Source organism: Oncorhynchus masou, chromosome 16, assembly GCF_036934945.1.
Source record: "Oncorhynchus masou masou isolate Uvic2021 chromosome 16, UVic_Omas_1.1, whole genome shotgun sequence".
Classification (NCBI taxonomy): domain Eukaryota; kingdom Metazoa; phylum Chordata; class Actinopteri; order Salmoniformes; family Salmonidae; genus Oncorhynchus; species Oncorhynchus masou.
The window spans coordinates 19,315,460-19,437,460 of record NC_088227.1 but is presented as its reverse complement, the minus strand read 5'-3'; the positions used below and the strand labels follow the sequence as shown (position 1 = coordinate 19,437,460).

At 43.5% G+C, this 122,001-nt stretch overlaps 3 protein-coding genes and 2 long non-coding RNA genes across 10 annotated transcripts; 2 read left to right on the top strand and 3 right to left on the bottom strand.

Annotated features, from left to right (window-relative positions):
• Positions 1-3,655: 3,655 nt before the first annotated feature.
• LOC135557201 (uncharacterized) lies at positions 3,656-4,785 on the bottom strand. Its single transcript, XR_010458192.1, has 3 exons — positions 4,385-4,785; positions 4,002-4,071; positions 3,656-3,909 (listed from the first exon to the last, which is right to left on the bottom strand). It is a non-coding gene; the product is annotated as an uncharacterized LOC135557201 (long non-coding RNA).
• A 7,755-nt stretch (positions 4,786-12,540) lies between these two features.
• Positions 12,541-13,820, top strand: LOC135557200 (basic leucine zipper transcriptional factor ATF-like 3). The gene is made up of 3 exons (XM_064990403.1): positions 12,541-12,811; positions 13,028-13,138; positions 13,331-13,820. Exons 1-3 carry the CDS (start codon positions 12,737-12,739, stop codon positions 13,514-13,516), a joined length of 372 nt encoding a protein of 123 aa, XP_064846475.1. The 5' UTR covers positions 12,541-12,736; the 3' UTR covers positions 13,517-13,820.
• An 8,139-nt stretch (positions 13,821-21,959) lies between these two features.
• LOC135557610 (cyclic AMP-dependent transcription factor ATF-3-like) lies at positions 21,960-25,791 on the bottom strand. Its single transcript, XM_064991050.1, has 4 exons — positions 25,654-25,791; positions 24,721-24,975; positions 24,333-24,440; positions 21,960-23,950 (listed from the first exon to the last, which is right to left on the bottom strand). Exons 2-4 carry the CDS (start codon positions 24,964-24,966, stop codon positions 23,705-23,707), a joined length of 600 nt encoding a protein of 199 aa, XP_064847122.1. The 5' UTR covers positions 24,967-24,975; positions 25,654-25,791; the 3' UTR covers positions 21,960-23,704.
• Positions 25,792-49,493: 23,702 nt separating this feature from the next.
• On the top strand, positions 49,494-54,627 carry LOC135557611 (uncharacterized). 5 transcript variants are annotated; one of them, XR_010458233.1, is made up of 5 exons: positions 49,494-49,940; positions 50,235-50,352; positions 50,703-50,759; positions 50,848-50,922; positions 52,398-54,627. It is a non-coding gene; the product is annotated as an uncharacterized LOC135557611 (long non-coding RNA). The 5 variants fall into 5 exon arrangements; XR_010458236.1 differs by having other exon boundaries at positions 49,494-49,627; positions 50,848-54,627; XR_010458234.1 differs by having other exon boundaries at positions 50,708-50,759; positions 50,848-54,627.
• Positions 54,628-57,829: 3,202 nt separating this feature from the next.
• LOC135557609 (androgen-induced gene 1 protein-like) lies at positions 57,830-121,648 on the bottom strand. Of its 2 annotated transcripts, XM_064991049.1 has the most exons (9): positions 89,040-90,676; positions 88,886-88,929; positions 88,680-88,775; positions 86,694-86,765; positions 84,988-85,093; positions 82,441-82,542; positions 63,807-63,922; positions 59,636-59,799; positions 57,830-58,608 (listed from the first exon to the last, which is right to left on the bottom strand). In XM_064991049.1, the coding sequence occupies exons 6-9, from the start codon at positions 82,528-82,530 to the stop codon at positions 58,574-58,576; spliced, it is 405 nt and encodes a 134-aa protein (XP_064847121.1). In that variant the 5' UTR covers positions 82,531-82,542; positions 84,988-85,093; positions 86,694-86,765; positions 88,680-88,775; positions 88,886-88,929; positions 89,040-90,676; the 3' UTR covers positions 57,830-58,573. The 2 variants fall into 2 exon arrangements, with proteins under 2 accessions (XP_064847121.1, XP_064847120.1); XM_064991048.1 differs by lacking the exons at positions 84,988-85,093; positions 86,694-86,765; positions 88,680-88,775; positions 88,886-88,929; positions 89,040-90,676 and adding exons at positions 103,401-103,556; positions 121,409-121,648.
• Positions 121,649-122,001: the final 353 nt, after the last annotated feature.

Genomic DNA, 122,001 nt, shown 5'->3' with positions numbered 1-122,001 from the left:
CTATCTCATTAGTACTGTGTTGTATTGATAGATTTAGGCAGCGTTGGAAGGATTTAATTGTTTTGCTTGCTTTGTGTTATAATTAGCTCATGTGATTTTCTTCATGAGGAGGGGATACTATATAATGTTGTTGGGTCTGTTATCATGTGACAGTCTCTTCACATTCAAATATATGTTTTCAACAAAAAGTTCAGTAATATGACCCATGTAATTCCAGTTGATATAGCGAGGGTTGTTTTGTTGTGCAATGCACTGTCTGTGGGTCGGTATTGTGTCTATAAAAGTGGATAATATTTTCCGTCCCTTTTAAACCACATAGGCCTGATAAAATATTTCAAATGGTCGGCTACCTGCGTCTCTCTCTTCCTCTGTGCTGACTTAAAGAAGAGTAAAGTTAAGGCCTCAACATCTTGCTGAATCTTCTGTACCAACATCTATCAGAATTTCTGTCTGTGTCCATTTTGAAAGTGCAGAACGAATAGGCCTACCTGTCACGCCTTGGTCATTGTATTTTGTGTTTTCGTTATATATTTGTTCAGGCCAGGGTGTGACATGGGTTTATTGTGTTGTCGTATTGGGGTTTTTGTAGGCATTGGGATTGTGGTTGATTAGGGGTGTGTCTAGTTTAGGTTTGGCTGCCTGAGGCGATTCTCAATCAGAGTCAGGTGATTCTTGTTGTCTCTGATGGGGAACCGTATTTAGGTAGCCTGGGTTTCACTGTGTATTTCGTGGGTGATTGTTCCTGTCTCTGTGTAGTGTTCACCAGATAGGCTGTAATTAGTTTTCACGTTCCGTTTGTTGTTTTTGTATTTATTTAAGTTATTTCATGTATCACTATCTTTTACATTAAAGACATGAGTAACCACCACGCTGCATTTCGGTCCGACTCTCTTTCAACAAACGAAGAACGCCGTTACACTACCTCGTCGCAGCACGTTTGCATGCACTTGCTTATACTTGGAGCTAAGTGTTAATGATACAAAAACAAACTTTATGAATTTACTCAACATAAATGTACTAATGTTTGTGTATGGTGCAAAAGTCAAAACTCTATGTTGGCGTTCATTATTATTGAAGGAGAATGTGATTCTTATTGACTTATCCACAAGTAGTCAGTAGAAACCACATTTGTTTCTGCAAGTCAGGGATATCAGCTATGATTTTTTTTTAAGCAGTAAATGAGGCTGAATGAACTGTTTCGCTGCCAGGCGAGGCTCTGCTGATGGCCAGGTGTAGCCATAGTAAGGAGTCACTCCATGGTGCTGAAGGAAAGCTCCACTGTCAGGAGAGCATTTTGTACTGTAGGCCTTAAAAGTTTTTGGGAACCGTTTTTCACTGTTACAGCAATTCATTTTTTTGTGTGTTTTGTTGTGTAGTGGCTTTGCTGGCATGCATCTAAAAACAATGTTGAGTTTGCCCCACTAATATTTACATGCCGAAATTACCACTGCTACAGTGGTGTTAGAAAGCTTGGTCATGGGAATGAACAGAGAAGATACATTTTGACTGTCATTTGCAAATCGTCTGCGACTTCAAGTCACTCCAGGGCAGAGACTCCGGAGCAACGGTCCGTTTTGGACAGCAGGACATGTCACCAAATACCAGGCGCAAAGACGTAAGCATTGCCATCGTCATAGCCATTGATTGCTGATTTTATGTGTGACCATAGACATTGATGTTAGTGTCAGCTGACCGTCAGGATTTCTGGATTATGCTATGACATGTTTTTCCCACCATGAACGTGGTCTTTAAAATTCTGCCTTAATGACTATCGCCCTGTAGCACTCACCTCTGTCATCATGAAGTGCTTTGAGAGAGAGGCCAAGAATTATATCACCTCTACCTTACCTGCCACCCTAGACCCACTTCAATTTGCTTACCGCCCCAATAGATCCACAGACGATGCAATCGCCATCACTCTGCACACTGCCCGATCCCATCTGGACAAGAGGATTCCATATGTAAGAATGCTGTTTAGTGACTATAGCTCAGCATTCAACACCATAGTACCCTCCAAGCACATCATTAAGCTCATGGCCCTGGGTCTGAACCCCGCCCTGTGCAACTAGGTCCTGGACTTCCTGATGGGCCGCCTCCAGGTGGTGACGGTAGGAAACATCACCTCCACTCCGCTGATCCTCAACACTGGGGCCCCACAAGGATGCGTGCTCAGCCCCCCCTGTACTCCCTGCCTCCAACTCAATCATCAAGTTTGCAACAGTAGGATGCTTAATTACCAACGATGACGAGACAGCCTACAGGGAGGAGGTGAGGGCTCTGGGAGTGTGGTGCCAGGAATATAACCTCTCACTCAACAAAACAAAGGAGATGATTGTGGACTTCAGGAAACAGCAGAGGGTGCACCCCCCTATCTACATTGACGGGACCGCAGTGGAGAAGGTGGAAAGCTTCAAGTTCCTTGGCGTACACATTACTGACAAACTGAAATGGACCACACAGACAGACAGTGTGGTGAAGAAGGTGCAACAGAGCCTCATCAACCCTCACAAACTTTTACAGATGCACAATTGAAAGCATCCTGTCTGGCTGTATCACCGCCTGGTACAGCAACTGCACTGACCGCAACCGCAAGGCTCTCCAGAGGGTGGTGCGGTCTGCCCAATGCATTACCGAGGACAAACTACCCACCCTCCAGCACCCAATGTCACAGGAAGGCCAAAAAGATCATCAAGGACATCAACCACCCGAGCCACTGCCTGTTCACCCCGCTGTCATCCAGAAGGCGAGGTCGGTACAGGTGCATCAAAGCTGGGACCGAGAGACTGAAAAACAGCTTCTATCTCAAGGATATCAGCCTGGGCTCCCGAGTGGCTCAGCGGTCTAAGGCGCGGCATCTCAGTGCAAGAGGCCCTGTTTCGAATCCAGGCTGCATCCCATCCGGCTGTGATTGGGTGTCCCATAGGGCGGCTCACAATTGGCCCAGCATTGTCCGGGTTTGGCCGGGGTAGGCTGTCATTGTCAATAAGAATTTGTTCTTAACTGACTTGCCTAATTTGTAGAATAAATACAAATTAAACAGTCATCACTAGCCCATTAGAGGCTGCTGTCTATAGGCATAGACTAGAAATCACTGGCCACTTTAAGGAAAGGAACACTAGTCAATTTAATAATGTTTACATATCTGGCATTACTCATTTCATATGTATATACTGTTTTCTATACTTCTACGGTATATTAGTCACTTATTAATGTTTACATACCTTGCATTACTCATCTCATATGTATATACTTTATTCTATACTATTCTATTGTATCTTAATCTGTTCCGCTCTGACGTCGCTCGTCCATACATGTATATAGTCCTAATTCATTCCTACTTAGATTTGTGTGTATTGGGTATATGTTGTGTAATTTGTTAGATATTACTGTACTGTCAGAGCTAGAAGCACAAGCAGTTCGCTACACCCGCAATAACATCTGCTAATCACATGTATGTGACCAATATTTGAATTGGCCCAGCGTCATTAGGGTTTGGCCGGGGTAGGCTGTCATTGTAAATAATAATGTGTTCTTAACTGACTTGCCTAGTTAAATAAAGGTTAAATAAAAATAAACCTATGAACCAGAGGAACAAAAGGCCCATCTGGTATGAACCTGAATTAAATGGCACTTCAATTATACATACAAGGGTCCATCAACATGCACAAACACCAGTCTCCATTTTATTTCACTATTTCATTTTCAGAGATACAGCATGAGAGAACACAATATGAATTAATTTACAAAAAGCCAAGAATTAGACCTATACATTTAGTGTGATGTGTGTGACCCAAGGAACAATCGGAGGGCATTCTCTGTGCTGGCATGAATAACCATTTGAGGTGTGATTCCATTGACTTGAGCAATGCACTCACAGACAAGCAGTGTGTTCTTAGGTTCATTCCTGTACTGGAGAGGGGAGATATATAATACATTTAACGATTCAAAACAACCAGGTTGCTGCTTTCCATAATGTTGCATTCCAAATGATGACAACCCACATGTTTTTCTGCTTCCAAGAGAGAGTCTGTCTCCAGACACAGGTGTTCCAATGGAATCAGTTTTGGCTCTCTGTTACAACACAGTAACAACACAGTAACAACACAGTCATTATGAGGGGACTCAACGGGAACTATCAAAAATCATGTCTGGTTTTATCAAACCATGCGGCCGTTTCAGAGTTTCATGTTTTGCAGAAAATGCACACAGCATTTGGCAAAGTGAAAGCAGCCTTTAACCATTCTTTAAAACTTGAAACAAGAGCTTTGTATGCATATTCAAAGATCAAGGGGTTAGAAAAGGTAAGGGATTTCTATAACAATGAGGACATACAGTACGGAGATATTACTGGATTACTGCAGGTTAATGAACAACTATCGCTCACCTGTTCATTCCTGCACAGACAGCTGAAGAGAAGGAGAAGTTCCCTGCCTGCACTTCTTCCACGGCCACTGATGGTTTCCCTGCAAAGTTGTGCATCGAAGCACGAGTGTTTTTTAGAAGGCCTTCTAAAAACACATTCATCACTCCAGCAGTCAGGCAGTCCTCTTATGCAATCCTGATTTTAATACACCCACACTGTTCTTTCAGAGTATCTATGGTGACCTTTGCAGCTGATTGGGAATGGATGTTCCTGCGTCACAGAGGAAATGCCCTCAACTTTGGTTACACAACAAGAAACGGTCAGGAGAAATATACTGGTGACAAATAATAGCGCTCCGTAATATCCAGTTACAGTGAGACATTCCATGCAAAGCCTGTTCTTATCCCTGCCAAGGACACTGCTCATTGCACTTGCCCACAATCTGATAACATTCATGTAATGGCGTGTCTAGTACACATAGCAATATGGATCAAGGCACGATGAACTCACACTGGCAAAGCTCCTTGTGCATTTGTATTTGCTTGTTGAAAACAGTCAACTGCTCCTATCTGTCCTGAAAAGTGGGGGCATACCAAGGTGTGAAGTCAAGACCAATCTGTAATCAAAATAATAAAAAGAGACAGTTTAACAGGCGAGAGTCAACAGAAAAATATCCGAACTGTCAATGATTCAGTCTATTGGCAAAACATAACCTCGGCACAAATCTGAAATGGGCACTGAGCAGTGCAAAGTAGGACCCTGCTTATTGTAAACCAGTTGAACAGTGGGTGGTTAGCCAAAGGTTTCCAGGCCCGTGCCAAAAGTCAGTCAGTCCCACACAAAAACACATGCTGGGAATGTTCAGCTAGAGCGCCCTGTCCCCACCAGCTTACTCTGCGCTGTTATTGAGACATTGTTGACTTTGTCCTAATACTTGCCTCTCTGGGCTCCACCAAATTAACATTGTGAAAAATGGTTTATGACAGACATTCCTTCCAAAGCTAATGCAAAGGATATCGATCATGTAGGGTATCAGCAGGCAGAGTGAATTATTAGTGATTTAAGAAGTTGTTCTGTGAGAGTTCAAATACAGTTTAGCAAGCGGGAGCTCAGGCTTAATAAGTCTAATTTGTTTGCTTTACAGAAGTCACATCATCTTACAGTTTTTACACCAGAATATGACATGTACGTTTAAGCATGGTGCAGGGCCAGACAGACCTGCTGCATAGGAATGGTGATCTGATAATTGGCTTTTCCATGGAATTCTATGAGTAGGCCTACAGTACAGTATATTCGGAAAGTATTCAGACCCATTGACCTTTTCCACATTTTGTTAGCTTACAGCCTTATTCTAAAATGGATTAAATAAAAAAATGTCCTCATCAATCTACACACAATACCCCATAATGCAAAGCGAAAACAGGTTTAGACATTTTTGCAAATGTATTACAGATCAAAACAGAAATAGCTTATGCAAATAAGTATTCAGACCCTTTGTTTGGAGACCCAAAATTGAGCTCAGGTGCATCCTGTTTCCATTGATCATCCTTGAGATGTTTCTACAACTTGGAGTCCACCTGTGGTAAATTCAATTGATTGGAAATTATTTGGAAAGGCACACACCTGTCTATGTAAGGTCTCACAGTTGACAGTGCAGGTCAGAGAAAAAAACAAGCCATGAGGTCAAAGGAATTGTTTGTAGAGCTCCGAAACAGGATCGTATCGAGGCAAAGACCTGGGGAAGGGTACCAAAACATTTCTGCAGCATTGAAGGTCCCCAAGAACAAAGCGACCTCCATTCTTAAATGGAAGAAGTTTGGAATTGTCACGATTTACTAGGAGTGGTGGGTGGAATCAGGCGCAGAGAGCAGGGTTCAGTAGATTGTCAATTTATTCTCCGGCACACAAAAACGGTCACGCCAACACACAGGGCGCATACAATTGACCAGCCCAAACACAGGACTAAAATAGTCCGGAGAATACATACACGAAAAACCACCATACAACAGAGTAACAAAAAACAATCCCGCACAAAACAAGGTCGGGACAACCTACTATATATAAGGACGCTAATTAAACTAAAATACACACAGGTGAAACTAATAAGACAAAACCAACGGACAAACGAAAAAGGGATCGGTAGTGGCTAGTAGGACGGTGACGACGACCGCCGAGCACCGCCCGAACAGGCAGGGGAGCCAACTTCGGCGGAAGTCGTGACAGGAACCACCAAGACTCTTCCTAGAGCTAGCCGCCAGGCCAAACTGAGCAATCGGGGGAGAAGAGCCTTGGTCCGGGAGGTGACCAAGAACCCGAGTGTCACTCTGACAGAGCTCCAGAGTTCCTCTGTGGTGATGGGTGAAACTTCCAGAAGGACAACCATCTCTACATCACTCCACCATTGTAGAGTGGCCAGATGGAAGACACTCCTCAGTAAAAGACACAAGGCAGCCAGCTTGGAGTTTGCCAAAAGGCACCTAAAGGACTCTCAGACCATGAGAAACAAGATTGAAAACAAGATTTAACTCTTTGGCCTGAAGTGGACGGGCGGGGGAGCAGAGGCGGACACCTAGGTCCGGCAGGTTGGTTCGATGAGGTCGTGGACTGACCCGGTATTCTGCGTCGAGGCTGATGTCCAGTGGGTCTGTTGGGGGTTCAACCCCGAGGTCGGGGAGCGGGACGATCCATACGGTTATGGTGAAATGCCTGAATCATCTCTGGGTTGAGGATGTCCTGGTCGGGGACCCAGGACTGGTCTTCAGGCCCATATCCTTCAGGCCCAAGAGACACATGGAAGGACAAGGAGATTTTATACTGACGGGGTAACTGGAGGCGATACGTGACAGGGTTGATGCAATGGGTTATCTTGAAGGGACCAATGAAGCGAGGACAGAACTTTATGCAGGGGAGGCAGAGCCGGATGTCTCTGGTAGAGAGCCACACACGCTGTCCAGGGTGAAAGAGTGGCGTAGGTCGGCGGCATATGTTGGCAAAGCATTTCTGTCTATTAGAGGCTTCCTGCAGATGCCGGTGAGCGGTCTCCCATAAACACTCACTACGCCGACACCAGTCGTCGACAGCTGGGACAGTACCAGGCTCCACCTCCCAGGGAAATATGGGGGGTTGGTAACCAAGGACACACTGAAACGGAGTAAGGCAGAGGGATGAGTGCATGGGTGATTTCTGAGCGTATTTGGCCCAGGCCATATACCGGCTCCAGTCGTGTGGCGAGGCAGAACATTGTTGGCGAAGGTACTTCCCTATTTATTGGTTCAGGTGTTCCGTCTGCCCATTGGTCTGGGGGTGGTACCCGGAGGAGAGGCTGAAGGTGACCTCCAGTCGGTCACAGAAGGCTCGTCACACCCGGGAGACAAACTGGGGCCCGCGGTCAGAGATTATGTCCTCTGGAATCCCATACAGACAGAACATCTGCTGGAACATACATTCTGGCAATTCCATGGCAAATGAGGAAGAGGAACCAGACACATTTTTGAAAAACGGTCTACTATGACAAGAATGGTGGTGTTACCAGAGGATTCAGGAAGGTCTGTGATGAAGTCAACAGCTACAGTTGAAGTCGGAAGTTTACATACACTCAGGTTGGAGTCATTAAAACTAATTTTCAACCACTCCACAAATTTCTTGTTCACAAACTATAGTTTTGGCAAGTCGGTTAAGACATCTACTTTGTGCAAGTAATTTTTCCAACAATTGTTTACAGACAGATTATTTCACTTATAATTCACTGTATCACAATTCCAATGGGTCAGAAGTTTACATACACTAACTTGACTGTCCCTTTAAACAGCTTGGAAAATGGCCATCAATGACACGGGGAGGAGGGCTGGGCCTGGAAACAGAAGAAGGGGGAGACACAGGCTTAATCCTAGACATATGGAAAGTAGGGTGAATACGGGAGGGTATGGGGTAACAAAAGACGAACAGCATTGAGGCTAATGACTCTAGAGATGGGGGACGGGCCGATAAAATGGGGGGAAAGTATATGGGACTCCACCCAGAGGGGCAGGTCCCGGGTGGAGAGCCATACTCTCTGCCCGAGCCGATAGCATGGAGCAGGGATCCGGTGGCAATCCACTTGTTGCCTATACCTGGAAGTGGTCTTCAACAGAGCGGCCCGGGCTCTCTTCCAGGTACGGCGCCTGCGGCAGATGAACATCTGGGCAGAGGGATTGCTGACTTCCTCCTTTTGTTTGGGGAAGAGCGGAGGCTGATATCCCAAGGAACACCCAAAGGGTGAGAGACCAGTGGCAGAGCAAGGAAGGTTGTTGCAGGAGTACTCAACCCATGCCAGTTGCTGACTCCAGGTAGTAGGGTTGGCGGCGATTAGGCAACAAAGTCCTGGTTGGCTTGTTCCGACTGCCCTTGTTCCGACTGGCCGTTGGACTGGGGGTAGAATCCGGAGGACAGGCTGACCGATGACCAAATGAGCATGCAGAACACCTTCCAGAACCGGGACGAGAATTGCGGATCCCGGTCAGAGACCATGTCCACCAGGAGACCGGTGCGCCTCCCGGACCTGTTTCGCTATACCCCAGCTGAGTGCCGTCGCCAGGCACGAGGTGGGAAAGATGGTCTCGGGCTCTGGGTTGGTAGCCGTGCGGTTATAGCGGCAAGAAAGAGCATCCGGCTTGACGTTCTTGGACCCCGGCCGGTAGGAGAGGGAAGAGTTGAACTGGGTAAAAAGTATGGCCCATCTCGCTTGCCTGGAGTTGAGGCGCTTGGCGGGGCGGAGATACTCCAGGTTTTTGTCGTCCACAAAATGAATGGATGTTCTGCCCCTTCTTGCCAGTGCCTCCATTCCTCCAACACCATCTTCACCGCGAGAAGCTCCCGATTCCCCACATCGTTGTTCCTCTCCATGGCATTGAGGCAGTGGGAGAAGAAGGCGCAGGGATGCAGCTTGAGGTCCAGGGCAGAACGTTGGGACCGGACAGCCCCCACTCCGACATCCGAAGCATTGGCCTCCACCACGAACTGACGGGAAGGGTCAGGATGAACCAGGATAGGAGCAGTGTTGAAGCGGTGGTTAAGTGCTCAAAACGCCCGGTCAGCCCGGTCAGTGGAGCAGGTGTTCTTGGGGAGAGCGGGAGAAGATGAGGATGTCATCAATGTAAATGAAGATGAACCGGTTCACATGTCATTCACCAGAGCCTGCAGGGGCGTTGGTGAGGCCAAAGGGCATGACCAGCTGTTCGTAGTGGCCGCTGGCAGTGTTGAAGGCGGTCTTCCACTCGTATCCACCCCAGGTGGTAGGTGTTTTGTAGATCCAGCTTGGAGAAAACAGTGGCCCCCTGGAGCGGGTCGAAGGCCGAGGAAATGAGTGGTAGTGGATAACGGTTCTTCACAGTAATGTCATTAAGTCCTCGGTAGTCAATGCACGTGCGCAGGGTCTTGTCCTTTTTTTCCATGAAGAAGAACCCTGTGCCAGCGGTAAAGGAAAAGGGATGGATAAATCCTGTAGCTAGGGATTCCCCAATGTAGATCTCCATAGCCTTGGTCTCTGGTCCCGACAGGGAGTGCAGACATCCCCAGGGCGGCATGGTGCTAGGGAGGTCAATTCTGCAGTCATAGGGGTGGTGCGGTGGAAGGGAAGTGGCCCAGGACTTGTTGAACACCTCCCAGAGGTCCTGGTCCTCTGCGGCAATGGCGGACAGGGCAGGAGCAACATCCAAGCCCCCAGCAAGACGTCTCGGGACAGGTTGCGCCGACTTCAGACAATGGGCATGGCAGATCAGACTCCAGCCCATGATTGCATGGGATTGTGTCACTGGAGCCAGGAGTGGTGTTATGGGTAACCCAACCTATGGCTCGAAAGCCAGTGTGGCGTCCAAAAAGCTCTCATCGGCCCCAGAGTCAATGAGGACACGAAGAGATTTGGACTGGTCTCCCCGCAGCAGAATGACATGAAAAGGGGTGCGAGTAAGAGAAGCAGAAAAGGTCTCCATATGGCCCGCCAGAGTACTCGCTCCTACCGGTGAGCCTGGTCTTTTACCGGGCAAGAGGACACAAAATGACCAAAAGTCCCGTAATACAGACAGCTCCTTGTGTTGGTCCTGTGTTGCCTTTCCGCTGGTGACAGCCCAGCTCTGCCTAGTTGCATAGGCTTGGAAACAGCATGATGAGGTAGGCTTTCTTGGAGCAATGTGAGGGGAAAGAGGAGGTCTGAAACTCGAAAATGAGGGCACACTGAGCTAAAAACGCCCAACAGTTGCTCGGTTCTCCATTAAAGTGCTCCGGGTGAGGTAAACGGGGCTCCCAGGAAGGTGGAGAGGCTGGTGGGGTGGCACTGCTAACCCCCGAGTTACAGAAGGGCGGTGGGGTTACCATCCTGGCAGGCTGCCCCCTAGAGAACCCGCAGAACTGCTCCAGTAGCATGTCCAACGCCCGGTCATGGCGCTCAGCCAACATTGGGACCACCTCCATAAGACCCCGAAGCAATTCCTCGTGCCTACCAATTGAGGCTCCTTGGGAGGAGATAGCATTGTGCAACTGGTCTGGGTCTGCTGGGTCAGTAATGGCCAGTTCATACTATCAGGTATGAAGGTAAGACCCAGGTGCAGACAACATCGAATTAACAATGGTTTAATAATCCAACAGGGGCAGGCAATAGACAGGTCAAGGCAGGCAGGGCAGTAAACCAGAGGTGGGGCAAAGGTACTGGACGGCAGGCAGTCTCAGGGTAGGCAGAGGTCAATAATCCAGAGGTGAGGCAAAGGTACAGGTTGGCAGGCAGAGTGGTCAGGCAGGTGGGCTCAGAGTCAGGAGAGGCAAGTGTCAAAACCAGAAGGGTGAAAAAAAGAGACTTGGAAAAGCTGGAGCTGAGACAAAAATGCTGGTTGACTTGACAAACAATACAAAATGGCAACAGGGGGAGGGGCAATGCAAATAGTCTTGGTACCCATTTGATTAGCTGTTCAGGAGTCTTATGGCTTGGGGGTAGAAGCTATTTAGGAGCCTCTTGGACCTAGACTTGGCGCTCCGGTACCGCTTGTCGTGCGGTAGCAGAGAGAACAGTCTGTGACTAGGGTGGCTGGAGTCTTTGACAATTTTTTAGGGCCGTCTTCTGACACCGCCTGGTATAGAGGTCCTGGATGGCAGGAAGCTTGGCCCCGGAGATGTACTGGGCCATACGCACTACCCTCTGTAGTGCCTTGCGGTCGGAGGCCGCAGCTATGCTCCCATTACACCCTCTTCTATCCAACATAAGTGTATGTTTCATATATGACCACGGTTGAGAGTGACTGGTGACAGATGTGTCTGCTCTAAAGACTCTCCAGGTGGTGCATCAGAGGGCTTAGGGCCTGAGACAGGTGCTGAACATGCGTCCCACAGCCAAGTCCCTGGAGGTGTTTGGGGAGGTGTTCAGCAGCAGGCCCAACAGAGAGGACAAGACAGCTAGGAGGACCAGACCACCCATCAAGAGAGCCATAGAGCAGGCAGAGCTCAGGAACAACTATGCTCCTATTTGTGCAGGAACAACTATGTTCCTATTGTGATTGGAAGGATGCAATACTGTAGTATTTATCAACAGTTATGGGGTTTATGTTCGCAGAAGTCTGTGATACAATATCGCCCTCACGTGGTGGATAACGGAAACTGCATACTGTATGTACAATGTATACACCTCTATAGAATCACTTTTTGAAACAGTCCCCTTTTTTGCTAGGGTATTATTTTTTATACAACATTTGTCACGGCGTTGAGGTCATCCTCAATCGTAGGCTTATGAGAATATAAGAATACAGCCAGATTGAACATAACATTTAAAAATGTTAAACTTTCTGAAACATTGTGGGAAGGAGCATCTGGTCCTAAAATGTAAAGAAAATGTATAAAGCATGTTGATTTGAATAAAAAAATCTAAATCTATATCAAACATTTTAACAAGCACTTTTAAAAATAAATACAGTATGTGCTGCTTTTTTTATTTTATATATTTTATTTTAATTTTTACCCCTATTTCTACCCAATTTCGTGGTATCCAATTGTTGTAGTAGCTACTATCTTGTCTCATCGCTACAACTCCCGTACGGGCTCGGGAGAGACGAAGGTTGAAAGTCATGCGTCCTCCGATATACATGTGCTGCTTTGCTCTTGTCCCAACACTCAAAGGGCGTCACACACTATTTAGCACGTGATTTAAAATAAATATTGGCGTCTTCAATGAAGCGGCAAGTGCACTTTGAACAAGTGAAACTCTTTGTCTCTTGCATGCAAATCCGTATCACTTTTGTAGACTCTATATCTTGGAACTTGCTATCTGAAATAAAACGTTCAAAGGCGACTTGTTTTTTTTAATACATTTCATATTTTAAATAATCGATATAGGCTAAATTTATTATTGCGTCTGAGATGTCTGACTGCGATATTTCTAGCAGCTTTTTGCAAATCAATGATCAAAGCAGTTTTATGCTTCAAAGATGCGAGGTAAGTGTCAAATACACAAAAGTAGTAGGCTAAAGTTGAATGGTTTATACAATTATTCCTTTGTTGATTGTTTTGTCACTATCACTGTTGACAAATGGAATAGTAATCCGCGCCATTGTGTTGGATGACCACACAAAGCTTAATCGGGGAGGGAGTAGCAGCGTTGTGTGATATTCTGACTGACATGCAATGTGGCATTCTGTACCTCTGCTGCAGAGCTCTGGTGATGAAGATGATGACTGGAGACTTAAAAGAAGGGAAAATAACAGGGTGGCAGCACAGAAGAGCCGAAACAGACAGACACAGAGAGCAGATGAGCTGCATAAGGTGGGTCTGTACGTGCGTAACAGACTCCTTGTCGTCACACAACTATCTTGGCATAGTCTAACCTTTTCTCTTATATGACAGGAATAACACAGCGATCAATGTTACACGTATTCTATGAATCAAGTGGATTCAACTTGTATTCTACTCTACTAGTAAGATTATAAAGTAACTGAGCCCAGTTGTCCCTTACAGGCATATGAGTGTCTGGATCAGAAGAACAGGCTGCTGAAGAAGGAGGTACAGTTTCTGTCTGAGGAGCAAATGCGTCTGACTGAGGCCCTCAAGGCCCATGAGCCTCTCTGTCTAATCAGGCAATGTGTTCCCACCCTGGGGTCAGGGCCCAGGGACGTAGGGGTCCTCTCCAGTCTGCCCAGATAGCCACCATACCATGCAAAGGTCACAGAGACAAACCAACATTGGAGACTTGTAAACAGAGTTAACAGGTCAGATCACGCATGTCCTCCTCTGTCCTTTGTACTCTCTGTGTCAATTAGATTTGTATAGCTTGAATCAAGTTGTAATCAAATAATTATAGGTTGAAGTAATGAGCTTTGTTTCAGATGTTCAAATTGCTTGTCCTGCTTAAAATGTGTTGTATAGTAAATTGCAAATACATTGCATATCCCTCTCCCATGAGACCATCTCCCTTTCAGACTGATAAATGTGGTTACCGCATCTTTAATCACTTGTGTTTTTGAACTGGTGTTTCCGGTATCTGGGTTTGGCCATGTGGGAACTTCTCCTTTACCAGAAACAATAAACCATAAAACATTTTTTTTTTTGGGGGGGGGGGGGGGGGTTTCCTTATTCCCCACTCTAAAACAGGTTATACACTGGCTATTACTAATGTATTTATGAATTTCAACACTTAATTGATCAATTAGATAATCAAATCACTTAATCCAAATATCAGATGTAGAGTAATATTACACTATTTTGGTTAACTCATGTTATTACATTGTTGAGGTTACCCACTCTCTCTTCCCTATAATGTGGGTAAACACTCACTAACCTCACGTCTTCTCAAACATTTCAAAAAAATGTGTGATGTTGAATAATGTTGCATTCTGGTCAACGTCAATGATCTACAGTACGTTATGGTCTATCTTGATCAAATGACTGCAGGCTTCTCTCCAACGCAATTATGGATGGATGTACACATTCCCAGTAGTCTAGTATTTGGCAAGGCTGTTTCTAAGAAATGCAGGCTGACCAATGAGAGAAGCGAAAGTCTCTCCAGCCACACAGGCAGTGCTTTTCATGCCAGAGGATTCTATTGACTTCAGTGTGCTGTATTTGAGGGAGATTGTGGTGATTATCACAAAGCCTTTTGTGTGGATCGCTCTTTTCAAAAATGGTTTATTTCTCACATTTAAGTAACACGCACTTCTTAGTCATTTTGTCTTCTAACTTTCAAATGAGCACAGATTGCTTGGACATAAACAACACAGGTTACTACTTTCAGTTCCATTCAGGATATATTGGGGCATCATGTGGTATTTCACATAACACGCTCTTCTGTACGAATATTAGTTTACACATTCAGGTTAACATGACTTCACTTTCAGTGTGAAGTCAGTGTGTAGCCTTACTGGAAAATCACATCCTTCACTTCCTTCTCCTTCATTTCAATTGTTTTATTTTACTAGGCAAGTCAGTTAAGAATAAATTCTTATTTTCAATGACGGCCTAGGAACAGTGGGTTAACTGCCTGTTCAGGGGCAGATTTGTACCTTGTCAGCTCGGGAGTTTGAACTTGCAACCTCCCGGTTATTAGTCCAACGCTCTAACCACTAGGCTACCCTGCCGCCCCATTGGCAGGTATACAATAGATACCCTACATTCAAATGAAAAAAATATGAATGTTAACGGCATAAAAACAGCATACTTTAAAAAAAAAATGATCGTCATTGTCTGTGTGTGCCCCATGGCTGTCAGATTTGGTAAAATAGTCATTTTACTGCACTCTAGTGACTGAACCATGAGAGACAAATATTTAACATTTACATAATGATGCATTCCTTGTCCCTCGTTGTTCTTGTGTAAATGTATGGGGCATGAACTTTCAGAGGAACTGAAACATGTTTTTGAGGAATATACTGTGTACAATTTTCTGTGCCTTCCCTCTCAAGTTGAGAAGTTGTGGTGGTGGAAGACATTTTGTTTGCCAATGAATATTCTAGATGCGTAGCTCTGGCATATGGAATGCCCAGTGTGACATATCCTCAATCTTTATCCCAGTCTTGTCCCGTCGCTGCAACTCAGGAGAGTACAGACTCGGGAGAGATGAAGGTCGAGAGCCATGCGTCCTCCGACCCTGCCAAGCCGCATTGCTTCTTGACTGACACACTGCTCGCTTAACCCGGAAGCTAGCCTCACCAGTGTGTTGGAGGAAACACTGTACAACCGGTGACCAAGTCAGCGTGCATACGCCCAGCAGGCCACAGGAGTTGCTAGAGCGCGATGGGACAAGGACATCCTGGCCAGCCAAACCATCCCCTAACCCGGATGACACTGGGCAAATGGGTCTCCCGGTCCCAGCCGGCTGCGACACAGCGTGGGATCGAACCCGGGTCTGTAGTGACACCTCAAGCACTGCGATGCAGTGCCTCACCCATTAATTTCTACACCTTGTTGCGTCTAAAAGAACAGAGGTACATATCCAGACTTTGCTTAAGCTGAACATCCATTCAAAACCAAGCATGACATTGTCAAAAGCACCAACAGTGGTTGGCAGGCCTAGCTTTTTGGGGGCCTGAAGCAAAATTGTATTGGGGAGCCCATCCACTTCAGGGGAAAAACATTTGACATTCTACATGTTTGGCCATGGGGGTTTTGCAATTTTATTACTAATTTAATGGATGTCTATTCGTTTTGCCATGGGGCGGAGATAAAAATGATAATTTTTACAGCTAATTTCATGCAATTCTACACATTTTGCCATAGGGTGGAGAGAATTGTTTTTGCGGTCTACACATTTTGCCATGACTTATGCCATACTAATTAATATGTTATCTGAGTGAGAGTGACTAACAAAATCAATGGGGCCCCTTGGAAGTACCCTTCATGCCTGGTCAATAATTCAGCCATGATTACAAGTTTAGATAGCTGACTAGACTAATTTACCAATATGAAGCCTGCATGGGCTAATTGAGTGACCAATTGGCGACAGATTTTAATGCGAATATTCAAACATCTGTATAAAAACACTATACACATTTTCCCACCAGAGATGTTTCCATCAAATTGACTTGTTTCAGGTAAAGGGCTGTGCGTGATGACAATAGTGCACATTAAAAAAACAATTTGCGGTCAAATTCCCACGTACCGAATAAGTTAAATGAGTTTCCATCGCATTTTCAACTCTACTGAGTTGTTTGTGTTATATAGGGAGTTTTCCCACTTTGGTATTGGCACGTGTGCTCTAGCCAAGCATTGAAAATCATGTCACCAGAATAAGACCCTCAATATTTATTGGAAAGGAGTGTCAAACTCATCAACCTTGAACTTTCACCATCTTGTGAAGTTCACAATTGATTTAATCTGCAGCCTAATAAACTGCATGCTTTCCCGACAAATCATAGTGGGAGTACCATACAACATGTCATCTCGTAACTCCACGTTTAGTTCGATATGATGGCTATTATATCAATATGTGCATAAAAGCCTTTCCACCAACATTTCTCACGTAATTATTTTTACTGACAAAAAAAAAGATCCCACCTTGTTCAGCGTATTTTTGTTTTGTCTACGTTTGGAAAGTTATTTAAAAATTTGCTGTTTCTATCAGGCCGGTCAAGATATTTTACATCCGACATGCACTTTACAGGCATAAAAAGGTGGAATGGAAACCTTCGTTAGTTACTGACATAACTGCTGAAGCACATTTTTAAATAGCACCTTGTGTATTCTACTCTTCTAACATTCAACAGTAAATTGAGACACTGACTGATTCCTAAAACTAAATGGGAGCGACCACTTATGCCTGGGGCTGACCTTGGTGGTTGGCATTAAGCTGGAATTAAAACACAATGACACAACTCTGCAGCAGTGGAACTAACATTTCACAAGGGACCTACAATTTCTGTTGAGTGCATGCAGTTCTCATATGAATTTATTGCATCAATTTTCCACATGAACTGAACATCTTGATACTGTATGTCTGAGTAGCTTGCCTCATAGTACATTTCCTGTAAGGGCACAGCATGGTTTCTTGTCTTGCATCACCCAGAGCTTCATGACACAGTGTCAACCCCACTATGATGACTCTCATCTGACCCTGACAGAGAGAGGTCAGTTTATCAACAAACTGACACAGCTCAGAGGAGAATGGATATCTGGATGGGGATTTATGATATAGATATTGATTTACAGCATCCATCAGTTCATGTGTGGATGCTTGTGGTTGTCCTGTACTACATAAGGAATCCCAGAAAACTTTGGAGATTAATTCAAATGTCATGCCCATTTCATAATCTTGGAAGCAGGTCAGGATGTCAAGTAGGGCTCCCTGTCATTGCATGAATTGCAATGTTGAGACAATTCACATTTCTGTAAGGGTTGCATCATTCCTGTTCTATATTTTGTAGAGCAACTCTGAGAGGCATTGCAAATGGTATGATGTAAATGATGTAAATGTTTGATCATATTTTATTATCTGTGGCATGAGAATGAGTTGAGTGCTGCAAGGCTGAAGGAACAGTTATCATGATGGGATACAGTGCATTCAGAAGGTATTCACACCCCCTGACTTTTCCACATTTTGTTGTATTACAACCATCATTTTTAGATTTCTTTTGTCACTGGGCTACACACAATGCCACATAATGTCACAGTGGAATTATTGTTTGTAGAAATATTTACAAATGAATTAAAAATAAAAAGCTGAAATGTCTTGAATCAATAAATATTCAAACCTTTTGTTATGGCAAGCCCTAAATAAGTTCAGAAGTACACATAGTAAGTTGATTTTACTCACTCTGTGTAATATTAGAGATTAACATGTTTTTACCTCATCTCTGTACCCCACACATACAATTATCTGTAAGGAAGGCCGATGGTGACTTTAAAACAATTACAGAGTTTAATGGCTGTGATAGGAAGAAAACTGAGGACGGATCAAAAACGTTGTAGTTACTCCACAATACTAACCTAATTGACTGAGTAAAAAGAAGGAAGCCTGTACAGAATCAACATATTCCAAAACATGCATTTTGTTTGCAGCTATTTTCAAGCATAGTGGTGGCTGCATCATGTTATGGGTATGGTTGTAATCATTAAGGATTGGAGAGTTTTTTGGGATAAAAAATAAATGGAATGGAGCTAAGCACAGGCACAATCCTAGAGGAAAACCTGATTCAGTATGCTTTCCACCAGCCACTGGGAGATTAATTCACCTTTCAGCAGGACAATAACCTATAGGCCAAATCTACACAGGAGTTGTTTACCTATACAGTGAATGTTTGGCCAAGTTACAGTTTTGACTTAAATCTACTTGAAAGTCTATGGCAAGACCTGAACCAGTAGGTATATTCAATGATCAACAAACATTTTTACAGAGCTTGAAGAATTTTGAAATGAATACTGGGCAAATGTTTCACAATGCAGGTGTGGAAAGCTTTTAGAGACTTACTGTCACATTCGTTATAAGGATCAGACCAAGGCGCAGCGTGGTATGCTTACATTCTTATTTATTTAAAGGATGAACACTGAACAAACTAACAAAATAACAAAACGTGAAGCTATACAAACGAGTGCTGACAGGCAACTACACATAGACAAGATCCCAACAAACACCAAAGGGAAATGGCTACCTAAATCTGATCCCCAATCAGAGACAACAATCAACAGCTGTCTCTGATTGGGAACCATATCAGGCCAACATAGAATTACAAAACCCCCTGGACCTACAAAACCCTAGACATACAAAAACCCTAGACAATACAAAACTAGCGTACCCACCCTAGTCACACCCTGACCTAACCAAAATATAAAGAAAACAGATATCTCAGGTCAGGGCGTGACAGTAGCAAACCTGAACCTATAATGGAGGGTCTGGGTGGGCATCTACCCTCGGTGGTGGCTCCGGTCCTGGACGCAGCCCCCCCTCTTTATGCTGATCCCTCCGCCTTTGTAGAACCGGACCATGGTTCCGCGGATCATCGCCAGAGGCCCCGGACTTGGGGCCATCGCCGGAGACCCCGGACTGGGGACTGTCGCCGGAGGTTCCAGACTGTGGACCGTCGGGGGAGGGTTCCGGACTGTGGACCGTCGGGGGAGGGTTCCGGACTGGGGACCGTCGGGGGAGGTTCCGGACTGTGGACCGTCGGTGGAGGTTCCGGACTGTGGCCCGACATTGGAGGTTCCGGACTGTGGCCCGTCGTTGGAGGTTCCAGAATGTGGCCCGTCGTTGGAGGTTCCGGACTGTGAAACGTCATTGGAGGTTCCGGACTGGGAACTGTCGCCGGAAGCTCTGGACTGGGAACTGTCGCCGGAAGCTCTGGACTGGGAACTGTCGCCGGAAGCTTTGGACTGTGGAGGCGCACTGGCGACCTGATGCGTGGGACCGGCACTGGTGGTACTGGGCTGAAGATACGCACCTTAGGGCAAGTGCGAGGAGCAGGCACAGGACGTACTGGACTGTGGAGGCGCACTGAAGGTCTGGTGCGTGGGACCGGTACAGGTGGCACCGGGCTGAAGACATGCACCTTAGGGCGAGTGCGGGAAGCAGGCACAGGACGTACTGGAATGTGGAGGCGCACTGGAGATCTGGAGCGTAGAGCTGGCACAATGCGTCCTGGCTGGATGCTCACTTGAGCCCGGCAAGTGCGGGGCGCTAGCACAGGACGCACTGGGCTGTGCAGATGCACCGGAGACACAGTACGCAGAGCCGGCGCAGGATATCCTGGTCCAAGGAGGTGTACTGGAGACCAGGAGCGCTGAGCTGGCACCATCCGTCCTGGTTGGATGCCCATTCTAGCCCGGCAAATGCGAGGAGCTAGAATAGAGCGCACCGGGCTATGAATGCCAACTGGAGACACCATGCGTATCACTGCGTAACACAGTGTCTGATCAGTCACACGCTCCCCACGGTAAGCACGAGGGGTTGGCTCAGGTCTCACACCTGACTCAGCCAATCTCCCCATGTTCCCCCCAATTTGTTTTATGGGGCTGCCTCTCGTGCATGTCTCGTTGCTGCCTCGATCTCCTCCTTAGGACGGCGATACTCCCCAGCCTGCGTCCAGGGTCCTGCTCCATCCAGGATCTCCTCCCGGGTCCATTCCTCCTGACCATGCTGCTTGGTCAATTTGTGGTGGGATCTTCTGTCACGTTCGTTATAAGGATCGAACCAGGGCGCAGCGTGCTATGCGTACATTATTATTTATTTAAAGAATGAACACTGAACAAAATAACAAAACGAAACGCTATACAAACGAGTGCTGACAGGCAACTACACATAGACAAGATCCCAACAAACACCAAAGGGAAATGGCTACCTAAATATGATCCCCAATCAGAGACAACAATCAACAGCTGCCTCTGATTGGGAACCATATCAGGCCAACATAGAATTACAAAAACCAGTAGACCTACAAAACCCTAGACATACAAAAACCCTAGACAATACAAAAACCCTCGACATTACAAAACTAGCGTACCCAACCTAGTCACACCCTGACCTAACCAAAATATAAAGGAAAGGTCAGGGTGGGTGTGACACTTACCCAGAAAAACTCACAACTGTCCTCACCGCCACAGGAGATTCTAACATGTATTGACTCAGGGGTTTGAATAGTTATGTAAGAGATATATTTGTGTTTTATTTTTCATATAGTCTTTTAACAAATTACAATGGAACATTACAGAGCATTTTGTGTAGATCGTTGACAAAAATGACAATTAAATTCCACTTTATAACACACTTTTTTTCTGAAGGCACTATACAGGACAATAACATACCTCAGCCTCTGCAAGAGAGAATGAAAACATCCTGTGTGGTGCTACACATATGAGAACATTACAGCACACAGACCTTTTCACCTCCCAACTTTCCCCAAATTCGAACTCTGGTGCCAAATAATGATCCAGTGCCTCTAATATGGTTAATCATTTGTTTTGATCATGATCCACTGTTCAGATTGTGGAGATTTTCATCTCAGAGTGTGTTAAACGTCCTGTGTTTAGGGAAATGTGTCAGAATAATCAGTTATCTAAGTATTATCCATGTTTCACAATCATGTTCTAGAGAAACACTGGAGAAGATTCTGTAGAAACACTCCAGGAAAACCGCTGGACGGTCAGTAATTTGATCTACCGTAGTAGTCTGTGACAAGAATAAAGACGTCCCACAGTCTGGCTGCATTCTGGCTGTTATGAGTATTGAGTTACTCATTTGTGTAGTTATCAAAAACCACCATCAGAAAAATGGGATATTACTTTTTATGGAATATGGACCACAACGATGGCGTGGAGTGAGGGATACTTGTGTTCTGAGTGAAACATTATGTCACAGCCTATCTCATCAGATAACACCCACTGAACTATACTATAACTGAGCAGGCCAGGCACAGGAGAACACACTCTTCCAGTCTCTCTCCTGCCCTCAGTGTTATGAGTCTTCTGGAGGGAGACATGTCCTGGCTTGTCCTCAGATGAACGCCAACACAAATAATGTGCTGAGATGCTAAACATGTTCATGAATATTTGTTTTGCATCACAACTCTGCAATGTCAATATACCAATGCCATTGAATACCATGCCATTGAAAAAAAGGTTTTAAATGTGGTGAATCCTTCCCCAGAAACAATAGAAAACAAAAACATTTGAAGTATTTATATATTTATTAACAAAGTATCAAAAACAGAAAAATCAAAAGACAGAATAGAATTGAGTACTTAATTGGTTTCATCTTGTGGTTTTACCGGACTTGATACAATGTGATATTTCTCATTACACGAATACTTTTAGTGAACAATGTTTAAGTGAGAGAAGAAAATGGAAGGTGAAACAGAAAAACAAGACAGGTATTGAAGAACATAAAACAGGCGTGTCATCCTTCAAATGAAGTATTTCAGTAGTAAGCCCCCAGCCATGACTAGCATGCCTGTTTCAACACGAAACACTGAACTACACAAAAACAAATAAAACACATGGACGCCTGCGTCTCTCACCGTCTTCCTCTCAACCGTTTACTCACAAACACACACAGATAAACAGTACCTTACCATAAACCACACATGTTATTTTGAGACACTACAGAATATAGAGACAAAAGCTACTATTGATCATACAAATGTGTTGTTTGCGCAATGAGCCTACCAAGAGGAAGTGGCAGCATAACCAATGGACTGAGGGGAGAGGGAAGGGGGGGGTTGTTTGGCAGTGACTTGGTAATTGCAGCCAAACACTGAGGCAATTCATGTCATCTTCCAAGACTTCAAAGTGAAAACCTCAGACAATCAGAGTGCTAAATAATTCCACTTAGATATCTAGCTACTTATACCTAGTGGTTCTATTTGATGAGTCCAGCCTCAATAACACAAACAAACACCTTTTTGAAGACAATAGGGAGGTGTAAGTTGGTTTACATATATGTTATACAGTAAATACACACTTGTATACACGTGAACAAAATGTAATAGGAAACACACAAGCATAACTTCAACATTTCAGAGAAAATACGACAGATCACTACGAAATCAGGGTCTAGTCAGAATACACCAGCTTACAGAAATGCAACGACTGATTTTCAAGAAAAGAGTTCCGGGTCTAACAGTGCCATTGTCTGTCAGTAAGTTAAATGAAATGCTATCTAAGTGAATCAACATTACATGCACTCCCTATATTGTCCTCTTATGAGAGGGTTCCTGTGATATGAACTACGCCTGTATCGTCTGAGTTAGTGGTAGTAGTAGCAGCTTCAGAGGTTTTTGTTAGGCTAGTCAAGGGGGAAGAAAGTGAGCTGTAGCCAGAGCTAATACAGAATATATTCAATAACAGCAAACACTTCATACCTACGTATGCGAAAAACGTTCAATATGACAGTAATAACACAGCTATCAATGTCGCACACAGTACACAGCCATTAATATCTCTCCACGTGTATTGTGTGCCATAAAGATAGCTTATACACGTAGTATTTTTCCTCAACAAGCATATATCTCAACTGACCAGTGAAATCATGTGCCTTTACCACTTTGACATCATGCTTTAGTACAAAAATAGAGAATCAGTAATTTACCTCAATTAAAAAAGTAAAAGATTTAAGGAAACAATAAATACATTAGATGTATTTCTATGTTTTAGTGCTTTGACATTCGCCCTATGTGCCGGAACAGCCCAAGCCACCCTAGGTGGAACACGGGGTGTCCGTCCTTGTGCTGTCCAGTCCTTCCTCTTATCACCAACCCAGCTGCAGTCACTATGTTGAAGAGCGGAACGTGTAAAGCTCCTTTGCTTTGACGGCCTGAAAGAGCCTTCACTTGATGCAGGTACAGAGTGCAGTAGCCAGGGGAAGGTGAGTGCTTGAGTGTGGAAGTAGTATCCTACTACCCCAGAGTGGGTGGATCAGAGATGGCCACTGGTTGACACTGAAGTGTGGTGGTGATCAAGCTGACCCATCTGCAGGGTTCCATCCTTGATCTGCTGGATGAATAGGTTTCTCTCGTCCTCAGGGGTCTGGCCGTTCTGGGCCCGTACGATGCATGTGGGCCGGTGGAGGTTCAACATGTAGACTAACTGCTGCTTCTGGTTCTTCAGCTCCTCAATCTGGGCCTTCAACTCACTGTTCACCAACTCTAGTTTCTCAGACTCCTGGAATAGTAGTTTGGTCAGATCCAGTTAACCATGTTGGTACATCTTTTGAATATTCAATTATGTTTAGTGTAATTGAGTTTGTATGCAAATAATTACATTGAGTTATTACATAAAAAAGGGGAACCTCTACCCTTCACTTAAATCATAAAAAAGTTATGGGAGATTAAATAGAAAGTATCACTGAGGCACATGCATGAGGCTCTAACTTTATTTGAAAAACCTTTTGAATAAATAAAGATATTGCATAATATAACACTATGTCTACTTAATAAATCACAAAAGACCACTTGACAGTCTGTCTGGCAGCCTCTGGGTAAAATGTATAATCTCTCCATCCCAATAAGGCTGTACTGCCCTTTAAAATACATATTGAATTTACCTTTAGCAGACAATCCGTTTTTTCCTTCTTCTTATTCCTACATTTGGCAGCAGCTACTTTGTTTCTTTCTCGTCTTCTTTTCCTCCTCTCGCTTTCCTCCGGGGTCGCCTGATAAACACACATTGGGAAAATGAACAACCTCGAATAACAGCACCAAACTAGTGTGTGCTAAAATGTGTCGGTAAACATGTAATTACAGTTGTTCTGTATAGCTCCGAATTAATGTACCACCGTTTCACACAATTCGGTGAAAACATAGGCCTATACAAAAAAAGGCCCCTTATAAGAGTTATTACTATGTAAGAATTACTATTGGCTTTATGCGGGCCAACAAATAACTGAAAGGGAGTAGATATTACAAGTACGCGGCTAATGTCGACATCCTTACCAGTCTCTTGACACTTGTGGCTTCTGACGGTCTGTCTGAACTTGAGCTCGCACAGTCGCTCATGATATCCGTACTCAGTCCGTTGGACAGCCGCCTGTGCTGGATAGCGTAGCGCAACTCCTCCTTTACCAGGGGAGTGAAGTTGGTGAAGTCCTCGAGCGTGAGTGTTCCAGGCGGGGACAGGCAGGGCACAAAGGCTGACGCGCGGATCTCGGACAGGCTGAATCCCTGATGCTGAAGCATCATTATGAACAACTGAAACAAAAAGTGGTGCTCTGTCACATAACGCGTACTAAAATCGAAACAAAAGCAAGACAACAACCCTTGGACACTGGACTGAATAGAACGTCAGATAAGCAGCAACATCTTGACAAGTGAGCAAGACGATTAATAAAAGCTTATAGAAAAGGTGTATTCACGTCAAAAAATATAGTGTCTTGCAAATATATACCATTGGAATATTTTATAGGCCTACAAAAGAACGCTAGCGTGTTCTCTGTTATGGGTGTGATACCTTAGAGGCTATGTCGCTACAATTCCACCAGACACAGCAGCTAAAGTTTTCTACATTGTAGCCCAACATGCCAACAATGTAACAATACCGGCAAATACATCCCTGTTAAACAATGTAACAATGCGTGTCACTTTTAAAGACTTTTAAGGATCTACCCAGTCGTCGGATAAGTACAGTCCATTTATAATTCAAGTTTCAAAATAACCAATAAAACAAATATAAATAAACTCTAGTTTAATTCACAACAACAAAAGTTACGAGTAGCCTAAGCATTGTGCATTTAAACCCGTTTTCTTTATGAATGGATATCGGTCCGTCTTAAACTATGCAACATTTCGGCTGTTGTGGCACGCTAGGCGGATCTTCTGACACTTCGATCCCACACCGGAAGAAACTTCTTATTAAGAAAATAGACCTACCTGATTATGTTTTCAGTGAAGAAATTGTGTTAGACGTTGAAAGGCATTTTATTCGGCTCCTGGGTGTGAGACTCTTCTGTTCTGTTAAGAAAGTTACAGTTGTCGACTGAGCGTTGCATCACCCCTTTTTATAGTGGACACTTCGGCATTTACTAGTTGGTGGGCCGGTCGTGGTGACGTCATCCTATTTATAGCACTGTGGAAGCTTAGTTGCGATGATGCAATCCAGCAACCCTTTGTAGCACACCATAAAAGGGCAGGCTCAACCCCCTTTACTCACAAGGAATTTAAGTCGTAACATTTCATACTAATGAGCAAATACAGACGTCATAGTTGAAAGATCCGAGGTGTTTTTTTGTCAAGTCTATGTAAAAAAAAATGGTGTTAAAGGTATACATACATACCTTCAGCGAGGGGCTTGCCCATCTCCCTGTTAACATATCAGTCATATCATCTCTAGCATTCAGTGCAAGGGTATGTCTCGGCTACTAGCAAAAATAATAATAACAGTAATAATAATAATAAAACCTAGTTTATCAGGGAGCTTCCATGAAGTAGCATATTGCTTCTGAATTTAGCTTCTGAATGAAGTAAATGTACATTGAACTACAGTAATATTTTCAAAATAAGGATTTGCTTTTCAAGGTACTGTACTTTTTAATATATTTGTTTGTGTGCTGTGTGTTGCTTTTGGATGTTATGTATTACTTATACCTAAATTACTTAGATTATTGAAATATTATAATTGTAGATGTAATATCTGATGTTAATTACACGTTTATTACATAGTTATTAATTTAAGTGAATTACAAATCTTGAATGCTATGGGTGGCCAGGTGTCAGGACTTTATATATATATATCATGCATGAGCTATGGTCTCAATCTTACAGAGGACAGTTAATTTAGGTCTCATGGAAAAACTGATATTTGGAGGACTTGATAACAGGCATAAAATCCCCACTATTCATTCCATGGTATCTTTGTTTGATTCCAAAACAAGATTAAACTGATAGGAAACTGTGGCAAACCATGCTAGTGAGACTGAAGTAATATAGGGTTCACTGCTTCTATTTCTTAGTTGGAAAATCTTTCAGTTGTGGGTACACATAGATCAGTTTTAGTTTCTCGGGCTAGTTAAACGTTTTACTTTGTATATTTATATATAAGATATAAACTTCTAAGTCATACTTGCATTTCAAGAGGTTTCAATATTTTTGCGAGGGGGGCAAGGTAAGTTTTAGTTTTATTGTGTTTTGTATGTCATAAACATCAAGTGAGGATGGATGAAGAGATTTTCAAAATTATATTTTCAAATATGAAATAGCTTTTGAAATCTTGATAATTGTTCATAGGTACTGGTGGCTCACTTGAAAGTGTTTCACTATAGTTTTGCCTCTGTTCAAGCTGTGCTGGCCTCTGGGAGAATGGTGGTTGGAGTGTGGAGTAAGCGAGCACTGCATTCCTCTAGTTGATGTGAAGTGCAACTTTCTGATGATAGTCAGGTCAGCCAGTCTCTCCCTGGAAAGGCAGCATGTTTAGGTTTAACCAACACCTCCAAAGTACATTTGAAGAGTGATTCTTCATACCAAAATGTATTGATTTGATTTACTTTATCTGGTGATGAGATCATTGGGACCTTTATGTGTCATGGTTATTTGAGTGTTGTTGATATATGTTTTATACCCTCTCAGAAAGTTCAAGGCATATAAACAGTTACGCTGAGCCAAAGACCATGAGCAGTTTTCCAAACATACAATATCACCCAACAGCCTGGACTCCCAAGATATAATCACGTCATAGTATTTTACATCTCACCATACGTATGCAGACAGGTGTTCAAAGGTCTAGGGTCATGCCCGACCCTCAAAAAGATGTTGGGTCTGTGATACATCACATACTAACCCCACTTGCTATTTATACTGTATGATAAAATCTGGCTTGCTATATCATTTAATGACTCTCAATTGAATATGACAATAGAAAATGTTGAATTCATGTTTTGTTCCTCATGGTTTATGAAGACATTTTATTTCCTTAAGTTATGTCCTCTTATTCATCAATTTAGAAGTTTCTGGAAAAGGCTGGATGTTTTGTCATTTTGCCATACTTTATTTAGCCTCTTCTTGTTATGAGCTGTGACCACAGTTTGTGGACCGTGTGAAAAGCAAGCAGGACTAGTCGGTCACAAAGTTTCATTGAGCGTGAAACACACAGGCATCTCTCCGGGCTGTTTCTGATTCCCTAAATCTCTTTAGCAAATGATGGAGAGAGGCTAAACATTAACTCATGTTGTGCAACTATAAATGTCCATCCATCATGACAAAGCAAATTGATTTACTAAACTTGTGTCCGTACAAGTTTATGGCTTGCTGGTTTACTTCCACAAAACGTTGATGTTTGTTACTTATTTAATTTAACTAGTCAAGTCAGTTAAGAACAAATTATTATTTACAATGATGGCCTACCCCGGCCAAACCCTAACCCGGACAAAGCTAGGCCAATTGTGCGCAGTCCTACGGGACAACGCCAGTTGTGATACAGCCTGGAATCAAACCAGGGTCTGTAGTGATGCCTCTAGCACTGAGGTGCAGTGCCTTAGACTGCTGTGTCACTAGGGAGCCTTGGGCAGATACATTGGGATACCAATCATTATGCTGTTGTGTCAAGCCACATTTTACAGGAGGGTTTGGAAAGTTTAGGTTGAGTAAGTTGATAAGTTGTTTTGCAAGAAAACAAATCAATTCCATACAGCCTGTCATGATTTTGATGCATTTTCATGTATTTTATTATACATTTATATTCTATTCTGTTTGTTTATTCAATAGGGGTAATATGTAGACTATTTTGGCTATACATTTACATGTTTTGCCCTTAATTTTGTTTCATTATAGGATACTTTCACTATTTATTTTGTTGTGGCATCACTTTAACTTGTATTTTGTCATGTGACAGCTACAATAGACGTTCCAATGTTTATACTCCATAGTGATATACCCTACATAACATAACATGGTTCTCCCTACTTGAAAAAACGTCGATACTTGTTGATTCTGACAAGGAGCAGAATACGTAATCGTTTCCGGGAAGTGAAGTGGCCGACTCACCCTGCCTTTAGCATTATAGGCAACCAGCTGGAATGTGGGAAAACGAATCAGAGAAAAGGTAGAAATAATTTTAACTCGGTTCGAGGGGTAGGCAGTCAGGCTATACAAGAAGCGCTTTCGATCTGAGTGAATCACCACCACATTCCCGTAAGGTGCAGAACATTAGTCATGAACTGCAATCCACCTGCACCGAGAAACGCTCCAATCTAAAAAAGTATGTAATATTACGGTTCTGCTATTCAGCATTAAAGTCGTAATACAAACATTTAACACAAATTGTAGGGTCTCGTTTTTCGTGGATGTGTAGTTTATAGACATCCCCCACCATCATTAGTAGCCAGAATTCACTGATGCAATCAGCCATGATTGTTTGGAACCTGTTTTGTGAACATTTGCTGAAGAAATAGGCAAATATAATCAACAATATAAAGATAAATGAATGAATTAGGAGCAATAGTAGTAGTACTAATATAAATAACAATAATACATGTATTACATAATAATATTTAAACAACCATTGAATATTATATTAATTATTATTAATGTTATCAGTCAATAATATTAAACCCTTAAACCATAGCATTGTTGTAGGGCTAATACCACCATATTTATTAAGAGGGGCTTCAGAAGTGTCTTCATTTCGTTTTTCTCCTTTATAGAATGTGTTGACATGCCTCTTGGTCCATCATGGCTGGTTAGTTGATAGTTATCTAGTGTTGTTGAGGCCATAACCCATGAGGTATCTTAATGAGTATAGTGAACAGTGAGTGTCAGAGAATTCCCCAGATAATTTGATACATACAGTATGAGATCTAGGGAAACCCTAGCGGATATTCAGAGACATTGTTCAAGGCCTCAGTATTACGAGGCCCTAATTTAGGATGGTCTTTAATATAAATATTAAAGGATGGTTAGCAGTAACTTCCCTCTGTTACAAAGGTCACTGAAATCAGGAACTAACATGTACTGCCCTTCATCGCAACCACTATTACAGCTAAAAGGATCCTGTGAGCAATGGCTGGCAAAGGTGAGGGCAAAAATTAGTCTAGATGTAAATAGGCTCAGTGACACTCGGTGACGATGCACTTTCACAAAGCCAAAGTTGGCGAGATGAGCTCACTACGTTCAAGACGTTAACTGACACGGTAGCCTTTAAATAATCGTTTGTAGCTTTCTCAACACTGTACATTGGCATCGCGCATGGTCGGCAGAAGTCATAGTTATTAATAAAGCAAGCCCCAGTTAAATCAGTACTACATCCTCTAGTGCGCTCACCCTTGAACGCAGCCCAGATCCCAGCCCTGTGTTTGTGTTTACCCGGCTGCAGCCATAGCAACACCCTCCCACTCAATGGACTTTCATCCTAGGCATGCAGACAGGCAGGGCAGGCAGCAGAGGGCAAGCCGCGACTAGGATTCCCAAGCCCTTCACAGGCCCTGACCTCATTTCCTTTTGCAGCTAGGCTCCCTGCATTGTATTATTTCAGTTTAATTTGTAGACTGGTTAACATGAACTTGGCAACACTTTCTTCACACGCAGCGCCAGTACTGTAGCTTGTTTACCTGGAAGCAGTGGATAAGTTGCAGAATCAGGGGTGAGAGCTAATGTCAGCTAAAAAGGCTGTACACTACCGTTTGGGTGTCTTAGAAATGTCCTTGTTTTTGCAAGAAAAGCACATTTTTTGTCCATTAAAATAACATCAAATTGATCAGAAATACAGTGTAGACATCGTTAATGTTGTAAATGACTATTGTAGCTGGAAATGGCTGTTTTAATGGAATATCTACATAGGCGCACAGAAGCCCATTTTCAGCAACCATCCCTCCTATGTTCCAATGGCACGTTGTGTTAGCTAATCCAAGTTTATAATTTTAAAAGGCTAGACGCCTCACAAGTCCTCAACTGGTAGCTTCATTAAATAGTACCCGCAAAACATCAGTCTCCACGTCAACAGTGAACAGGCGACTCCGGGAAGCTGGCTTTCTAAACAGAATTCCTCTGTCCAGTGTCTGTGCTCTTTTGCCCATTTTCTTTTTATTGGCCAGTCTGAGATATGGCTTGTTCTTTGCAACTTTGCCTCGAAGGCCAGCATGCCGGAGTCGCCTCTTCACTGTTGACGTTGTGACTGGTGTTTTGCAGGTACTATTTGGCCTCGAGTGTAGGGGGCAGTATTTTGATGTTTGGATGAAAAACATACCCAAATGAAACTGCCTATTTCTCAGGCCCAGAATGTAGAATATGCATATAATTGTCAGATTATGATAGAAAACACTCTAAAGTTTCCAAAACTGTCAAAATATTGTCTGTGAGTATAACAGAACTGATATTGCAGGCAAAAATTTGAGGAAAATCCAATCAGGAAGTGCTGTTTTTCCTGAAACCTCTCGGTTCTATTGCATGCCTTCCCTCCATTTAAAGGGATATCAACCCAATTCCTTTTCCTATGGCTTCCACATGGTGTGAACAGTCTTTAGACAGTTTCAGGCTTTTATTCTGAAAAATGAGCGAGAAAGATCACACAGCGTCATTGGCTGAGTGCCAGCAGAGTGCCAGCAGAGTTTTGCATGCGTGAGCAGCTTGGAGCAGACATTTTCTCTCTCGCTCCTATTGAAAAAGCTACGGTCCGGTTGAAATATTATCGATTATTTATTGTAAAAACAACCTGAGGATTGATTATAAAAAATGTTTGACATGTTTCTACGAACTTTACGGATACTATGTGGAATTTGTCTGCCCCATTGTGACCGCTCGAGCCTGTGGATTTCTGAACATAACTCGCCAACCAAATGGAGGTTTTTGGATTTAAAAATAATCTTTATGGAACAAAAGCAACATTTATTGTGTAACTGGGAGTCTCGTGAGTGCAGACATCCGAAAATCAAAGGTAAGAGATTCATTTTATTGCTTTTCTGACTTTCGTGACCAATCTACTTTGCTGCTAGCTGTTTGTAATGTTTTGTCTACTGAGAGCTATCCTCACATAAACGCTTGGATAGCATTCGCCGAAAAGCCGAAAAGCTTTTTTGAAATCTGACAAGCCAGGTGGATTAACAAGCTAAGCTGTGTTTTGCTAAATTGCACTTGTGATTTCATGAAAATTAAATATTTTTAGTAATTTAATTTTAATTTGGCGCTCAGCAATTCAGCGGATGTTGATGAAAATGATCCCGCTGATGGGATGGGTGCGCCAAGAAGTTAATGAAGCTGCCAGTTGAGGATTTGTGAGCCGTCTGTTTCTCAAACTAGGCTCTCTAATGTACTTGTCCTCTTGCTCAGTTGTGGACCGGGGCCTCCCATTCCTCTTTCTATTGTGGTTAGAGCCAGTTTGCGCTGTTCTGTGAAGGGAGTAGTACACCGCGTTGTATGAGATCTTCAGTTTCTTGGAAATTTCTCACATGGAATTGCCATTATTTATCTGAACAAGAATAGACTGACACGTTTCAGAAAAAGGTTCTTTGTTTCTGGCCATTTTGAGCCTGTAATCAAACTCACAAATACTGATGCTCCAGATACTGAACTAGTCCAAAGAAGGCCAGTTTTATTGCTTCTTCAATGAGAACAACAGTTTTCAGCTGTGCTAACATACTTCCAAAAGGGTTTTCTAATGATCAATTAGCCTTTTAAAATGATAAACTTGGGATTAGCTAACACAACGTGCCATTGGAACACAGGAGTGATGGTTGCTGATAATGGGCCTCTGTACGCCTATGTAGATATTCCATTTTTAAAAATCAGCTGTTTCCAGCTACAATAGTTATTTACAACATTAACAATGTCTACACTGTATTTCTTATCAATTTTATGTTATTTTAATGGGCAAAAAAAGTATTTTTGTAAATTCTTTCGAAAACAAAAGACATTTCTAAGTGACCCCAAACTTTTGAACGGTAGTGTACATGTATATGATGGTTTATGGACAGTATATGAATAGAAAAGGTGTGTACAGCAGTAGTTATATAGGATGAGCCTTGACTAGAATTCAGTATATACAGTTGTATTTGGAAGTTTACATACACCTTAGCCAAATACGTTTAAACTCAGTTTTCAGTTAATCCTAGTAAGAATTCCCTGTCTTAGGTCAGTTAGGATCACCACTTTATTTTAAGAATGTGAAATGTCAGAATAATAGTAGAGAGAATGATTTATTTCAGCTTTTATTTCTTTCATCACATTCCCAGTGCGTCAGAAGTTTACATACACTCAATTAGTATTTGGTAGCATTGCCTTTAAATTGTTTAACTTGGGTCAAAAGTTTTGGGTAGCCTTCCACAAGCTTCCAACAATAAGTTTTAGCCATTCCTCCTGACAGAGCTGACGTAACTGAGTCAGGTTTGTAGGCCTCCTTGCTTGCACACGCTTTTTCAGTTCTGCTCACAAATTTTCTATGGGATTGAGGTCAGGGCTTTGTGATGGCCACTCCAGTACCTTGACTTTGTTGTCCTTAAGCAATTTTGCCACAACTTTGGAAGTATGGTTGTGGTCATTGTCCATTTGGAACACCCATTTGCGACCAAGCTTTAACATCCTGACTGATGTCTTGAGATGTTACTTCAACATATCCACATAATTCTCCATCCTCATGATGCAATCTATTTTGTGAAGTGCACCAGTCCCTCCTGCAGCAAAGCACCCCCACAACATGATGCTGCCACCCCCTTGCTTCACGGTTGGGATGGTGTTCTTCGACTTGTAAGCTTCCCCCTTTTTCCTCCAAACATAATGATGACTAAACAGTTCTATTTTTGTTTCATCAGAACAGAGGACATTTCTCCAAAAAGTACGATCTTTGTCCCCATGTGCAGTTAAACACTGTAGTCTGGCTTTTTTATGGCGGCTTTGGAGCAGTGGCTTCTTCCTTGCTGAGCGACCTTTCAGGTTATGTCGATATAGGACGCATTTTTAATGTGGATATAGATACTTTTGTACCTGTTTCCTCCAACATCTTTATAAAATCTTTGCTGTTGTTCTGGGATTGATTTGCACTTTCCACACCAAGGTACGTTCATCTCTAGGAGACAGAACGTGTGTCTCCTTCCTGAGCGGTATGACGGCTGTGTGGTCCCATGGTGTTCATACTTGCGTACTATTGTTTGCACAGATGAGCGTGGTACCTTCAGGCGTTTGGAAATTTCTCCCAAGGCAGAACCAGACTTGTGGAGGTCTACAATTGTTTTTCTGAGGTCTTGGATGATTTCCCCATGATGTCAAGCAAAGAGGCACTGAGTTTGAAGGTAGGCCTTGAAATACATCCACAGATACACCTTCAATTGACTCAAATGATGTCAATTAGCCTATCGGAAGCTTCTAAAGCCATGATATAATTTTCTGGAATTTTCCAAGCTGTTTAAAGGCACAGTCAAGTTAGTGTATGTAAAGTTCTGACCCACTGGCATTGTGATACAGTGAATTATTAGTGAAGTAATCTGTCTGTAAACCAAGTAGATGTCCTAATCGACTTGTAAAAAACTATAAAGTTTGTTAACAAGAAATGTGTGGAGTGGTTGAAAAATGAGTTTTAATGACTCCAACCTATGTGTATTAAAACTTCAAACTTCAACTGTATGTATATGTATATATATATATATACTGCCGTTCAGAAGTTTGGGGTCACTTAGAAATGTCCTTGTTTAAAAAAGATATATGTTTTGTCCATTAAAATAACATTAAATTGGTCAGAAATACAGTATAATCATTGCTAATGTTGTAAATGACTATTGTAGCTGGAAACAGATGCTTTTTTAAGTGGAATGTCCACATAGGCCCATTATCAGCAACCATAATTTCTGTGTTCCAAAGGCATGTTGTGTTAGCTAATCCAAGTTTATCATTTTAAGAGGCTAATTGATCATTAGAAAACCAGAAAACTGTTGTTTTGATTGAAGAAGCAATAAAACTGTCCTTTGGACTAGTTTAGTATCTGGATCATCAGCATTTGTGGGTTCGATTACAGGCTCAAATGGCAAACTGGCCCTAACCAGAATAGAGAGAGGAGTGGGAGGCCCCGGTGCACATAATGACAAGCACGGGGACAAGTATATTAGTGTGTCTAGTTTGAGAAACAGACAGGTCACAAGTCCTCAATTGGCAGCTTCATTAATTAGTACCTGAAAAACACCAGTCTCAACTTCAACAGTGAAGAGGCGACTCCGGCATGCTGGCCTTCTAGGCAGAGTTGCAAAGAAAAAGCTATCTCAGACTGGCCCAAAAAAAAGAAAAGATTAAGATGGGCAAAAGAACAGACACTGGACAGAGGAACTCTGCCTAGAAGGCCAGCATCCTGGAGTTGCCTCTTCACTGTTGAAGTTGAGACTGGTGTTTTGCGGGTACCATTTAATGAAGCTGCCAGTGCTGACAATTTCATTGATGGAAGTTACAATCTATCTGCAATATTAAAGCTGATCTACCACATTAAAAAAATAATTAAAAAAAAGACCAGTGTAGTTCATTGTAGGAGAATATACACTGCCGTGACGATAACCAGAGTCTGCATTTGATAGTGAGGTATTCCCGATCGGGAAACAAAAGGACTGTACTTCCTGTTCTTTACGACAATCACATTATGAATAGTTAATCATGAAACATACACCTCCGTCGCTCTATTTTCCGGAGAGTTCTTTCTTCCTGTCCGCATGATATACGGAGAATACCGATGGCTGTATGGACGGGGACAGTATATCCAGAGAGATATATATATCTAGGGTGTATCACTGATTTACTGGCATTAATTTCTAATGAATTGTTACACTAACTCATACTCTTTATAACTTGCCGAAGCGGCGTCATATGAGAACAGCCATGTGATTTTGTAACTTCACTGTTTTGAAGTAGGGATCAAATGAATGCTCATTGTTCGAGCCTGCCATTATGGGGTCTTTAGCCAACAGGATTCCTCAGGTGAGGTGACATCAGCTCTCTAATCTGTAGTGTGACTGCAGCGTACATCATCACAGCACTCTGTGAATAGTTAATGAGAACACTGGCCCGGGACCAATCAGGACTTAGGTCAGAGATTACTCCAGGGACTGGTTTAAGAAATCAATCACACACACACACACACACAAACACACAAAACACAGGGCCTGAGCAAATGGACTCTGCTTTGAACAGGCTGCTCCGTTAGCACGCTTACAGCCAACCCTCTGATAAGGGCTGCCAAAGACACATGGCTGGTAAACAAGTCTAGCACATGGTTTAGATTACATTGTTTTTAGATTAGTTTGAAATACTTCTCATTTCATATTTATAAAGCTATGGTAGCCTACAGTTGAAGTTGGGAACCATTTCTCTCCCAACATGCTGTATGCCTATGTGATAAATAGATAATAAAGAGCCTATTTCACTTGAAACCACAGCCTCAATAGAGTGATAAGGGTTGTTATTGTTATGGGTTTGATAGGAAGAAAGGTGAGCCAAGTCTTTTGACAGGGAAGGTTCTGGTGATTCATTGCCAGTTGTGATGACTCACCCTTAATTGCTGGAGAAGCAGACATTTAAGATTGAAGGATTAAGTTAAGTAGAACAGATATTCAAATGTAAGCCACTAGTGACAAAACGCTAGAGATTGTGTTATAAACAATCTATTTTATTATTGGTCTGAATTGGGTCATAAAACATTCACATTTTTACTTATGTACTACACTAATTTCATTGCAGCATACACATCAATATCTACCAGTGGAGGCTCCTCAGAGGAGAAAGGGGAGGACCATCCTACTTAGTGAATTTCATATTTTTTTTTAAACTAAACTAATTATTTTCACGTCACCAAATAACTGATTAAAACACCGTTTTGCAATGAAGGTACAATGCAGTGCATAAAGTGTGGTGAGTAGTTGACTCAGAGACAGAAAGACAATAGTTGAACAATTAAAAATATATATATATATATTTTCAAAAAAATGAAGGAGAAGCAGCAGAGAGAGAAAGAGATATTGGCGTATTTTTTCTTCTTCTTAGTTTACTTTTCACTTACTTAGGTAACGCAGCTATTTGTTCCTACTCAACAACCTGACTCAAACAGAGAGAAATGCTATTTATGTTACCTAGCTGGCTAAGACTATCCAACACTAAAACTCTTCCAAGTCAAGGTAAGCTTTCTGTTTAATTAATGTATTGTCACCGGGGCCCGCCGGTGTAACTGCTAAACTGCTTGCTGTACATTGTACTGCGTGATTGTACAAATGGATTGGTTTGTGGGTTTACTAACATGTTAGTTCTAGTTTGTTGACTATATCGTTAATGTGGTGACAACGATGTAGGCTGTGTAGCTGTTAGGGTTTATGGTGTGAAGGTTTGGCTTGAAGAGGTTTTTGTGCCTGGACACAGTTGTGTTGTGCACTGAAGTCCACAAGCTTAGGGAAAATGTGATAGGAGAGTGTGTAGATGTGAGAATGAATTATACAACTAGCAAAGTGATGATGCTGTATGTGGCTGCTATGAAAGTGAACTGTGTGTGCGGATGATCAAGGTTGTATTCATTTCACCGATTCTGTTGCAAAACGTAACTTAAACTGAACCAAACAGAATGAAACTGAAACTAATGATTACATTTCAGATCAGCTAGGTGCAGGCAAGCGAGTGCAATGTGATATTGAATGAGTCCCTGTCTGTCACCTTGATTACTACAATTTGGCTCTTGATCTGTTATCCTGTTGTAAACTGTCATTTGTTGGCTAAGTTGTAGCAACCTCATGATCGGTATAAGGCAAATTTGGGTATCATGTAGTAGTTGGCCTAAACCTATCGATGTTATATTGAGCTGGATGAATAGAAAATGAACAGTCATCCAATATGCTGTAATAGAAAAGGCATCCTAAAAAAACATTGTCCTCCCTAATTTTAAACGGAACAGACCGTCACTGATATCTAAAATACAATACCATAATGTATTAGTTTGTGTTATCTGTTAGTAGCTACTGTTGTCCAGCCTTACTGTGTGTCAATGTCAGTTTAATCGAGAAATAATACAAGGTTTGAGTTCTTAAACAAAGCCATACATTTTTTTCTGAAAAAAAAACTAAAGGGACATGACTGACCAGCGAACCCATGTTAAACCGCAATCTTTCTAGAATATGCTCTGTAACAACATGCTATTGCAATAAGTTATGCAAACTAGTACTGTTACATTCTAATATATAAACCTGCTTAGTCATTCACAGAGTAGGAAAGAGCAGGGAAAATGCCTGATGCAACATCTCTGAAATGTTTACCAGAAGTATCTCCCGTAATGTTCCAGGATGTCTGCCTTCATGCCTTCAGCTTCTTGACCACACTCATGTGATAGGGGAATTTCCTGTTAGCTGGCAAGCACACAAGAAAGGGCATACTCACAACAAGTCACGTGATTGGAGGTGAGCTGTTTGTGAATGTGCTTTGTGGAAAACACCCTAAACAATTACTCAGCACATGTAATTGCTTTATGTAACAAAGCATCCATTATGGACGATTACACTACCCCTCTATTTGGGCACCAAAACTGCGTCCGTCAGTATGACTAAACCAGTTTCTCCCCATGCCACACAATTGGCAAAGGATTGCCATCACTTTTAGCATCACTTAGCCCATATTAACCATGGACTTGAGTACACACTGTCCTTTATTTAGCCTTGCTCCAGATCTCTGACTGGAAGGCTTTGTTTTGAAACTCTGGGAACCTTGACTAGGGCCATTAGAAAAGTGCCATAATGGCACCACCAGATCAGTCACAATCTTACACTCTTTTGTTCTTTAGGAATTCATTTTCTTTCATGTCTATGTTTCATAAACCGCCGGCTGTGTTGAGGACATAAATAGCACAATGTAAAACCACAGTCTAGTAGCAGTCTACTCTTCCAAATCACTAGACGCACTGATGAGTGGGTGTGTGACGAACATGCCTTCTTTCATTGCAACAGAAATAAAAGTCTTTGTTCATATTTGGTATTTTGTATCCCCATTAGCTGTTGCAGAAGCAGCAGCTACTCTTCCTGGGGTCCACACAACATGAAACATGACAAAAATAGACAAGAACAGTCACACAATTTAAAATAAGAACAATACAGCTAAAAAAGTCCTGTACTGCGTACACCATATTCATAAACAGCATATACAGGTAACTGACAAAATAAAGGAAACACCAACATAGTGTCTTAATAGGACATTTGGCCACCATGAACATGAACAGATTAAATGCCCCTTGGCATAGATTCTACAAGTGTCTGGAACTCTGTCGCAGGGAGGCCACATCATTTGACCTTGAGAAATGTTATCATTTGGTGTTTTGTTGATGGTGGTGGAAAACGCTGTCTTGGCGCCGCTCCAGAATCTCCCATAAGTGTTCAATTGGGTTGAGATCTGGTGACTGAGATGGCCATGGCATATGGTTTTCATGCTCATCAAACTATTCAGTGACCACTCGTGCCCTGTGGATGGTGGCATTGTCATCCTATGGGGGCATAGCCATGGTAGTCAATATAATGGCCTGTCCAGCATTTTTATACATGAACCTAAGCATGATGGGATGTTAATTGCATAATCAACTCAGGAACCACACCTGTGTAGAAGCACCTGCTTTCAATATACTTTGTATGCCTCATTCACTCAAGTGTTTACATTATTTTGGCAGTTACCTGTACATACAGGTTTTTAGGTCATACAAGGTCAGTGGCATTGTGCCGGGAGGTTTTGCCTCACTTGTTTTTTTAAGATAACGTTGCTACTTGCCTGAGTGAGCCGAGTTGGAATTGAGTTCCATGCAACCATCGATTGATACAACACGGTGCGTTGATTTGAGTACGTTCTGGATTTGGGGACTGTGAAGAGTCCCCTGGTGGCAAGTCTGGTGGGGTAAGTGTTGGTTTTTAGAGCTGTATGTAAGTTGATTATACAAACAATTTGGAATTTTCAACACATTGATGTTACTTACAAGAAATAATGGAGTCAATCTCTCTATTTTGAGTCAGGCGGGACTGACATGCCTTAGCCCTCTGTGTACAGTGAAGGGAAAGACATGCTGTTCTGGTCTTTCTTAGGTCCTTCTTTGCAGCTCCTGGCCATATAACCAGGCAATAGTCAAGATGTGAAAAAAGCAGAGGCTGCAGGACTTTGGTTTGGTCGAATGTTATGTTAAAAATGCAGAGCACCTCTATCAGACATACTTCTCCCCATCTTTACAACAATATCATCAATACACATTGACTATGACAGTTTACAATCTAAGGTATCACCAAGAAGTTTAGTCTCCTCTACTTGCTCAACAGCCACATTATTCATTACCATATTCAGCTGAGGTCCAGTACTTAGGGAATAAGTTGTACCAAATACAATGCTTTTGTTTTTTAGTTATGACCAGGACTAGTTTATTCTGAGCAACCCATTCTACAACTGACTGCAACGTTTTGTTTAGGACTTCAGAGATTTTACTAGCGTGGGACACTGACATGTACAGTGCCTTCAGAAAGCTGAAATGTCTTGAGTCAAAAAATATTAAACCCCTTTGTTATGGCTAGCCTAAATAAGTGCAGGAGTAAAAATGTGCTTAACAAATCACATAAGTTGCATGGACTCATTTTGTGTTCAATAATAGTGGTTGACATGATTTTTGAATGACTACCCCATCTCTATACTGCACACATACAGATAATTGTAAGGTCCTTCAATCAAGTAGTGAATTTCAAGCACAGATTCAACCACAAAGACCAGGGAGGTTTTTCAATGCCACGCAAAGAAGGGAACCAATTGATAGATGTGTTAAAATAAAAAAGCAGACGTTGAATATCCCTTTAAGCATGAAGTTATTCAGTAGGCTTTAGATGGTGTATCAATAAATCCAGTCACTAAAAAGATACAGTTGTCCTTCCTAACTCAGTTGCCGGAGAGGAAGGAAACTGCTCAGGGATTTCACCATGAGGCCAATGGTGATTTTAAAACAATGAAAGGATAAAACTGAGGATGGATCAACAACATTGTATTTACTCCACAGTACTAACCTAATTGACTGAGTGAAAAGAAGGAAGCCTACATCGAATAAAAATATTCCAAAACATGCATCCTGTTTGCAACAACACACTTAAGTAATACTGCAAAAAATGTGGTGAAGAAATGAACATTTTCTCCTGAATACAAAGCGTTATGTTTGTGGCAAATCCAACACAACACATCACTGAGTACCACTGTTCATATTTCAAACATGGTCGTGGCTGCATCATGTTATGGGTATGCTTATTATTGGCAAAGACTAGGGAGTTTTTTAGGGGGGTATTAAAATAAAATGGAATACAGCTAAGCACAGGCAAAATCCTAGAGGAAAACCTGGTTCAGTGTTCTTTCCAACAAACACTGAGGAGACAAATTCATCTTTCAGCAGGACAATATCCTAAAAGGCCAAAAGTACACTAGAGTTTCTTACCAAGACGAGATTGAATGTTCCTGGGTGGCATAGTTAACGTTGACTTAAAATCGGTTTGAAAATCTAGGGCAATACCTGAAAATGCATTCCAGCAATGATCAACAACCAACTTGACAGAGCTTTAAGATTTTTTATTTAACTAGGCAAGTCAGTTAAGAACAATTTCTTATTTTCAATGATGGCCTAGGAACAGTGGGTTAACTGCCTGTTCAGGGGCAAAATGACAGATTTGTACCTTGGGGATTTGAACTTGCAACCTTCTGGTTACTAGCCCAACGCTCTAACCACTAGGCTACCCTGCCACCCCAAGATAAAGAAAAAAAAAAGAAAAAAAAGAATGGGCAAATATTGTACAAGCCAGGTGTGCAAAGCTCTTAGACTTACCCAGAAAGAATCACAGCTGTAATCACTGCCAAAGGTGTTTATAACATTAATTATTTCAAGGGGGGTTGGGGGGGGGGGGGGTGAATACTTATCCAATCAAGATATATTAGTGTTTCATTTTTCACAAATGTTTAATGTTAGAATTTCTTCCAATTTGACAGAGTATTTTGTGTAGATCGTTAACAAAAAATTACAATTAAATCCATTTTTTCCCCACTTTGTAACACAACAAAATGTGGAAAAAGTGAAGGGGTGTGAATACATCCAGAAGGCACTCTGTAGTGTTGAAACATCTGCATAGACACACAGGCTTTGTTTAAGGCCAGTGGTAGATCATTGACGAGGAAACATTAAAAAGGGCCAAGATAGCTCCCCTTTGGAATACCATGCTTGACATGTTTTACGTCAGAGAAGCTCCCATTAAAAAAAAACCTCTGTTCTAATAGATAGATATCTGCCATATCTTGGATAGAGAGCTGTTGTAAAGCCATAGCATGAGTTTTTCCAATAACAAATGACCGTCAATAATATCACTGCACTGAAATCTACACTACAGCTCCCACAGTCTTATTATTACCAATGTCTTTCAGCCTTCAGTCATTTGTGTGACATGTTTCACCTGATATGAACATAGTAGTAAGTAAAGAAATAGTATTTTATGATCCCTTTGAATTGTTTTTAGTATATCGTGGCAACTTAACATATTCTAAATACAACAAATACTTTACATCTAATCACACTTTAATATTTTGGGAAACAAAGGTTAACAAGGTTGTGTTTACCATCAGTATTTTCTAGAACTCGTAATAAATGGTGATGTTTCAAAAACAAGTACACAAAATATTGAATGTTAAAGGTCACTTTTGAGCTTTCACTTATAAATCACGGTGGGAGATATATTTGTAAAGTAAAGAAATAAGACCAAGAAAGTTAATCAAATGTGTTTGTCCCAAAAGCATTTGATAGAGATGTAGCCTACTTGATCCATCATACATGTTAATTGGCAGGGGCAGTATTGACGCAATGGGAGTCCAGTATAGTGTTTGTCCTTATTGTTATGTGCTGCCCTCTGCTGTGAGCAGAGGAACTTCTAAAGAGACGGCAGTATGACCCTGAAGCAAAGTGGTCCATAAAATAGTTACCTACATTTATATTAGGAAACACAAATCAAAGAGACACTGAATATATTAAATCGTGATATTTAAGAATTTTTAATGTCAATGCTACAGTACTTACATTTTATGTTGTTATTCAGAATGTTATGTTACAAAGAGGAAATAGACAGGCCTACATTCTCACTTCAAGTACCCAAACAAACCTCAAGGTTAACTTTAAGGCCCACCCCCATTCCCTAACAGAAATATGAGAACATTTCCAATTTCCATGATTTAATAAGAAAAAACATTGACATTTCAAAGACAGAGACAAAGTAGATGAAGTCAATAGTGCAGTGAAGTACTGAACATTGTTGAACAGAAAGTAAACCTAGAGGTTGAATGGGGAATTGCAGTCTAGATGACACAGCACAGAATATCTTATAAATCCTTCTTTAACCTGTCTTGTCCAATTCATCTACACTGATTGAAGTGGATTTAACTAGTGACATCAATATGGGATCATAGATTTCACCTGGGTAGTCTTATGGAAAGACAAGGTGTTCCTAATGTTTTGTACACTGATTCCTCAACAACAGTAATAGAATGGAAAAACTATAAGACTAATCTGCACTGATCTGACGTGAGACAATGATGGACATGTCAAAATGCTGATATAGAATTAAGTTATTTGTAATTTAAAAAAAAATAAAAAATACAAGAAAATAAATAAAACCTGGTGTTTTGTGGTGGAAAACAGCAAGGGTCAAGCATAACATGTCAACCCTGTTAGCTATAGATACAGGCTAGAAATATTTTACGCTTGAATTCAATTGGCCTTTCCTGCTGCACACAAGCTTCCATTACCCCGCCACAAGGGGATTTATGGCTGATTTAAGATGAAGTCACTTTATTTGGCACTTGCTATGGTTTTTATTTTTATCTGTTGATGTTGTAAAATAATTAAGAATGTGTGCTCTGTATTGAAGAATGTTAAAATTAGGTGAAATACTGTAAAACTGGGGCTTTTTTTCTCTAAAAGTTACACTACTCAAAAAGGCACCTAATTGGTGGAACACATATTACAACAAAGACTTCAAACACCAACAAAAATCCCTCGGACATCATTGTACGAGCGATAGAACAGCAGAGTATGTACGTTGATTTTTTTTTACACCACAATGCTGGGTGCTCATTTCCTACTCACTTCCTACCTACAACAAATGCTCCTGGGGCAGTCAGTGGCTCCTTTGGCAGATTTCTGCTTTAATGTACCAAAGCAACAGCTATGTAAAGTGGGATAAGGCTTTCAGGATTTTCTTCATAATGACACAGGAAAATGACCTGATTCATGGTGGGCTGTCTGGCTGACTTAAGCCTTGGGGGAACAGATCAGTAAAGGACAAAAACTCAGGTTCTTAAGATTGAACCTTTATTTAACCAGGCAAGTCAGTTAAGAACAAATTCTTATTTACAATGACGGCTGAGCAAGGCAGTTAACAGTGGGTCAAGGGAAGAACGACAGAAGATGCAGTGGGTCTTTGACCTTGAAGTGTCCAGGTAAAGAAGGAAGCAGTTTAGAACCCTACAGTCCACAATGGAACACAGTTCTCCCACCAAGGACAGGCAACAGTAACTTTCCAAGGACCCGATCCTCTAGAGTTTTGTGACTTGGTACAGAGAATAAGTGCATTTCTTCCTCCATCTGTGATGTCCAGTGTCATGCAGACATACAGAGAAGGCCAAGAGGTCCAGGTCTACTAGTAAAATGTCCACTCCTTCATTTCTGCAGTTCATGGGAGGTGCTGAATGTAGGCTTAATATGTAACTAGGAATTGAAGCTGCCCCATAGGGTACAAGACATTAAAGCTTAAAGGCTTACCATTCAATTATTGCTGACAGAATTGTCCATGTATAAGTAGCCACCAATGATATTGAGCTGAACATGGTGTAAAACAATCAACATACCAACACACTGTACACAGCCACGACACTTCGGGTGAAACCTGGGGGTGATTACCATATGACAGATTAAATCACTTTAGTTATTGATTCAAATGAATTCATGATGAAGAATAATAGCACTGTTAATCTTCAGGTCCTCCAATATTTAAAGTTTATTTGCTGGTCTAGAAGAGAAACAGGTGATGTCATTAATAAACTATAATTTTGCTGAGCTATCAAGTCATGACCAGGTACGTGCATGCTCTTCAGCAGTGCTGTGAGGTTCTGAGTTCAGATTATGTAAAATGGCTTCTCTTAATTAAGGTAGGGAGCATTGACAACACTATACATTTTTTTTTTAAATCAACAGGGTTTCAAAATGCACAAATATGAATCATCAACACAGCAGTATCGCAATCATTTGACATGATTGTTGCAGGAGATTTCAGGGCCTGTTACTGTTAGACTGAAGGTGAGATGACTATCTGTAGCCTACCTGTCATGTTGCACGTTCTCTGGTTACTCTCGAAGTGGAACTGACGTCAGGCATCAGCAATATACTCTGATGCCTCACGCTCCTGTATATCTCTGGTTTTCTTTTGGGCATATTTACCTAGAAAGTACACACCTGGAACAGATAGGCAGGATGTAGCTAGCTAGAACGACTGCACCAACATTTGCTAACGTTACGGCCATCAGCTAGTTAGATTTATTCTGATTATATTTCATGCAATTTATTTTAGAACTATTTAGATATAACTTAGCTTCATAAATGCATAATAGTCATAGTTGACATAAAATACATGTGATCAAACCCAGACAGGTAAACATTCCTGGCTAGCAGTTATCGTTATGTTAAATCCGACAAATGTCCCTGCGAAAATACATTTCATTTTGTGGCGTTTCAGGAAATTCCAAGTAGACTAAAACATTGAGACGATTGCATATTTATAAAATACAATAAATAAAGCACCCAAGTGTGTTATTTTCCACAGCGCACATGACACGAAATTGATGGAGGTGTGGAGAGGCATACTGTATTGTCTATGTGGACACGCCTGGTGCCCAAATTGGTGACGTGTTTCGCTCAGCGAGTCTAGTGGAGATGAACGGATTCGTCAGTTGTCTTGATGAGCCTTTCTCAGACAGCTACTGTACTTACATGTATTTTTTGAGCTAGTGTAATTTGTGTTTGTTCCAAGAAAATTCAACTACAATTTGAAACTTGGTCAGAATCATTCAGTTGTCCATATGTTTTGTACAAAAATAAACGTACAAAACATATGGACGTGAATGCAGCAGTAGTAGGCCTACATTTTAAACTGAATAATAAATAAATAAAAATGACTGGTCAATTGTATGTCAGGGCGGTGCCCAAGAGTCAAAAAATAAGATAAAATAAATAATAAAAATTATCCACCCACAGGAGCCCGCTCTCAATGTTCAAAATACACCATAGAGCATAATTTAGCCATAGAGGATCAACAGTTTATAAAAAATAAATGTGGATTACGTTATCAGAAGCACATATAGGAAAGGCTATCTGGTAAAATTAAGGAAACACCGACATAGTGTTTTAGGATGTTGCGCCACCACGAGCAGCCAGAACAGATTCAATGCACCTTGGCATAGATTCTACAAGTGGATTTAAACCATTCCATCGAAATGCACCCCACACCATAACATATACTTTGTATCACTTGTTTACTCAAAATGTTTCCTTTATTTTGGCAGTTATCGGTATGCCTACAGTCGGGAAGGCCTCAGTACAGTTTGTTGCTTTGTGGCCATAGATATAATCGGATTATAAACTATATATATATATATATATATATATATAGATAAAACTAATCGGTCTGTATAACCAGTATATAAAAACAATCCTCGATCCCAATTTGTAGCTAACAGAAACACTGTTTATTTACCTTGCCACGACTAGTGCATCGACCATCACCGTGAGTATCCTATGGCTTCATCGTTTGGTGAGTCAGTGTGCCAATGGAAATTGTATTTAGTAGCCTACTGTAGCCTATAATATACTCTTTATATATTTCGTCCTTATATTGTACAATCTGTGTGTCGCTTCATTGGCATGGTTTGTTTGTTTGAATTTATTACCAGATTGATCTACATTTGTTAGTAGCCACTCATTTGTCATTTGTGTGCCATTAAAAAATAAATCAGCTAACGTCTTCTGTCATACAAATTACGTAGAATTTAATTAAATGAGTTTTTAAAAGGTTGGGTGCCTATGGTTTCTTAATCTGGTCCCTGCCAACAATGCAAAGAGAAATAATAACACGAGGAATAAATACACAATGAGTAACAATAATTTGGCAATATACACGGGGTACCAGTTCCGAGGCTAAAGTGCAGGGGTACTGGGTAATTGAGGTAGATATGTACAAGTAAGTGGTGACCAATTACAATTTACTTCTCTCGCCCATCAAAATAAACATCACTTTATTTTACAAGTTGTTGCCGACTGACTGAACAGATTCATCTCCTCACTACTCTTTAAAACATAACAATGTTGTAATTGTATTATTATTAACAACAAAACACAAAAAGTACATGGGGGAACAAAAGTGTATACATGCATACATACATACATACATACATACATACATACACACACACACACACACACACACACACAAAGGACAATTGGGCTAGGGGGTACAATATCACATTACACAAGGTCCTTATGGGACATACACACATTATAGTTCTAACAGCTGTTTTGTTGGTAGAGTATTTAATTTCTTAAAATAGTTCAATTTATTTTTGCAAGGTAAGAAAATGTGTTTTGCTTGTACATTTACGAATATGAAATTTGGCCAAATAATAATGAAATTAATCTAATAAAATTATTTAAACTTATATCTATCATAAGAAAAGAATCCAAGCAGCACATCTCCCCATAATAGTGTAAAATATTCATAAATGTGTTCAATTATAAATCTACTGATGTCTTGCCACAAATTCTACAATGACAAAAATAATGCAAATGCTTCTGCTTGGTCATTACAAAAGCTTACAATTTTGAACTTTTACTTCTTCATATAGTGGTTGGCAGGATAATATTTATGAATAATTTAAGAAGAAACTTCCTTAATTGTGTTAAGTAGTTATGTGGCAACATCCAAACTTTTTCTCCAACAGATATTATCAATAAGCTATTCCAGTAAGTTTCCTGTTGAAACGAGGCTCGTATAGCTCTATTGTTGTTGAATGGACTAAAACAAAAACAAGTCTTTCCTACTGATGAGTCAACAGGGTTAATTGCAGGTATGTTCTGAGGGTCAGGGCCCTGTTTCAGAAAGCGGGTTTTGTGAAAACTCAATAGTTATTTGACTCAAGAGTTGAAGGAAAGTCTGGGATTTCGGTTTCACAAAGCCAGTTCAGTTTAACTCTGAGTCAGTTACTATGGCAACATACTCCGTGGAGCTAACCTGCTCGCTGGCAGGTTTTCAACTAGCCCCGAGTTTCTCCTCCTCTTTAGCTGAAGCCTGCAGTCTTAAGGTGTCAGACATGGCGTGTCCTTTTCTTGAAGAGCCAGTTGAAATTGAAGCACAAATACTCCACAGAAATCTCAGTTGGGAGAGGGTGATCATGCCCTGCTTGGATGTTTTATCATTCCCTGATTATGTTTGTGCAGAAAAACAGAAATGTTCAATCGATCTTTCATCTGAACAATATTCTCAGCCCTCATATCGTTCATATGACACATTGTGCACATGCTCTCAGTTCGGAATAAATTAATTTGTTGCACTTTGCTTTTTTGCCAACGGGAGTTTTCTATATAACATTGGTGATGCTGAGCATATTTCCAAGGCAACCGTCTGTTGGGCCGTCAGAAATGTGACTCTTGCACTGAAACGTTTCCTTTTGTGGCGTTCCCAAGTCACAGACTCACAAGACTCAAAGAAGAATGCCACAGAATTACAGGTATCAGTCTAAGCAATAATTAATGTATTTAGTATGAAGCACTAAATCAGTTAATGAGCTTCCTCCAAAGATACCTTCATCAATAGGTCACCCACTGTTTTGACTGAGGGCCATCTCTTCAGCCTCTGTGAGTGGTGGTGGACCCCCACCCGTTTTTCAGCCCTCAGACTTTTTCTATTGGTTATAATTGAGGTCAAATTTGAACATGTCCAGTAAGCACAAATTCAGAGACATGTATGTACAAAGGAATGTAGGTGTTACTTTCAAATACTGGCAGTGTTGGGATGGCTGAAAAACATTTTCTTTTGCTTAGAAAATGTCAAACTACTTAAATGTATTATAGGTTGAAGGTAGCCACTGAATGCTTTTTAATTTGGTAGGGTAGGCTTAACATCACAATTTGTTGTAATGAAATTATACAAAATTCCACACCTGACTCTCAGCTGCGCGATATACTTACATACGTCATCAATTTGGGCACCATGTGTGTCCGTATAGCCAAAGATAGGATCTTACTTATTCATTAATTTTCTCGAAATCTAAAGGAACAATTTAGATTCGAGCCAATGTATTATGTAGTTGAACTTGTTTATGACTCCAACCCTGTGAGTCACAAACGGACACGTTTTCATTTTCGTCAAAAAACAACTTTATACAGAAAGAGTGCCTCTGAGTTGACGACCTGCATATGCGCAGTTCGACGAAAGACGACCCGATAACGTGCTTCTACGTATGAGTTTTGCTAGCCGACGTCGCCTACAAGTGTGCCCAGGGATCTTCATAATGCACTGTCTTTGGTATAGCCTCTCCCTGGCTAGATGGCTGGCTAGCTGCTCGCTGTCAAACATGCATGTGTGAAGCAGAACACTAAGCAAAGCGACAACGATTCATCGGTGTTTCTGCGATCATCTGTAAATTACTGAGTGGTCCGTCCAATATTATCTTCCCCCACAATGCACCCAAGCGCCATGAAATTGTTCCAGGCAGCGATGGTGTTATAAGGCTGTCTGTCGCTTGAGCATTCTGGTAGTTCGTGTGTGTTTGTGGCATCTTCTAATTGATGTAGTTTCTCAGACTGTACATCTAACATGGGGATAGAGAATGTGGAAAAGTATGTCGTTTCTAGAAAATACTTTCAGCCATGTGTCTTCGACTTACAGAGTCTTTGACATGCTAAGTTTGACATAGGCATAGGGGCAGGACATTGCGCCGTTTGTGGTAGCTGTTTCGTTCCTCATATTTAGCGTTAACTTTAGAGAAACAAAAAAAACATTTTCTTTTGCGTTTTCACTATGAGGAATTAAAACAAAAGGAACGAAACAGTGACGACTAAAGGCAGGACAGTCTCACCAGTAAATGATTACAACAAAAACAACAAACTACTTGTAATGATCTGCTTTGAATAATCTCCACCTCCTTTATAGGTAAAATAAGCTTTGGATAATGGTTTGTTTAACTTTGCAATCATTGTTTTTTTTTGTCTTGACATAGATGCGAGTTTGGGAAACCCTGCTCTTTTTTAGTTACCTTTATTTAACTAGGCAAGTCAGTTAAGAACAAATTCTTATTTTCAATGACGGCCTAGGAACGGTGGGTTAACTGCCTGTTCGGGGGCAGAATGACAGATTTGTACCTTGTCAGCTTGGGGATTTGAACTTGCAACCTTTTGGTTACTAGTCCAACGCTCTAACCACTAGGCTACCCTGCCACCCCTCTAGGTGACTGGAGCCACGCATCAGGTGCCAGGTGTGCAGGAGCTCTTCGCCTGATCAGTATCCTTGACCTCATCAACCAGTAAACTTGAGTTTACCCATTGCGGTTTACCATAGCATTGGTGTATGTTCCCTTTTGAGGGTTATTACCTTGAGAATTCCTCTATAGTACATGTGTGAGTATAGGTCATTATCTGTTTTACTTTAACAGTGAAACAGATGGTGTATGGGTGTTATAATGGCAGGTTTGGTGACTGTGGATCTGTTCTAGACATAATTCTGCTGATCTACCCCACACTGGGTCATCATTAAAAGTACAGTCTATAGTGTTTACAGCATTTTGGTAGAAATGCATCCCGTGTTCAAATACATCCTCATTAATGCAGCAGCCTTGATTTGAATAGTTGAATAGGATCATTCATATACTTTATTCATATATATACTCCTTAATTTTCAGTGTTTCTCATGTTTCAGAGCAGAAGAAGCAGTGGAAATGCTGAAGACCTTTTTATAAACAGGAGAAGCCAAATGGTAAGACCTGCTACTGTTGTCTTGTAACATGTGTATCTTAAGTATTTCCACTTACAGTAGGCCTGCTATTTTTCCCATTCTCTTTCAGCCCCCAAGCCCAAGACAAGGAAGGAGTGAGATACTGGTGCTATCCAGCAGGGGGCAATATTCGTTAAGTAATGAGGTGAGGAGCAGAGAACGAACATAAGGCAAAGGGAGTAGCTAACAAAGGGTTCTCCTGAAACAGACTTGGAACACAACCATGGGTCCTATGGATTTGTTTGTCTGACAAAGAAATCAAATGTACTTTTTCATCTTTTCACTTATTCGCTCAGCCTTTTGCATCAGCACTCAATTTTATTTTCATATTATTGACAGTGTTTTATACCCTTAGAGCATAGTTTGAATGGACAGTGGACACTATCCATGGCCTGTAAAGTGCCTTGCTGCTATAACAGCCTCTACTCTTCTGGGAAGGCTAGATGTTGAAACATTTCTGTGGGGACTTCCATTCAGACACAAGAGCATGAGTGAGTTCGCCTACTGATGTTGGGCGATTAGGCCTGGCTCGCAGTCAGCGTTCCAATTCATCCCAAAGGTGTTCGATGGTGGTGAGGTCAGGGCTCTGTGCAGGCCAGTCAAGTTCCTCCACACCGATTTCGATAAACCATTTGTGTATGGACCTCGCTTTGTGCACACGGTCATTGTTATGCTGTTAACAGGACAGGGCCTTCCCCAAACTGTTACCACAAATTTGGAAGCACAGAATCGTCTAGAATGTCATTGTATGCTGTAGCGTTAAGATTTCCCTTCACTGGAACTAGGGCCTAGCCCCAGACCATTCCTCCTCCACCAAACTTTATAGTTGGCACTATGCATTGGGGAACGACATGTTCACCTGGCATTCGCCAAACCCAGATTCATCCCTATATGCTGTCTTATCATTGTTGGTGATCAGGCCTGCCACTGTTGTGTCATTGGCAAAGGTAATGATGGTGTTGTGCCTGGCCGTGCAGTCATGAGTGAACAGGGAGTACAGGAGGGGACTAAGCACACACTTCTGAGGGGCCCCCGTGTTGAGGATCAGGGTGGCGGATGTGTTGTTACCTACCCTTACCACCTGGGGGTGGCCTGTCAGGAAGTCCAGGATCCAGTTGCAGAGGGAGGTGTTTAGTCCCAGGGTCCTTTGCTTAGTGATGAGCTTTAAAAATATATACCTCCATATACTCTGATTTTATTGTAGGAACACAAAGAAAGTACAAATAATGTAAAATAAACGAACAACAAAAAAGATCTGGCAGTTACAGTGCACGTCATATCTTCATCATCATATTAGTTACATTGACATCTTTGAATTAGACCTTTTTCAAGTACGAAACACATTTTTCCCAGTATTGACCTCTCTCCTGTAGAGTTCTTAAAGCAAAGGTCATACGCTCCATGTGGTGTATTTATTTTACAATGTCTATCCATTGTGTCACTGTGGGAGGGTCTTTTTCTAGCCATTTCCTAGTGAAAGCCTTTTTACTGGCTGCCTTCAAGAGGTACTTTTCTCTATTGTGTAAGTTATCAGGTATTTCACCCAAGTACAAAGAAATTAATGTTTGTTCGATGTCAAATCCCATTATTTTTCCAATGTTCGATCTTATTTCTCCCCAGTAAGTTTTGATTGCGGAGCAGGACCAGAAGATATGAGAGTGATCCACCCTTGATAGCCCACATTCTCTCCAAGAAGGGTGTAGGGAACCAGTCTGTTTGGATTTCAGTTTAGGTGTTATGAAGAAACATATAACATTCTTCCAACATAATTATCTCCATGACCTTGAGTTGGTGGAGCTATGTTGAGTCTCTAATATGTTCAACCATGTTTCATCAGTTATTTCAATGTCAAGTTCCTCCTCCCATTTCTTTTTAATATAGTTTGTAGAATGTTTCTTTGGTGATTGAATACCCAAGTAGAGATTTGTAAATGTTTTTTTGTTACTCCCCAAGTTGTATGCATTAGTGAATACTTGGATTAATTTGAGGTGCTCGAGGGTCAGTCACTTTTATCTCCCTTAAGAAATAGTGTTGGACTTGTAGGTATCTGTAAAAATCTTGTTTATCCAAGCCATGTTCTTTACTTCTGGAAGTTATCTCGGTCCCCATTCCTTATAATTATACTGAATGATGTGATGCCTTTCTGCGTCCATTGTTTAAATCTGCTGTCCTGAGTTGCCGGGATGAAGCTGAGGTCGTATGCGGGCCAACTCAGCAGTTTGATCTCTCTGTCTAAATTATTTTGCTTAACTACCCTAAATCATGTCTTCAGAGAGAAATTTATCCACTGATTTTGTCTATTGTATTTTTCTATTACCATGTCCTTATTACCCATTCAGTCAGTTTTGGGAATCTCTGTCAAAGTAGTTTCAATGTCTTTCCATTTGGATTCGTATTCTGAATTGCACAAACACACCAGAGGTCTCAATTGGGCTGACACATAATAATCTTGTAGGTTTGGTAAGGCCATACCCCCACAGTTGTTTGGTAATTGTAATGTTGTATATCTAATTCTTGGTCTCTTACTGTTCCAGATAAACCTTGATATCCGTTTATCCCATTCCCTAAACTGTTTAGGTGGGATTTGTATGGGCAGTGATTGGAACAAATACAGTAACCTTGGCAGGATGTTTATTTTGATTGTTTCAATTCTACTACTAAGATCTAAGGGAAGTGAATTCCACCTATAGGTCATCATACAGTGCCTTGCGAAAGTATTCGGCCCCCTTGAACTTTGCGACCTTTTGCCACATTTCACAGGCTTCAAACATAAAGATATAAAACTGTATTTCTTTGTGAAGAATCAACAACAAGTGGGACACAATCATGAAGTGGAACGACATTTATTGGATATTTCAAACTTTTTTAACAAATCAAAAACTGAAAAATTGGGCGTGCAAAATTATTCAGCCCCCTTAAGTTAATACTTTGTAGCGCCACCTTTTGCTGCGATTACAGCTGTAAGTCGCTTGGGGTATGTCTCTATCAGTTTTGCACATCGAGAGACTGAATTTTTTCCCCATTCCTCCTTGCAAAACAGCTCGAGCTCAGTGAGGTTGGATGGAGAGCATTTGTGAACAGCAGTTTTCAGTTCTTTCCACAGATTCTCGCAAAGTTCAAGGGGGCCGAATACTTTCGCAAGGCACTGTATATTTTCTTGTTGATGTGATCGTAATTCATGCAATAAAGTTTGGGTGTATCTTTGGTAGTTATGCTCCAATATATTTAATGGTTAAAGAGGTCCAGTGGAAGTTATACCTGCTCTTCCTGTGGGGTATAATTATATACTAGGTTTTGGGTCTTGTGTATGTAAAGCACATACCCTGAATATGTTCCAAATGTTTGTAAAACATCCATCAGTCTTGGTACACTTGAGCCTGGGTCTTTAAGGAATAACAGAACGTCATCAGCATACATGCATATCTTGTGTTCACTGCCTCTTATTGTTATTCCCTCTAAGGTTGGGTCCTGTCTTATTGCCTGTGCTAATGGTTCGAGGTACAAGGAGAAGAGCGTGGGTGAAAGATTACAGCCTTTTCTTGCCCCTCGCTCTAATTTGATTGTTCGTGTCAAATGTCCATTTATCTTTATTCTAGCGGTCAGACATGAATACAGTGTTTTGATGCACTGTATCACTTCTTTGAGACCAATTCTTTCCATAATTTGGAATAGGTAATCCCATCCCACTGAATCAAATGCCTTTTCTGCATCTAGGCTGATTAATATTGCACATGTCTTATTCTGAGTAATGTGGTCCATGACATGTAGTGTTCTCCTTATATTGTCCTGTGTCTGCCTATTTTGTATGAAACCAGTTTGATCTCCGTCAATAAATTCTGGGATTATGTTCTCCGTTCTGTTGGCTATTATTGATGCATATAGTTTATAATCTGTGTTAAGAATTGCGATAGGTCTATATAAACTGCATTCCTTCTTATCTTTACCCTCTTTTGGGATTACAGATATGATGGCCTCTCTCCATGACGGTGGGAGACCCCCTCCCTCAGAGTCCAGTTAATACAGGCCTTAAGTAGAGGTGTTAGTTGTTCTCTGAAGGTCTTGAACCATTCTGAAGGGAAGCCATCAGTGCCTGGAGACTTGTTGACTTTTTGTTGAGATGTTGCTTTATTAATTTCTTCAGTAGTTATTTCTAGTCTATCATTTTGCTCTGTCCCAAATGAGGGGAGATCAAGTGAGTTCAACAAATTCTCTATTGTCTGTGCATCTGCCTTCTCTGGTTGCTTGTACAGATTTGTGTAATATGATGCAAATGCATTCTGTATTTCATCTAATTTGCATGTGATCTTTTTTGTTTTGGGGTCTTTTATTTTGAAAATGATATTCTGTGCTTGTTGTTTCCTGAGTCTCCATGCTAGTAATTTGGTTGCCTTTGAGCTTCATAATATCGTTGTTTCAGGAACCTAAGCTTTCTCTCTACTTCTTCTCTATAAATCTGGTCAATTTCCTGTTTCACCTTTTGAATCTCTCGTAATATAAGAGTGACTTTGTATTGACTATGAGATCGTTTTAAGTTTCTTAGTGTGTCCTGTAATTTCAGCAGTTTCTGTGCTTTAATCTTTTTCTTGAGAGATGTGGCTATGATGGGGAGAGGTTGAAAATGTAAATGAAGACACTTGCCAGTTGGTCAGCGCATGCTCGGGGTACACGTCCTGGTAATCCGTCTGGCCCTGCAGTCTTGTGAATGTTCACCTGTTTAAAGGTCTTACTCACATCGGCTGCGGAGAGCGTAATCACACAGTCGTCCGGAACAGCTGATGCTCTCATGCATGTTTCAGTGTTACTTGCCTCGAAGCGAGCATAGAAGTAATTTAGCTCGTCTGGTAGGCTCGTGTCACTGGGCAGTTCTCGGCTGTGCTTCCCTTTGCAGTCTACTAGTTTGCAAGCCCTGCCACATCCAACGAGCTTCGGAGCCGGTGTAGTACGATTCGATCTTAGTCCTGTATTGACGCTTTGACTGTTTGATGGTTTGTCAGAGGGCATAGCATGATTTCTTATTAGCTTCCGGGTTAGAGTCCCGCTCCTTGTAAGCAGAAGCTCTACCCTTTAGCTCAGTGCGAATGTTGCCTGTAATCCATGGCTTCTGGTTTGGGTATGCACGTACAGTCACTGTGGGGACGATGTCATCGATGCACTTATTGATGAAGCCAGTGACTGAGGTGGTGTACTCCTCAACATATTCCAGTCTGTACTAGCAAAACAGACCTGTAGCTTAGCATCTGCTTCATATGACCACTTTGTTATTGACCGAGTCACCGTGTATGAATTTGAGAGTGCTTTCTTTTCTCTAGCTCCATCCCTCAGGTTTTTAGATAATTTGTCTTTGAGAGTTTTTTTTCTACAAACAGTGATTAGGCCCTTACATGCTGTCGTGTTATTGATCTTAATCACGTAATAATAACCTCTCTCCAGTTCCCTCTGGTTTTGTGTGTTATGGTTCATTCCCACATAGAGGTTTTAAATGTTTGATGCTTGCAGTAGTGGCGTGTTAGATGAGAGATGTCATGCCCTTCGCTACATTCTGACCATACAACCCCCCCTGAAGGTCACTCATGTAGAGCTCTGCTGCTACGGCCAAAGAACCACTCAGGATCCCTGCCTAAGACTGGCACAGTACACATACTCAGCCGCCTGCCCCCACACACCCGGCAGAGAAACACACACACACACACACACACACACACACCTTGCCAAAGGATCTGTATTTTCTGTGCCTGTAGGGTGCAGGGGTTGAGTGCCACCACAGTGAGTGCTTGGAGCCACTATGCAGGGCTATATTTGGGCCTCCATCTTGTGCCCGCTGAATGAGCTGCTTGGTGTCACTCTATGATTTTCCACCCACTGGGGCCTGGAGAACAGAAAGGCTGCATTTAAACTGCTTTTACTTCCACTAATGTCAGTACGCGTTGAGCGGTAATGTTATTTGTGCTCAGACTCTGGCATTTCCGCCTGCAAGTTTGTAGTTATCATACTTTTGATTGGCTGTGACTAAGCCTTGCAATGTGGCTCAAGCTTCTCCTGCTTACCAAACACAGTTTACTTCCCAATTACTATGCTAATGTATGCCAGCAAAAAATCCTTCAAAATGCATTCAATTTGTCACCTCCACATGGGGGACCGGCAGTGTTAATGAGAAGACTATGAAGTGTCGTTCTCTCGTTATCAAGCTGACAGAGAGCCTGCAACGGTGTACACACTACACCATGACAAAAATGTATACAAACAACTTACCCGGCAAAGATGTCATTATCTATCAGGATGAAAAACCACAGTTGTCAAGAGCACCTATTTCTGTTTCACTACAAAGACTGTGTTTGCACATGGATGAGAAGGGTTTAATTTTTCCATATAATTGAGCTGACGGCTACTATTACGGGAGCTGGCTGGTTGCAAACTTTTAGAGGTTTTGTTTTGAAGAAGTGGGGATAGCTAGAGAGGAGATGCAGGATAGTACACTGGTTGTGTTTTGCAGTTTTGGCTCTACGTTGAAAACATTTTATAGGGTTGTAATACAATGACAGCCTGTTTAAAAATGATAAATAGCAGCTGAGATCATATCACTGTCAAAACAAACTTACAGCCACTCATAAAGAATTTATCCCATTTATCTATTATGCTACTGTGGTATACTTTCATTTATAGGCTAACATATTATTTCATGAGACCTTCTGAGGTCTGTGTCCCAGAGTTACTAGCGCCTTGGAATAGCTGTGATGTGAATGAAAAGGCATATTATAGATACATTTCTTTTGTATTGAGCTTCTGGTTATTTAGTCTGTCGAGCTATAACCCATTTTCTTATGGGCTGGAATGTGTGTTTCTCGTTAAGAGCTTGTCCAGCACTGCACAAAGGAATTGTTATGTTAGGGCAGAGTCTGTGTCTAAAGAAGACCGACAGAAATGCCAGAGAAAATATAGGCCAAACATTAAATCACAAGTGTGGTGATTTTTCTTTTTAATTGAAGAGAAGAGCTGCAGTGAGACTCAGACTGACACACACACACACACGCGCGACACATCTGACTCGCTCGAAATAACTTAACACCTTTTTATTGAAAGACCATACACACTTCAAGAATCAAACGCTGTCATCCCTTTTTACAAAAACATAAAAACAAGAAAGGGTCATTTTGAACAGTGGAGCTCACAAGTCTGGCTGTCCTAGAAAATAACATTCTATGGTACAGCTGTTAGACACTACACAACCAGGAAAAGACTGTCATTCATGCCACTCTGTAGGCGAGATGCCCTCGCTAGAAAGCTCTCCAGTGAAAAGGGAGAGAAAGAAGAGAAAGCTAAATCTGATACATGGCTTTTGCTAACTCTGCCAGAGTGCCTAAGCATCTTAAGATTAATATCACACCCATAGCAATAAGTTCATTCCATTTAATGCAGTATACTCGGTGTTCAGATAAGACTTGAGTCGTAGAGATGGATAAACAGGATGATTAAATAGTAAATACCAATACGTGAGTAAATGTAATGTCATCGTAATACCTCCTAGTCCATAACAAAGTGGTGAATTCATATCCCACCTTTGTCATTGACAGGAAACAGGCATCTCAGGTCTTAGCTACAGTCCAACAACTTCAAGAGGAGGATTCAGCACTTTAAAAGCCCAAAAGGTTATTTTCAAAAGAGAAAAAAAATCGGATCATATTCCCATATATTTTTTAAATCATTTATTTACATAGAGGTTGTTATTATGCTGTCCGGGTTGGGATTGGGCCTGTCTTTGCAGCGACCCACAACGCAGTGTTCCTACTCCGCAATGGCCTTCAGTCAGCTTTAGCCTTGTCTGTGTCTATAACACCTGGAAGACAGAGATGAATATCAATGCAAGGTTTTCTCTTGTTTAATCATGCATAACTTGAATCAGTGGTGTTGAGGGGGAGAATATGAAGTTGTGTAAGACAAAGAACAGGAATACTAAAGAGTTTGTACGTTTTCAGAGACTATCATTTCTAATACGACTCTGTTGTCACTCCATCCAAAATGAAATGCCAAATTGAACATTCATAGCAGACCAATTGGCCTCATATACTGTAGCTATCATTAAATGTCCCATTTGGGTATATTGAGGTTATGTTGGAGCGGTGAGATGGGAATTTGAGCTCTGAGGGAAGGAGCTGTGGGAGAGAGAAATGAATTAAATCACAGCAGGACTAGACCAGGGACAGGAGAGGGGGGATTGGAAAGAAAGGAGGATGAAAGAGGAGAGGAGAGGAAGAAGGGACTAACAAACAAAAGGGAGTGAGGAGAGAACGGGCGGAGGAGAAGGAACAAAAGGAGAAGAGGAAACGGGAGGGGTGAAGATGAATTAGACAGGAAAGAGAGATGCAGGAGGAGTGAGCAGATTGTAGGACGTGGAAGGGTGTGAGAGGAAACAGAAGGGTAGTGTTGATTTGTGGGTCAGTGTTAAACAGGTGGGAGGAGGAGGGATGGAGGGATTTGTCTGCTAGCTGCAGTCAGTCTGCTTTTCGACTCTTCTCTCCTATCCCATCTGTAGCGCTGCAGATAGCTCTCCTCCCACGGACCTCCCAGCCCGCACTTTAAATGCAAATAGGTACAGGAATGTGTATGTGTGTATGTGTGTAAGCTCAACGGTGTACTTGTGTTTGCGTGTGTGTGTGTTAGTGTGTGTACACATTTTTGAACTCGTTTGCACTCATGGGTGAGTGCTGGTGTGTGATTGAGAGCACCACTAGAGGCTCTGAAACCACAAGGATTCATGCTAGTAGAGGCCCTTAGCGTGCTATCCCGCTCCACACTGTGGAACACACACACACACACACACACACACACAGAGGGAGCAGCTGCCAGACGTGCTGAGGGCTTACATTTGGAGCCGTCCCAGATGTAGCTGTTGAGGACCTCTCCCAGGACGTAGTAGATGTTAATCAGGACAGTGAGGCAGGAGAAGAAGGCCACCTTTGCCAGGGGACTGATCTGCTCCAACAGGGGGTAGACCCACACGCCGGTGACATGATGTACCCAGCACATCCTGACAGAGTGAGGGAGGTAGGGGTGAGATGATAGAGGACAGAGATATATAAGGAAAGAGAGTAGAGAGTTTGTTTATATTATAAACCGGGTGGTTTGAGCCTTGAATGCTGGTTGTGTTGAAAGCTGTGGTATATCAGACAGTATACCACGGGTATGACCAAAAATGGCTTGTTTAGTGTTCTAATTATGTTGGTAACCAGTTTATAATAGCAATAAGGCACCTCGGGGGTTTGTGGGATATGGCCAATATACCACGGCTAATGGCTGTATCCAGGCACTCCGTGTTGCGTTGTGCATAAGAACAGCCCTTAGCCACACCTTATTGCTCAATTATACCCACTTGTCTGTATTTGTATTTACTATGGATCCCCATTAGCTGCTGTCTTCCTGGGGTCCAGCAAAATGAAGGCAGTTATACAATTTAAAAAATATTACATTACATTCACAATTTCCACAACACACTGTGTGCCCTCAGGCCCCTACTCCACCACTACCGCATATCTACACTACAAAATCCATGTGTATAGTGTGTATGTTATTGTGTGTATGCAATAGAGTCTCAAAGATGGCCAAAGTGGAGATCCTTTGTAGCTGTAGTACACCCACTCTCCATGTCCCTTTGTCTGTCTGCCTACTATAGTATCCAGCCACTTCCTTTTCATAAAGTTAGGAGTGTGAGACAGACAGCTGTCCTTCTGTAGGAATCCAGAGACTCATTTTTTTTATAGTGAGATGATGATTCTAAAAACATACCGGCCCTAAATTATGCTGAATCACTGAAATGAATGTAACATACACTGAGTATACAAAACATTAAGGACATCTGCTCTTTCCATGACAGACTGACCAGGTGAATCCAGGTGGTCGTGGTGCAACTCAATATTAGGAAGGTGTTCCTAATGTTTGGTATACTCATTGTACACTTTTGAACATAAAGTGCTACTGATACATAACAGTAGCAGAGGACATTGGAAGTACCATCTGTGGAGAGAGAGAGAGAGAGACTGCCAGCCAGGGGATGTCTCAGGGAGAGAGTGTAATATTTACTGTACATTTTTTGTTTTTCACTTTTGTTTATTATCTATTTCACTTTGAATAAAGCCACTTAAATTGACATTTAATTGAGAGAGCGAGAAACACTTCCGAGAGAGAGAGACTTCCAGGGGAGATCTCAGGGGGAGAGAGAGAGACTGCCAGGGGAGATCTCAGGGAGGGAGGGAGGGAGAGAGGGAGTCTGACTGACTGACTTCCAGGGGAGATCTCAGGGAGAGAGAGAGACTTCCAGGGGAGATCTCAGGGAGAGCGAAAGAGTGTAATGTTTACTGTATATTTTTTGTTCATTTCACTTTTGTTTTATCTATTCCACTTGCAATAAAGCTACTTAAATCGACATTTCATTGAGAGAGGGAGAAACTGCCAGGGGAGGTCTCAGAGAGAGAGAGAGAGAGAGAGAGAGAAACTGCCACGGGAGGTCTCAGAGAGAGAGAGAAACTGCCAGGGGAGGTCTCAGAGAGAGAGAGAGAGAGAGAGAGAGAGAGAGAGAAACTGCCAGGGTAGGTCTCAGAGAGAGAGAAACTGCCACGGGAGGTCTCAGAGAGAGAGAGAGAAACTGCCAGGGGAGGTCTCAGAGAGAGAGAGAGAGAGAGAGAAACTGCCAGGGGAGGTCTCAGAGAGAGAGAGAGAGAAACTGCCAGGGGAGGTCTCAGAGAGAAAGAAACTGCCAGGGGAGGTCTCAGAGAGAGAGAGAGAGAGAGAGAGAGAGAAACTGCCACGGGAGGTCTCAGAGAGAGAGAGAAACTGCCAGGGGAGGTCTCAGAGAGAGAGAGAGAGAGAAACTGCCAGGGTAGGTCTCAGAGAGAGAGAAACTGCCACGGGAGGTCTCAGAGAGAGAGAGAGAAACTGCCAGGGGAGGTCTCAGAGAGAGAGAGAGAGAGAGAGAGAGAGAGAGAGAGAGAAACTGCCAGGGGAGGTCTCAGAGAGAGAGAGAGAGAGAGAGAAACTGCCAGGGGAGGTCTCAGAGAGAGAGAGAGAGAGAGAGAGAGAGAAACTGCCAGGGGAGGTCTCAGAGAGAGAGAGAGAGAGAAACTGCCAGGGGAGGTCTCAGAGAGAGAGAGAGAGAGAAACTGCCAGGGGAGGTCTCAGAGAGAGAGAGAGAGAGAAACTGCCAGGGGAGGTCTCAGAGAGAAAGAAACTGCCAGGGGAGGTCTCAGAGAGAGAGAAACTGCCACGGGAGGTCTCAGAGAGAGAGAGAGAGAAACTGCCAGGGGAGGTCTCAGAGAGAGAGAAACTGCCACGGGAGGTCTCAGAGAGAGAGAGAGAGAGAAACTGCCAGGGGAGGTCTCAGAGAGAGAGAGAGAGAAACTGCCAGGGGAGGTCTCAGAGAGAGAGAAACTGCCAGGGGAGGTCTCAGAGAGAGAGAGAGAGAGAGAGAGAGAGAGAGAGAAACTGCCAGGGGAGGTCTCAGAGAGAGAGCATACAGTACTGGACAAGGGCACATTAGTGACAGGTGACAGTAGTGTGTCAGCTGGTCCACTCACAGCCTCTCCTTCGCTCACTGATTCCCAAGCTATCACTCAGGGTGAGACTGGACTGGCCCTTACCCTGGCCCTAGGCTGCTCCACAATACAGGTGATCTCACTAATATCAAGTGATTAGACTACTTTAGACCACGCGGAGAAGCTGTGAGTAATATGGTAAATTATGTAAATGCTTCAATTAGCTGAATTCAACAATTGGGCAATTAATTGAATGGGAATATTAGGTCCTCCGTTTGCACATGTGGGGACAAACAAGGTTGTTCATCTAACAGTTACATCCGTTGACCTCTCCCCTCATTTATGATGTACTGTATGCTTCTTTCGTAAGCAACAATATATATTTTTTCCGACTGACTCCATGGATTCAGGGGAAAATCCCAATGTTCCTTTTAGTAACATAGCATTTCCTCAGTTTCCTGATTTGAGAAAATCCTAATTATTGAGCCTACCTGTGTCTGTATTATTGATGGTGTCTGACAGACTAACAAAACTGTACACAGATCAGATCGTCTGCCACCTAAGCATAACTCGCCCTACTTTAGGCTTGACATCTTTCTCTATCCCTCTTTCACTCCCTCCTCCTCTCTCTCCCTCCCCCCCTCTCTCTGTAACTCCATGGCTGGGTAATCCCCATGTAAGGCAGACTATGGATTTACCCAGCTCCAGCACTTTTCCCTCTCCTGCTGAGGGAAGCGAGACAGATTCTCTGACCCTGTGAGACGTGTGGGGATATAATCCTCTTCATTTTAGCCAGGGATTAATACAGAGAGAGGTGGGGGCCTTGACACTTCTAGTGGGACTCCTACATTTCAGGTGATTCTGGAAACCCTTTCTCCATGCTGTCGGCCCTGGTTCGCTGCAGTAGAGGGCTGCTGCAGTAGAGGGCTCCTCCAGCTCGCCGCCTCTCCTGTTTTTCCCTCTTCCGTGAGCATTACATCTGCCGTGCCGTGTCAGGATTAGGGTCTGGTTCTCTGGTTCAGTAGAATGTTTTGTCACAAGGCAGGCCTCTCTCCCAGACCAGAGACAGATCTCTCTCTCTTTCTCTCTCTCTCTCTCTCTCTCGCTTTCTCTCTTTCCTGACTGATAGAGGAAGGTTAGAGGCATTTTTATCTGCAGGAGATTTGCGAGAGACTGTGTCATTATGCTGGGAGAGGGCCATCCATCATGAGGGTGTGGAGGGACAGAGCCATGAGAAACAGGTGTTGAAGTGGAGCTAGCTGCCAGAGCCATGGGCCTGGAGAGGAGAGGTAGCCAGCTAACCTGATAACATGCTCACTGGGGAGGGGCGGGCCTGCTGGTCTTCACTATGCAGTGTTTATAAAGTGATGTTTCTCTGTTCTGTACAGTATGTTCTTGTATTTAAAAACCAAAGTTAAGTGGAAACGGACAATAACATCTTATGGTCTCTTATCAACAACAACAAAAAAGAGTTCAGCCTACCATTGTGGGAAGAAAAGGGGGCTCTTACCATAGGACATATCCCACAGCGAAGCTGCACACAGCTATCAGTCCACAAGGCCTGCTGGGATACTGGTGGTGCGTGGTCCTCATCTCAATGATGATGAAGGGGAGGACGGTGGTGTGCTGGAGCAGAGAACACAGAGAGAAAGAACTCTCGTTAGCCACGTACAGACAGCTAGCTACTATAAGCGACACGCCGCCTGTCTCACCTCAGGCTCAGTGACAACGATAGAGACATGACACATTAGTAACACGCAGAATGGCTTTGAGAGAGAGAGAGAGAGAGATGTTATGATGGGGTACTCAGGCAGACATACTGTAGATGGGCTCATGTAAACAGTGGGAGTCTAGAAGCTCTGTCAGTCTGGGACACGGAGTGCAGGGTCATAAGAGGGTAATGCAGTTTTTTTTATAGAGCCATGTGTGGGAGACATTAAACAGATGACGTGCTCTGCTCTCCAGAGTTGAGTGTCTTATGATTAAAATCCCTGCTGCTCCCCTCTTGTGTTCTCTCGCTGACACACCTCACTTTTTCAAGAGTTCAGTAATCTTGCTTGCTTTGGCTCGCGATGTGGCACCTGTTTTCCGACGTGCTGAAAGGATACAATCTTTTTTTAGAGTCTGCCTGTGTGTCCAGCGTGGCACAGATGTGTTTGCAGAGAAGTGGGGGCCCCGGGGCCTACAGCAGACAACATGAACTATTAACACCCTTTAATATTTACTGTGCGGGTCGTGCTGCTATTTCTCACCATGTTATTTCACCTAGCTGAACCAGCAGACCACTTGGGCCCGGTAGAACCCACCCTGTCCCGCCTACCACACACAGAGCAGCGGAACGCGACAGCTCCCTGACGAACGGCTCGAATTAATCAACGTGTTCACGACTCACCTGCTGTTCTTATAGACCAAATGCGCTCTGTCAGGAATAGAACCGTTACCTTACACCCCTGTGCGTGTCCGCGTCCGTGTCTAGGTGTCTGCGCACAGCTGAGTAGAAATAGGAGTGCTGGGTTTGAAAGCACATCGTAACAGGATCAGGCTCGGTAACAGGCTAATATGTACAGGGCAGTATACTAAAGTTAACCTTGTTTCTAGTCTGTTTCTGCTTCAGCCAATTATTCAATCATTGTCGTACCAAATAAGTTGGTATCAAGCAGAAACAGACTGAAAACGACAAAGGCACAGGTTGGGTGGCCGTGAAGGAAATGTTCTATGTGACTAATTGCAAATGGCATCTAATGACAGTCTCTCTAGAGCTGTGGTAACCATCTGGTGGAGATGTGGAGGGTCACAGTGTGGAGACCTCCCTCTTGCGCTAATTGAAATATGAATCAGCTCCCTGAACATACACTTCCACTGAGTGGGCTAGAAGTGGCCTGGGTTCATAATACAGTATTACCATGTGGTTCATCCAAAAATGAAATTGTTTCATGTTAATGTGAATGGTAATGGCTCGGCCCATATAACCATGTGGTGAGAATGTCATTCAGTGTGCTTTGGTCAGCGGCATGTGGGCAGCCTTTATGCTGGGACGTTAAAACAAAGCTTACAGTGCTCCAATGGTGCTTATCTCATAAAAAGATCATTGGAGGACCCTGTCTGGCCTCTCCATGTATGTATTACTTACACCCGTCACTAGATGGCAGCCTTCTTACATTCAGGCCAACCGAAAAGTCTCCTCCCACACCTGTCTCGCCTCAGTTGACCCAATGTACACCCCATCTAATCAGTGGCTAAAAATGAGCCATGTTCCAATCTAACCTGTTATTTAAATACCTGACATGTTGGCTTGACGCATCTCTGCCCAGAAACAGTGTTTTTTTTACCCTCAACTCCTCATTAATGTGCTAGTAAGTGTTATTCAGTGGTATTTATTACACATCTTACTGGCCTCTCACCACACTACAGCAGAACAGAACCTATTCTACCATGTCATGGTCACACAAATGAAGCTTTCTAATCACTCTATTGGATTGCACTCACGACACACACACACACACACACACACACACACACACACACACACACACACACACACACACACACACACACAGTCCCAGTGAGTATCCCCATGCCATAATGGTTGTAATGCTGTAACCGTCTGTTCCTTATTACAACCTCAGTCACAATGATGAGTATTTCCTCACAGCTGGCCTCTCTGTCTGTCTCTGTCTGCCTCTGTCTGCCTCTCTCGGTCTCTGTCTGTCTCTCTCTGCCTCTGTCTGCCTCTCTCTGTCTCTGTCTGCCTCTGTCTGCCTCTCTCTGTCTCTCTCTGCCTCTGTCTGCCTCTCTCTGTCTCTGTCTGCCTCTCTCTGTCTCTCTCTGCCTCTGTCTGCCTCTCTGTCTGTCTCTGTCTGCCTCTGTCTGCCTCTCTGTCTGTCTCTGTCTGCCTCTGTCTGCCTCTCTCGGTCTCTGTCTGTCTCTCTCTGCCTCTGTCTGCCTCTCTCTGTCTCTGTCTGCCTCTCTCTGTCTCTCTCTGCCTCTGTCTGCCTCTCTCTGTCTCTGTCTGCCTCTGTCTGCCTCTCTCTGTCTCTGTCTGCCTCTGTCTGCCTCTCTCGGTCTCTCTCTGCCTCTGTCTGCCTCTCTCTGTCTCTGTCTGCCTCTGTCTGCCTCTCTCTGTCTCTCTCTGCCTCTGTCTGCCTCTCTCTGTCTCTGTCTGCCTCTCTCTGTCTCTGTCTGCCTCTGTCTGCCTCTGTCTGCCTCTCTCGGTCTCTGTCTGTCTGTCTGTCTGTCTGTCTGTCTGTCTGTCTGTCTCTGTCTGTCTCTCTGCCTCCCTCTGTCGCTGTCGTTCTCTCTCTGCCTCTCTCTGTCTGCCTCTCTCTGTCTCTGTCTGCCTCTCTCTGTCTCTGTCTGCCTCTCTGTCTCTGTCTGTCTCTGTCTGTCTCTCTGTCTCACTCCCCTTCACTCTTTGACCATAATGACATAATCTATCTAACTATATACCCGTGTCAGACCATCGGACACATGCTGTATTTGTCACATTTCAAAGTTAATCTATGTTACACTTACCTTTCTAGATTACCTCCATTTTCTTAGTGAGGCAACTGGGGACATCTGTATTCATTTACATAAACTACAATCTGTTTGTAATTTGTTGTTGGTACGATAACAAGATTAAGACAAACTGACTTGTTGATCTTGGAGATGAACAATAGAATTTCATACGCCTTAAATCTTTCAACCAGCCACATTTCTGGGAAGATTGTTAGGCAAGCAATGTTCCAGTGACCTAAACCGCCAACCGTTGACTGCTAGGAAGAAACTAGAGATTGAGAGTTGAAGGCACCTCGTTAGCCCACCTAAAGCTAACGTGTTGCTGTTAAAGCCTGGGAGTGAGCCATGACACTCGGCAGATCTATGCAGCTGCTGCAGGTGCAAATAATGATGGTAAGAAGTCCCTCATCTCCTCAGAGACATTACGTCCTCCCTGTTAGGAGACAGAGAAGAGGTCTTCCACTGCTCTACTCTACTCTCCTGGATCTGAAAGTGCTCTTGCCCGCTGTTTTATATATCTGTCTTTCCCTCACTTGTTTTCAATCTCTCAATCTCCTCTTTCTCTAATAGAAAAAAAACGTAGACATTGACACTCTTTTTCAGACAAAAAAAAAAGTTGAGGCAAGAATAACCTCTAGATTTACAGTATGTTTTTACTTGAGCACTAATGGCTATCACCTACGGGCCAATCAGGATTAGGTGGAGTGATCCAGGGGAAAGAGTTTGGTTAGCACTGCTGAGAAGAGTTCTCCCACAACAGACTCAGGCCAGTGAAGGAACTGGGTTTTGACACAAGATCCAAGAACAACCCTCCCCGCCAGTGCTCACACGTAATCTCCTTTGACTTGCCACATGAAAACCTTGTCCATGATGAGCTTTGCTCTCATGCTCCCTGACAATGCTTCTCCATTCATGCAATGGAGAGGTCTATGATTTCCATTGAACATGTTGCTTGGCAGATGCCCTGGTCCACAGTGAAGTTACCCTGGAAGCTACTCAGGCTCTCCGTTTCCCCACAGAGCAATTAGGGTCAAATTCACAGCTGTAGCCTGGTTGGGATTTGAACTCGACACCCTGCGGTCAGGAGTGCGAGACCTCAGCTACTAGTGCTTCTATTTTCATTGTTGTCTGCTACTGCTATCCAAGCGCTGGGGGAGTATTTTGAAGACCTCTGAGTGTATGTTATGCAAAGCATCGTAATTACCATAACCACACACAATGGACAGCCAGAGAACAAATAAATAGACAATAAGAGAGAGCATTTCTAAACCCACAACGTCTCTGGCTTTTCCATTTGTGTCAGACTGATTCAGTTGCATAACAGACTGTCCATGCACAAATGAACTGGTTCCAGTGGTCTTTGTGGCAATGACTTTAAGTGACAAAGGGGACATACGTAGGCGTACATACGTTTGCACAAACACTGGGGATTCGGTGGCTTTTCTTAACCCCCCCCCCAATGTTGAGTTACCCTGCAGTAGGTTACTAACACTGTGAGGTGAGAGCGACCCTCTCCTCCACCTCCTCTGTCACATATGGAGCATGAATTATTGGCTGGGCTCTCAGTTCCCTTTCTAATCAGGGCCAATAAAAACGCCGGACATGCTTAAGTAATTTCTCCCTGTGCACATAGTGTCATGAGCTATCTCCCTTGTCCCCTCCCTCCCAGGCCAGGCCACATGTGTGTGTGTGCTGCCATCAGGGCATTGTGGGATTGTTTACGACAGTTATTTTGCTGTGGCAGGATGGGATGCCTGCTGGACTGGTGGAGGGCTCCCAGAGGGTATAGGGTGACAGAAAGAGTACTCCCTCCCAAGGTCGGGTCTCGAGTTTTCCTCCCATCACCCCCCACACTGCTCCCTCCCTGCTCCCTACACCCCCATCCCATCCCTCCCCTGCCTTCCTGGCCTGGCCTCCCGCTCCACGCCACACTCTGAGCAGCTCTCAGTCAACAGAGGGCTCACATGTCCCCATAGCCCCTATTTCCCTGTCAGCAAGCAACCCCCCCCCCCATCATGTTTTATTTTAGACTTGTTTTTTTGCCCCCCCATATTAATCTAACGTGGCAGTCTCTCTCTCGCTCTGACCACCAGATTGAGGAGCTCTCAGATGCTTGTGGTTAAGACTGGATGCCAGCACTGTCTGTGGAAAATCCCCTCTTACAAAACAAGCGCAATTCACTCAAGCGGTCCAGGGCTAAAACAGGATAGGCCATGTCAAAAAACAAACAAATAGAAAGAGCAGAGAGGAGCGGGTTCACGTTGCTCCGAAAATGGCAAGTAGTAGATGAGAAATTAATGTTTTATCTCATTATGCGTTGAGGAGCCAGTGTTCAGTATCACACCTCACCTGTTGCCACATGATCACAGATGTTTGGAAATTTACTGCAAAAGCAGAGACACACTCGAGGAGTTTGTAATTTGAACAAAATAACAAATTGTGTTTTTCTAACCAACTTACTCACGCAGTAAGCTTTACACCGGCTTTGGGAACAATGGGCAAAAAAAGCAAGCTGTGAAACGGCCATCGTTCACTGGGTCGAGATGAGTAAATATTTCCCAGTTGTCAAGGATGAGCTAGTGAGCCAGCTATGCACCCGTTTTAATGACAGGGTTTGGACGGGGAACTTAACCTAGTAACTTTTCCAGGCTCAATGTGGCCGGCGACTCAATCATGATATTGTACACCCCTGTGCCTCCGACTGCCCTGAAATATTAGCGTCCAGAAAAATGGACCTGCAATTATCGATATTTTTTAAGTAATCCCCCAGCAGTCTGCAAACCAGAAGGAAATAGCAGAGCAGAGAACACTTCAAACGGGAAAGGATTGTTTTCCTGGCAGAGAATCAATACCATTGAACACTCTTTTTTTTTTCTCTCTCTCACTCTTTCTTTCTGTTTTTCTCTCTCTCTCTCTCTCTCACTCACTCACTCACCACTCACCACTCACCACCACCACCACCACCACCACCACCACCACCACCACCACCACCACCACCACCACCACCACCACCACCACCACCACCACTCACTCACTCACTCACTCACTCACTCTCTCGCTTGTTGGAGAAGCTGGGTTTGTTCTCTCCGGCTAACTGAATCTGTCTCTCTCAGACACCGTGCACATCTGTTCTCCCACTTCACACACAACTGGCCCAGGCAGCAAGGTAGAATCAGATTCTTTTCAGCTAAATCTCCCGTCAAAATGTTCCCCCACGGTAAGCATCTGCACGGCAGGGAGGGCTCTGAGAGCACTACATTAAAATGTTTAACAATGAGTTGCCTCTCTGTTTTCACTTAAATAAGGTCAGTCAGGAGCGAGTCAGAGCTGCGGCTTTAAGAAAGGCCTTCATTTCTGCTGAGTCTGCAGATGTCCATAGCCCTCATCATCTTGTTAGAAAGTTAAAAAAACAAAAAAAAACATCAAACGCAGACTCAAATATCAATGATCTTTTCTGCAGTGCTGTTCTTTAACCCTCCGACACTGGAAGAGGTGTCTCTGATGACGGGGAGCAGCTTCATGCCCCTACAGGCCCCTTCAGCTCACCACCACTCTGTGTATGTGTCTGTGGCTCCAGAAGCAGTAGCCAGGCCAGCGGGTGATGAGCTGGGTTAGAGCGGGCCCACGGCCCTCCCGGAGAGGAGCTGTCAGCTGGACACCTGTCGACCATGGATACCTGCCACCTCCCTGCCTCAGCCCTCTAACATGCAGCCTGGGATAGTGCTGGCATTCACAGGGCCTCTTCCAAAAATACCCAGCACGGCTAAACACAAACCCCATGTTATCTTATCTTGTGTATGAGAATGCTAAGAGTGGACCTCGCTCATTATAATGGCCCCTCTGTGATATCAAATGTTATGTCACATGCGCAGAATACAACTGGTGTGAAATAAATGCAACTTTACCGTGAAATGCTTACTGACGAGCCCTTCCCAACAATGCAGAAGATAAAGATACAAATATAATAGTAACACAAGAGCAATTATATACACAAGAATGGAGCTATATTCAGGGAGTACTATTACCAGATAAATGTGCAGGGGTACGAGGTATTTGAGGTAGATATGTACATGAAGGCAAGGCAAATTGACTAAATAATAAGAGTAAAATAAAGAACCGGGTAGCAGCAGCATATGATGTGTAAAAGTGTGTGAGTGTGCATGTGTGTATGTGTGTTTCTGTTGTGTAGGTCTGTGTGTGTGTGTGTGTGTGCATACAGTTGAAGCCGGAAGTTTACATACACTTAGGTTTTTCAACCACTCCACAAATGTCTTGTTAACCTCTTACACTTATGGTGGCGCTATTTCATTTTTGGAAGAAAAACGTTCCCGTTTTAAACAAGATATTTTGTCACAAAAAGATGCTCGACTATGCATATAATTGCTACTGTTCGAAAGAAAACACTCTGACGTGTCCAGAAATACAAATATCTTCTCTGTGCGTGCCCTTTAACGTGAGCTTCAGGCAAAACCAAGATGACTTGGCATCCAGGAAATGACAAGGATTTTTGAGGCTCTGTCTTTCATGATCTCCTTATATGGCTGTGAACGCAAGAGGAATGAGTCTGCCCTTTCTGTCGTTTCCCAAGGTGTCTGCAGCATTGTGACGTATTTGTAGGCAGATCGTTGGAAGATTGACCATAAGAGACCACATTTACCACGTGTCCGCCCGGTGTCCTGCGCCGAAATTGGTGCGCAAAAGTCACCTGCCAGTATTTTTCCATGGGGCACAGAGAGAGAAGCAAGCTTCCAAGAACTGCATGTCAATGAAGAGATATGTGAAAAAACACCTTGAGGATTGATTCCAAACAACGTTTGCCATGTTTCGGTCGATATTATGTAGTTAATCCGGAAAAAGTTTCACGTTGTAGGTGACTGCATTTTCGGTTCGTTTCGGTAGCCAGGCGCAATGTAGAAAACGGAACGATTTCTCCTACACACAGACGCTTTCAGGAAACACTGCGCATTTGGTATGTGGCTGGGAGACTCCTCATTGAAAACATCAGAAGCTCTTCAAAGGTAAATGATTTTATTTATTTGGTTATCTGGCTTTTGTGAAAATGTTGCGTGCTACATGCTACACAAAAATGCTATGCTAGCTTTGCATACTCTTACACAAATTAGTCCATTTCTATGGTTCAAAAGCATATTTTGAAAATCTGAGATGACAGTGTTGTTAAGAAAAGGCTAAGCTTGAGAGCAAACGCATTATTTTAATTTTATTTGCGATTTTCAGAAATCGTTAACGTTGCGTTATGCTAATGAGCCTGAGGCTTAGTCACAATCCCGGATCCGGGATGGTGAGTTTCAAGAGGTTAATTAACAAACTATAGTTTTGGCAAGTCAGTTAGGATATCTACTTTGTACGTGACACAAGTCATTTTTCCAACAGTTGTTTACAGATCAATTATTTAACTTATAATTCACTGTATCACAATTCCAGTGGGTCAGAAGTTTACATACACTAAGTTGACTGTGCCATTAAACAGCTTGGAAAATTCCAGAAAATGATGGTTTTAGAAGCATCTGATAGACTAATTGACATCATTTGAGTCAATTGGACGTGTACATGTGGATGTATTTCAAGGCCTACCTTCAAACTGCCTCTTTGCAAAGTGCCTCTTGACATCATGGGAAAATCAAAAGAAATCAGCCAAGACCTCAGAAAAAAAATTGTGGACCTCCACACGTCTGGTTCATCCTTGGGAGCAATTTCCAAACGCCTGAAGGTACCACGTTCATCTGTACAAACAATAGTACGCAAGTATAAACACCATGGGACCACGTAGCCGTCATTCCACTCAGGAAGGAGACGCGTTCTGTCTCCTCGAGATGAACGTAATTTGGTGCGAAAAGTTCAAATCAATCCCAGAATACCAGCAAAGGACCTTGTGAAGATGCTGGAGGAAACAGGTACAAAAGTATCTATATCCACAGTAAAACAAGTCCTATATCGACACAACCTGAAAGGCCGCTCAGCAAGGAAGAGGCCACTGCTCCAAAACCGCCATAAAAAAAGACAGACTATGGTTTGCAACTGCACATGGGGACAAAGATCATACTTTTTGTAGAAATGTCCTCTGGTCTGATGAAACACAAATAGAGCTGTTTGGCCATAATGACCATCATTATGTTTGGAGGAAATCCCTGACCTCAATCTTATAGAAAATTTGTGGGCAGAACTGAAAAAGTATGTGCGAGCAAGGAGTCCTACAAACCTGACTCAGTTACACCAGCTCTGTCAGGAGAAATGGGCCAAAATTCACACAACTTATTGTGGGAAGCTTGTGGGAGGCTACCTGAAATGTTTTACCCAAGTTAAACAATTTAAAGGCAATGCTACCAAATACTAATTGAGTGTATGTAAACTGACCCACTGGGAATGGGATGAAAGAAATAAAAGCTGAAATAAATCATTCTCTCTACTATTATTCTGACATTTCACATTCTTAAAATAAAGTAGTGATCCTAACTGACCTAAGACAGGGATTTTTTTACTAGGATTAAATGTCAGGAATTGTGAAAAACTGAGTTTAAATGTATTTGGCTAAGGTGTATGTAAACTTCTGACTTCAACTGTATGTAGTGAATGTGTGTGGATTTTGTGTGGGAGTGTCAATGTAGTGTGTGTGAGTGTGTGTATATGGTTTGTATATACAGACTAGGGAAATGTCAGTGCAGGTAGTTCGGGTAACATTAATTGACTTTTTAGCAGTCTTATGGCTTGGGGGTAGAAGCTGTCTCGGAGCCTCTTGGTCCGAAAGCCCGATGCTCTGGTACCATTTGCCGGATGATAGCAGAGTGAACAGTCTATGGCTTGGGTGGCTGGAGTCTTTGGCAATTTTTCGGGCCATCCTTTGACATCGCCTGATATAGAGGTCCTGGAGGGCAGGGAGTCGGCCCCAGTGATGTACTGGGATGTCTGCACCACCCTCTCTAGCGCTTTGCGGTCAAGGGTGGTACATTTGCCATACCAAGCAGTGACGCAGCCAGTCAAGATGCTCTCGATGGTGCAGCTGTAGAACTTTCTGAGGATCCGAGGGCCCATGCAATACAAATATTCCGCCTCCTGAAGGGGAAGAGGCACTGCTGTGCCCTCTTCACGACTGTGCGGGTGTGTGTGGATCTTGTAATTTCCTTGATGTGGACGCCAAGGAATTAGAAGCTCTCGACCCACTCCACAGCAGCCCCGTCGATGTGGATGGGGGGGGGGGGGGGGTGCTCTCCCTCTTTCTCCTGTAGTCCACGATCAGCTCATTTGTCGTACTGACGATGAGGGAGAGGTTGTTGTCCTATCACATTACATATGGAATGACTGTCATACTTTCAAATCAGCTTATTAGCTACATTTGAATGATTGTAGTATCAGATGGACCTCTAATTGTGACATCACACTGTTGTCTGATGGGCTATATTAAAAATCTGCTCCATGCATCGAACAACAACACATGCTCGTCTGTGTGACTGACTACCATCCTGACACGTGCTGTGCGGATTTGCTGTTCACCTGCTATTTTTACAAGTCTGTTGTGATGCACAACTCTTTTAGCGTAACTATAGCATACAGAGAACGCTAAAAACAACGTCTGACGCCTGGTGAATTTGGCCGCTCCCTGGTTCGCTCATCTGTGCTCAGAAACCCGTTTCTGGAGTCCTGAACCGAACAAATTTCAGCAGATGTGAAAACCTTTGAGCGACGGCCAACATCTCCTAAACCAAATAAGCAAGTCTAAGTTGACGGGGAGAGGCTCACTGCTGAGTAGCTAATGATGCCAGGTTATTTTGTTCTTCTGCACTCCTCCACAACACTCCCGCCATCCCCTCCCTCTGTTTTCCCTCCAACGTCTGTGTGTGATATAAAGAACAGTTCATGGCAGGCCCACAAGGTTTCCGTGAAAAATGTTACACCATGTTTTAATACGCTCCTCTTGGTTTTACGGGTCTTCCCAGGACGAAGCTCGAAACAGGAAGATTTTCTCGAGAGGCATTGTTTTCCTCCAGCTTGAGAAGTCGGGCTTAACCTAATGTACATTTCAGGCGGGGTGTGTGTCTGTGTGAAGGGGTGGGAGTTTAGGGGTGGAGGGAGGAGATAGGCAGGAAGCATTAGCTGGCGTTTTTATGACACAGAGGTACAAAAATGCACCTCTTGGGAGAATCTTGACAGATATTGTCCGAGGCATGAGAAACTGTACGCAGAGACTTTTGATGTGATGACTTACCACAGCGCAGAGGTTAAAGATGTCCTGTGTCCTACAAATGAAACAAGCAACAATATCTCCTTCCTTATCCACTGAAAATGATGGCATTTGACTTCCCCTCAACATCTAATTACATTGAAGCATAATCAGTGTGGAGAAATGAAAGCTAGGGCCGTTTGGTTCTCCCACTGGGGATTGGATTGCTGTGTAATGTCTCCCATTAGGAAGGAGAGAAGAGGATGATTGCATTGTACGACAGATAGGAGCCAGATGTCTCACAGGATGTATAAATCTGAAGCATCCGTTTAGAACATCTTCTCACCACCAAATATGGTGATGAGAGGAAGTCCAGTGGCGGGAAGTGGGAGGAGATGGAGCTAGATGAAACTTGGCTGACTCTCTGCTTATTCTCTCATCGATTAAATATTACATCTCAATACAGTTTTCTGTTCCCAAAACCTAAAATATGTTACGAACAGAGCGCAGTTTTTTAGACTTCACTTGACCCTTTGTACAAGTTTTAAAAATGGTATTGTTTAGGAGTGCAAGGGCGTTTTGAGTTATTGCACACGTGGTATTTAGAGTAGGCATTCCCTAACGGAAATATGCAAATACATGATAGAATGCCCCAATAGAATCTCGCTAGCTGGTGCTTGGCTCTGCCCACCTGCTTGCTTGTCATGCCCAATATGCTTCATTTGTTCCCATTGGAAACAATGCAATGCTATATCTTGGGCTCTGCTGGCAGTCTTGATGTGATTATCTCATGTTATGACAGGCTGTCCTGGATGAAAATGCCTGGCACCAGTGTTAGGGCTTCCCTGGGCTCGAGTGGGCACGCTGTGTAGTGATGATGTGCCTAACTCTTGACGCCAGCTGGGGCCATGACCTTTGACCTAACCCTGAGGACAGGACAGGCCAGTGTTGGGAGAGGCCTGCACTGGGATGGAGGGATTAAATAGGAAGGGAAAAGGGGTGAAGGAAGGCCACCCTCTAGAATAGTAGAGTTATCGATCACAGGCTAGATAGCACCTCTGGCCTTGTGTTGTCAACAATGCCTCTTACCATTCTCAATGATTTGTTGTGACCTGACTGTCTTTACTGGGCGTTAATCACATTGAAACTGGCCCATTCTGCTCTCTGGAAGAACCTGGGGGAGCTGAGTCCTAAAATAACATATACCTGCCTTTCTCTTATTCTTCACTCGTCTTCTCCTCCCTCTGCCATCCCAGCCCCGACTGAGCATGTCTTACGTAAGACTGGGTTACACTTTGTCCTTCGTGAGATACTGAACACCTGCCAGTAATAACATACAGATCCCATCTGTCACTTTCCAGATTTTCTAAAAGGCTGCAGGTAGTAAGCGTGTAAAAGCGAACACTTACATGACTGTATAATGGCAGACAGAGAAAACATGAACAAACAGTGGAAAATGAAGCAAGGTATAGCAAGTGTAGTTTTGGGTTTGGTTGTTACATACATGCTCAGTCAGGTTATGGGACAGTGTTGTGCACTCTCAAGTACCCTGGTATGTCTAATGAAGCTCAATGTTTATACCCAGCTACCTTTAATACCTCTACGGTTCCTACTACTAGACTGCAATCCAGAGACATACACCGCTGTGCTGCTATCTCGTCACACCTAACATCTTATATTACAACGCCCCACAAAAGAGTTATCTACATTATGACACTACATGGAGAATTCTGTGGGACTGCCCTGTGTGATGGGCCTAGTCATCAGATAACGCAGGGAACAATAGGCCCTATAACAGGTCGAAATTATATATGTCAAGGTACAAATGTAGGAGGACCCACAATTGCCTTTATACCTGCAATAAAAAATTGTGTCATGTCAGCTAATAAACTTCGATTCATGTTCCCATGTGCCAGGCAACTATGGACAATGCCCACCAGAGGGCAATCTTATTTCAGCTGCCTCTGTCTTACCTGGACTGTAACAGTGAGGTGTTTTATCAGTCCAAGACAGAGGAAGCACCACAGAGTTCCGAACATGACTGAATGATTTAGGTGGGAGGTGTAGTGCTGTAACAATGGGGGAAGTCTGGTTAACAGTGGGCTACGCCTAGCTATCTCTTTCTCATTATGAATGGGGTGTTCGCCTCATCTGTGTTTGCGTTCTTGAGGTTGCACCTAAAACAGCTTGGGATCCAAGTGTGCATACGGTACGTAATGTGACGTCTACAAGAGTTCTGAAGAACAGTCGACTTAACACAAACACTTCTGTTTCTCGTAGTAAAACTGTCTTCTCTTTGGTCTGGGTAATAGCATTGGTTGAAGTTACACTACATAAACTACTGCAGTTTAAAGATCATTCATAGGACTTCCTACACTCCTGCCCAAATCCATGTAACACAACCTGAAATGTCACATCTCTGTTAGAGATGCAAAAAGCACAAAGGATGTTGTGGTCCTGTGATAAACTGACACCGTTCTGGGATTATGTGCTGTATGTGTTGTATGTGCTGTCATTTCATTGTGTCTAGGAATTTATATCCATCCATCTCCACAATTATTTCTGTTGGGAAATGTAAATATTGGTGAACGATATCAGAGTAAATTTTGTGATCTCAGTCTAATTGCTGCAAAAATAACAAAGTGAAGCCGCTGGGTTTTGTCAGTTATGAAGTGAAACAAAAACCCAAGGTATTTGACAAAATGTGGAAACCGTATGTTGATCACCTTGGGGAATGTGTTGTATAGCGGCCATTTTGTTCGTGTGTTGTGTTGTTTGTGGGGCGCCGTGGAAAAACAATAAAAAACACATTGTCAAAAAAATACAAAATAAATACAACTAAAAAGAAAAGAACTTGAAAGCTGTCTGGGACTGTATGGAACTCCTTAGGTGTTGGTAAACCAAACATGTCATTATAAACAATGTGGACACCATTAGAGTGATGTTGATCGGTCGTAGCCCTACTAAGAGAGACCTCTACTTTCACAAGAGTTACAGTAGGGACTGTTAAGTCTTACTTTGAATGGACATCTCCTCTGTCCCAGTCTTAAATTCCAAAGTCACAGCAGGGGCTTACAGTTAGAGACAATCTTCTCCTCTGCAAAAGGCCTATTCCACATTTGTCTGTGGGCACTGCTATTTTCCACTCTTAACGACTGCCTGCAAATCCAGCACAAGGAATTGGACTGAAATGCCACAAATAGTTCAGAGACAGTTTAAGAGGCAGTCCACAGAGTTTACAGCCTCTTCAGTCCAATCACTGTACTAACTTCGAAACTAATGAGAGACAGTCAGGGAGAAAAATCGCATTAGATAGATAAACAGACGGGAATGAGGGGATATTGAAAATGCACATATAACTACATTGTTGGTACAACCATGTGTGACGAACTCTTTCAAATAATCCAAATGCATTTCCACTGGCACATGGCAAAGGAACATAGAGAGGGAACACACGCAGAGTTAAAGAGGAGGGACATGAATAGTTGATGTTGGGCGAATCAGAGAACTGCTCTTATGAAAAGGGTGCTGTGGTGTATCACATTGTCTCTCCGGCTTTACACTTGGCAGCGCAACTAAAGGCCTGGCCAACTTAGGGAGTGTTTACCAGGGATAATCATTCATAAAGGCCCCAGTGCACAATGAGGTCCATCTCAAGGCACAGTGTAATTTAAATGTCCCCTGAAGCGACCTGCTGAATTAAATATAAGGTGGCCCAGACAGAGCGAGAGATGGATAAAGGCTTCCTTCTAATTCCACTGGGGCCGAATAAGAATACCTTCAAACTTGCAACTTGTCGGTTTCTCTCTCAATCTTATCTATTGTTTAGTCAGTTTCTGTCTCTCTCATTGTTGTTTTTGAGAACCGGGACATTGGTATCGATTTCCATCCCTACACGTATCCCTCTGGGGAAATGTGAGATGTTTACTTCCGTGTTGACGCGCGTTGAGCTGCTTTGAACCTGGGCTGTGGGAGATGGCTGGCATTAACATTACAGTAGAGACAGAGAGAGGCCCTCTGTGACAGCCCTCTTTCGGCAGCCCACTAATTACATAGTGGAGATGTGGATTATTGTCAAAGTGAGTTTGACGCAGGTAAACTGCCTCCTGATGGTTCGGTGGAACTCTCGCAGTGAACGCGCGACACCGAACTCTTCAAGTGGCGATGAAATGACTCTGCCCTAATTGTCACAGCCACATTAAGGGAGTCCTGTTAAGCTTGTCAAACATGCAGCACCGGGTTTGACAACATCAAAACGTGTGCTGAGGAAAACTGTCCCATCTATTCCCACTTTGGTTGCAAATGCTCCGGAATTCACACGGGTTTATTTTCTCTGCCTTTGTGTAAATTCTTGAAGGCAAATCTCTTGACGGCAGATCTGCACTTTCCATGGCACACTTTTCAAGTCACATCTCGCTTTACTTTGTGAACTTGAAATGCATATTCAGGGAGGGATATTCTGCATAAATGAACAGAACGTTACTAGGTTATTCAGTGGGATATCATTTTGACAGTACTACACGCTGTACCAACAGCATCGTAATCAGACCGCTCCTTACCGAGTCTATAAAACATTTCTGTCTTCTCATTGTGCATTCCCTGAATAAACGTTATCTCTAGGGCTGTGTGCAGCAGTGCACTGTGTCAGGGACTGTGTCCGGATGGTCTGTCGTATCTCCCACCCAGAGAGAAAGGTGAGACCGGGTTTCTATCAACACCTCGCTCCCTGTGTGCACCAAGGCTTCATTGTGTGGTAGACAGGGTGCAAAATAACTCCCGACCGCCTTCCTTTGCTATGTTAGATCCCACCGCCTGCCGGTGTATTTGAATCTTCAAAACAGCCGCCACGTGATAAGCAGTGTGAGGAGGAGATATATATATATACATATACCGTTCAAAAGTTTGGGGTCACTTAGAAATGTCCTTGTTTTTGAAAGAAAAGCACATTTTTTGTCCATTTAAATTAACATCAAATTCATCAGAAATACAGTGTAGATATTGTTAATGTTGTAAACGACTATGTTCCGACTATGTCCCTCCTGTATTCCAATGGCACGTTGCGTTAGCTAATCCAAGTTTATCATTTTAAAAGGCTAATTGATCATTAGAAAACCCTTTTGGAAGTATGTTAGCACAGCTGAAAACTGTTGTTCTGATTAAAGAAACAATAAAACTGTCCTTCTTTAGACTAGTTGAGTATCTAGAGCATCAGCATTTGTGGGTTTGATTACAGGCTCAAAATGGCCAGAAACAAAGTACATTCTTCTGAAACTTGTCAGTCTATTCTTGTTCTGAGAAAGGAAGGCTATTCCATGTGAGAAATTGCCAAGAAACTGAAGATATCGTACAACGCTGTGTACTACTCCCTTCACAGAACAGCGCAAACTGGCTCTAACCACAATAGAAAGAGGCGTGGGAGGCCCCGGTGCACAACTGAGCAAGAAGACAAGTACATTAGTATCTAGTTTGAGAAACAGATGCCTTACAAGTCCTCAACTGTCAGCTTCATTAAATAGCACCCACAAAACGCCAGTCTCAACGTCAACAGTGAAGAGGTGACTCCGGGATGCTGGCCTTCTAGGCAGAGTTGCAAAGAAAAAGCCATATCTCAGATTGACCAATAAAAATAAAAGATTAAGATGGGCAAAAGAACACAGAAACTGGACAGAGGAACTCTGCCTAGAAGGCCAGCATCCCGGAGTCGCCTCTTCACTGTTGACGTTGAGACTGGTGTGAAGATATATATATATATATAAACATACACACACACACAGTGTATATACAGGGCTGAACCAGGCCACACTCTCTAACTCTGTTGTGAACTGTAATAGCACTCACAGGCCAGGCTGCCAAACAGTAACAGGGTTCGGTCACTCTCTCCTCATACCGAGGGGAGCTGGAGACAGTTGCCGTGGCAGCGGGGGTAAACAAACAAATGCGGTACCATGAAATGCAGGAAAATAGTTACTGTGGAGTAATAACTCTGCTGCTGCAGTCGTCACCCGTCCGGTGCTCAGCACTCACATACTGTATCTGGAGGCTTTGCATATCATGAATTGTTTTCAGCTGTTGAACCCGTTGTGGGTTTTCCCTGGGGTCAGCCTTTAGTAAAATAGTTAGCAGGACTGGAGGCCAGATCACCTTATGTGAGTGTCTGTTCAGGGTTAAACCCATGTTGGTCCACATGATTGTTGAGGCGCGGGGTAACATCTCGTCCTGACTTAAAGACTCTTGGTCTGTATTTAATCGGAGCATTTGGGACTTGAATTGACCGTAGCAACACAGACTCCAACACACACAACAAACAACACTCCCGGCACGCGCTGAAGTCGATATGGGTCGGGGTAATACGCTTGAGGAAATTAGACCGGCATTTTTGCATAGCGTCGCTGGAAAATGATCGGATTTATCTCTCACGTGAATGGAAAGATCGCATATCCATAGTTACAATCAAAACAAGGCTTTATTCCACGGTTTGACTGCCAAATCTATGCTGATATTCTGTAGTATGGCCCATTAAACACCAATTAATATCATCATACATAATGCCTTGGACATTTACATACACCCAAATTGCTTACACAGAATTTCCCACAGTCTTTGTGAACAGTTATTGTTATGTAGCAACCAGTCTGTGTACTATTATTGGTTGCTAGCAGTGACAGACTACTACAGTATGTCGCATCCGTCAAGATATCCATTGAGGCTTCTTTATACACTGTCTATGGACACAGCTGGAGGCTCGACTCTTGACTCTTGATGCAGGATTGGGATGTGATTGTGGAGCCAAAAGACATGCAGCACGGGCGCAGGGACCCACGAATGCACGCACACACACACACACACACACACACCGAACGAACACATCCATCAATCACCAGTGTAACCAGCTAGAATAACAAGCCTTTCATCTAATTGTGGCAGCCGGAGGGCTTCGGTTCCACCTGATAGATATCACTAGTTACACAACCTCTTCCCATTGTTTTGACTGCTGACGTCAACATGACCATAGAGAAGATTATTGGGGGGAACAAGATGTGCCTCACTACTGTGTCTGCTATTATGGGAAGCGTTTAGGCACCATTAGCTGCCCATTGTCCACTGTGACTGATGTGTTTGGGGCTCCAGATATGCTTTCAAATGTCTATTTATTTACTGAGTGGGCTCTTAAATAGAGTGGGGAAAATGGAAAAATGCTCTATGGTCTATAATACATACCTCTACTTGATAACATGTTTGTAAATTATAATGATAAATAACAAATATTACCACAGAGAAGTGTGATGGGGTGAAATAACATTTATCTTTGGGACTAAATAACATTTGTCTTTTGGACCCAAATGTTGAGCAAAAATGAAGGATTTTTTTTCTCGTATTCTAGCTACCTAAACACCCTGTACTAACCACGCTAAATAATCAACAGTGTAACGCTATGACAGGTCTCGGAACAGTATAGTAAACAGACAGTACTCACCATGCCGTGGTTGAGCCACTGGGGTATGAAGTTGTCCAGGAGTCTGGGGTACACCAGGTCTCTGTCATACAAGTATAGGGCCCAGAACATGGTCACCACAAACTGCAGAGAGACAAGGGCAAAGCGACATAGTGAGGACATAGGAGACCTAGCGAGGACATAGGAGACATAGTGAGGACATGGGAGACCTAGTGAGGATATAGGAAACATAGCGAGGACATAGGAGACATAGCGAGGACATAGGATTCATAGTGAGGATATAGGATTCAAGGTGAGGATATAGGCTATATAGTGAGGACGTAGGAGACATAGTGAGGACATAGAGAGACGTAGTAAGGACATAGAGTGACATAGTGAGGACAAAGAGAGTAGAGACAGTGATGACATCAGTTACATGAAAAGAAGATTAATTATCAAACAATAATGAATCACAAAGATAAACAAACAGATAATCCACATAGAGAAGATAAAATGTTTATGTAAGACAGCAATAGAGCTTACATTTCTCAGAAAACCCATTCATCAAAAAGTCATGTTTAGGATTAATTCAAAGTTAGATTTCACTGCACTTCAAGTAAGCATATTGGTTGATGTGGAAATACTATGATTGAATATTGAAACAATGCGGGGCGAGTCTATAAATATGTGACACACATACCATTACACACCCAAACGTACAGCACCCTGAGCCATGTCATGGCTCACACCATCCAGCTAGGCACTGTCATACAGTATATCACCCTATATCCCAGTGGGCAAAACCTGGTTGAAAAGATGTCAAATTTCTTATATTTTAAGAAAACTTATTCTGGTCGCAAACTGGTTGAAAAAAAATAAGGTAATTTTTACTGACCACCATGACAAGTGGATCATAATTGTGACCACTATATGATGGGCTATATTACAGTGCCTTCAGGAAGTATTCACACCCCTTGACTTTTTTTGTTGTGTTACAGCCTGAATTTTTATGTTGTGTCAATGACTTACACACAATACCCCATAATGTCAAAGTGGAATTATGGTAAATAAAAAATTTAACAAGGAAAGCTGAAATGTATTGAGTCAATAATTATTCAACCCCTTTGTTATGGCAAGCCTAAATAAGTTCAGGAGTACACAGCTTCTTAACAAGTCACATAATATATCATCTCTGTAGCCCACACATACAATTATCTATAAATTAAGCCGAGCAGTGAATTTCAAACACAGATTCTACCACAAAGACCAGGGAGGTTTTCCAATGCTTCACAAAGACGGGCACCTATTGGAAGATGGATAAAAAAAGCATGGTGGTTATTAATTACACTTTGGATGGTGTATCAATACACCCAGTCACTACAAAGATACGGCGTCCTTCCTAACTCAGAGGAAGGAGAGGAAGGAAACTGCTCAGGGATTTCACCATGAGGCCAATGGTGACATTAAAACAGTCAGTTTTCTCCTATCACAGCCATTAAACTCTGAGTATGAATCAACAACATTGTAAGTTACTTCACAATACTAACCTAAATGACAGAGTGAACAGAAGAAAGCCTGTATAGAATGAACATATTCATTATGTCTGTAATATTCAATGTTTGTAATAAGGCACTGAAGTAAAGCTGCAAAAAATGTGGCAAAGAAATACATTTTATGTCCTGAATACAAAGCGTTACGTTTGTGGCAAATCACATCACTGAGTACCACTCTTCATATTTTCAAGCCTGGTGGTGGCTGCATCATGTTATGGGTATGCTTGTCATCGGCAAAGACGAGACGAGATATTCTTAGTACAGGCAAAATCCTAGAGGAAAACCTGGTTCAGTCTGCTTTCCAACAGACACGGAGAGACAAATTCACCTTTCAGCAGGACAATAACCTAAAACACAAAGCCAAATATACACGGGAGTTGCTTACCAAGATGACATTGAATGTTCCTGAGTGGCCTAGTTGCAGTTTTGACATAAATCGTTTTGAATCTATGGCAACTTGACAGAGCTTGAAGAAAATAATGTGCAAACATTGTACAATCCAGATGTGCAAAGCTCTTGGACTTACCCAGGGGTGTGAATACTTATGTAAATTAGGTATTTTTGTATTTAATTTTCAATCAATTTGCAAACATTTCTATCAACATGTTTTCACTTTGTCATTAACAGGGTATTGTGCATAGATAAGTGAGGATTTGAACAAAATGTAGAAAAGTCAAGAGGTATGAATACTTTCTGAAGGCACTGTATATACTGGTCATAGTTAAGACATCCTAACCTGAATGACCACCTGATTACAGCTTATTACCTACTGTAAAACATATTGCAGAGGATGAAGTTTGATATTGAATACATGGTTCATTACATTTCTATGGGTTTCTATAGGCACCAATTCATGTTTCAATATGCAACATATTCTTACATTTAAAATATATCAAGCAATGGCAAAAATGAATATACATCAAAACATTTTGCACATCTGCATACAGTAATTGTTTCATAATTCACCCACAGACATTACATGCATAGAAAGACTGGGACACAGTATATAAAGGCTCATTGTTTTTATTTTATTCACAATTAATAAGGAGTGGTGTGATGGGGTAGATCCTCATGGACCTCTGAGCACAGAAGACGATCTGGAGCGTAGTGGCCGCCTTGAAGAGTCGTGTGATGTGTCAGATCTGCAATGAACAGAATCAGTGCATCACAAGTTTATCAATTTGAGATTTTAAAGAAAACTAGAAAATAACATTCCTGAAGAAACTTTGGACTCAGTTGACTAAATGTATTTCCATGGTACGACATTTGTGGCAGTTATAGATTAGAGGGGTCTTCAAAAAAGAGCAACTTGTACAAAACATTAGGAACATCTGCTCTTTCCATGACATAGCCTGACCAGATGAATCCATCTGAAAGCAATGATCCCTTATTGATAACACCTGTTAAATCCACTTCAATCAGTGTAGATGAAGGGGAGGAGACAGATTAAAGGAGGATGTTTAAGCCTTGAGACAATTGAGAAATGGATTGTGCATGTGTGCTATTCAGAAGGTGAATGGGCAAGACAAAAGATTGAAGTGCCTCTGAATGTGATGTAAAGTTGTGATGCACTGACTATAAAGGGAAGCACAGCCCAGTGACACAAGCCAACCAGACAGGCTAAACTATGATAGCACCAGCTGTTCCAGAAGACTGTGTGATCACGTCCTCCACAGCCGATGTGAGTAATACCTTTAAATTGGTCAACATTCACAAGGCCAGACGGATTACCAGGATGTGTACTCCGAGCATGTGCTGACCAACTGGCAAGTGTCTTCACTGACATTTTCAACTTCTCCCTGTCCCAGTCTGTAATACCAACATGTTTTAAGCAGACCACAATAGTGCCTGTGCCCAAGAACACTAAGGTAACCTGCCTAAATGACTACCGACCTGTAGCTCTTACGTCTGTAGCCATGAAGTGCTTTGAAAGGCTGGTCATGGCTCACATCAACACCACTATCCCAGAAACCCTAGACCCACTCCAATTTGCATACCGCGCCAACAAATCCTCAGATGATGCAATCTCTATTGCACTCCACAGAGTGCCCTTTCCCACATGGACAAAAGGAACACCTATGTGAGAATGCTATTAATTGACTATAGCTCAGCATTCAATACCATAGTTCCCTCAAAGCTCATCAATAAACTAAGGACCCTGGGACTAAACACCTCCCTCTGCAACTGGATCTTAGACTTCCTGATGATTTGGCATGGGTCCTCAGATCCTCAAAAGGTTCTACAGCTGCACCATCGAGAGCATCCTGACTAGTTGCATCACTGCCTGGTATGGAAACTGCTTGGCCTCTGACTGCATGGCACTACAGAGGGTAGTGCGAACGGCCCAGTACATCACTGGGGCCAAGCTTCCTGCCATCCAGGACCTCTATATCAGGCGGTATCAGAGGAAGGCCCTAAAAACAGCCAAAGACTCCAGCCACCCTAGTCATAGACAGTTCTCTCTGCTACCGCACGGCAAGCGGTACCGGAGCGCCAAGTCTATGTTCCAAGAGGCTTCTAAACAGCTTCTACTCCCAAGCCATAAGACTCCTGAACACCTAATCAAATGGCTACCCAGACTATTTGCATTGCTGCTACTCTCTGTTGTTATCATCTATGCATAGTCACTTTAATAACTCTACCTACATGTACATATTACCTCAACTAACCGGGGCCCCACAGGGGGTGCAACTCAATATATGGGAAGATGTTCCTAATATTTTGTATAATCATTGTACATACTTTGTGTCCTCCTCCACCACGACAGTCAGGGGCACATTTTAGGACTTTCCAGAGGGCCTGTAACACAACCTCCTGAAAAGATAAGAAAATAAATGAACGATTTGGCATAATGTGGGCATGCAGGATATGAAAGAACAGTAATACTATCTTCAACAGTCAGAATGACAAAAAATGTTTCATTAACATTGGTTTCCATCCAACCTTTTTATACAAGTAAAGTACAAGTTGGAAAAAAATACTGTCATTTACATTCTGTAAGTATTCACACCCCTGAGTCAATACTTTGTAGAAGCACCTTTTGTAGCGATTACAGATGTGAGTCTTTCTGGGTATGTCTGTAAGAGATTTCCACACCTGGATTGTGAAACATTTGCCCATTATTCTTTTCAAAATTCTTCAAGCTCTGTCAAATTTGGTTGTTGATCATTACTATACAACCATTTTAAGGTCTTGCCACAGATTTTCAAGTAGATTTAACTGAAAATTGTAACTCGGACACATTCACTGTCTTCTTGGTAAGCAACTCCATTGTAGATTTGGCCTTGTGATTTATGTTATTGTTCTGCTGAAAGGCAAATTCATTCATCTCCCAGTGTCTGGTGGAAAGCAGACTGAACCAGGTTTCCCTCTAGGATGTTTCCTGTGCTTAGCTCCATTCCATAAATGTTTTTATCCTGAAAAACTCCCCAGTCCTTAACGATTACGAGCATACCCAAAACATGAAGCGGTCACCACTATGCTTGAAAATATGAAGAATGGTAATCAGTAATGTGTTGTATTTGCCCCAAACATAACTCTTGTATTCAGGACAAAAAGTTAATTGCTTTGCCAAATTTTTTGAAGTATTACTTTAGTGACTTATTGCAATCAGGATGCAAGTTTTGGAATATTTTTTATTCTGTACAGGCTTCCTTCTTTTCACTCTGTAATTTAGGTTAGTATTATGGAGTAACTACATTGTTGTTCCATCCTCAGTTTTCTCCTATCACAGCCATTAAACTCTAACTGTCATGGTGAAATCCCTGAGTGGTTTCCTTCCTTTCCGACAACTTGAGTTAGGAAGGATGCCTGTATCTTTGTAGTGCCTGGGTGTATATATACACCATCCAAAGTGTAATTAATAACTTCACCATGCTCAAAGGGATATTCATTTTTTTTTACCCATCTACCAATAGGTGCAATTCTTTGCAAGGCATTGGAGAACTTCCCTGGTCTCTGGCTAAATCTGTATTTGAAATTCACTGCTCTATTGAGGGACCTTACAGATAATTATGTGTGTGAGGTACAGAGGTGAGGTAGTCATTCAAAAATAATTTTAAACACTATTTTCTGCACACAGTGAATCCATGCAACATATTATTCAACTTGCTAAGCACATTTTTACTCCTGAACTCATATAGGCTTGCTATATCAAAGGGGTTGAATACTTATTGACTTAAGACATTTCAGCTTTTCATTGGTAAAACTTTTGAAAAACAAAATTCTACTTTGACATTATGGGGTGTAGTGTTTGTAGGCCAGTGCAAAAACTACATCTACATTTAATCCATTTTAAATTTAGGCTGTAACAACAAAATGTGGAAAAAGTCAAGGGGTGTGAATACTTTCTGAAGGCACTGTAGGTAGCCTGCCCACATTGTATCTGCCAGCTCTTGGCTTGAGTGCACATGCCAAGACTAAAGTGGGTACATTCACAATATAACAACATTTGTTGTGACAAAACCATCAGTAGAGTTGAAAATGCAACGGAAACCCATTTAACTTGTATTTCTTATTCGGTACAAGGGAATTTAACCACAAAAGTTATGTTTACTACGTCATCACGCACAGCCATTCATCACCAAAAAGTCAATTTGATGGAAACTCAACTCTGTTTGGAAAATGTGCATATTGTTTTTATGTGTATTTGCGAATATTCACATGAAAATCTGATGTAAATCTAGCTGTTGTTTATGTCAAATGTCTCAACTGTTCATATTTACTTACCGACTACAATGAAGAGCACACACTAGTGGTAGTAAAGGCATGCTTGCTCCTCTGGCCCTTATATTGAAGTGGGACATTAATTCATTGGTCATCAATCTGAAACATTTTAAGAAAAAGGATTGAAAAATGTAACAGTAGTTGGATAATATCTCTAAATGTTTTAAGAATGAGCAAGAGAGAAATGGTAGAAACTTTACATGACTCACCAAGGGAGGTAGGTATCTCTTGAATCAGAACAACGGTTTTGCACCTGAAAAAAAAAGTGAGTTAAAATAGGATTTTATATGCTTTACAAACTTCTATTATTAGAAGTGGTGCTATTCCAATTTGATCTACTGACAGCAATTTGGATCTACTTACTCAGGCAATCATGGGCAGCTGAATAGCATGTCTCTTGGGGAATCCAGTCTCAGTGATTTAATGAAAAAATGTTAACGGTCATCAGCATAGCTAGTACAAACCTAGCTCTTACAAAGCTGATTAGTAGGAATCAATCAACACATTGAATATCAGAGTATCAAATAGACAAAAACAACATTTTCCACACAAAACTGTCAATGACTATGGATTTAAAGACGGGTTGGTCTGCTCTCTCCTATCCCTGGGATGTAGTAGAATAGGTCACTGGTAACTGAGTGTGTGGCCAAGCACTGGTGTAGAAGCCGTGCATCACGTCATTGACATGTTTCAGGAACTTTAAAGACAGAGACAAATCATGATTAACCATTGCCTAAGGTCTTCACTAAGTTAGCCTAGCAAGTACATTGACTATGTTGCCCCTCAGCAATCTGGCAGTCAGGCAGACAGATGGAGAGCGAGAGATAGGCTATTTAAAATGTCTTCGTCAGCAGGCTGGGTAACTTCTGTACTTCTTTCCTTTGTTACCACCTGTACTCTTCCATCCAAGCTGGACCTCACTGGGAGCAGATGTTAATCCAATGTCTATCTCACGCTGGTTCAACGTAATTTCATTTCAAAGATGTGGAAACAACATTGATTCAACTAGTGTGTGCCCAGTGGGAAGATTACTGCAAAAAAAAAGAGAATCAAGAATTGAAAAAGGCAGTTGACAGGTGCAACATGTGAATGAGTGTTGAGGGGGAGCAGGTATAGAAAAATGTATTTTTGTGTATTTTGTATTTGACAAGACGATACAAGGGTCTCTGATGAATCAATATTTTTTTAAATCCATATGGGGGGGGTACACATTTCAAGAATTAGACTAGCTTGCAATGTCTCACACACACAATCAATGTTTCTTATATGTGTACTCATCAACTCTCTCTCTCTCTCTCACAGAGAACACACATACACGTACATTCACTGTCATTAACTAAACATTTATCAAAATGAAAACTTACCATGTCAACGGAGGGTTAGCCAGAGAGATAACGTTAGTTAGCTAAAGTTAGCTCTTAGACGTTCTTTTCCCCAACAAACCACCGCTTTACTTACAGCAGTAAAACAAGAATGCCGGAGAACAGGGACTACCACTTAGCAGTCAAATATATATATTTTTGGTGTACATTGAGAAACTGGCATTCTTTTCCAGCTGTGTTGTTGTGTAGCCTGCCCGGCACTCTGTCCCAACGGCCTTATGGAATGTTGATTGCTGAAGCAAGCAGGCTGCCTGCTGCACGGAGAGATCTATTGCTGCACATGAAGCACAGATTCCAATCCAAGTTTCAGCTGGAATTGATATGCCTACCTCCTTATTTAGCCACTGAAATTAAAATACAATTACTGCCTGCATTATGTTAATTGTTTAAAAGCTTTAAGGGAAAATATTATAATCATATTTTCAGGATCAAATTCAGGTGCAATCATGTTTGACTAATTAGTGATTAAAATAAATGCGATAAAAATAGGATTTTGTCAATCCTGGTAAATTGTAGTAGGATATTGAAAATAATAGGCCTGTGTATTATTTGTTAAATTCAGATCTTTTTTTGTTAGTCATAATAGAACATCAAAATGGCATACAGTGGAACAGAAGAACATGTGCAGCACAATAAACAGTGCAATTAGCTAACACAGACAAAAATGACCATAGAAGCCAACACACACAGCAAGTTAGCAGATAATTTTTGTAAAGTTATTATTGTGCATGTATATCTTATATGCTGGTAACCTAGAAACAATGTTATGGAAAGGAATGAGCACTTTTTAATTGGGTGGACTGTAAAACAAAAGCTGCCATAGCCTTTAATAAAAGCAAAAGCATTTATAGGATTGGATATTCTCTAAATTAGGGACCATCTCTGATAGCTATAGGACCGCAGAGACTGACACAAATTTTATGACCTAGAAAATTCGATGACTTAGAGGTGAAATATATATTTTTTTAAATATTTTTTTATATATTGGTATTTCATCCCTTGCCGAATAAAAACCTTAAATGGCCCTACTCCTGAAAAAGTTCATCGGGCCGGATAAACTGAAATGGGCTCGGCTCGAGTACCATTAGCCGGAGCCCAGAGTAATATGATTCGGCGGGAAAACCTCATCTGTACGAAGTCCCCCAAGTCCATGTCGAGTCCTTCAAGTCTCAAATGGAATAGGCACAAGCCCAACGTGTTGACTGGGTCCAGTATGCCATGAGACCTTAACCCGCTTTGGTGCACTCTGCCAGCTGTCGTTTGCCAAATGTTTTAAGCTGAATCATGCAAACCCTGCTGAAAAAGAACATTTACTCCAATTTCAATCATTTTAATGGTTCTAGTGTCTTATATCCAATGGGTGAATGATCCCAAACACTACAGTATGTACAGTGCATTAAGAAAGTATTCAGACCCCTTGACTTTTCACATTTTGTTACATTAAAGCCTTATTCTAAAATTGATTAAATTAAACACCCCATAAATGACAAAACAGTCATTTTAGACATTTTTGCTAAAATATTTACAAATAAAAAACAGATACCTTATTTATAAAAGTATTCAGACCATTTGCTACTAAACTCAAAATTGAGCTCAGGTACATCCTGTTTCCATTGATTATCCTTGAGAAGTTTCTACAACTTACATGGAGTCCACCTGTGGTTAATTCAATTGATTGGACATGATTTGGAAAGCCACAAACTTGTCTATATAAGGTCCCACAGTTGACAGTGCATGTCAGAGCAAAAACCAAGCCATGAGGTCGAAGGAATTGTCCATAGAGCTCCGAGACATGATTGTGTCGAGGCACAGATCTGGGGAAGGGTACCAAAAAATGTTTGCTGCATTGAAGGTCCCCAAGAACACAGTGGCCTCCATCATTCTTAAATAGAATATGTTTGGAACCACCAAGACTCTTCCTAGAGCTGGCCGCCCGGCCAAACTGAGTAATCGGGGAGAAGGGCCTTGGTCAGGGAGGTGACCAAGAGCCTGATGGTGAATCTGACAGAGTTCCAGAGTTCTTCCGTGGAGATGAACCTTCCAGAAGGACAACCATCTCTGCAGTACTCCACCAATTAGGCATTTATTGTAGTGTGGCCAGACAGAAGCCACTCCTTAGTTAAAGGCACATGACTACCCGCTTGGAGTTTGCCAAAAGGCACCTAAATACTCTCAGACCATGAGAAACAAGATTCTCCGGTCTGATGAAACCAAGTTTGAACTCTTTGGCCTGAATACCAAGCGTCACGTCTGGAAGAAACCTGGCACAATCCCTTCGGTGAAGCATGGTGGTGGTAGCGTCATGCTGTGGGGATGTTTTGCAGCAGCAGGGAGAATAGTCAGGATTGCGGGAAAGATGAACGGAGCAAAGTACAGAGAGATCCTTGATGAAAACCTGCTCCAGAGCACTCAGGTCCTCAGACTGTGGCTAAGGTTCACCTTCCAACAGGACAGCAACCCCTTGCTCACACCCAAGGCAATGCAGGAGTGGCTTTGAGACAAGTCTCTTAATGTCCTTGAGTGGCCCAGCCAGAGCCCGGACTTGAACCCTGTCGAACATCTGGAGAGACCTGGAGAGAAATGGATCTGGAGAGAAATGGCTGTGCAGCAATGCTACCCATCCAACCTGACAGAGCTTGAGAGGATCAGAGCTTGAGAGGATCTGCAGAGAAGAATGGGAGAAACTCTCCAAATACAGGTGTGCCAAGCATCATACCCAAGAAGACTTGAGGTTGTAATCGCGGCCAAAGGTATTTCAACAGAGTACTGAGTAAAGGGTCTGAATATTTATGTAAATGTGATATTTCTGGGGGGGGTATACATTTTGCTAAAATTTGTAAAAAGTTTTAGCTTTTCCATTATGTGTAGATTGATGAGGGGAAACAATGTAATCCATTTTAGAATAAGGCTGTAACGTAACAAAATGCTGAAAGGGTCTGGGGTCTGAATACTTTCCGAATGCACTGTGCATATTTATATATATTGGTGTCTATTAATTGAGTAGCATTAAGATAACTGATCAGTTGTTCAATCAGATTTGAATGAAAAAACATATTTCAACCAAAATAAGATTTATTTTTCATGACGTCAAAAAGACATCATGGAAAAGAGGTCTTAATCTGGTTGTGATCGAGTTATAGACGTCCCGACCAGATTTCAACCAGAAAAATACGTCTTTATCAGGTCGTATGCCCACTTGGATGTATATCACAGAGAGCCAGAGAAGCTTTTGGTCCAGGGGGTCAAATAACCATGAATGTTTACATGCTGCCCATGTTATCCCAAGATAATATAGGTCAAGCTATCCACAAAAGAGATATGCATAATAGCTATGAGTGTAATACAAATACAAATCTAAGTACATTATATTTTCAGTCAAATACAGTATGTTCATAATTTGACAGGCAATGTAATGGTCTATTGGGGTTTTCCAGACCATTTTCCGCCCTTGTTTTATGCCCTCTGGACACGCCATTCACCTCAGGTCATCATATACCCAGGAAATCCACTGGTTCTGTGGCCTGGCTCTTCTCTTGTCTCTCCCTGAGGTTTCCTGCTTGGCCTGGCCTGGGTTGAGCTTGACCCTGTTGCCCCCACAGTCTGCCCCTCTAAGGACCAGTGCTGGAGCATAAAGATGTCAGCCTCTGACCTGAGCACTAGCTATCTCCTTCATCCAGGTTGCCTGGCACTCTCCGACTAACACCGAGGCGAGCTAGCAATAAAGCCTGCCATGCCGGGTGAGGCGAAGCGAAGCGAAGCGACAGTTCTGGGGCTAATGTTTTAATATCAGCATACCATAATTAATCCCTAAGAGGTGACTTCTTCGCCGCTCCTTGTCTCTTATCCCGACGCTTCTCCACCAGCCCTGTATGCCTCCTGTAAGAAGGACAGCAGTAAGCTTGTGAGGAGATCAAATGCACAGCAAAAACAAGCATGTTACTGTCGAGTGTACAGGCTTTGAAAAGGGGCATTTGAAGTTCCAGCTCTGTGGAGTGGAGCAGCTTCCTCGATGAAAGAATTCCAGTGCTGCCTGTAATCCTTCTGATCCAGACAGTTGTAACTGCTCCCGACCCTACCAAACTACCCAACCTATTTGCATTAATCGACCTCGATTAGGGATTTGACAGAATCCTGTTTTGCTTTGTACTCACATTATTTAGCTGGATCTACGATTTCCCGTAAGTCTCTTGCCACTGTGGCCAAATAAACAGGCTGCACTACAAGGCCACAGCAAGCAGGCAGGCCTGCTGAATGGAGAGCATTGACTCTGAGGGAGCAGCTTATTACAGACCCTCGAAAGTGAGAAACAGAATTTCTTATTTCCTCTCCGAGGTGCAGAGTGTGAGTAAATGGATTCAGTCTGACACAGGTAGTTTATTTAGACATTTCACATTTCCACACCCTCAGCCTTTTTAGCTGCATGGGCTCCATGTCGTCGGGTCCGTAGGGAAACCACACCTGGCCCCGTAAGGGGCCTCTAGGCCTGTCCAGGAGCCAAACCATCCACAGCCCAGCCGAGGGGGATGGAATTACCTGGTCTGCCATCTGCGCCTCAGATGGATGCATGTGAAACGTCCCCGCTATTGTGCCCTGATGGCACACACTCCTCTTTCATCATCATGTGGAGAGGTGGGAAGAATGGAGGGGTGCGCTCGACCCTGCCAGGGATACATTCACACCTGGCCAATGCAGGGAGAATACACACACACACACACACAAACCAGAGCAGCATGCAGACTACAGATACACACATATTACCATTATCCAGCATCAACGCTAATGAGAGCTCATTTCCCGGCATTAGCTGCGGTGCACATGACATCCATTGTGTGGTGTGTAAACTGAACTGTGTGGCTAACTCTCAGACAGGGACTGGTGCCAAGTGGCTCATCATACACTGCACTGCTCTGTGACGGTGACGATAAAAGGGCTCTTCAGCTGTCCCCATAGGTGAACCCTATGAAGAACCCTTTTTGGTTCCAGGTATAACCCTTTACACAGAGGTACGTGTTTTTTCTAAGAGTGTAGCAACTGGTCCCTAGTTTCTAGGAGGATATCTAAGGAGCAGCGCGTCGTCTCGCTCTCTCCGCTCTGCTGCTCTGATGACTCATGTCTTACAGCCTACCTACGCAGAAGAACACAGGTCACAGCACACACCACATGATCTCTGGTAAGCAGGGCCTGTCATGTATATAACATGCATGTCCCTATTTCAGTATACAATGCCTTCGGAAAGTATTCAAACCCCTTGACTTTCTCCACATTTTGTCACGTTACAGCCTTATTCTAAAATCAATTACAAATGTTCCTCATCAATCTACACACAATATCCCATAATTACAAAGTGAATAGAGGTTTAGACATTTTTGCAAATGTATTAAAATAAAAAACAGATACCTTATTAATATTAGTATTCAGACCCTTTTCTATGAAACTCGAAATTGAGCTCAGGTGCATTCTGTTTCCATTCATCATCCTTCAGATGTTTCAACAACTTGCATGGAGTCCACCTGTGGTAAATTCAATTGATTGGACATGATTTGGAGAGGCACAAGCTTGTCTATGTAAGGTCCCACAGTTGACAGTGCATGTCAGAGCAAACACCAAACCATGAGGTCAAAGGAATTGTCTGTAGAGCTTCAAGACAGCATTGTGTCGAGGCACAGATCTGGGAAAGGGTACCAAAAAACAGCTGCTGCATTGTAGGTCCCCAAAAACACAGTGGTCTCCATCATTCTTAAAGAAGAAGTTTGGAACCACCAAGACTTTTCCTAGAGCTGGCCGCCTGGCCAAACTGAGCAATCGGGAGAGAAAAGCCTTTGTCAGGGAGGTGAACAAGAACCCGATGGTAAATCTGAGCTCTAGAGTTCTCTTGTGGAGATGGATGAACCTTCCAGAAGGACAACCATCTCTGCAGTACTCCACCAATCAGGCCTTTATTGTAGTGTGGCCAGACAGAAGCCACTCCTTAGTTAAAGGCACACGACTACCCGCTTGGAGTTTGCCAAAAGGCACCTAAAGACTCTCAGACCATGAGAAACAAGATTCTCTGGTCTGATGAAATCAAAGATGAACGGAGCAAAGTACAGAGAGATCCTTGATGAAAATCTGCTTCAGAGCGCTCAGGACCTCAGACTGGGGCTAAGGTTCACCTTCCAACAGGACAACAACCCTAAGCACACAGCCAAGGCAACGCAGGAGTGGCTTCGGGACAAGTCTCTTAATGTCCTTGAGTGGCCCAGCCAGAACCCGGACTTGAACCCTATCGAACATCTCTGGAGAGACCTGAAAATAGCTGTGCAGCAACGCTCCACATCCAACCTGACAGAGCTTGAGAAGATCTGCAGAGAACAATGGAAGAAAATCCTCAAGTACAGGTGTGCCAAGCTTGTAGCGTCATACCCAAGAAGACTCAAGGCTTCAACAAAGTACTGAGTAAAGGGTCTGAATACTTATGTACATTTTGTATTTAATTTTTTTCTTATTTATATTTCAGCAAAAATGTCTAAACCTGTTTTTTGCTTTGTCGTTATGGGGTAGTGTGTGTAGATTGATGAGGGGGGGAAACAATTGAATCCATTTTAGAATAAGGCTGTAACGTAACAAAATGTGGAAACAGTCAAGAGGTCTGAATACTTTCCGAAGGCACTGTAGGTCATGGTAAAAAATAGATATCATGATGATGACACGACATGCAATGTTCTTCCTTATTACACAGTTACTAAGCCAAAGTTAGTACAAATTAATTTATTTCCCTCTCTTTTGGCTTGAGGCCTGGAAGAAAAACTGTATACTAGCAACCAGTACCTTTCCACTATAATTCAAATATTTACCCAGTACTTTATAAATTCACATCCCTGTATGAACCCCTCAGCACCTGCTGCCTGGGCATCCTGGCCCCTCACCACCACCACCTCACTATATAAAACTAAAACATCACCTCTCCCTGCTAACAGGAAAAGAGGCAGTAGCAAAGAACCAATTTAAATATTTTCCGAGTAATTATCAGATGGCCATCACGGACACAAGGGCATATAAAAGTAAGACAAACATGCAGTGTTTCCTTTTTCTCCCAGGGCTCAGCCCTCTGGTCCCGCTACTCGCTGCCCGTTGCCTCCAAGGCCACGGCATGACACCCAGCCAGATAGATGACTTGGCATTTGCAAAGCAAATTGGCCGTGCTGCATCCAAGACAATGTGTGTCGGTGTCCCTACTAGGCTTATGCAAAGGCCCTCCCAGAGGACAGTGCAGTCCAGGATAGGCCACAGGCAGCGGTATGCAGCAGGGAAAGAATGCTGACAGTGTCCACTAGCTAGGGGACTTTTCCTTTACACCAGCCTTGCTGTTTCACCTGCGAGGTCTGAGACAACCCTAGATTTGGCTGACCTACATATAGACTAAAGACTAGCATTTGTCTGGCGAGGTAGGAGGAAAACAGACACTTGTTTATAGGTTATTAGGTCTGGAGCTGTTGAGTTTCGGTTCTATTTCTCATATACAGGTAACTGCCAACATAATGGAAACATTTGAGTAAATGAGGGATACAAAGTATATTGAAATCAGGTGCTTCAACACAGGTGTGGTTCCTGAGTTAATTAAGGAATTAACATCCCATCATGCTTAGGATCATGTATAAAAATGCTGGGCAAGCCATTATTTTGGACATTATTTTGGCTACCATACTATTCCCCCATAGGATGACAATTCCCCCATCCACAGGGCACGAATGGTCAATTAATTGTTTGGTGAGCATGAAAACATTGTAAATCATATGCCATGGCCTTCTCAGTCACCAGATCTCAACCCAATTGAACACTTATGTGAGATTTTGGAGAGGTTCTCCAAATGATGGAATTTCTCGTGGAAGAATGGGGGTGCCGCACTAGGCTGCGGTGCGTTCTGTGTACTGCATGCGTTCGATATTTTCAACTCGTGCATTGTTTTACCGTGCAGTAGTACAAACAGAAGTACTGTACAGTCAGACTCGAACTAGCTAGCTTTTAGCTAGTTGAAAAGCGAAGCATATGTGTCAATTACGGAAAATGCGAGATATGGAATAACCCATCGGCAACCGCCCAACTATATGTAGACCGAACCCTAATCCGAAAATATAGAAAATGCGGTGTAGGCTACAGTCAGACGGCAGAAGGATTTTTTGACAGGGGGTGCAGGATTTTTTTGATTTACAGTGCATTTGGAAAGTATTCAGATCACTTGACTTTTTCTAAATTTTGTTATGTTACAGCTTTATTATTTTTTCCTCCTTTTTTTTCACTGCACAGCTTTTTCCAGGTCTCTCCAGAGATGTTCAAGTCCGGGCTCTGGCTGGGCCACTCAAGGACATTCAGGGACTTGTCCCAAAACCCCTCCTGCGTTTTCTTGGCTGTGTGCTTAGGGTTGTTGTGCTGTTGGAAGGTGAACCTTTGCCCCAGTCTGAGGTCCTGAGCCCATGGAGCAGGTTTTCATCAAAGATCTAGCTGTACTTTCCTTCGTTCATCTTTCCCTCGATTCTGACTAGTCTCCCAGTCCCTGACGCTTGGCATTTAGGACAAATAGTTCAATCTTGGTTTCATCACACCAGAGAATCTTGTTTCTCATGGTCTGAGAGTCTTTTAGGTGCCTTTTGGCAACCTCAAAGCGGGCTGTCATTTGCCTTTCACTGAGGAGTGGCTACTCTACCATAAAGGCCTGATTGGTGGAGTGCTGCAGAGATGGTTATCCTTCTTTAAGGTTCTCCCACCTCCACAGAGGAACTCTGGAGCTCTGTCAGAGTGACCATCAGGTTCTTGGTTACCTCCCCGATTGCTCAGTTTGGCCGGGCGGCCAGCTCTTGGAAGAGTCTTCAAATTTCTTCCATTTAACACGGATGGAGACCACTATGTTCTTGGGGACCTTCAATGGTGCAGACATTTTTTGGTACCCTGGCCCAGATCTGTGCCTTAACACAATCCTGTCTCGGAGCTCTACGGATAACTCCTTCGACCTCATGGCTTGGTTTTTGCTGTGACATGCACTGTCAACTGTGGGACCTTTATGTATAAAGGTGTGTGCCTTTCCAAATTACGTCCAATCAATTGAAATTACCACAGGTGGACTCCAATAAACTTGTAGAAACATCTCAAGGATGATCAATGGACATGGGATGCACCTGAGCTCAATTTCGAGTCTCATAGCAAAGGGTCTGAATACTTATGTAAATATGGTATTTCTGTTTTTTATTTTTAATACATTTGCAAATAATTCTAAAAATCTATTTTTGCTTAGTCATTGTGAAGTATTGTGTGTAGATTGATGAGGGAAAATAATAATGTAATCTATTTTTTACAAGGCTGTAACAGAACAAGATTTGGAAAAAGGGAAAGGGTCTGAATACTTTCCAAATGCACTGTAGATAGTATATGTTTCTGCTTATAATTTCCGACATTTTAGTATGGCTATTTGTTTGTCAATTTGTTTGTACTGTAATTAGATACATGCAGCTTCTCTTCTGTCATATGTTGTCCTAGAAATGATATAAACCTTTGCTCAACACAATGTCATAAATGTCATAAAGATAGAATGAATGCTTCAATTAAGTTCTGTCAACTCTTCTTCTTTCGCAAAAAAAAAATGCAATAACTCTTAAAAAGAAAAACCTGGAAAGATTTTCTGTGCAAAATTTCCAAATTATATGTTTGACCAGTTGTCTATGGTGCATGTACTATGTAGGTACCTGAGCTGAGTCATACAGGAGACTAGGCATCTACTGTACCACCCCACTACCAGATTAGAGGGGGCAATGTAGCCTGTTTTTTGTCTCCCCACTTTGGTTTTGAAATTACCATCACCCACTAATTAACTATTAATTTTTGCAGATTAAGTGTTTGAGCTAGTAATGTACAGGGGAGTAGTGCTGCCCTCACTTTTTTCAATTTGAGAATACACGGAGCTGATAAAACTATTTCTGGAAAATGAATTATAAATTATATTTAATTACCACTAAAACTCTATGAAAAACGATAGAATGACAAACCAAATAAATATGTATAGCAGCCTAGAGGTGAATGGTGGTTTCTCCCCTGTCTTCTCTCTGGTGGTGGTGAGAATGAGGAAAAACTATAGGCTGTGTGTGTGCACTGCGGAGGCCCGTCGGATTGACCATTTCGGCCAATCAGAAAGTTGAAAAAATTTAAAAAATTCACTGTGTGTCTGCCTTGATGTTCACAAAAGCGGACCCCTCTTGCACAGTGGAACCCGGAACAATATGCGACCACTTGGTTACAGTGGTACCATTCTGCCGAGGACACCCAAACCAGAGTGGCCACTGTAAAGCCGGACCCTGTCTGGAAGTTGCTGTAGCCCTGCTTTGGATCTTTAACCTATATTGACTATTGGCTGAGATGCAGGGCCTGTTCTAGCTTAGTATGTCAGTCAGGAATGTGAATTGTAAATTGGTCCAAGTTGGAGGTAACAATGCATTAAGCTTCTAGTTTATTGAGATGCATGAATACGCCACACCAACATTTTGATTTTATGGCTGTTTCATAATGAATTTCCTGTCTACGTAGTAATGGTTCATGTTCACTACTTGGTCAATTTATTTGATAGCATGTTTAATCTATGCAAATAAATTCTATGAAGTGATAGTTCACCTCTGTTTTATTCTGTAATAGGGTATATTGTAACCATGGGTTTAAGCTAATCAAATCAAAGTTTATTTATGATGCTGTGTGTAAGGTACACAATACAATGAAAATGCCAACACACAATAAAGCTCTAATCGCAAACAGTGTAATGATATTAAGCTATATGTCACGCCCTGGTCGAAATATATTGTGTTTGTCTTTATTTATTTGGTCAGGCCAGGGTGTGATATGGGTTTATTGTGGTGTGTTTTGTCTTGGGGTTTTGTTAGGTATTGGGTGTGTGGTTTAGTGGGGGTATCTAGCATAGTCTATGGCTGTCTAGAGTGGTTCTCAATCAGAGGCAGGTGTTTATCGTTGTCTCTAATTGGGAACCATATTTAGGCAGCCATATTCTCTGAGTATTTCGTGGGTGATTGTTCCTGTCTCTGTGTTTGTGTTCACCAGATAGGCTGTATAGGTTTTCGCGTTCGTTCTTTGTTTTTGTTCGTTATTTCATGTCTAGTTCATTTTATTAAAGAACATGAATAACCACCACGCTGCATTTTGGTCCGCTTCTCCTTCGACAGACGAGAACCGTTACACTATATGTATTTGTATTTACATTAGGCTATAGCCTACAAATAGCTATACCATATAGTCACAGGCCTATTAGGCTATAGGCCTACTGCAAATTATTGTTGTTCCTGAACCAAATGGCAGCGCTATCCTTCAGCACCACAAGTTGGTTCAACTTCTTTAACATCATTACGCAATCCTGGCGCTGTCCTTTCAGCACCCCGAAGGGCGCTCCAATCGCTTAATATAACACTCATCACGATCTGTTGCCTACGCCTAATAGTCCTTCTCATCTCTTAATAATAATAATAGTAATATTTTATTATTATTATAACATAAGATCATCACTTCTCACAATGGTGCTCGTTTAGTAAAGTCAGATCAAAGCTGAATCAATGTCTCGCAAGATCACATAATGATGAATTCACATTTTACATAACATAACCATATATAATACCATAGCATAGGCCTTCAACGTTTACTGTTCCACCAAAAACACCTCTTAATTTCTAATGAGATTTCAGGATGGTGAGCTGAAGCTGAATAGTCAGACAAAAAAATATAATGTGCCAAAACTGTGCCACTAGACAGGACATATGGTTTGATTGAAACAAAATACAAGAAAGGCTAATAGTTTGTTAACATCATCTGCTCTAATTCGCTCATGAAACAGTAATTCAAGAAGATCTAAATGCATGAAGCTGATTGAGATCAATCAAATTATTAACATGGAGATGCAGTTTGGAAGTAAAATGTAAAACTTGTAAAATGTGAAGAATTATAATTTACGATGGACAGTGATGATGGCCTATTTTGAAATTAGGTAGCCTATGCCTAACTTGGTGTTTGAGGGTATTACAAATAGAACATTTTCTTGAGACAATATGTGTGGGCACATGCAGACCTAGCTATCGAAGGAGCATATGCATTTTCTATAATGATAGGCTATTAAATTGGCTACATCTGTCGGTACAATCTTTGAGGAAAAATGCTCTTCCTCACCTAAAAAAATAGCACTACACCACTGGTAATATATCAATAATTATTGTTTACAAATGAGCTATGACATAGTCAGGCACAACTTTGGATTTCACCCCCATCTCAATGGTTTTGACCGTTTAGAAGTATTTACAGAGATGTTCTCTTCTTTCAATTCGGCCATACAGTTCACCTCGCAAAAGTGATTGCTTGTTATGAAACGATTCACTCTACCGTATATATTTAAAAATGAACATATACAACTATTGTTTAAAGCAAAACTATCAAAACTATTGCTGAACCTGGACAATCAAAATAACAGCTATTGTAAGCCCTGTTCAGCAGGTAGGCTATTGCCAGATGAAAGTTGTCTTTGGTAGTTTACTTTAATTCTGGTAAAACACCATTTTCAATGGCTCATAGATAACAATAACCTAGCAAATGACTTAGGTTGTTACACAACTAATAAAGCCTAATACCACACAAGCCATTTTAGCATTTGTATGCTGAAGGTGCCACGCAGATGGGCAAGATCAGGAACAGGCCGCCTACCTCGCATTGGTCAGCCCGTGAAGCTGGGCACAGTGCGAAATTTGACTAGGCTCCTGATATTGTCTGGTGTTGTTAGGCATGTAAAATTACTTGTAGATCAACACAGTTACATGCATTTCGACACTGAAACAGAAGAAGCATCATTTGTCACAAAAGATTAGATATTTTTTTAGAAAGAATGTAATATGAAGCAAAAAAAACTGAACTGGTGATTAGTAAGGTTAGAATTGGTGACATGCATCTTAAACAATTGAATCGGGTGAATCGTTACGTAGCTAATTCGGGTGCATTTGTTTGTTCAAATATCTTAATTTTTTTAAATCTTAATTTTACCCATGAATAATGCTTGAAAAGGCAATGAGAATGGAAGCATCTGTTTGTTGTGGATCTGTGGTTTCAAGCATCTAGACAGTCAGTGTAAGAAACATAATTTATTTACAATGTAGAACATTCAGAGAGTGTTTTTTGCTCATTTCTCCTTGAACTAACTTTCAGATTTTGTGCTATAACCTAGTCCCAGATCTGTGTGTGCTATACACCAATCGTCATTGAGTTGGCGATATACCACAAACAGATCTGAGAGCAGACTCCAATGCCCTAGGCCTCACGTTGTGTTGTGACTACTACTTACCACTCCAACAGGGAAGGCCAGCACGGCCATCATCCAGTCCCTCAGGCCAATGAGCTTCCTAAGCTGCCTCTCCTGCTCCTGGCTCTCACTTCCCTTGGTCAGCAGGCTGGACAGGTCTGTCAGCACACACACGCCAAAGAACACTGCCTGGATAACCTAGAACAGGGGAGGAGAAGACACATGTAGATCACATCATGTGTACTTCCAGACAGATCAGCCACACACAGAGTACATAATAGTTTGTGCTTTTTTTAAAGTATAGCTGCTCCAGGAGTAGTCACAGAAAAGCATTTTCTGCACATTTTAAAGGGATTCACCGATACTTTAGTAATTCTGAAAGTAGCGCACAGGTGCCAAAAGTAGTTCTCGAAAATTATGGATATGTGCACCACGCCATTGCTCTCCCTCTTGCTCTACTGTGTGTGCATCTAGCTAGCTGTTCCTCAAATGGCAAGGGCCTAAAGCTGGCCCACGTGGGGCAAAACAGTTGCTTTCAAACTAAGGATTTTGTGGATAATTGTCACGTAGGTATGAATGAGTCGGGAGACAGACACAGGAATGCGTAATATTTTTTTAAAATTAAGCCCACATTACGGTGTGCCGTGCAAAGGCACGGGGACGAAGAGCAAACAAACACATAACAAAACACAGGGTAGAAACCGAAAACAAAAGAGCGAGGAGTACCTCGAATAAATAACACTAGCGCACAATGATTAACACACAGGACGAGACCCGTAATCTGCGCAATCCACAAAGGCACGAAAGCCAGAACACACAGCATAGGTACTCACACGCACCAACGGACATTGTAACAATAATGGACAGCCCAATGGAAACCAAAGGCCACACTTATGCAGGTACTAATCAGTGGGAATAGGGGGCAGGTGTGCATAATGAAAGTTCCAGAGGGATCTGCACCAGCAGCGCGATGACACCGGCCTCGAGGACGATCACAGGAATGCAGTGTGGGTCAATCAGGACCAGATGCAGCTGCCGAAGTTGCGCCGTCATCGTGATGTGCCAGTTGCGGCTGCCAAAGTTGCGACGGCGTCGGACGGACCGGTTGTGGCGGCGTCAGACGGGCCAGTTGTGGCGAAGTCAGAAGAACCAGTTGCAGCTGCCGAAGTCCCGTAAGTGCCGGACGGACCAGTCGCAGGGTCGTCAGAGGGGCTATTCCTGCTGTCTCCTTTTATGGTACATTATTCTGTCACTTTGGCATGAAGGATCGGGAGACAGAAGCAGGAATGCGTAATAAGGTTTATTATTACACCCAAAATTAGGGCGAGCGGTGTAAAGACACGGGGACAAAAACCAAACAAACACGTACACAAAACACAGGGTTGAAACCCAAACAAAAGAGCGAGGAGTACCTCGAATAAATAGCACAAACGCACAAAGATTAACACACGGGACGAGACCTGTAATCATCTGCGCAATCCACAATGGCACGAAAGCCAAACCACACAGCACAAGTACTCACACAACCAACGGACATAATAACAATAATCGACAGCACCATGGTGAACAAAAGGCACATATATATATATACAAATACAATCAGTGGGAATAGGGGCCAGGTGTGCGCAATTAATGTTCCGGCGGGATCCGTGACACTAATTGAGGTAAAACGGTAATTCTGCTCATAGATTGTGCATGTATGAAATACACATTGACACATCCCGTCCAAAGCGTAAGGTTTACAAAAAATGCTTACAAGTCGCCAAAGTACCAAAGCATGTCTTTAAAGCTGCAATATGTAACTTTTTGGGCGACCTGACCCAATTCACATAGAAATCTGAGTTATAGATTTGTCATTCTCATTGAAAGCAAGTCTAAGAAGTGGTAGATCTGTTCAATGTGCTCTATTTCTATGCTTCCCGTTCTTAAGTTTTGTTTTTGAGTCTTTTACTTTCAGTTTTGTACAGTTTTGCTTCAAACAGCTGAAAGAAAATACTAAAATACTATATTTTTGGTGTAATGAAAATATATATTCACAGCGGTTTAGATGGTACAATGATTCTCTACACGATCCATTGCTTGTTTTATCACAAACTGAAATTAGGCAAACTATTCGAATTTTAGCAACCAGGAAATGGTTGATAATTTTGGGTCACAAAATCAGTAGTTCCTCATCTCTCAAGAGCACAGTAGCTTCAAATATTTACATCACATTATATTCATGAAAAACATAGTAATCCTTAAAAAGATATCTACAATACATTAATACAGTGAGCTCCAAAAGAGTTGGGAGAGTGATAATTTGTTTTGCCTCTGTACTCCAGCACTTCGAATTTGAAATTATACAATGACGATGAGTTTAAAGTGCAGACTGTCAGCTTTAATTTGAGTGTATTTTCACTCATATCGGGTGAACTGTACATAAATTACAGCACTTTTTGCACATAGTCCCCACATTTTAGAGGAACAAAAGTATTGGGACAAATGATCTTATATGTGTATTAAAGTAGTAGAAAATTAAGTATTTGGTCACATATTCATAGCATGCAATGACTACATAAAGCTTGTGACTCTACAAACTTGTAGGATGCATTTGCTGTTTGTTTTAGTTGTGTTTCAGATTATGTTGTGAATGGTAAATAATGTATTGTATAATTTTGGGGTTACTTTTATTGTAAATAAGAATAGAATATGTTTCTAAACACTTCTACATTCATGTGGATGCGGCAATGATTATAGATAATCGTGAATGAATCGTGAATAATGATGAGTGAGAAAGTTACAGATGCACAAACATCATACCCCCAAGACATGCTAACCTCTCACCATTATAATAACAGGGGAGGTTAGCATTTTATATCATACCCCCAAGACATGCTAACCTCTCACCATTACAATAACAGGGGAGGTTAACATTTTATATCATACCCCCAAGACATGCTAACCTCTCACCATTACAATAACAGGGGAGGTTAACATTTTATATCATACCCCCAAGACATGCTAACCTCTCACCATTATAATAACAGGGGAGGTTAGCATTTTATATCATACCCCCAAGACATGCTAACCTCTCACCATTACAATAACAGGGGAGGTTAGCATTTTATATCATACCCCCAAGACATGCTAACCTCTCACCATTACAATAACAGGGGAGGTTAGCATTTTATATCATACCCCCAAGACATGCTAACCTCTCACCATTACAATAACAGGGGAGGTTAGCATTCCATATCATACCCCCAAGACATGCTAACCTCTCACCATTACAATAACAGGGGAGGTTAGCAGTTTTGGGAGGGGGTATGATACTTGTGCATCTGTAGTCATTGTGTGCTATGAATATGGGACCAAATACTTAACTTTTTCCAACTTTAATACACATACACAAGTACATTTTTCCCAATTCTTTTGGTTCCCTAAACTGGGGGACTTGTCACGACTCCCACCGAAGTTGGCTCCCCCGCCTGTTCAGGTGGTGCTTGGTGGTCGTAGTCACCGGCCTACTAGCTGCCACCAATCCCTTTTTCTTTTCGGTTAGTTTTGTCTCATTTGTTACACCTGTTCCTATTTTTTGTATGCCTGATGTTCTTCCCTATTTAGCGTATGGAACCCGGCCCTTTGTTGTGCGTTATTATTTTGATGTTCACGTTGTATCGTTGGTGTTGTTAGTGCTCTGGACCTTGTTTTGGGTTGGTCAGTGTTTGCGCCCTGCGTGTCGGGCATTTCATTTTGGTGCCGTATTAAAGTGCACTTTTCCCCTGGACCTCTCTGCTCTCTGCGCCTGATTCCTCTCTACACACCTAGCCAGCCATGACAGAATCCCGCACCTGTTAATATGGAATCAGCAGGAGCAGCCACACCTCCTCTCCCATCGATGGAGGAGAGGGTCCTCCATCACACCACCGTTCTTCACCGGATTGGGTCCGCCATGGATCAAATGATGGAGAGGATGGACCGACCCGGCGATGGACCGACACGACTCGGCGAGAGATCACTACCCCGAGTTCACCCGCCGATTCCGGGCTGTGTTCGATCACCCACCGGAGGGCCGAGCGGCGGGTGAACGGCTGTTCCACCTGCGACAGGAGACAAGGAGCATGCAGGACTTTGCCCTGGAGTTCCGGACCTTGGCCGCAGGAGCAGGGTGGAACGACAGGGCCTTGATGGATCACTTCCGTTGTAGCCTCAGGGAGGACGTCCGCAGGGAGCTAGTGTGTCGGGACACTACTCTCTCATTGGATGAACTGATGGACATGTCCATTCGTCTGGACAACCTGCTGGCTGCCCGCAGGCGTCCGGAATGGGCCTTGTTGATTCCACCCCCAGGCCCTCCTGCTCCCATCCCCATGGAGTTAGGGGGGGCTGCATCGAGGGGGACCGGAGGAGGAGTTTCCTCCTGCACCAGTTGTGGTCGGCGAGGACACACAGCCGACCGGTGCTGGAGGAGCTCGTCTGGGAGTCGGGAGGGCAGGCGGAGCACTACTCGTTCACCCCAGGTGAGTCTGCACCAGACTCACCCAGAGCTTCCTGTCGGCTATATGTTTGTGCTAACCTCTTTCCCCGGGTTTTCTCCCTCTCTACAGCATAAGGCGCTAGTCGATTCAGGCGCAGCTGGGAACTTTATGGATCATGGGCTCGCACTAAGGCTAGGGATTCCCTTAGTGTCGTTAGACCAACCTTTCCCCGTGCACTCCTTAGATAGCCGACCATTAGGGTCAGTGCTGGTCAGGGAGGCCACGGTGCCACTGGACATGGTAACGCAGGGGGGTCATAAGGAACGGATTAGTCTATTCCTTATTGATTCACCTGCGTTTCCAGTGGTGCTGGGAATTCCATGGCTAGCTCATCACAACCCGGTGATTTCATGGAGACAGGGGGCTCTTCGAGGGTGGACAGAGGAGTGTTCAGGCAGGTGTATAGGAGTTTCCGTAGGTGGGACTATGGTGGAGTGTCCAGACCAGGTCTCCACCGTGCGCATACCCTCTGAATATGCTGATTTGGCTATCGCCTTATGTATGAAGAAGGTGACCCAATTACCACCCCATCGTCGAGGGGATTGCGCGATAAACCTCCTGGAGAATGCTGCACTTCCTAGGAGTCACGTGTACCCATTGTCCCAGGATGAGACAGTGGCTATGGAGACATATGTCACTGAATCTCTGGGGCAGGGGTACATTCGGCCCTCCACGTCACCCGTCTCCTCTAGCTTCTTTTTTTGTGATGAAGGAGGGAGGTCTGCGTCCGTGCATTGATTATAGAGGTCTAAATTCAATCACAGTGGGGTTTAGTTACCCACTACCTCTCATCGCTACGGCGTTGGAATCATTTCACGGGGCGCGTTTCTTCACAAAACTGGACCTGAGGAGTGCGTATAACCTGGTGCGTATCCAGGGAGGAGATGAGTGGAAAAGCGCATGAGTACCTCGTCATGCCATATAGATTGAAGAATGCTCCAGCCGTCTTCCAATCTTTCATAGACAACATTCTCTGAGAACTGCACGGGCAGGGAGTGGTAGTGTACATCGATGACATCTTGATCTATTATGCCACACGCGCCGCGCACGTGTCTCTGGTGCGTAAGGTACTTGGGCGACTGCTGGAGCATGACCTGTATGTCAAGGCTGAGAAATGGGTGTTCTCCAAACAAGCCGTTGTGATGGTGATGGAGTGTGACCACGTTACAGCCGTGCGTAATTGGCCGACTCCGACCGTGGTAAAAGAGATGCAGCGGTTTTTAGGGTTTGCCAATTACTACCGGAGGTTTATCCGGGGTTTTGGTCAGGTGGCTGCTGCCATTGCCTCACTGCTGAAGGGAGGACCGGCGTGCTTGCGCTTGTCAGCAGAGGCGGGCAGAGCTTTTAGTCATCTGAAGGGGCTGTTCACCAATGCGCCAGAGTTGGCTCATCCGGACCCCTCTTTAGCGTTCATAGTGGAGGTGGATGTGTCCGAGGCGGGGGTCGGGGACGTGCTGTCCCAGCGCTCAGGCGAGCCACCAAAGCTCTGCCCTTGTACTTTTTTTTCAAAGAAGTTCGGCCCAGTGGAGCAAAACTATAACGTGGGAGACCGGGAGTTAGCTATAGTCAAGACTCTGAAGGTGTGGAGACATTGGCTTGAGCGGGCTAAGCACCCTTTTCTCATCTGGACTGACCTTCGTAATCTCGAGTATATCCAGGTAGCGAGGAGAATGAATCCACGTCAGGCTAGATGGGCCATGTACTTTACCCGGTTCTGCTTCACCATCTCATACCGTCCAGGCTCCCAGAACACTAAAGCCGACGCGCTGTCCTGCCTATATGATACCGAGGAGCGGTCCATCGAGCCGACTCCCATCATTCCATCTTCACGTCTCATGGCACCGGTGGTATGGGAGGTGGACGCGGAGATAGAGAGGGCATTACGGTTGGAGCCTGCCCCCCCTCAGTGTCCAGCGGGGGCTCAGTACGTGCCGCGGGTGTCCATGACAGATTGATTCGTTGGGCTCCTCGGGTCATCCTGGCATCGGGAGGACAGTGCGGAGTCTTAGGGGGAGATACTGGTGGCCCACGTTGTCGAAGGATGTGAGGTTTTATGTCTCCAACTGCTCAGTGTGCGCAGTGTGCGCAAGGCTCCTCGACACCTTCCTAGAGGAAAGTTACAGCCCCTCCCCGTTCCACAACGGCCGTGGTCACGCTTGTCGGTGGACTTCCTCACTGACCTTCCCCTGTCCCAGGGAAGTACCGCGATCCTGGTCGTTGTGGATCGGTTTTCTAAGTCCTGCCGTCTCATCCCGTTGCCCGGTTTCCCTACGTCCCTGCAGACTGCGGAGGCTCTGTTTACCCATGTCTTCCGGCACTATGGGGTGCCTGAGGACATCGTCTCTGATCGGGGTCCCCAGTTCATGTCCAGAGTTTGGAGATCGTTTATGGAGAGGCTGGGGGTCTCGGTCAGCTTGACCTCAGGTTTCCACCCCGAGAGTAATGGGCAGGTGGAGCGAGTAAACCAGGATGTGGGCAGGTTTCTGCAGTCGTATTGCCGGGACCAGCCAGGGGAGTGGGCGAGGTATGTTCCTTGGGCAGAGCTTGCTCAGAACTCCCTTCGCAACTCCTCGACTAACATGTCTCCCTTCCAGTGTTTGTTGGGCTACCAGCCGGTCCTGGCCCCATGGCATCAGAGCCAGACCGAAGCTCCTGCGGTGGAGGAATGGGTGTAGCGCTCAAAGGACACCTGGAAAGCCGTCCAGGAATTGCTGAGACTGGCTGGGGAACGGCAGACGAAGAGCGCTGACCAGCACCGCAGTGAGGCCCCCGTGTTCGCACCGGGGGACCGGGTCTGGCTCTCGACCCGAAACCTGTCCCTCCGCCTGCCCTGCCGGAAGCTGGGGCCGCAGTGTGTGGGGCCATTTAAAGTCCTGAGGAGGATAAACGAGGTGTGTTATAGGTTACAACTACCTGCTTATTATCGTATTAACCCCTCGTTTCATGTGTCTCTCCTCAGGCCGGTGGTGGCTGGTCCCCTACAAGAAGGTGAGGTGCCTGAGGTCCCTCCGCCCCCTCTGGACATCGGGGGGTCCCCGGCATACACAGTACGTAGCATTCTGGACTCGAGACGCCGGGTGAGGGGCCTACAGTACCTCGTGGACTGGGAGGGGTACGGTCCGGAGGAGAGGTGCTGGGTACCGGTGGGGGACATTTTGGACCCTTCACTCCTGAGAGACTTCCACTGCCTCCACCCGGTTTGCCCGGCGCCTCTCACTCCAGGCCGCTCTCGAAGCCTGCGAGTGCCGCGCGTCAGTGGGGGGGGGGTACTGTCATGACTCCCACCGAAGTTGGCATCCCCGCCTGTTCAGGTGGTGCTTGGTGGTGGTAGTCACCGGCCTACTAGCTGCCACCAATCCCTTTTTCTTTTCGGTTAGTTTGGTCTCATTTGTTACACCTGTTCCTATTTTGTGTATGCTTGATGTTCCTCCCTATTTAGCGTATGGAACCCGCCCCTTTGTTGTGCGTTATTATTTTGATGGTCACGTTGTATCGTTGGTGTTGTTAGTGCTCTGTACCTTGTTTTGGGTTGGTCAGTGTTTGCGCCCTGCGTGTCGGGCATTTCATTTTGGTGCCGTATTAAAGTGCACTTTTCCCCTGGACCTCTCTGCTCTCTGCGCTTGATTCCTCTCTACACACCTAGCCAGCCGTGACAGAATCCCGCACCTGTTAATATGGAATCAGCAGGAGCAGCCACACCTCCTCTCCCATCGATGGAGGAGAGGGTCCTCCATCACACCACCGTTCTTCACCGGATTGGGTCCGCCATGGATCAAATAATGGAGAGGATGGACCGACCCGGCGATGGACCGACACAACTCGGCGAGAGATCACTACCCCGAGTTCACCCGCCGATTCCGGGCTGTGTTCGATCACCCACCGGAGGGCCGAGCGGCCGGTGAACGGCTGTTCCACCTGCAACAGGAGACAAGGAGCATGCAGGACTTTGCCCTGGAGTTCCGGACCTTGGCCGCAGGAGCAGGGTGGAACGACAGGACCTTGATGGATCACTTCCGTTGTAGCCTCAGGGAGGACGTCCGCAGGGAGCTAGTGTGTCGGGACACTACTCTCTCATTGGATGAACTGATGGACATGTCCATTCGTCTGGACAACCTGCTGGCTGCCCGCAGGCGTCCGGAATGGGCCTTGTTGATTCCACCCCCAGGCCCTCCTGCTCCCATCCCCATGGAGTTAGGGGGGGCTGCATCGAGGGGGACCGGAGGAGGAGTTTCCTCCTGCACCAGTTGTGGTCGGCGAGGACACACGGCCGACCGGTGCTGGAGGAGCTCGTCTGGGAGTCGGGAGGGCAGGCGGAGCACTACTCGTTTACCCCAGGTGAGTCTGCACCAGACTCACCCAGAGCTTCCTGTCGGCTATATGTTTGTGCTAACCTCTTTCCCTGGGTTTTCTCCCTCTCTACAGCATAAGGCGCTAGACGATTCAGGCGCAGCTGGGAACTTTATGGATCATGGGCTCGCACTAAGGCAAAGGATTCCCTTAGTGTCGTTAGACCAACCTTTCCCCGTGCACTCCTTAGATAGCCGACCATTAGGGTCAAAATCAAATCAAATCAAATCAAATCAAATGTATTTGTCACATACACATGGTTAGCAGATGTTAATGCGAGTGTAGCGAAATGCTTGTGCTTCTAGTTCCGACAATGCAGTAATAACCAACAAGTAATCTAACTAACAATTCCTAATCTACTGTCTTATACACAGTGTAAGGGGATAAAGAATATGTACATAAGGATATATGAGTGAGTGATGGTACAGAGCAGCTTAGGCAAGATACAGTAGATGGTATCGAGTACAGTATATACATGTGAGATGAATATGTAAACAAAGTGGCATAGTTAAAGTGGCTAGTGATACATGTATTACATAAGGATGCAGTCGATGATATAGAGTACAGTATATAGGTATGCATATGAGATGAATAATGTAGGGTAAGTAACATTATATAAGGTAGCATTGTTTAAAGTGGCTAGTGATATATTTACAACATTTCCCATCAGTTCCCATTATTAAAGTGGCTGGAGTTGAGTCAGTGTCAGTGTGTAGGCAGCAGCCACTCAATGTTAGTGGTGGCTGTTTAACAGTCTGATGGCCTTGAGATAGAAGCTGTTTTTCAGTCTCTCGGTCCCAGCTTTGATGCACCTGTACTGACCTCGCCTTCTGGATGATAGCGGGGTGAACAGGCAGTGGCTCGGGTGGTAGATATCCTTGATGATCTTTATGGCCTTCCTGTAACATCGGGTGGTGTAGGTGTCCTGGAGGGCAGGTAGTTTGCCCCCGATGATGCGTTGTGCAGACCTCACTACCCTCTGGAGAGCCTTACGGTTGAGGGCGGAGCAGTTGCCGTACCAGGCGGTGATACAGCCCGCCAGGATGCTCTCGATTGTGCCTCTGTAGAAGTTTGTGAGTGCTTTTGGTGACAAGCCGAATTTCTTCAGCCTCCTGAGGTTGAAGAGGCGCTGCTGCGCCTTCTTCACGATGCTGTCTGTGTGAGTGGTCCAATTCAGTTTGTCTGTGATGTGTATGCCGAGGAACTTAAAACTTGCTACTCTCTCCACTACTGTTCCATCGATGTGGATAGGGGGGTGATCCCTCTGCTGTTTCCTGAAGTCCACAATCATCTCCTTAGTTTTGTTGACGTTGAGTGTGAGGTTATTTTCCTGACACCACACTCCGAGGGCCCTCACCTCCTCCCTGTAGGCCGTCTCGTCGTTGTTGGTAATCAAGCCTACCACTGTTGTGTCGTCCGCAAACTTGATGATTGAGTTGGAGGCGTGCGTGGCCACGCAGTCGTGGGTGAGCAGGGAGTACAGGAGAGGGCTCAGAACGCACCCTTGTGGGGCCCCAGTGTTGAGGATCAGCGGGGAGGAGATGTTGTTACCTACCCTCACCACCTGGGGGCGGCCCGTCAGGAAGTCCAGTACCCAGTTGCACAGGGCGGGGTCGAGACCCAGGGTCTCGAGCTTGATGACGAGCTTGGAGGGTACTATGGTGTTGAATGCCGAGCTGTAGTCGATGAACAGCATTCTCACATAGGTATTCCTCTTGTCCAGATGGGTTAGGGCAGTGTGCAGTGTGGTTGAGATTGCATCGTCTGTGGACCTATTTGAGCGGTAAGCAAATTGGAGTGGGTCTAGGGAGTCAGGTAGGGTGGAGGTGATATGGTCCTTGACTAGTCTCTCAAAGCACTTCATGATGACGGAAGTGAGTGCTACGGGGCGGTAGTCGTTTAGCTCAGTTACCTTAGCTTTCTTGGGAACAGGAACGATGGTGGCCCTGTTGAAGCATGTGGGAACAGCAGACTGGTATAGGGATTGATTGAATATGTCCGTAAACACACCAGCCAGCTGGTCTGCGCATGCTCTGAGGGCGCGGGTGGGGATGCCGTCTGGGCCTGCAGCCTTGCGAGTCAGTGCTGGTCAGGGAGGCCACGGTGCCACTGGACATGGTAACGCAGGGGGGTCATAAGGAACGGATTAGTCTATTCCTTATTGATTCACCTGCATTTCCAGTGGTGCTGGGAATTCCATGGCTAGCTCATCACAACCCGGTGATTTCATGGAGACAGGGGGCTCTTCGAGGGTGGACAGAGGAGTGTTCAGGCAGGTGTATAGGAGTTTCCGTAGGTGGGACTACGGTGGAGTGTCCAGACCAGGTCTCCACCGTGCGCATACCCTCTGAATATGCTGATTTGGCTATCGCCTTATGTATGAAGAAGGTGACCCAATTACCACCCCATCGTCGAGGGGATTGCGCGATAAACCTCCTGGAGAACGCTGCACTTCCTAGGAGTCACGTGTACCCATTGTCCCAGGAGGAGACAGTGGCTATGGAGACATATGTCACTGAATCTCTGGGGCAGGGGTACATTCGGCCCTCCACGTCACCCGTCTCCTCTAGCTTCTTTTTTTGTGATGAAGGAGGGAGGTCTGCGTCTGTGCATTGATTATAGAGGTCTAAATTCAATCACAGTGGGGTTTAGTTACCCACTACCTCTCATCGCTACGGCGGTGGAATCATTTCATGGGGCGCGTTTCTTCACAAAACTGGACCTGAGGAGTGCGTATAACCTGGTGCGTATCCAGGGAGGAGATGAGTGGAAAAGCGCATGAGTACCTCGTCATGCCATATAGATTGAAGAATGCTCCAGCCGTCTTCCAATCTTTCATAGACGAAATTCTCTGAGAACTGCACGGGCAGGGAGTGGTAGTGTACATCGATGACATCTTGATCTATTATGCCACACGCGCCGCGCACGTGTCTCTGGTGCGTAAGGTACTTGGGCGACTGCTGGAGCATGACCTGTATGTCAAGGCTGAGAAATGGGTGTTCTCCAAACAAGCCGTTGTGATGGTGATGGAGTGTGACCACGTTACAGCCGTGCGTAATTGGCCGACTCCGGCCGTGGTAAAAGAGATGCAGCGGTTTTTAGGGTTTGCCAATTACTACCGGAGGTTTATCCGGGGTTTTGGTCAGGTGGCTGCTGCCATTGCCTCACTGCTGAAGGGAGGACTGGCGTGCTTGCGCTTGTCAGCAGAGGCGGGCAGAGCTTTCAGTCATCTGAAGGGGCTGTTCACCAATGCGCCAGTGTTGGCTCATCCGGACCCCTCTTTAGCGTTCATAGTGGAGGTGGATGCGTCCGAGGCGGGGGTCGGGGACGTGCTGTCCCAGCGCTCAGGCGCGCCACCAAAGCTCTGCCCTTGTACATTTTTTTCAAAGAAGCTCGGCCCAGTGGAGCAAAACTATAACGTGGGAGACCGGGAGTTAGCTATAGTCAAGACTCTGAAGGTGTGGAGACATTGGCTTGAGCGGGCTAAGCACCCTTTTCTCATCTGGACTGACCTTCGTAATCTCGAGTATATCCAGGTAGCGAGGAGAATGAATCCACGTCAGGCTAGATGGGCCATGTACTTTACCCGGTTCTGCTTCACCATCTCATACCGTCCAGGCTCCCAGAACACTAAAGCCGACGCGCTGTCCTGCCTATATGATACCGAGGAGCGGTCCATCGAGCCGACTCCCATCATTCCATCTTCACGTCTCATGGCACCGGTGGTATGGGAGGTGGACGCGGAGATAGAGAGGGCATTACGGTTGGAGCCTGCCCCCCCTCAGTGTCCAGCGGGGGCTCAGTACGTGCCGCGGGGTGTCCATGACAGGCTGATTCGTTGGGCTCCTCGGGTCATCCTGGCATCGGGAGGACAGTGCGGAGTCTTAGGGGGAGATACTGGTGGCCCACGTTGTCGAAGGATGTGAGGTTTTATGTCTCCAACTGCTCAGTGTGCGCAGTGTGCGCAAGGCTCCTCGACACCTTCCTAGAGGAAAGTTACAGCCCCTCCCCGTTCCACAACGGCCGTGGTCACGCTTGTCGGTGGACTTCCTCACTGACCTTCCCCTGTCCCAGGGAAGTACCGCAATCCTGGTCGTTGTGGATCGGTTTTCTAAGTCCTGCCGTCTCATCCCGTTGCCCGGTTTCCCTACGGCCCTGCAGACTGCGGAGGCTCTGTTTACCCATGTCTTCCGGCACTATGGGGTGCCTGAGGACATCGTCTCTGATCGGGGTCCCCAGTTCATGTCCAGAGTTTGGAGATCGTTTATGGAGAGGCTGGGGGTCTCGGTCAGCTTGACCTCAGGTTTCCACCCCGAGAGTAATGGGCAGGTGGAGCGAGTAAACCAGGATGTGGGCAGGTTTCTGCAGTCATATTGCCGGGACCAGCCAGGGGAGTGGGCGAGGTATGTTCCTTGGGCAGAGCTTGCTCAGAACTCCCTTCGCAACTCCTCGACTAACATGTCACCCTTCCAGTGTTTGTTGGGCTACCAGCCGGTCCTGGCCCCATGGCATCAGAGCCAGACCGAAGCTCCTGCGGTGGAGGAATGGGTGTAGCGCTCAAAGGACACCTGGAAAGCCGTCCAGGAATTGCTGAGACTGGCTGGGGAACGGCAGACGAAGAGCGCTGACCAGCACCGCAGTGAGGCCCCCGTGTTCGCACCGGGGGACCGGGTCTGGCTCTCGACCCGAAACCTGTCCCTCCGCCTGCCCTGCCGGAAGCTGGGGCCGCAGTGTGTGGGGCCATTTAAAGTCCTGAGGAGGATAAACGAGGTGTGTTATAGGTTACAACTACCTGCTTATTATCGTATTAACCCCTCGTTTCATGTGTCTCTCCTCAGGCCGGTGGTGGCTGGTCCCCTACAAGAAGGTGAGGTGCCTGAGGTCCCTCCGCCCCCTCTGGACATCGGGGGGTCCCCGGCATACACAGTACGTAGCATTCTGGATTCGAGACGCCGGGTGAGGGGCCTACAGTACCTCGTGGACTGGGAGGGGTACGGTCCGGAGGAGAGGTGCTGGGTACCGGTGGGGGACATTTTGGACCCTTCACTCCTGAGAGACTTCCACTGCCTCCACCTGGTTTGCCCGGCGCCTCTCACTCCAGGCCGCTCTCGAAGCCTGCGAGTGCCGCGCGTCAGGGGGGTACTGTCATGACTCCTGGCGAAGTTGGCTCCCCCGCCTGTTCGGGTGGTGCTCGGCAGTCGTCACCGATCCCTTTTTCTTTTTGGGTAGTTTTGTCTCATTTGTTACACCTGTTCCTATTTTGTGTGTGCTTGATTTTCTTCCCTAATTACCGCCCCTTTGTTGTGCGGGATTATTTTGATGTTCACGTTGTAGCGTTGTTGTTGTTAGTGCTCTGTACCTTGTTACCCGTTGTCTTGGGTTGGTCAGTGTTTGCGCCCTGCGTGTCGGGCATTTTATTTTGGTGCCGTATTAAAGTGCACTTTTCCCCTGGACCTCTCTGCTCTCTGTGCCTGATTCCTCGCTACACACCTAGCCAGCCATGACAGGCCTATACACAAAAGGTGAATTTCCTAACGATTCACCCGATATGGATGAAAATACGCTCAAAGGAAAGCTGACAGTCTGCACTTTAACCTCATAGTCATTGTATCATTTCATATCCAAAGTGCTGAAGTATAGAGCCAAAACAACAACAAATGTTTCACTGTCCCAAAACTTTTGGAGCTCAATGTACAGAATGTATATTACAAAGGAGTTCAATTGAGGTTTTCTCTAAAATACGATGAATATTCATGTTAAGTATAGAGATAAATACAAAAAATGGAGATAGATACATTCATAGAGGGTATTTTGTATTTAAATAAGCATTATATAACAACTGAACAATTGCATAAACCCCATCCTGTCAATGTCTATCCCCTTAAGCTAGCATATGTCATTTTGTGTGAGTCTAAGAGCAGTCTGTGGCAGTGGTGGAGATTATTAATGCATTAAATTAAGAGCAAGAGAACATAACAGGGTGTCTTTATCTCCACAGCAAAAATCCAACAGACTGGAAAGTGTGACTTTAATTCTCATTAATTCACTGTTTAATTTAGGATTCCAGGAACCCACATCTTTTTGGTCAGAAAATTGCCTCACAAAGAGGACAGGGTAGTGCCCAGCAACGGCATTAGTATGACACCTAGCTAACACGCAAGACAGGTATTTCATTTCTCAGAAGTTCTTAGTTGTCTTTATATCTTCTACTTCGTTTTTTGCCTCCGTAACAGCATGTTAGCCTGAGGCTATGCTAAAAACGAATGCCTTCCAGGTCTCTTTCACTAAGATCAAATGCAACAGGTTTTTGCTAAGTATAAAACCCTTTACTAGCTCTGCAGGCTCTTTTCCCTACCCTGTATCGCAGGCACTTAGGTGCAACCACAGTAATTCCTGGACTGGAGCGCAAGTCATAAAGTGTTGCTCCACACAACTCAAATGTATACAGCTGGGCCAGAGGGAATCTGGGAAGGAGAAAATGGACGCTGCATGAACAAGAGTGAGCCAGTTTATCTTTACAACAGCTATAGGAGTTATGACGCACGTACAATACAATAATTACAAGCCTGAACATATCCAGTGTGTATTAACTATATTACATTAGAGAAGAGCATTAAGGAAACATCAGTTAGCCATTTATAGAACAATGGGAAGTAATGTAATGTATATAGGAACCTAATTACCTCCACAGTTAGCAGAGGCTGACAGGAGAGTACAGTAGTGCATCATTCCTTAGTTAACGTAGACATTAGGTAATGTCCTACACTCCCCCTATCCCTCTTTACACGTGCTGTGTAGCGTGCTGGCCAGAGGCAGAGAGGGAGAACTGGACTGGATGCTCCAGGGACGGGGACACACTTCATATGTACTAAAGAGCCAGACAGAATATATCTCTGTCCACACCTGCCCCACTCTAAGCATCACCTGACACTCTGACTCTGTGGGGCAAGGCAGGGGGGTTCTGGCACTGTCACCGCAGTTATCAGATGCTACTTATGTGCGTGATACTACTTTTGTGTGGGCATGTGACACATAACATAGAGTAGATGACACTTGCTCTATACGGTTACTTACTTGGCTTAAAACTGCTAAGTTTAACAAACAACGTGGAAGTGAGAGAACAAGTTAAACCAAAGGTATGAACCAAACAGATGCTCAGTTTCACAATCTGTCTGCTCGGCGCCTCACTTTTTTCCGACGGAGGCACTATGTTAAACCTCAGCGAGACTTTTCAGATCATTTGATTCCTCCAAACACAGGGGTTAGAGGTTTTGTTCTGTCTATTGATTGATGTGGACAAAGGCCAGCTGTCACTGGTGGTATAACCCCACGTGACAGCCCTGTGTTCTCCTCCTAATGTATCCCCCTGATGGGAACCTAAATCTGACCCAAACACTCAATAATGGATGACTGAGTCCCAATGAAAATCTATCTACAGGTTAAAATCACAGCAAGGTAAGTGAAGTGTTACAGAATTAGTGTTGACAGATCCATGGATGACAGGCCTACAGCTTGTTTCTAGAGTTTCCCATTCCCCCTTGGAAAGGTCTGGTTCGTTGCACAACAGCCTGCGAGCGAGTGGCATGTCTTATTGTGGATAGAGATTGTGCTGTGATGACATGTTTTTTGTTGTCTGTTCCAATAACTTCTCCATATAGCAACCACTCTAACAGGTAAGATGACTCAATCATGATGAACATTTAGAATAAGAAATGCTTAAAGCAATTGTAATCCGTACCAATAACCAAACCAGTTATTCAAAAGGCCTGTACATACTGTAGCTGGTTCATGTCAAAGTCAATATATTTCCACCTCTGAGTCACTTCATGTTAGATTATTTTCGTCATGGCAATTTTGTATGAGCTAAAACAAGTATTCCCGAGAAGAAGAAAAAACATATTGATGCCAGAATGAGAGGATCCATTATAATGGGAAGAGACATTGTACAATTTAATTACAGTAAATAGGAAGCAAAATAGAGGAGCCAATTGAAGGACTAATCCTGTAATTTGCATATTGACTTCATATTGTCATTTTTCTTATTCCTGTAGGTTCACGATTAAAGATGGAATATTGAACGCACGACAGTCTCTCTCTCACACACACACACACGCACACACACACACACACACACACACACACACACACACACACACACACACACACACACACACACACACACACACACACACACACGCTCTCTCTTGCTCTCACACACACACTCTCTCACAAACACATACTCTCTCACACACGCACGCACATACTTTGTTGTGTCAAGATTTATGACAGGCAAAATCAATAGCTGTTGTAATGCACAATAACAAAACATTTTATTGCTGTTATTGCATTTAACACTATTGCCATAAAAATGGTTGTAAAATAGTTCAGCAGTGGGCTTCTAATATGGAAAACATGAGTCATTGGTAAAAAAAATTGACTGGCCCAATAAAAGTGTGTGCTCTGTGTTTATGTGTGTGTGTGTGTGTCTGTGTGTGTGTGTGTGTGTGTGTGTGTGTGTGTGTGTGTGTGTGTGTGTGTGTGTGTGTGTGTGTGTGTGTGTGTGTGTGTGTGTGTGTGTGGGGGGGGGGTCTGCAGTAATAGTAAAGCTGAAAATTACAATTAATTTCAGAAAACAAAAGTACAACCGCTCCTAGAAAAAAAGACAAGCACGACAGAAAGAGAGATAAAGAAAACATCCTGGGTGTTTCCATTAAACATGTTTTACTACCCAAACCACATTCTGTTAAAATGACGGCTGTGTGATAATGTAACAGGGGAATAATTTGAGCTCGGGACCTTGTTATCTTAATAACATCATCTCGGTTACCCACGGGGCACGGCTGGCTGCTTAATTGTGATTCATGATATGATTACAATGTTGCAACAGAAGGCAAACCGCTTGCGCGCATCAGCAGCAGCCGAGAAGAGAGGGGCACTTTTTAGTGGGTGTGATCTTTTTATGTCTAACACGTGCCCAAAAATGTGAGGAATCCGTATTAACGCTGGAAAAAACAAAACATATTGTAGCGGACATCATAATAAGACATATTAGGCCCGTTTCGCAACCGAGGGTGGGCGGTATCAACATCTGGAGGTAGGTCACTGACCGTCTGTAGCATACCATACTATGACGTGCTACCATTTCTGACCAGGAGCCGTTCTAGAGAACAATATTACACTTACCAGGTCTATGAATGTTAAAAACTTCCAGCTACCGCCGTATGTTTGATGCGCGGGCATGTCAATGGCTTTATAATTGCAGAGGATGGAGAAATAGGACAGGAGGATGGCTACCCTTAGCACCTGAGATGGGATGAGCGCCATGTTTTTTTCCCCTGTTTCCTTGTCTCGTCTCCTGCTTTATCCTCCTGACAGAGCGACGCTGCTATGGGTCTCGCACAGAGCATGGGGGTCGTTGCCTCGGAGAAGGGATGCAGACAGAGAGGAGGGTGCGTACGAGTTGTGCGCGCAGAGCGTGAGGGAAGGGAGGAGGGAGGAGGGGCGTTGCCATAGAAACAGAGACCTCAGCCTCTCATAGATGAGGAGAGGCCAGACCACCGTGTGATGCTCTGCATGCATAAAGAGGCTCCTTCAATGATGTCTTCATAGCCTAGTGAATGGTGTAAGCTAGCTAAGATGTGTACAATAGTATTTTAACCAGAAATGTATTTTTTATTTTGAGGGTTAGTTTTAAGCAATAGAAGGCCTACCAGAATGTGGCAACACACAAAAACACAATTTATGACCTGACACCAGACTTCTTGAATAAGAAACAA

Bases quoted from the DNA above. Each gene is read 5' to 3' on its own strand.
- LOC135557200 (XM_064990403.1), top strand. From the start codon at position 12,737: ATGTCTGACTGCGATATTTCTAGCAGCTTTTTGCAAATCAATGATCAA. The intron at 12,812-13,027 runs GTAAGTGTCAAA...CCTCTGCTGCAG, and splicing joins TTATGCTTCAAAGATGCGAG to AGCTCTGGTGATGAAGATGA. The intron at 13,139-13,330 runs GTGGGTCTGTAC...TGTCCCTTACAG, and splicing joins GAGCAGATGAGCTGCATAAG to GCATATGAGTGTCTGGATCA.
- LOC135557610 (XM_064991050.1), bottom strand. From the start codon at position 24,966: ATGATGCTTCAGCATCAGGGATTCAGCCTGTCCGAGATCCGCGCGTCA. The intron at 24,441-24,720 runs GTAAGGATGTCG...TGTGTTTATCAG, and splicing joins CCACAAGTGTCAAGAGACTG to GCGACCCCGGAGGAAAGCGA. The intron at 23,951-24,332 runs GTAAATTCAATA...CTACTATTCCAG, and splicing joins AAACGGATTGTCTGCTAAAG to GAGTCTGAGAAACTAGAGTT.
- LOC135557609 (XM_064991048.1), bottom strand. From the start codon at position 121,549: ATGGCGCTCATCCCATCTCAGGTGCTAAGGGTAGCCATCCTCCTGTCC. The intron at 103,557-121,408 runs GTAAGTGTAATA...CCCCTGTTCTAG, and splicing joins TTTTAACATTCATAGACCTG to GTTATCCAGGCAGTGTTCTT. The intron at 59,800-63,806 runs GTAAGAGCCCCC...TCACTCTGTCAG, and splicing joins GCTGTGGGATATGTCCTATG to GATGTGCTGGGTACATCATG.